Source organism: Taudactylus pleione, unplaced genomic scaffold, assembly GCF_031769625.1.
Source record: "Taudactylus pleione unplaced genomic scaffold, aTauple2 ptg000015l, whole genome shotgun sequence".
Lineage (NCBI taxonomy): Eukaryota > Metazoa > Chordata > Amphibia > Anura > Myobatrachidae > Taudactylus > Taudactylus pleione.
Window position 1 is genome coordinate 34308160 of NW_028284417.1, and position 144179 is coordinate 34452338.

The 144179-nt window shown below is 42.9% G+C and overlaps 1 protein-coding gene across 4 annotated transcripts; it reads right to left on the reverse strand.

Moving 5' to 3' along the window:
• Positions 1–5110: 5110 nt before the first annotated feature.
• On the reverse strand, positions 5111–90078 carry FBXL4 (F-box and leucine rich repeat protein 4). 4 transcript variants are annotated; one of them, XM_088472180.1, is made up of 8 exons: positions 89954–90078; positions 77055–77650; positions 62021–62360; positions 57388–57632; positions 14704–14917; positions 9581–9652; positions 8055–8367; positions 5111–7122 (listed from the first exon to the last, which is right to left on the reverse strand). In XM_088472180.1, the coding sequence occupies exons 2-8, from the start codon at positions 77546–77548 to the stop codon at positions 6959–6961; spliced, it is 1842 nt and encodes a 613-aa protein (XP_088328306.1). In that variant the 5' UTR covers positions 77549–77650; positions 89954–90078; the 3' UTR covers positions 5111–6958. The 4 variants fall into 4 exon arrangements, with proteins under 4 accessions (XP_088328306.1, XP_088328314.1, XP_088328319.1 ...); XM_088472188.1 differs by having other exon boundaries at positions 89890–90078; XM_088472193.1 differs by lacking the exon at positions 89954–90078 and adding an exon at positions 89712–89862.
• Between the last annotated feature and the right edge of the window lie 54101 nt (positions 90079–144179).

Below are 144179 nucleotides of genomic sequence, written 5' to 3' on the forward strand. Positions count from 1 at the left end.
ATGTTATCTAGGACACATCTTAATTACACACTTTGGGATGGTACTTGTTTTCTATCTCACAATATCACACTTGATATCCCTACTCCCGTTTCTAATGCAACCTTTGTACCCTTAACTTTTTTGGCAATAAACTGGTTTTTTAACATTAACACTATATTTTAAATATACTGTATGTGAGCCCCTAAAAGGACAGTGCTATGTCCAATGTCTATATATATTTAAATATAAAGGGCTAAATTTACTAAGCGGCGGGGGTTTGGCAGCGGTTTCTAAATGACAGCCCTGTTCTGTTCTAAAATTTGTTTTGACGTCGGTTTTGCAGCGGTTTTAGCCTTAGTAAATATGCTGATAGCAAAACCGCCCGGGTTTTGGACCCGCCGCTTAGTAAATTTTGCCCAAAGTGTTCTCAGTGAATGATCTGCTGTTGTATGTAGTAGGCTAAGTAGAAACAAATACAAACCTTGTATGCACATATAAAAATATACAGGTGTACTTGTAACAATAACCATAAGACGATTAGACACATCAAACAACTTAATAAAAACTTGTTTGAAAATAAATACAGCTAAACATACACCTTGCTACATGTACTGCAGAGCTTCATGCATATTGACACCTGGACTTCCCCTTTGTCTTAGAATTAATAGTGCTTATGAGAAAGTGGTTTTGTATTAAAAAATATTCCTGAAACAGGATAATAATAATTGTTGAGATCCTAACCTAATGACCTTTGACCTTATCCATAACTTGTAATGGTAAAGTGGAAACCAATTTTTATATTTAGACCTAATCAAGAAACACTATGTGGGCTATTCATATTAAGCTTCAGAGTAAATATTACCATAGGTTATTTGTACACCAATGCCAATACCCCACAACTCTACTTGTTCTCTGGTTTATAGGGATACCAAACAAATGTGTGTTACAAACTGGCAGTTATATGGTCAGTGACTAAGGAACAGTTTAATTTTAAGAGGATTTGTGAATACAAGATATGTTGTGATTGCACATCAGTGTAAAATCCATTAGGGTAGGAGTAAGAGAAGACAGACCACAACTGAAATATGAGAGAAGAGCACCATGTCATGGGCCTGATTCAGACCCAAAGCAATTCACATGTTAACGTAGTTGAGCGATTTATTGCGACTGTGCACATTTTTTTGAAAACCCCTACTGTACATGAGTTACACATGGTGTACGCACAAAGGGTCTGTTGCAATATGGGGCAGACGGTATCAGAAAAGTTGTGGCAAAGTGATGGACATTCCTGGGCGGTGACTAGAAATGCGCCGTTCCATTCAGTGGGCATGTTATGGGAGTGTCGGAGGCATGAAAATGCAAACGGCTTCGTTCACAGCCGAATGAATAGGAGGCCATAGTCAGACGGAGAAAGTGAACCTGCCACAGGATGGGTGCAAGTTTTGTAGGTGCGACTGATGGTGGCATATAAGGACTTTCGCAAAAACACCATAACACCCCCATAAGACAGACCATCTCAGCGCATCTGTTTAGCTACCTCCCAGACAGCCACCCATTAAAACTCACTACTTCTCCAAGACATTTCGGATACTATGCATCTCATTTGAAACAGCGTGTTTGTGGGTACACTCTGTAATTGTCATGAACAGACGGTTCCCAGTTATGTTAATATAAAACCGCTGTCAGTGATTGTCAAGCCAGAACTTACGTCACAATTCTCAGTGCCACCACTAAGATTTAATAATAGGAGTTTCACTCCACTTGGTAGCCCTCAAGTTCTACCTAGGATTTCAGTTACAACAAATTATTATTCCAACAGTAAATGTCACTCATATACCTTAGCAATCCACAGGCTTATGGATTAATTTAAGTAACACAGAGACCAGGCTAAAAATATTTTAATTTGAGCACAATTACTCCAGTACTTAAGGTTACAAAACTTATTATACAAAATTACACAGATATATGCAAATTAATTTCAAATGTAAAGGAATAAAAACAAAACCACCATCACTTACGAGATAATGAAGCTGCCGTGTCGGAGATCACTAGAAATTGTGGGAGCATTTCAGCATGGCATGCTCTTATATGAAATTAACAATGCCATACATGTTTCTTGCTCTTTAAACTGTAAAAAGGCTGAGACACTCAGTCCCTCCTTTCTCTTGCTGGCTTCTCTGAAGATGTATATTAATTTACACTGCTAGATACACCCTGTCCTGGGCTCAGGTTTCTGTAGAGGGGGGGGTTTTAGCCACAGCACAGATGTTCACAGGATTTTTAGAAGTAGACCAATGGGCCACAGGACATCTCCATAACCAATCATACAAGTCTTATCTATCTCCTGACCAGATACTTTAAAAGGAGTTGTGATCCTTAAATTTGTATTTTCTACAGAGACCTTCAGAGGCCATAAAATGGTATCTTGAATTGGTATAGTTTTCCTGGCAGATGCCTTAAAAAACACAGGATGAGAGTTTAGCAGTAAAGTCTCACATTGGTCGAGTTTTATCTTCAAAATGGGAAAATATCTGAATGAGAGGTTAAAATCAGGGATGGGGAACTTCAGGCCCTGGTGGCCATATAAGGGCCCCAGAATCATTTGGTCTGGCCCTCTGAGCTTTTTTCTGCTAGCCTCATCTGGATAGCAGGGTGCCTATAATGGAACCCTGTGGTCAGAATCTATGCAGCAGTGCCGCCTGGAGCGTCCTTAGGACGCTTCAGACGGTCACACCGATGCCCTTACAGCTCCCCGGAGCATCCTCAGGATGCTCCAGGCATTGCTGTAATCACTGGCGATTGTGGCCCGTCCCCGTTGGGAGGGGGGGCATGGCCTGCACCGGGCCTGCAAATAATGTTATATATATTAATATGGCCCTTGGCAGAAAAAAGGTTCCCCACCCCTGCTTTAAATCTTGAGTTTTTTGAGTCTGAAAAATGCAAGTTTGCATATTCTCGGACGCTTATTACATTGGTCAAGTTAAAAAGTGTGAGTTTGCTGCTAAGCTCTCACATTTTCTAAACTCTCACCCTATAACATTTGGCCCACAATCTTTTACAACTGGTTATAGATGGTTATCTGCTTCTGGCCTGCTTGGCTTGAAACAGTAAAACTTCCTGTTACAAGCAATTTAGCTTGTCTCCTGCAAAACAGCCAGAGGTTGCTGGCAGGACACCTGGCCTGTTAGTTACATGGTATTTCTAATAGACCTACACATTGATCAGCAATATAATAACTTGTGATGGACTCAGTACATAATCCTGACAGTAACGCATGCACAGTAGGAGTTTTCAGGCTTTTCTGCGCACGTACAGTAGCAAAAAATAAATCACTCAACTACCTGAACATCGGCACTGCATGCGACTCTGAATCAGGACTAATATGCATCTTCAAGACACTATTTTAAGGTCCCCGACCCAGGACTTGAATGCCTGTCTCCATCAAGTTTCTTAATCAGTCACTGGATCTCTAGAATAGGACACACATGTTGCTAAATAACACAAATTTGCCCAAAAGGTCCACCATACCGAGTAATCATCTGATATGAACCGTGCATGAAGTCAGAGGGTGAGAAAAATTTGTAAAGTAATTTGTCAGTGGCATTAACTGGCACATGTAATGCAGACTGCTTGTTCCAACCCAACATCTAATTTGGCTACTTACATGTCTAGTCAAATTGGACTCTAATCCTTTTAGCTGACTCTTGGACTGGATTTGCAGGGTCATAATGTATGTGACTGCCTTACCCCTCCACTATCTGACCCTCAGATAGTGCACCCAGATTAAAATACTGTTTGTCCACAGGTGAGAATCAAGACAGTGCAAAACACAGGAATTTACATGCTTGCCTTCTATGGGTCTCTTCTGTAATGGTTTCCAAAGTGTCTTGACCTTGGCCTGTTTAACACTTCTGACCCTACTCACCATGAACTTTGTTTGATGATAGGTTACATGTTTATTCAATTCCTGCTCACACTGCACCATCTCACTACCCTTACTTGGCCTGTGTATTGTTTCAAGACTTATTCAACAGTACAGTACCAAGGTCCAGATAGCTGTAAAATACAACAGAAGTTTGCGAAAAAGGACTGTTACTGGCAAATAGGTGCTGAAGTTACAGACAAATGTAATCCAACACATATTTTATCATGTACATTCTTTAACAAAAATTAAATGATTGAAAAGTTTATTATGCTAAAAATCGAACTAGCAAATTAAACAACCTATGTTGCTGAAAGAAATAAAGCAGTGGGTGACATTTTTTTACTATTATCTTTTATTTATATTGCAAAAAGTTCACAAGGAGCAGCACAATCAATTTTTTTTCTTGATCAGTCTCTGCCCTACTGGATCTTACAGTGTAATTTCCTTACCACAGGCACACAAAGTAGGGCTAATTTAGTGGGATGTCAACTAACCAACGGCTATGTTATTGGACTATGGAAGGAAATCAGAGCACCCAGACAAAACATGGAAAGAACATACAAATTCAAAGCCAGATAACAACAACAACAACCTGGTTGTAATCAAACTTAGGCCTCCGGCAATGTAAGGGCACAATATAAATGAATGTGTACATTTGTCCAACAATTCAGATATGCTGATTTGTATATTAAATGTATAAAGTGAGCTTTAAAATAATATGCAACATTGGATTCATTTGTGTGAGTCATTTAATTGGTTAATCTGTAACGTTAACGTAATTGCTCTACAAATCAATTTAGGGAGAAAGTAGTTCATGATTTCTCAAGGCATGCAGTTTATACAATGTTCAGCAATATTGCTATTTGAAACACAATGATGAGGGTGAGTCGTTTAAAATTTTAAAAATCATCACAGTGACATACATTATTATATGTAATTGGGTCTATTTTAATGCCCCATGAAAAACTATGTTCAGTAGTTAGGTGACCATTGCAGATATCTTATTGCAACTTAAAGCAAAAAGGTCGACAGCTATCACATCTGCACTTCATCCGTGCTTCATGTGAACTTTTCCCTTTTTTTTACTAATTGTACTGCTATTTTGACCCTTATTTAGTTATGTAGATAAAGCTGAGTACACATGTAAAGATTTTCTGTCCAACCATCCAACTAGTTGATTGGTTGGAATGAAAATTTGGTAACGTATGGGAGTAACTGATATCAGCAATTTGCTCCTAAATGCCAGAAAACAGATGAAAATGGTCGGTCAGACAAGTTTGTTAAACGTTTGATCTAAACAATTTGTTGAAACAACAGTTTTTGGCCATTTTCCAGCGTTTGGGAGCAAATTGCTGATTGTCATTTGCTTTCATACCTGACCAGATTTTCATTCCAACCAATCAACTAGTTGGACAGAAAATCTTTACGTGTGTATGCAGCTTAAGGAAAGTAATGGAACGTTGAAATTACCTTTATTTCAAACATGATTATTTAATACCTAAAGAATTAAATTTTGAATAATTTAAAACAATTCTGCTTTTGCTCTATATTATGCAGATCGATGGACCAAATAATAATGTTATTTTTGAATCTTTGTGAAAGTAAACATTTGTGTCAGTCTTCGAAAATGTAGATCATTACAAAAGTTAATCTGAACATCTCTAATATTAAATAAAATACACATTTAATAATTCTATTGCTTAAACCATGGTATATTTGCAGCTTCCATAATATTATGTACCAATCCGCTTATCACGCTACTAAAAAATGATGGTCTCTGTGAAAGACGCCACCTTTGCATGTAAATCTGTATGTCGCCTCAAGTCAGCCGTAATGGGTGTAGATAGAGTGATGTAACGTTACGCTGATTTATCCACTGTTCCATAAGCTCCTAAACGATCCAATAAATAGCTATATATTATATTACATACATACTGTGGAGACTGGTTAAATACTTGACTGTTATAAACATTACTGTATATACTCCTATATTACATTTTATTAACACAAAGGGACTGCAAATGCTAAATATAAATATATAATGAAAACACATCCACACAGCCTTACATCCAGATGTTTGGTGTTCTATTCCCTAGAAAAGCTTCTGAATGGACACAAGGGGTCTTTACCACATGTGGATAAACAGGACATTTTGAAAGCATCCATCTTATTTTGCAAAGTTGAAAGTGCTTCACTATAATTGCATTACACTCTAAAGCAGCAATACCAGTTAAATTAATTTTAAACATGCACCTGATAGACATTTTGCTTAGTTGCCTAGAAATCATTTAACTTTTTAAAATATCTTTGGAGGGCACACAAGTATGACTACCAAGTTACATACACAAACCTATACTTTTAGCATGTCATGTGAAGGCAGAGGGCGGCAAATCTTACATCAGAGCTCAGAGGAGCACTGGAAAGCCTCTCTGCTCACTTCGACATATTCCATAAGACTGATTGCCATCAAAGCCACATGACGCTATAGACACTCTGTAAAATCATAAATCATTAATACCAGTCTGAAGAAACAAAGGAAAATGGTAATGATCAAGCCTCTTCTTAAGCCTGTCACTGTTATTTATGTTGAAAAAAAAAATCACACATTTTTTTTTCATGGGATTGCTGCTTCAAGTTAAATGTGGTAACATAAACCATCTTATTAGTATAAGAAGCATTTTTTCACTTCAGAATAATAAATGTTTGGAAAAAAAATACTCGCAATACTACTGCCATGTAAATGTTTTTGTTTTTTTCCCTCTGAGCATCGCTGCCAACGGGCTTGGAAAAGTTATGTCTTTAATAAAAACAAGGTGCTTTTTAAGAACAAAGACAAAAAGATTTATAAAATTATCTAAAATTACACTTCAAGAAAGGAATAGTTTTTCAAGCATCAAACATTTTAAATTGATATTTTAAATGCATAAAAAAATCTAGCTCTGTAAACTTATGTAATTAACATTTGATAAGGTCTGGAAGAGCTAGGGTTAACAAAAAAGGAATAAAGTCTGTAGTTCACATATTAAAAAATGAAGATCAGAGCAGCATTTATATTCACTGGGTGAAACTCTTTTTGATGGATACATTTGGAAATCTGGAGGTAAATTCCTGAACTACTCGGCTGTCAATCTGTGAACAGAAGGAAACATCCAATAGAGCAAGTTCCTTACAGCATTCCAGTAACTTCCGTAAGGCAGCAGGACTCACCATTCTAGTACCTAGGACAAAACAAAAAATGACATGCAAAAAATAAAAGGTAGCTATTGATCATTTAAACCAGCTGTTCTTATACTTTTTTTGGCTGGGTCCTAGACTTATTATGTGACTGATCTTTGGGGCCAGGGTTCAGTATTATATCTGTAATTTACTAAATTGTCTACAATGTATACTAGTGCTGTGCACCTGTTCCTTTTTTTTCTATGCTTACAAAGTCCCTCCCTGGTCCAGATCTGAGCATATAAATGTGCAAGGACTATGACTCCGACTATCAGTGTCCATAGACTCTTATACCGCCTGGTGTGTCTTTATATGCCACAATCAGTCGCACCATGAAAACTTGCTCCAGCCCTATGGCAAGTGCAGATTGACCCTCTGGCCGCCAAAGTGAAAGATCAAGTGTCTAAGTAAACAAACACTTCAGCGACACTCCCATAACTCGCGCATATGACGGATCATGTCCATGTGTCTATTTAGTCACCTACCAGCACTAAGACATCTGATACCATGGGTCTCAATTGCAACAGAACCTTTGTGCTTACACTCTGTGTAATGCTTGTGCTATAGGAGCTTTGGTGGATAATAGAAATAAAAAAACCCTAAAAACGCGGAACTCCGTGAACATTGTCATTGCATACGGCTCTGAATCAGGCCCTGAATGTGCTCTTATGAATTTGTTTGTCCAACATTGTATTTAGAAGATGGTGTTTTCTACTACTTTTAGGACCTCTGATCTGTCTATAGTCAGTCTCCAGCAAATGTGTGTTCTTGACCTTATATAACAATATACTATGATCATATAAGTTTCTATAGTAAACTTTTAGAGTGGATTTCAAAAACTATGATTGACATATCAAGTGTTGAACTATTCTGAAATAACATTTATGCTGTCAATCATCAATGATCATAGGTACATAGTTTTAATAGCACTTACCCAAAATGTCTAGATATTGAAGATGTTGACAGTTTGCAGCTAGTTCTTCTATATCTGAGTCACAGACAGAGCGGTTAGCTGTAAGGAAAAGTTTTCTTAGACCTGGGAGCTTACGGGCAAGACTTGTAAAGCATCCAGTACCACTATGAAGCGTAGGACACCACCCAATGTCTAGCTCTTCAAGATGAGGGCAACCAGAAGCCAACTCCACTATTCCTTTTTCAGTAATATTTTTACATCTCCACAAGTCTAAAGAGCGTAACTTTTTGCACTTAGCACCAATAACTCCAACTATTAGGTCATAGTCTTCAATCTGCCAAAATAAAAAGATCATCAAATAACAGATGTTATACATTTTTTCAAATCTGAAATATATTTAATTTCCCTAAAACAGGGTAGTTAAATTATTTATCATTATGTTTAAACAGATATCAGGAGAACATAGTTGGTAGTTGTTTTCTGTAGATAACGCTTTAAACATAAAAGCAGTGAAAATGTTGACTTCTGATCAATCAACTACAAGCTAGAGCTGCAGTTATCTTTGACGCCTTTTACTTACATTGTGCTGCCAAACAATTAGTTACTGAAGTTAGATCTAGGATAGTGTACTACAGGGATAGGTAACGTCCGGCAATCTAGTTGCTGTGGAACTACACATCAGAGCATGTCCTGTCATAGTTTAAGCATGCCCTAACAGCAAATCTGAAAACTGTGGCAGGGCATACTGGAATGTGTAGTTCCACAATAGAAGTGTATTTAATGCACTTTTCTTTACCTTTGAAACTTTGCTCTTCTGTCAACACAATCCAATGCACTGGCAGTACAGGTATCAATTTTAGAATGTAATAGTGGTAAAGAGCTCAAAGGAAACAATTCATACACCAAAATTCTAATTCCATTGTATCATTTAGTAGAACAGTATGGACATTTATAGTTTTTAGTTTAAGATTTTAGATGTAAAAAGGTGATGTAGTCGGCATCCCGGCGGTCAGAATCCCAACAGCAGTCTGAATCCCAGCTCCAGAAAGAATCCAGATGGTGAGTATTAGGGTTGGGCACTAAGGGAAGTGTTAGGGTTAGGCTGCAGGGGGGAGGGTTAGGGTAAGGGTTAGTATACTTACAAAATTCTGTCAGGATTCTGACTGTCGGGATTACTCTGTCGGCATCCTACCTCACGTAAGCCTTCTATTTCAGAAAGTAAAACTTATAGTAAATTTCTCCTGTCCTTACCATCTTGCCTAAACAGTGTGCAGAAACAATTAAGCAATACATTCAAGTAAAATAACAGTAGCCTTTGCTGAATACATACTGAGATGCGTATCGAGAGAATTAGCACAAAAGTTCATAGTCTTCACTCAGCTAGACAAATCCTTATTTACAACATTGTCTTAATGTGGGAATGACTGAACTATTTTTGACTATATACTGTAAAGTAACTGACCAATGTGACAGCAGCCATGTTGCGAATATCTACAAACAGAATGCAACATGACCAAGAAAGCCAGGCTGCAGTTTTGGGTACTTACCAAGACACAGCTGCCAAGGTTAAGGTGCTGTATTTCTGGACAGAAGTTTAGAATGCTAAGCAGTGCTGTTTGCTGCCATTGGAATCATGTCAAAAGTAGATTTGAGAAACAAGAAAAAAAAAAAAAAAAGAAGAGGTCAATTAGGTCATCACCTGCCTCACTTAAAATGGAGCTTAAGGCTTCCCTTACACACATTACAAAAGCCATTTAATGAGTCCCTAGGTATCCTAAACATTGATTAATTTATAGTATAAAAATCATTACAGTCCTAAATGTCTGTCACTTTGGACGTGATTTCTTATTCCCTAGAGGAGATATTTTCCTTTAAATTTGGCAGGCATTTTCCCAAAGGATCTCTGTTCCAAAGAACGATTAAGTTCAAAGACATAGGGAGGCCAGGTCATAAGCAAAGAGACCAAAGAGCATCCCATAAGAGCGGGCAATGGAATCTTTGACATCTGTATCCAAAGGATGATAGAAATGCCAATAGAGCTGAGGAGAATCAGCATTGAGTTTCTGACCTTTGTGTCACAGGATTCAATGAGCTGACAAGGGTACCACTGACTGTCTATCTAGTTCTATAAAGCCAACACTAAGTAAAAGTGCTCAGTGCAAACTGTTAGTCGCATCCAATATAGAGGAAATATTCAGCAAATAGAAAGAGGAAAAATAATTGTGTTAAAAATAAATGTTATTTAAGTAATGGAGTAGCAGAAATCAAAAAGTTCCATGAAACAGTCTTTAAATCAATAACAATTAAAAGACAACTTATTGTTTGTGGTCATTTCCTAACAAAGATTTTCAAAAAATAAATTTGAAGCAGGATTAAAATTACTTAATTGTTGTAAAAGAGCCAATGAATGCAAGAGAGCAGGCAAGTGAGAGAGCGAGAGCGCATGTGAATGAGAGCACACGAATGTGAATAAGAGAGCACTTGAATGAGAGCATGGGAATGAGAGAGTAAACGAGCACGCAAACGTGAGAACATGAAAATAAAAGTATTAACGAGAGAGCATGCAAATGAGACAAGTGCAAATGCAAGTGAATGAGCGAACAAGGGAGCACGCAAATGAGAGCAAGCAAGGGAGCACGCAACTGAGAGAAAGCAAGGGAGCACGCAACTGAGAGAAAGCAAGGGAGCACGCAACTGAGAGAAAGCAAGGGAGCACGCAACTGAGAGAAAGCAAGGGAGCACGCAACTGAGAGAAAGCAAGGGAGCACGCAACTGAGAGAAAGCAAGGGAGCACGCAACTGAGAGAAAGCAAGGGAGCACGCAAATGAGAGAAAGCAAGGGAGCACGCAAATGAGAGAAAGCAAGGGAGCACGCAAATGAGAGAAAGCAAGGGAGCACGCAAATGAGAGAAAGCAAGGGAGCACGCAAATGAGAGAAAGCAAGGGAGAACGCAAATGAGAGAAAGCAAGGGAGAACGCAAATGAGAGAAAAAGCTAGAGAGCATGCAAATGAGAGAAAGAACAAAGGAGTATACAAAGGAGTATGCAAATGAGAGAAAGAACAAGGGAGCATGCAATGAGAGAGCAAGGGATCACACAAATTAGAGCACAAGGGAGAACGCAAATTAGAGAAAGAACAAGGGAGCACGGAAATGAGAGAGCACGCAAATGAGAGCACAAAGGAGCATGCAAATGAGAGCATGTATGAGAGAAAGAAAATGAGGGAAAGATAATGAAAGAGAAAGCGTTAACAAAATAGCAAGAGGGAATGAAAGAACAAAGTGCAAAAGCAAGAAAATGTAAGAGCATCTAAATGAAAGAAAGTGTAAATTAGAAAAAAAAGTGTGTGAATAAGAAAAAAAGCTTGCAAATGATGATTAAAAAGCAAATGAACTGAAAAAATAGAGTGCACAAAAGAAGAAACATCAGAAAGATGTGAAAGAAAGAAAAGGACAGAGTGTAAATGAGAATTACACATTTTAAAAACATAAGACACACAATCATGATCTGAGACTCTTCATCACTGGGGTACTTCTCTTATTTTGTGTGGACAAGTTGCCAGGATGGGAAATCTATATTTACTGCAGCACATCATTGGATGACAGCAAGACTGCACAATTTAATACACGCTTAGGGCCTCATTTAGAGTACAATATATGCTAAGGTTTTATGATAAGATATGCATTCCTGTATTGTGCATGCCCACTAAAAATGCATCTGTATTTAGATGTTTGTATATTGTAGACTTGCACGCCCCTTGCTCTTAACGAGGTAGAATGTTGGTGGAAAGAGTAAGCAGACTACAGTAAAGTTGAATTCATTTTAGGTGGCATAATGAGATGTAGATGTCTCAGCAGATACTTCTCTTAGGAGTTGTATCTTTGGGTACAAGAGGACTAGTGCAGAAGTTGTATATTAGGGTACCAGGGCGCAGGTGCAATGATACACAATGATGAGGATGACCATCAGCTGCTTATGATTGGCTGCTTACGTATTTGGTTTCTCCAGAAGATACTACTGCATTTGTAACAGTTGCAGCTAAATTTTATCAAGTCATAGCCATCTATTCACATTTTTTGTCAATTCCATTTGGCTTACTGCCATATGAAAACTGCAACTTTAGCATTTACGAAGAGTCAAGATATTATTGTTATGCGTTTATGATACTTCATTACATTATTGTTTGGTGTAAACATAGGGTAAAGAGACTTTAGCATATTATGGTAGGTTATATACTGTATTGATAGGTACAAATGTAAATACTTGTATGCCTGATGAATGCCTACAATGAAGAGAACTGTTTTTAGGTTCTACGAATATTAAGATATGTCTGACTAAACCTAGATATGCAAGATGTTTTTATTAGCATATCTTTTTGCATAGGTTCGGTCTGCAAATACATCCAAATCTAAATGAGGCCCTGGTTGTTGAATGTAGTACTACCAAGTCCTAGCTTCCAGAGATGAAGTGTCTCAGATGCTCCTTCTCCACTCAGAGCCTGACACAGATGGAGACAAATGGCACCACTGCTGTGTCTTTGTACACGACGGCTGTGAGAAAATATACATGTCGTAGCCGTCGGGACTTGTATTGAGACACCCACCCTATGGGGTCTTAGATCCGCTGCTTGCGTACAAGGACGCAACCACAACGGTCGATCATTGAACTTCCAATGGTTACTCAGAAGTGCCACCGGAGGCTTTGCAAAGTTGCAGACTGAGACATGACCCAAAACTGTTGCGACATGTCTGCGTTTCAGTTTCAATCTACCCGTTACCTCTCTCAAACGGTATATGCTGGATAAGCACCTTGCAAATATGTCCTCAATGCGACTGCCGTTGCAAGAATAGAACGGCACATGCACATTACGACTTATAAGCATGTGCAGTAACCAAAACAATCAACCAACAGCGTAAACATCAATATTGCATCCGTCTTTTAATCAGGCCCTGAATGCAGATGGCTTTGAGGTAACAGTGGGGAAGAGGTCTCCCACAGAGAGGTTACCCAAAGCACTGTTGAGTACTTTAAACACCAAAATTTGTTTAATTTGAGATTACATTCTTCTAGAAATATATGGTAAAATATAAATCGTCAAATATACATCACTCTATTCCATTTCAGTGATATACAAGGATGAGTTTAGGATCTGTGAATGTGTGAAATATTTCTCCAGCACATTTCTTTAAGACTGAACAGTGTTAACAATATAGTTTCCAGTTGTACAGTCTAGAAGAGAACAGATAGGAATTAAAACGAGCAGTTCACCCTCAAATAGCTGAATATATATTACAGTTTGCCATGAGGGACACTTTGAGGAACATAATATTGAACAATTCAATATTTAAGTTACTTGTTCATGCCGCTCACAAATAAGTTTAAGTGTACATGTATTTGACTTCTATGGTACTAATTAACAATTCACAAAGCTAATTGTGCTCAGGACAAGAGAAGAACATCTGATGAATGCAATGTAAACAAAATACTGGGTCAGCACAATATACAAACTAATGTAAGAGGACTGCTCAATATAATGACCCATTGTCGAAAAAAATGCATTATTTGAATATTTATTACAGTCCATTATAAAGGTCATACACAAACCTCAATTGAATTATTTTTTTGTTGTTATTTAAAGCATTTAACATATTAATTCCTCCCCCTTTCCAGAAAGGGTACTCCCAGGATAGCCTCCTTTTTTTTTGCACCGACACTCGCATATAGCTGTGACCTCTGATACACTCTTGGCACTACTTAAGCTAGGGTGTAAATAAAAGATGTATTTTTATTAGGATCTAATATAGCTGCTTGTATAAATAATATTAGCAGACAAGAGGGTCATGATACAATGATACAAATCTTTCCTATTCTGGGGCCGCTCAGTTCTGTATGTTATCGGATTTCTTATCCAGATGAGAAAGCAACACATAGCGTTGACTTTAAACACTATGCTCTGCCATTGGATGTGGTATATTTTGTCGATATGTTCCTAATTGCAACATTCAGGATGATGATATGCACAGAATGTCGACGTGTCAAATGTCAACACTGACATGCTGACATTGTGCATGTTGACAATGATATTTCCCATTCCCTTTTACTCTATACATAACCGCAGCCTAACCCTAACGGCAGCCTAACCATAATTGAGGTCTAACCCTAAAATGGTGTGTCAACATTCACAAAGTCGAAATTCTGACAGTGTCGACATTATGACTGTTGTCATTTAGACCATGTCCACATTTAGGTGTTGACATTCTGAATATCGACAACCTAACTGTATACCCTGCAACAGAGGATAGGAATGCCATTTTCAGCCTGCCATTTTAATGGGAGTGCAGGGTTAAACAGTCACCAGTCACACTATACACTGCACAACCAACAAGTGGGTACACACACACTGAGGGCTATTTATTGCTCACAGATGTATATCTGCACTGGAACCATAGTAACCTTTATTTCATGATTCAGAATGCACAGATAAAAGCTAATTGCTGATCGGTTGCTATCGTTTAGAGCAATGATATAGATGCAGGCTTGCGTCTGATAGTAAAACTCTCACTATTCAAAATTTTATATTACAGTATAGCGTTTTTGTTTTGTTTATTTCCCACACATATACTGTATGCAGTAAAAAGTTTTTATATAACCTAGGAGCATTCTGTCCTAACCTCAATTTTTGTGCGGTAGAGAACAAGGCGTTTTAATCCACAAAGTTTAGAAATATGGCTGAAAGCCTGAGGTGGCAGCTTATCACAAGAGGAGAGATTTAATTCCTGAAGATTTGGACACATCTCTGCTATGACTTCCAGGCATGCTTCATTTAAGAAGTGTCCACAGGCCAGCTCCAGGCGCACCAATTCTGAGCCACACACTTTTAGGAGTCTGACAAAGAAGAAGAAAAATGGTTGTTTGTAAATTACGTGTAAATATATTAAAAGTTACAACAAAAAGGTGTCAGAGGCATTGTATTAATTTTCAATATAGGCTATGAGTCAAAAACAAAATCAATATATTAATATTGTGACACTGTGTCAAGACAAAAAATGGTAATACAATCCGTAACAGGAGCTAGAAACATTTTTTTCTGAGTGTGGCATACACAGCAAGATTCATGAAATAACAAAACTTAGCACCTAAATCTAATGTGCTAGCAATCAAATAGGTGGCCAGTGCTTCTCTATCCGGCAGCATTTTACAATAATGACCAGGCTGTTGGAGACTTCAGCAATTGTTCTAACATACTAATGGTAAATGGATTCCTTTGTACAGACGGTTCAATGGTAATTCACACACAAGAGGCATTATCTGTGATGTCGAAAAAAACATAATTGACACTCTATATGCAATATAAAATCGGTGGTGAAGGTGTAGTTCAAGTGTCCTACAAGTGCGAACACAACATTGGGAAAGCTCTTGTGGCCCATGGGCCTGATTCAGAGATATAAGATATGCCAATGTTTTCGTAGGTGAGCAATAATTGTCAATCTGCTTCAAGGTACATTACACCGTAGTTGCTCACTGCGACTATTTATTCGCAGTGTGAGTGACAGGGAACATGTGTTACGCCAATTTCAGGGGTGTCACCCTGCAACTGCGATCCTGTATGCAAAAAATATGGTTCCACAGCCCTTCTGGGGGACCGTAGGCTTACTCAGGACAGTGCCAATCAAATGATTTTCGACCGATGCTGCTTCTTTGTACAAAGAAGCGGCAACATTTTACACAGATGCATCCATTTGCAAAGCCACAGGTGGGTGTCTCCCAGCAAATGTGATATTTGCATATATATGCACCGCAGCACATTCACAGTAGCCGTGGCATTAGCATACTTGCACTAGGGGTGTGCACCGGCCACTTTTCGTGTTTTGGTTTTGGATCTGGATCTTTCTTCGTGTTTTGGATCTGGATTGGTTTTGCCAAAACCACCCGTCTGTGTTTTGGGTTCTGGGTTTTGTGTTTTGGATCTGTATTTTTTTTTAAAAAAGCATAAAAACAGCTAAAATCACAGAATTTGTAGGTTTTTCTGCTCCTATGCTATTATTAACCTCAATAACCTTAATTTCCACTCATTTCCAGTCTATTCTGAACACCTCACACCTCACAATAGTGTTTTTATGTCCAAAAGGTTGCACCGAGGTAGCTGGATGACTATGCTAAGCGACACGAGTGGGCGGCACAAACACGTGACCCATCTAGGCGTGAAACTGCAGTGGCAGACAGGATGGCAGTTTGAAAAACTAGGCCCCAAACTGTACATAATGCAAATGAAAAAAAGAGGTGCAAGATGGAATTGTCCTTGGGCCCTCCCACCCACTCTTATGTTGTATAAACAGAACATGCACACTTTAACAAACCAATCATTTCAGCGCCAGGGTCTGCTTCACAACTGTGGCTGAAATGATTGGTTCGTTTGGGCCCCCACAAAACAAGCTGGCAATTAATCTGTCCCTGCACAAACTGGCTCTACGGAGGCAAGATGTCATCCTCATCCTCCTCATCCATCGATTCCTCACCCTCTTCAGTGTGTACATCCTCATCCTCACAGAGTATTAATTCGTCCCCGCTGGAATCCACAACCACAGGTCCCTCTGTACGTTCTGGAGGCTGGTCTCCCTGGAAGAGTTGATAATTCATTTTATGAACATCATCTTCTCCACATTTTGTGGAAGCAACCTCCTACGCCTTTCGCTGACAAGGTTCCCGGCTGCACTAAACACTCTTTCGGAGTACACACTGGAGGGGGGGCAACTCAGGTAAAATAGAGCCAGTTTGTACAGGGACCTCCAAATTGCTTCTTTTTCCTGCCAGTACAGGTACGGACTGTCTGACATGCCTACTTGGATGCTGTCACCGATGAAATCCTTTGACAGATGCACGCTTGTCGCTGCTGCTTTGAGGATGCAAGTGCGGCTACAGCCCACACAATTCACAAAGACAGAAAAAAGAAGAATATTTTTATTGTTTGTGGAGCGCACTTTGAGGGTTACACCACCCTTTAACAGACAGACGCACGCTTGTCGCTGCTGCTTTAAGGATGCAGGTGCGGCTACAGCCCACACATTTCACAAAGACAGAAAAAAAAAGAACAATATTTTTATTGTTTGTGTAGCACACTTTGAGGGTGTCACCACCCTTTAACAGACAGACGCACGCTTTTTTTTTTTTGGTTTGGACTGGAGTGTACTTTGGGGGTTACAGCACCCTTTAACGGTCAAGCCAGCCGGCCCTTTACTTATGACACAGGCGCACGCTTGGCACTGCTTTGTTGATGCACGTGCGGCTACTGCGCACACAATTCACAAACACAGAATATAATTTTTTTTTTGGTTTGGACTGGATTGTACTTTGGGGGTTACAGCACCCTTTAACGGTCAAGCCAGCCGGCCCTTTACTTATGACACAGGCGCACGCTTGGCACTACTTTGTTGATGCACGTGCGGCTACTGCGCACACAATTCACAAACACAGAAAATATATTATTTTTTTAGCACTTGGGGGGAGCACCCCTGGACAGAGCACCCCCTGGACAACACTACAGCACCCCTTTAGGACTGGGACACTGCACAGGACTTTGGAGTGGACACAGCCCCTATGGAGAACTGACTGCACAACACAGTCCAGCCAGCCCCTATGGACTTTGAAGTAGTGGACACAGCCCCTATTAACAACAGCAGCACAGCACAACACAGCCAGCCCCTATGGACTTTGAAGTAGTGGACAACAGCAGCACTACACTACACTACACAGCCCAGCCAGCCCCAACTCCCACCCTCCCTCTTCACTGTCCACAGCCGAGTGAGAAAATGGCGCCGACGTGGGTACCTTATATAGGATCCAAAACCCGCGAGACTCGGAAGGGGGGATGATGACGTTTTGCCTCGATTTCAGATCAGAGTCAGGCGGGAAAAGTCGAGCCTGACTCGGATCGGACTCGGATCGGGGGGGCTCGGATTTCAGAAATCCAAACCCGCTCACCCCTAACTTACACATCGAATTTCACAGTACAATGCTGACTGTCAACTTTGCAAAGCATGGTGGGGTCCAGGATAGATTACATCTCCTTACTATGGCAGGGTAAGTATAGTCACAAGCCACCACTATATACAGTAAACATTGCACTTTCTGAATATGGCAAAACTACATATTTACAGCTGACAGGTTCTGCCCTCTATCTACAGCCCAACACCCACTGTAACAAAGTTACATCCTTCAAAAGCATTAGTTTGCAGTATAGAAATGTATCAGCAGACTACTTTACTGAAAGAGACAAATCAGAGATGGGAATGTGAAGACTGTAATGAGAATTAATTTATGCACAGTAAGGTTTTGTATAATGTGTTTATAAGCTGTACACAACACAGCAGTCTTAATGCATGATCATGTTTGTGCTGTTTCATTTTAGATTAACAGATAATAACACCATATGTAATGGGGATGTTCATCTACCTTTTTAATATTACATAGTGCACTGTGAATTTCTTGACAGATTTCCCTTCTTGCTCACTCCTGAAGCCAAGATAGCACACCTTGCAAGCTTTCAGTTACTGCACAGTAAAGGCAAAAGTTTAAGTAACTTGGATTAAATTTAACCAGTTGAATGGAATAGTCGCATCAGATGCAACCATGCCAAGCCAGGCTTTACCTGACGCGGTCACGTCAGATGAGACTGTGTCAGAGACGCCTGTGTCAGCTGATGAGAGGTGTTCTTCCAGCAGTCAGCGGGCTCATACTACCCATCCGGCCCCTCTGTTGCCGCGAAGCCCCCCAGTCTAGGTGGAGAAGGGAATTCTAAAACGAGTCTTTCTGCTGCCCCATCACTGGGCACGATTCTATTCAGCGCGATGTAAATAGCTCCGGGAGTGGGCTCCCGGAGCTATTCAATACACCGCGCTGACAAGTCCGACTAAGGATTCCTTCTCTCATCCCTCCGGGGATGAGAGAAGAAATCAGACAAAAATCCCGGCGCGAGGCTGTTTTCTGCCCTTAGCGCCGGGAAAACAGCCTCGCGCCGGGAAGTTAGGTCGGGGGAATGCCCGTTATCGCGCCTAAAAACCCTGTTTAAGGCGCGAGAATGAGCATTCCCTGACCTAGCATTGCGATGAATTGAATAGCTCCGGGAGCTATCTCCCGGCGCTATTTACATCGCGTAGAATTCAATCGTGCCCAGTGGATCAGGGAAGCTGTGGTTTCCCTTCTCTCCCCCAATGATAGGCACTGCCAGAGGGCTATTAGGATTGCCCACTGAGCCCCATTTTCTCACCTTCCTAGCTAGCAGCAAGCCCATGGCAATCCTTAGAATCTCTCACCCTCTGCTGCTGGCTGCTCTTCTTGCAAGACTGAGCAGCCCTGCAAGTAGTGTAGATAAAATGTTTTATAACACTTAAAATTCTTTTTATACTTTATTGTATGGGTAGCCACAACATTAAAATTACATTTATTGTGTAGGTTCCCCTCATGCAGCCAAAACAGCTCTGTCCTGTTGTATCTGGTACCAAGGCGTTAGCAGCACATCCTGTAAGTTGGCGAGGTCGGGCCTCCATGAGTCAGACTTGTTTTTCCAACACATCCCATAGATGCTCGATCGGATTAGGATCTGGGAAAGTTGGAAGCCAAGTCAACACCTTGAACTATTTGTCATGTTCCTCAAACCATTCCTGACAATTTTTGCAGTGTGGCAGGGCGCATCATACTGTTGAAAGGGGTTACTGCCATCAGGGAATACAATAGCCATGAAGTGTGTACTTGGTCTGCAACAAAGTTTAGGTAGGTGGTACATGTCAAAATAACACACACATGAATGGGAGGATCCAAGGAATCTCAGAAAAAAACATTGCCAAGAGCATCACATTGCCTCCGCTTGCCTTTTTCCAGCCGTCCACATGACGTAAAAAAAAACGTGAGTCATCAGACCAGGCTTCCTTTTTCCAATGCTCCACGGTCCAGTTCGGATGCTCACATGCCCATTGTAGGTGCCTTCGGAGGTGGACAGGGGTCAGCATGACATGGTCAAGATGCCACACCCCTTTTCTAGAGCACTTGCACACACAGGTGTGTCCTACTCTGTGATTAGCACCCTGCCTTAAAAAAATCCTAGAGTGAACACTAGATTGCACTAAATAAAAATGCAGATGACAATGTTCTATTAACCTTCCAACTGATGCCTCGGTGATAGAAATTTCTGCAATAGCAGCAGCAATGGTGTTGGCACATGTGATATGTATCACATACTTTGGTACTGTACCATAGTTTTGGGGTGGAGTGTCCGGAGACCGGTTTCCCGCAACTCTGGTATCTTACCACAGTGGGTCCTGCTGTAGATGTTATAGCTGGTCTGTGCAGCAGATTGTTGTGGGAGGTAGTATTGGTGTGGTATAGCTGTCTGCAGCATGTTGGGTCTGCACAAGATGCTCACCTGTACTCTGGGTTGGATAACCTTGCCTTTTAAGAGACACTGCCAATGGAGTTCCTGTGTGGACACACTGTGGGGCATCGATCTTATCCGGGTGGCTGCTTCTATATTGGAGATGCTACCAACAGTGGCCCTCTATTATTCCGACACACTGCTTCCGGGATGTTAAAGGTGATAGTCACATTACCGTGGTTGCTGGGAGCTGTTTCTGCTGTGGCATGGAGGATGCTGTGCAATTTCTGTTAGGAGCGATGAAGTATGTGGGATTAGTCTGTAACTCTACACGTCTCATCCACTGTGGCCTTCCTATAGGGGTAGTGTTTAGGTGATTGTGTGGCAGGGAACAGGTTTTATTACTGTCTTGTTCCCAAATGTAAAGGACAATGAAACATGAAGGCGCTATATAATGTTATAAAATTAAAAAAAGGTCCAAACGTAACACATTTCTATATAATTGAAGGCACAATTAATTTTTTCTTTTAACTGAAATTAGAGGAATTTCAACAAAATGAAAACCATAAATGCAATGTGTATGAAAATGTGGCCACCCAGTACATAGTATTATCTCCTTTGACAGACACCACTACTGCAAAACATTTCTCCATAGGCAACAAGTAGCCTTTCCCTTCTGACTTTTGCTGAAATCTTATAGCTCAGAAATATATTCCATTATTGTTGCATGGACTGCATGCTTCAGATCCTGTAAATACTTATAGTGGTATTCAATATGGAGCGAAGAGTCATTTTTTGCGATAATTTCGCAAAAAATGACGTAATTTTCGCTGGTTTTGGTTTTACACTATTCAATTTCAAAGACTTTTCGCAGGTTCGAAAAGTCTTTGAAAAAAAAACGGGGATAACTTTTCACCACTGAATAGGTGGCGAAAAAAAGTGCAGAATTGGGTTTTAGGGGTGCAGGCTTTAAAAAACTGTCAAAAAAAGTTTAAAAAAAAAAAATAGGGACGCCCCAAAAATTAATTTAAAAATTGGGGTGAAAAAAAAAAATGGGAAAAAAGTGTTTAAAAATAGGGAAATAGGTTCAGGGCTATTCTGCAAATATACGGCAGGTGTATTCTAGAATAGGCCATTAGCGGCAGGTGCATAGTTGCAGAATTTTTTAAAACATAAAAATACACTAGTACCCATTTTCATGTACCCCAAATTTGATGGGACCACTTAAAAAAACATAAATAAAAATAACCTAAGTGCTCTTCTGCAACACTTCTTCAATGTCAGGAAAAAACACCTGCTGCGGCTATTTAAATCCCCAACTTTCATTTGCAGGCTAAAACGGGGGTACCCATAGTGATCCCCATGTTTTTACAACTTTAGGGGGGTCCTACAATTTATTCAAGGAAAAATTAATTTTTTAAGCACATCCCACTTCGCAGTTTCCCGTTTTCGTAGCTTTTATATTGAATACTGGGATAAAGCGGGCGCACGCCCGATACTTTATCCCAGGAAAATCTCCGATGTGGAGCGAAAAGTCCAGCACGGACTTTTCGCTCCCATATTGAATACCCCTCTTAATGTTTTATGATGAGGTATGTTTTGGATCATTGTGTTGATGAAATATCATACCTCGCTTCAATTTCTTCACAATTTCTGATGCCTATTTCTAGAGTTTGTTGATACTTATTCAGTTATTATTTGTTAACAGTTACTATAACACACACACTTTTGCCGCAGCACTTTACAGAGAATATTTAATGAACATCAGGGTTGTGTGCCGGCGCTTTTATCTTTTAATGTTTTCTCTCCGTTTCCAGGGATATTCCAGTAAGAGAAGAAATACAGTGCACACTGTCTTGTCAGTTGTATTTGAGAAAGACTTAATATTTTTTTATTTTTCAGAGACACACTCAGGACAATACTACACCATTGTCCATTGGTGATTGCTTCCAGCAATGTTGTACATTGAAATGTAGAGATGTTGGTAGGTGGACAAAACTCAGGAAAAGTAATAGAAGGGGGATAACATTATGCATTATACTTATACCATATTTTGGTTCTCTTCATAATGGGGGGGGGGGGGGGGATTTCACTGGTGCTGTAAAAAAGAAGTCACAAAGGTGCAAATAAAATAATAAATATATATTTAAATTTAGAAAATTATAACAAATGTAACCTAAATCTAACCTTTGCTCTGAGATAAATGAGCATTGGACATTTATTTTACTACTTATCTGTTGGTAGTGTATACTTGATATTGTGAGGTCTTGTGAGTTTTTACCTCAGATGAGTTGGTCTGTAAAACCTGTTTTTGATGGAATAACGTACTTGTCTCATAAGTAGGGCCTGATTCTGAGTTGCACATAGTTGGTCGATGTTTTAAATCTGCGCATGCGTCCTAATTGTTAGTGCTCAGAGACACAGAATGGATGCACGGTCTGTGGAATTCAATGGGAGTTCTACTTGAATTTTGGACTGTGCTGCAGCCCCACCTCTGGAGCCGCCACTGGCACAATAATGATCTTTATTATACTTTCTTTTTTAGTAGCAGAATTGAAATGGGGGCAGGGAATCTGAGTAAAGAACAAAGAAAGTGGATTCTAAGGCAGTATTGGAAGACTAAAAATGCAGAGAAAGTGCGCCTTGCGTGGCAAGAGGCATTCAACACTTTTACACCAACTCGTCTAACAATTTTTCGTATCAGAGATAAATTTGACTTAAGATCAGTGCGTAATGTACCAAAACATGTTGATGCAGGACATTTTGAGCACCTACAACACTGAAAAAAAGACATGCAATTTTAAATATGTTGCCCTTCAGCCCAATAAACATTACTGTATACCTACTTTTTGGCCACCCCGTATACTGAGAGAGTGAAATAAATGTCTAAACACTGATTTTTCTTAAAGCAGGGATGGGGAATCTTAGGCCCAGGGGCCTTATAAGGCCCCCGGAGTCGTTTGGTCTGGCCCTCTGAGATTTTTTTTTGCTAGCCTCATCTGAGTAGCACGGTGCCTATAATGGAACCCCGTCGGCAGAATCTATGCAGCAGTGCCGCCAGGAGTGTCCTTAGGACGCTTCAGATGGTCACACCGCTGCCCTTACAGCTCCCCGAAGCATCCTCAGGATGCTCCGGGCATTGCTGTAATCGCCAGCAATTGTGGCCCTGCCCCCGTGTGACATTACATGGAGGGAGTACAATCTGCAAAGCATAAGTTTAAACCGTCACATGATGTAAAGATCATGCATAATAGGATTCCTCTTCTAATCCTTTCCTGAGTTTTGTTCATGCCAACTGATATCTTCAAGGACCTTTCTTGCACAACATTGCTGGAAGCGATCGTCCCTGGACAACATTGTAATATTGTCCAAAGCGTGTATCCAACATCCAAATGATGAGTAATAGCTAGGGGCATATATATCATTATTTGTGGCATAAAATAACCACAAATATTTAGTATCCCCCAAATGTATTATGGAGGGACAGCAGCAGATATCTGCTGCTGTCCCTCCATTTCTGCCAGGAGCTGCTACCCCCATATGTTTCTATGGGGGATGCTCATTCTGGAGCTTGGCCCCCACAGCTAATGCCATCTTTAGATGATTAAATCCATATTTTGTGTCATAAAGTGGTCCCTGTCTGATTTAACTACAATCCTTAAGCAAGATTCATATTAGACAGAAGATACTACAAGCCCGATTCGGTTGAATGCACTCCTGATGTCAAACGCAGTTGAGCACTTATTTTTTTTCTGCGCATACAAAGTCGCACTGCTCATGCGTCAAGTACACAGAGATGCTGTTGCTATTGAGACTCACGGTATCAGAAATGATTGGAAATGTGATTCTAGACCTTGACTGGGAGGTGGTTATTAAGACGCCTGAAGATGGTCCGTCTTATGGGGATGTTATGGGTATGTCGCTGGAGTGGTTGCGAACTCAGACACACAGTCGTTCATACTGGAGGCCATACTCTGACCGAGAATCTGTACCTAGCATGGGGCTGGTACAAGTTTTGATGGTGCGACCAAAAGTTGCATCTAAAGATGCCAAAGTGGGTGTCACAGTCCTTGCACATTCAGATGTACAGCGGAACACCAGGGAAAGGCATGTAGTGGCATTTGCCTAAAGTGCGACCGGCAAAAGATACAGACGCCTCTGCATCCAGTTCAGAATCAGCCCCAATATGCTTTAAATTATTTTTTGGTACTTACACTGTGATAGTTATTTTTCCTCTTTTTTTATAGAGATATTTTAAGTTTAGATCTTGTTCAATAAATACGGTAATTGATAATCAGTTTTACGGTTTGCTCTCCTAGTGTTGTTTAAAAATTTTTGACATTGCTAATGTCTAGATTTTAAGGGTTTACAGATATTTCCCTTACTAGGAGCTGCGTATTACGGAATCGGTATGAAATACCAATGGACAGTATGCCGGCTGTCAGCACACTGACAGCGGCATCCCGAAGGTTCAAATCCCGACAGGGGAACAGTAAGTACTGTTCCCGTCCTATTTACCCCCTAAGTCTCCTTTCCTGTACCCTAATACTAACCCTCCCTACCCTGCACCCTAAACTCCCCGGTAAGTGCCTAAACCTAACCCTCCCCCCTTAGTGCCTAACCCTAAACTCCCCAGGTGGTGCCTGAACCTAACCCCCCCCTGCCCGGAGCCTAATCCTAACCTCCCCCTCCCGCAGCCTAGCGCTAGCACCCCCCGGGGCGCCTAAACCTAAGTGTCCCGTCCCCCCCCATGCAGTTGATACTCAACTTTCCGCGTTGTCCTTAAGATCGGGATGCTGTCTGCCGGGATCCCAACGTCGGCATCCCGAGTTATGTCGGCGCCGATGTTGTCTCGGCGTTCTGGATTCAGCTGCCGGGGTTCCGCCAGACGACATCCCACTTGTCAGGATGCTGACCGCATCCCGCCTATTACAAGTACACTTATTTTTGTTGAATAACTGTGCTACCATTTTCTTTTCCTTTGTTTTTTTTTTTAAACCAATGGCTTAATCACTAAAGCACCAATACATAGCAATGAACGGACACTCAAAACTAGTGGCTAAATGCTGTATAATAAATGGTTTACTGTTAAAAAGAAATGTTTTATATTGCTTACGTGACATTACAACTAGCTCTTAGAGCACGAAGGTTGCCTTAGAGCAGTGGTTCTCAAACTCGGTCCTCAGGACCCCACACAGGTCACGTTTTCCAGGTCACCCAGTAGGTGCACAGGTTTATTCATTACTCACTGACACATTTTAAAAGATTCACATGTGGTTATAATTATTTCACTTTTGATTCTGTGATGAGACCTGGAAAACATGCACTGTGTGGGGTCCTGAGGACCGAGCTTGAGAATCTGTGCCTTAGAGCTATCTTCTCTCGTATGCATCTAACACTTCTTGCAACCTCAGAGCTGCATGTACAAACCTTTAATGATGCTCAAAGCATAATTCAAATGTGTCATTTGGCCAGTATGACGATTATCAAAAAATATTGTTAATATCTAAAATATGTTTTGCCTATTTTGTAATAGCTTTCCCTGCAGAACAAAATGGGTGTGACTGAGTGCGAAAATAAAGATCTGAAGAAATAAACATTCTTTTGACAAAACAAATGTTTTCAATCTAAACATGTAGAACAAGGTTGTGCGAATTAATACAGTCCGATTGTTCTGCGAACTTGCAGGATTTAAAGCTGCAATTTTCTAAAAATATTAAAAAAAAGTCAGTACTTTTGCAAAATCAGACCTTTTTACATTCCTCCTGTTCATTCTTTCTTTTTATTGAGGTTGTTCCTACACCATTTTTCATGCTAATGAAATGGAATGTAAATGCACCATCGTGAAGACAAATAAGTAAAAATGGTAAAATATGTACTAAAAATGATTTAAACCATAAAAATTTCAGAAATCAATACCTTCTACAACAGAAGAACCCGGCAAAGAATTAATTAGCTAAAGTGTAGTCCTTACCTGTCCTAGCGCCTGACACGAAGACACTTGTGGTGTGATCACACCTTCTAGACCTTGTAGTTCCTTAGAGAAGGCTGTCAATTGCACAAATTAATTGTTCTTCCTAAACAAAGTTTTCACTAGTATAGAACTATTCAACTTGTTCTTGGACATGACAACATCATTGGGTCTCATAACTATGCTGATAAACTCAAATAAGGACACTTTCTCAAAAATAAGTTAAGGCTTGGGAGTGAGGGAATCTCTCACTATAAGCCCTTAACACTATTTTCAGACAGACAGAATATGACTTTCCTATAATAGAAAAATAACCAGATTTTCAATTTCATTTGTCTGCCTAGTAAGCTATTTTATCATGTTTAGCATGTCAGATTTAAACACCTGATTGTGGTTTTGCAAAGATATTACTGTAGCTGGATGTTAAGTGTGAACCTATACTTTATAAGGGCAATACATGCAGAAATATATAACATTTTGTTGAACACAGAAATGTTTAATTTCAGATCAGGTTTGCAAATAAAAAAAATTAAAAAAATGTGCTACATTTACTAAGCTAAGTTTGAAAGCAGAGACATAGCTCCCTATTTAGAGAGCAGAGGAGCGCCACATATAGCTTATGGAGAGATTAACATACTTCTGTTTTCTGAGCATATCTTGCCTTGTTTCACACCTCACACGCTCCAGAACCCTGCATGCTCAAGTCGGTGTGATGCAGAGTAGTGCACATTTCAGGCGCATCAAGACTTGCAACAGAGCTGGTAGAACTGGTCTGTAAAGGACAGTTTTCAAATAGGCTTAATTCAGTGAGGGCTGTTTATTGACATCTTTTACACTAAAGGATAGGGTTAGTGAAAGGGCACACTGGTAATTAGGATGGCATTGAAGCCAAGCGTATGGATCGGAACAGCTCAGTCACATAGATGTGTCCAAGTCTGTATTTAGGTATGCATATGCCCCATAATATTCAGTTATTACATAAAAGACAGCTCTGCACAAAAACAGATGCAGGGAAGGATTCTGAGGAATTGAGGAGAGCAACACAAATGCCACATTGAAATGATTAATCTCACGAAGTGTGAGCAAACAGCTTCCTGACTTCTCATACAAGCACACACCCAGACAGCCAGCTACACATAGCGACCGAGAGAAGGCAAATATAGACACGTGGAAATACTCCACTTTGATGGTGGAATTTTGATCAGTTTGCCAGACATAGGACTTGTTAATAACTTCAAGAAACAAGCCTACCCTTTAAAAAGATGCACAACTGTCTTACCAACCGGCAAAATATGTTCCCCTGACGCTGTAAAAAGTGTTTTCAGATTCCAGTTTTTTTCCCCAATTTACAAGGAAATTTCACCATGCCCAGGAGTCGTGTTACCACTTTGTGATTCTGATCACAGCAATACGACATTTGAAGTGGAGATAGAAATTTATTTTTTAGCTTTTCATTTCTGTACTTCATTTTGTTACCGTTCATGTTATCTATTGCAGCATGTTAAGGTAATATATTGTCAGGAAATTATAAGAAACTTTGTTTAGGAAATGTGAAAGTGGAAACTTTGTATAAGCCTAAGAGCTATTTCACACATGCCGGTTTTGACCGGGCGGCAAATAGCCGCCCGGTATTTAACCGGCTGTGAAATGTAGTACTGCAGAGAAAGGACACGACACGGCCACGGTACGGTCGCCGTGTTATAGCCGGAAAAAACTACTATGCAGGACGGTGCCGTGCCGAGGCCGTCCCTGCACGCCAGTAGTGTGAAGGAAACAATGTTTCCTTTCACACACACTGGCTTCTGCCAGCCGGGCTTGTGCAGCAGCGCTGCTGCTGCGCATGCCCAATAGGGAAACAAAAAAAACCTGACATAAAAAGCGGGTCAAAGCCGCTGCTTATGAAAAGCACAGAGTGCCAGAAAAAAAACGTCCGACTACCGCCCGGTTCTTGCCTGGCTCTAAAGCTGGGCATCCACTATACAATTTTCTGTCAGATATCTGTCAGGCTAGAATGAAAACCTGGTATTGTATGGGAGCAAATGACAATCGTCCATTAGCTCACAAACACTGGAAAATAGCCAAAAATGGTTGTCCAGACAAGCTGGTTAAAACACAAATGTAACCAATTTAAAAAAAAAAATTTGTCCTTTTTTCAGTGTTTAAGATCATATGATCGACTGTCATTTGCTCCCATACATTACCAGGGTTTCATTCCAACCAGCCAGATTGGACAGATCTGGCAGAAAATTGTATAGTGGATGCCTAGCTTCACTGAATCTGCTGTTATATTGTCAGTGACTGTTCTCAGGAACCGCAGTCAAATTCTGGCAAGGACAGTGAAGGACACCCCCCCTTCTCCTGCTGCAGGGTTTTATGTGGGTCTGTCCATTTCAGAATCCTAAATCTACCCTTAACCTTCTACTTCCCAGGTGACAACAGCAGTCCTGCTACTTTATTCCTCTGCTCTGTTATTTAGTCCTTCACGAAGGCAAACCTAGATTTCTATTTTTAGATCTATAAAACTACTGGATGGAATATCCTCTTGACTAAAAACACTGTCTGTCTATGACATGAATAAAAGGTAATGCCTAAAAAAAACCTACATGCAGCACTATTTGCAGATATAAATATTGTGAAAAAAGCCCTGGAGAGGTTGTTGAAGGGAGGTATAGATATTACAGGTTCTTAACTTCTGTGCGATAATTATTCAGGTAATGAGCAGCCTTGATTGCCAGACCACCTGTGAGAGGCTGATAAAAAGGTGTGTTAGTTTCTCTGGGCAGTCTCTCAATACATGGGGAGCAGGCTGACAGACCTGTTGAAAAACACTGTTATGGCTTTATGCAAGTGTCATTTAGCGAGGGAGACTTCTGTTTAGTTAGACCCAGACAGGCTAGGATTAATGTATATGATTTTGTTTATATTGATATAAAAATAAAACTAGCTGTGGATACTTGTACCAAAAGGCGCTGGACTGGTGTTATACAGATTGACTGCTGCATGCAGATTGAGGTAGTTTACCCAGGAAACAGCACTCCTTGACCTGATCTTGTGAAAGAAAGAAATAAAATTTTATATATATATATATATATATATATATATATATATATATATATATATATATATATATATACACACACACATACACAGATCAGCCAAATCATTGACAGGTGAAGTGAATAAACAGGATTTTGGTACTTACCGATAAATTCCACAGGGGACACTGGAGTCACAGTGGGGTATAGATGTGGGTTAACCGCGAGCTAGCACTTTAAATAATTTGAATGGTAGCTAGCTCCTCCCCCTCTATACCCCCCTACAGGTCAGTCTAAAGAAACTGTGCCCGAGGAGAGCTGGAATATAAGGAGAAAGGAGAATAAAAGCTACAACATACATGAACAATGAAAGAAAAAGGGGTTATGAAAAAAAAATGCAACATTCCAAGCAGACCATGGATAAAAACAACCGTCTGAACCTGGAAAACAACAACTTATGCAGTTGGAACAGCGCAGGGTGGGCGTCCAGTGTCCCCTGTGGAATCGGAGAAAGGGATTTATCGTTAAGTACCAAAATCCTGTTTTCTCCTTCATCCACTATTGGATACTGGAGTCTCAGTACAGTGGGGATGTCCCAGAGCTCCCATCCCAGGCAGGAAAGCGCTGAGAACCCTGCAAAACAGCACGGTCATACTGCGAAGCAGAGGCGCAAAGGTGTCAAAATGGTAAAACTTTATAAAAGTATTCCTGCCTGAACAAGTGGCCGCTCGACAAAGATAAGTCAAGGAGACACCACGGGCGGCTGCCCATGAAGGACCTACCGAGTGCGTTGAATGCGCCGTAATAGAAACAGGCGGCTGTCTTGAAGTGGCCAGATAAGCCTGTCTGATTATCAGGCGAATCCAACGAGAAATAGTTTGTTTTGAAGCCGGCCACCCTGGTCGCGCCAGATCAAAACGAACAAAAAGCACATCCGATTTCCGGATACATGCTGTCCTCTCAACATATATGCGAAGAGCTCTAATAACATCTAATGATTTGGAAGCCGGAGAATCTTCTTTAAGCACCGGAACCACAATTGGTTGGTTTATGTGGAACGCAGACACCACTTTGGGGAGGAAAGGCATCTGCATGCGAAGCTCAGCCCTATCCTCGTGAAAAATGAGGTAGGGCGGGCGACAGGAGAAAGCCGTTGGGAAGCACAAATGGTGGCTGTATCCTGACTACTCCCTGTAGAAAGGTCTGGACATCCGGCAATAATGCTAATTTTCTCTGAAAGAAAATGGACAGCGCCAACACCTGAACCTTCAAAGATCCTAGACAAAGGCCTGCTGATAAACCGGCCTGCAGAAACAGAAGAAGACGGGACACCTTGAAATCTGACGGAGGTGAACTGCGGCGTTCACACCAAGCTATGTACGTCCTCCAGATACGATAATAATGCTTTGACGTAACTTCCTTCCGAGCTCGAATCATAGTAGGAATTTACACTTGAAGGAATGCCCTTTTTTCTTAGGATGGCCCTTTCAACAGCCACGCCGTCAAATGAAGCCGCTTTAAGTCCTGGTAGATAAATGGACCCTGTAAAAGGAGGTCGTCTTGTAAAGGCAGAGGCCACGGATCGTCAATCAATAGATGTCGTAGGTTGGAGTACCACGCTCGTCTGGGCCTATCTGGAGCCATCAGCAACACCTTGGCCCTTTCTCTTTTGATTTTTTGAAGCAGACGAGGAAGAAACGGAATTGGCGGGAACAGGTACACATATTGAAACTGCCAAGGCGTTGTCAGTGCATCCACTGCTTGTGGATCCCTTATTCGTGAGCAGTAAAGTGGCAATTGATGGTTCAACCTCAACGCCATGAGATCCACCTGAGGTGGACCCCAACGCTGAGCCAGCTGTTGGAACACCTTCGAATTGAGCGACCATTCTCCTGGATGAATGTCCTGTCGACTGAGGTAGTTGGCCTCCCAATTCTCTACCCCTGGGAAGAAAATTGCTGAGATCACTAATGGAAATTCCTCCGCCCGCAGCAGAATGTGGCTTACCTCCCTCATGGCGGCCCGACCTTTGGTACCGCCTTGTCTGTTTATATACGCCACAGCCGTGGCATTGTCCGACTGCACTCTGATTGCTTGACCCTGCAACACAGGCTGTGCTAACTGAAGAGTATTCGAGAATGTTTATAGGTAGTGCTGTCTCCCGCTGAGTCCAGCGGCCCTGAAAGTGTCTTCCCAGAGTCACTGCCCCCCACCCTCTTCTCAGACATGCATGCATCTGTGGCGAGGAAAATACATTCCCACACTGCGAACCTCTTGCTAACAGGTGAGAGGAATTCAACCACCAAATGAGAGATGTTTGAGTTCTCGCTGATGAAGAAAGAGGTGGGACCCCGACAACTGGGAAAAAGGTCCAATTGAAATGGACGGGCATGAAATCTCCCGTACTGGATGGCTTCGAAGGTCGAAACCATTTTTCCCAAAAGGCGAATACACGGATGTGCGATGACTCAGTATCAGTCGCAATATGTGTTGAATGGAAGAGACCTTGTCTTTAGAAAGGAACACCCTCTGTTCCACAGTGTCCAAATCAACCCCAGGAATGGCAGATGCTGTGTTGGTTTTAGATATGACTTTTGGAAATTGAGGATCCAACCGTGTTGCAAGAGCAGACTAAGTTAACTGTATATCTAGCAACAATTGATGTACTGACGGTGCTTTGATAAGATCGTCCAAACACGGGACGATAGTGACACCCTGAATCCGAAGCAGGGCCATTATCACGGCCATGACCTTCGTGAAAATTCTCGGTGCTGAGGAAAGACCGAAAGGTAATGCCTGTAATTGAAAATTAGAGTTTTGTACTGCAAACCGAAGGAATGCCTGATGAGGAGGCCAGATGGGAATGTGGAGGTAGGCATCCTTTATATCCAAGGACACAGGAAACTCTTCCTTCTCGAGGCCTGCTATTACAGACTGGAGAGACTCCATTTTGAACTTGAAAGTACGCAGGTAAGGATTGAGATCCTTCAGGTTCAGAATGGGTCTCACCAAACCGTCCTGCTTGGGAACTACAAACAAGCTGGAATAAAAACCTTGACCTCGCTGATGGGTTGGGACATTTGCTACCACTCGAGACAAGAGAAGCTGGTCTATTGCTCCCTGAATCACAACCCGTTTTTCCACTGACTGACAAACCGGTCATGAAAAAGTGAGGAGGTGGTTGAATCTTGAAATCCAACTTCAACCCTTGAGCAATGATGTCCCGGAGCCAGGCGTCCTGACAAGACCGGATCTAATCTTCTTTGAAGTCCTGAAGGCGAGCTCCCACCTTGGGGTCCCCCAAGTGAGAAGGGAGTGCGTCATGCAGAGGGTTTAACCGCAGGCTTGTGCTGTTGGGACGAGGATGCAGTAGATCTACCTCGGCCTCTGGATCCACGGGAAATTGCAGAAGCTCCTCTGGAACGACCTCTGAATCTCCCTGTAATATGAAGGACCAAAAGGACGGTCCCGCAGCAGGTTTCCTGGGAGGAGCGGCCGATGGGAGAAAAGTGGACTTAACACCTGTGGCCTGTGAAATTCACCTATCTAATCTGGATCCGAACAGAACCTCCCCTGTGTAAGGAAGGGCCTCCACTGCTCTCTTAGATTCCGCATCAGTCTGAAATTGTCGCAGCCAAAGAGCCCTACGGTCTGAGATAGCCAAAGCCGAGGATCTAGTGGACAGGTTACATATGTCCTTTGACGCTTCCCCGAGGAAAGTGGCTGATTCTGAAATTTGTTCTGCCAAATGAATCAGCTCCTCCGCTTGGACGCCAGTCTTAAGGCCCTCTGAAAGCTGTGTAGCCCATGCTTCCACAGCCTTTTTACCCAGCAGCTGACCAGCGCGGGACGAAGGGACACCCCTGCAACTGTATATATAGACTTCAATGTGTTTTCTAACTTCCTGTCTGAAGACTCTTTTAGGGAAACTGCTCCTGGCACAGGGAGTACAGTCTTCTTAGAAAGACGGGACACTGAGGGATCCACTGCAGGAGGAGTCTTTCGTAATTTCCTGCTTTCTGAGGGAAATGGATAATAAGATAAAAAGTTCCAAATCTCACGGAAACTTTTATCTGGGTGTTTCCACGCCGAGGTTAGGATCTCATCCAATTCCTCCGACGCTGGAAAAGTGTCAGCCTGTCTTTGTCTTTTATTAAAGATAGACGGCCTAGCAGCCACTGGCTCTATGTCTTCAACATGTAACACCTGGCGTACCGCCGCAATCAGTGCCTCTACGCCCTGCGTTGCAGGTTCCCACTCCTCTGGTGTCTGTTCCTCCTCAGGTTCTTGAACCTCGCCTTCCTCTGGCTCCTGCATGTCATCTTCCTCAGATTCATCCCACCTGAAGGGATTGAGAATCAGTCTCTTATAAGGGACATTAGAAGACGAGGCTGCAGGAGGGACCTGGCTCAACATAACTCTTGTGAGTCCCTCTACAGATCTGGCTAATGAACGTGTCCAATCTAGTTCTGAGATGGTAGTCTGAGTTCTGGCAACCTCAATGTCTCTGCGAGAAGCTTCCAGCTCTGCAGACAGATGAGACATGACTGATGAAAATTGATCAGTCCAAACAGGCTGTAGTGGTGAGACAGGAGTCTGTGACTCTGAAACACACTTCTCACACAGCAGGGAAGAATTTGACTTTCCCTGTGTAAATTTCTCTTCACAATTTTTACAGGAGAAAGATTTCTGTGCAGCCTTAGACCCCTTAGAAGTCATGTTAGTAATCCACTGAACACACACAGCAAAGTGAAAGTACAGTGAGACACACAGAGACTGTATTGAAAGGCAGAGGTAAGAAAGCATAGAGGGAGATATGCTTTTACCCTCACTAGCGCTGACACAATATTACTGTGTAATAGTTGTACAATACAAAAATTAACACAGCTTCTCACTAGCCTGACCCCACTGTGCACTCACAGACCCAGTAAGTAGGACAGTCTCCGCATTCAGCAGCAGCGTTTTTTTCTATAAAATGGCCGCCAGTCTCACTACAGGGAGCGCTGGGGCGGCTGCGAGGCAGAAGCAGAATAGTCATTAGGCTCCGCCCCCCCAGTATGGCGCCTGTTTACAGCGCTGAGCGGACCAGCCTATCTTCCTGGCTCCCCTGCTACTCAGGGTGTCAGGAAACACTAACCTGTCTGCTGCCTAGTGCTGCCGGCGGCGGGCTGTGCTAGTGGAGTGCCGCGACGTGTGCCGCATGCAGCGCATCTAGGTACCCCCAGAGACTGTGGTCTCTGTAGCTGAAGACCCCAGTGCACACCACAAGCAGCTGCGGTGGGGTCTTCCCTGCAGCTCCAACAATGCAAACAGGCAGGGGCAGTGAGCTGCCTGTCTGATCCACAATGTTGTTGATCGAGGATCTTTTTCTTTTCAGAGAGCCCTGAAGGAGTGTACCAGCTCCCTGGGCACAAAATTTAGACTGACCTGTAGAGGTATAGAGGGGGAGGAGCTAGCTATTATTCAAATTAAAGTGCCAGCTCCCGGTTAACCCACATCTATACCCCACTGTACTGAGACTCCAGTGTCCCCTAGTGGATGAAGGAGAAACATTGATTATTTTGTTACAGAGCGAGTAGAATGAGCAGTAACAATAGCCTGTACAGAAAGGCCTGTCTGCATGCAAAGCCATCTAGCCAATGTCTGTTTGGTGGCTGCCCATCCCTTTTTGTGAAATACATAGAGCACGAATAAGGAGTCTGATTTTCAAAGAGAACTGGTACGGTCCACAGAGGATCCTGAGGGCACGGACCACATCCAAGTAGGCATCACCTACCGATAGATCTGGTGATTGAAAGGCCGGGACTACAATTTTTTCATTAATGTGGAAACAAGTAACAACTTTTGGAGGGAAACCAGGGCGAGTCCGAGGCACAGCCCTGTCCTGATGAAAAATATCAGAAATGGGGAGCGACAGGAGATCGCCCCTAAATCGGACACCCTTCTGGCGAATGCCATGGCCAGTAGAAAAAGTCTTCGCTGCAAGTCACTTGAATTCCACAGATTCCAGGGGTTCAAACAGAGGACCGTGGAGGGCACAGAGAACTACTGACAAATCCCATGGAGCCACTGGAGGGACAAAGGGAGGTTGTATAAGGAGAACACCCTGGAGGAAGGTGTGGACATCCGGTAGTGGAGCAAGTCTACGCTGGAACCATATGGATAGATCAGAAACATGCACTTTCAGCGAGGCAAGTCGGAGTCCAAGCTCCAATCCAGCCTGAAGGAAGGCCAGGACCCTGGAAATCCTAAACACTCAAGGGTCGTAGCTTCTGGTATGACACCATTGAAAATATGTATGCCACACTCTGTGGTAGATCCGAGCAGAGGCTGGCTTACGCGCGCTGAGCATAGTCTGGACCACAGAGCTAGAGAATCCTTTGGAACTCAGGAGGGCTCTCAAGAGCCACACCAAAGACAGGTGACTCAGGTCCGGATAAAAGGCAAGGACCCTGGAGGGAATAGGTACACAAACTGGAAGGTCCACTTCACTGACAATGCGTCTACAAAAGGTTGCCTCATCATCCCTTGTTCTGGACACGTACACCAGCAGTTTGTGATTGTTTCGGGAGCCCATAAGGTCAACCTCTGGTAGGCCCCATCTGTTCACTTCGATTTGAAAAACTTCTGGGTGAAGAGAGAACTCTCCGGGATGCACGTCGTGACAGCTGAGGAAGTCTGTTTCCCTACTGAGAACTCCCGGAACGAACACCGCAGAGATGGCAGAGAGGTGACTCTCAGCCCATGTCAGAATGCGTTACACTTGTCATTGCTGCCAGACTTCGAGAGCCTACTTGATGGTTGATGTAAGCCACTGTTGCAGCATTGTCATACTGTACCTGTACAGGTTTTCTTTGAAATATGTCTTGGGCCAGTATGAGGGCCCTGAAGACAGCTGGAAGTTCCAATATGTTGATTGGCAGGATTGATTCGACCGATGTCCAACGGCTCTGGAAAGAGTGTTGACCGGTCTCTGTGCCCCAGCCCCGGAGACTGGCATCCGTTGTTAGGAGTACCCAGTCCGGGATCCAAAAGGGGCGACTCTCGGTTAGATGAGATGTCGGTAGCCACCAAGATAGGGACAGACGAACCTGTGGAGAGAGCACCATCGTCTGAGCTCTGATCCAATGGGGCAACCCGTTCCACCTGGAGAGGATTAGCATTTGCAGAGGCCTGGAGTGGAACTGAGCATACTCCACCATGTCGAAGGTGGATACCGTGGATCCCAGAACCTGCATTGCTGAGTGGACTGACACTTGGCGACTGTGGAGGAATCTGCGCACTCGTAATTGAAGTGTGGAGATCTTGTTTGATATCAGAAAGATTCTCTGATCCTGAGAATCTAGCAGGGCTCCCAGATGAATCATTCTTTGTGAAGGATTCAGGGAGGACTATTACCAGTTGATTAACCATCTGTGCTTTTGAAGGAAAGTGATGGCTAGCTGCAGATGGAGTTGAAGCACATCTGGGGATCCTGCTAAGAGCTGGAGGTCGTCCAGATATGGTAGCAGTCGGACACCCTGACCACGCAGGTGGGCCGCCATGTTAGCCATAATTTTGGAGCTGTGGATAGTACAAAGGGCAGAGCCTGAAATTGGAGGTGTTGCAGTAATATAGCAAACCGGAGATATCGCTGATGAGAGGGCACTATAGGTACATGTAGGTAAGCATCCTGAATATCCAGAGATACCATAAAGTCCCCAGGCTCCATAGCTAGAATGATAGAGCGTAGGGTTTCCATCCTGAACCTGGGTACCCTGAGGATTTTGTTCAGGGATTTGAGGTTGAGGATAGGCTCCTGAACCAGAAAGAGTAGAATAATAACAGGTCTCTCATTGAGATAGCGGGACTGGCACAAGTACCCCTGCTTGCAGCAAGGACTGTATGGCTTTCTGGATTTGTAGGGCCTTATTTGGGTCTGAAAGAGGGCCTGTGTAAAAAAATTGGTGGGCTGGTCATCTTAGAAATGAGAGGGTGTAACCATGAGAGACCACTTCTCTAACCCAAGCGTCCATGGTGGTTTGACACCAGGACTGGGAAAACTGAAGAAGTTGGCCTCCTACTCTGGGGTCCCCCAGAGGGAGGCCCATCCAGTCAGGCTGAGGGCTCGTCCTCGGATTTTGAAGCAGGGCATCTGGTGGTCCAGGCCTGCTTGGTCCTGGGCTTGGCGGTTCTAGTGGAAGCCAACTGCCTAGAAAAGGACTGCCTTTAGGCTTTCCTTGAGGACGAAAGGACTTAAAATATGTAGTCCGAGGCTTTGTAGTAGTAGTCGCTGAAGACAGAAATTCAGTTTTTGATGCCGGCTATGTGGTTACAATCTTATCAAGGTATGAGCCAAACAAGATCTCCTCGCTGTAGGGCAATACTTCTAAGCCCTTCTTAGAATCTGCATCGGCCTTCCATGAGCGTAGCCACAGGGTACGGCAGGCAGACACCGCTGTGGCTGAGACTCTAGAGGTTAGGAGACTGGCATCCAATGTCGCTTCTCCAATATAGGAAGCTGCATCTCGTATGTAAGCTATGAAAGACATCTGATCCCTAGAAGCATCTGAGCGAAAAGATTCTTCAAGTGCATCAGCCCAGCTCTGTATAGCTTTAGCCACCCATGCAATAGCCATGGTCGAACGAGCAACAGCCCCTGAAAGAGAGCACATCGATTTAAGGCAAGTTTCAACCTTTTCTATCCATAGGGTCCTTCAGAGAGGATACTATAGGGATAGGTAATGTAGTGCTCTTAATTAATCGTGTAACATGGGAATCCACCACAGGGGGAGTTTACCATTTTGAACAATGAGCCGCAAGAAATGCATAACAGGAGGTCAGCCGTCGACCAGGCTGCTGCCATGTGTTCAGCTAGTTGATCCGATAGAGGGAATTCTGCTGAAACCACTTTCTGTTGTTTAAACAGTGGGTGCTTTGATTTAGGGGCTGGTTTGTCATCTTCTGCTAGTAAGACGGATCTAACAGATCGCACAAAGGTGGAATATTAATTTTTGACTGACACTCTTCCTCCCCCGGAGGGGAGTCAATTTTAGAGAGATCAGCATCATCTGCCTCCTCAGATGACCTCAGAATCTGAGAGCTGCGTGGACTGTGAGGATAACACAGGACACTTAGAAGTTTTACTGGGCAGGTGCTTCTCACCTTGCAACATAGTTTGAAAAGCTGTAGAGGTAGCCACCAGACTCTGTACTGAGCTAGAGAGTATGTCTACCCATGGAGGGGGCACAAGAGGTATCTTTATAGCATGAACCTGTTGTGGCAACCCCAGAGGGGGAATTACAGACTGTTGTGGTAGCCCCATATGGGGAATTACAGCCGGGACCGCTAGGCAGTTCGCAATAGTAGCCAGCACCTGAGAAGAGGAAGCCCAGGGGGGCTCTTGTGAAGGAGCTGGGGGGTCTGACTGAGCTAGTGGAGTAAAACAGCTAGCACATAACCCATCTTGTATCAAATCCTCCTCACTTAAGCCTGCAGCACATAATTTGCATTATAGCAGTATGGGTGCAGATGCTTGCTTGCTACTCTTGCCCTTGCTAGACATAGCTGCAGAGTAGTATAGCACACAATATGGCCCTGGGTATTATGCAACCACTAGGTATGTAGAATACAAGTAGGAATTCAATATACACATCCTGTCTTATGCTTGGGCAAGCTGCAGGAGCGCACAGCACAAATATGGCAAAGTGCAGTAACCAACTGTATGCGACAACCCTCACAAATACAAGAGATGTGAGGCACAGGGAAACCCTGAATACACCTGTAGGCTGAGGGGCCGCTGTAATGGACAAAGATGACCTCCCCATGCTGATTAATAACCACCGGGACGCTGGATTCCCGCTCTATATGTACCCTGGTGGTCTAGTGGATCACTGTGGACAAAACCTGTGTTCACTCTCAGCACCTCTGGTCTATCCCCTGCGACCGGAGGTAAGACTGCCAATCCACAGGTCACCACGAGCAGTGTCCTGCCTTACTTGTCCCCTTGTATCCGGGATGCAGTCTAGGTCCGTCCTTGGGCCGGCTAGCAAAGTCCACGGGATGACCACCGAAATCCCCAGCTGCAGCTGTGGTGCCCGGAGGGGCAACGGAGCAGCAGCGCAGACGTTTTTCGGACAGTCTGCTGCTGCCTGCTTAACAAAGTACTAAAAATAAAATCATAAAAATAAAGCTATTTGGGCTGCCTAAGCAGCCCACTGCAAAATGGTGACCAGATTCCGGAGGTGCCTCTGACTTGTTGGTGGGGTATAGGGGTATGGACCGATGCATGCTGCATGGTGCCCGGTCTTCAACCACCACCTACACCTCAAAGTTTCCCTGTGGAGCCCTCTGGACCATGAAGAAATAAGAAAATGTAAGCATCTGAGCTATATTGAGAAGTGCCATGTTGTGATATCTAGAAAACTGGATCAGAGCATCTCCAAAATGGCAGGTCTTGTGGAGTATTACTGGTATGAAGTGGTTAGTACCTACCAAAAGTAGTCCAATGAAGGACAACTGGGTGAACCGGTAACAGGATCATATGTGCCCAAGGCAAAGTGACTGGTTGTCATTGCCTGAAGGTCTTTCCTAGACCGAAACGTAGTACTTTAATATGGTGTAACTACTGGAATAAATCCATCCTTTGACCTTTTCTACAAGCTCTTGTGAGTGCGCTCTTTCTTTCTAAAGTTTTGTATAAGTGATGCCCCTGGATGGAATGGATACAGAGGAGAACCCCAGCAATAATTGGTACATAAGCGAGTACGAGTGCAGATCTGACCTCGGACACACACAAACTATATATATTATATATATATATATATATATATATATATATCAGGGCTTGACAAATTTTCCTAAAATCTAGGAGCAAGGATGAAAGTGTAGGAGCCAAATCACTGTCCCCCCAAAAAAATTACAGGAGTGATTGAGGAGCACAGCTATGTGTGTTATGCAACTGTTATACACACTATACTAGTCCACAAAATGGTCACAGTTGAATGGATATAGTAACATGGAGGCCCCCTCACTGCTTTACCCTCCAGTAATAACGGACCCTCCCCTCGTGGTCACTGCGCAATCCCTGGCCACGCATAGACCCCATTACCGGGGAGCTCTACGCAGCCAGAGATAGGCGACAGTAGACAGCCGGGACATACAGGAGGATCAGCATAGACTGAGACAGACAGCATGGGCAGAGCAGGACAAGAGGAGTCAGCGCAGGATGGAACGGACAGGAGGAGTCAGCGCAGGCCAAGAAGTACACAGGCACAGCAGTCACTGCAAACGGCACTCAGCACATGCACTCCTGTGTATGAAATGAACGCTGCATTACTATAGGCACGAATGTATGCAGGGGCTGAAGAGGATCTGCTTCCTCCCTCACTGCAAAATCTGGTAGCCAGGCAGCAAAATCTGGTAGCCATGGCGACCTGGCCCCTGGGATTTGTCAAGCCCTGAATATATATATATATATATATATATATAACCAGCTGGTCTGCAGATGTTAATTCAAATCCCATATGAGTCCAGCAACTAAACCAAATATGTTGGTCAGTTCATCAGATTCTTCATAGACACCAGATCCTCTCTCCTTCATAAGTTGGACCGCAGCTCCCCTTGTAAAATGATCAAGCCCAGATCCGTAATTCTGTTAAATATAAATGGAAAAGGGGGTGCTTCATAGTGCAATAAAGTGTTTTAATTGATAAAATGATTACATATAAAACACTGCACTGTTACAGTGCCGCTTGTACCTTATATAAAATGGTGTGGGATGGTTACCACATGGTGTTTTTAAAATTCTCCCACCGGCAATCACCACCGCATTATCCCTGACAGCTGTTGGGTTCAAACCCAGCCGCTCACCGCTGCTCAAGAGACTGCCGCTGGTCGGACCACGTCACTGCTAACCATGGAGTTTGGGGGAAGCCGATGGAGTCTCAGTGTCACATCACGTGGCCACGCCCTAACGCGTTTCGTCAGAGGGCTGTCCACTGTGACGTGGCTTGCTCTTTTTAAACCTGTGTAAATTAAGCTAATAGCTTTCAATCATTACAATTGGTTTCTATGACTTGCAGGTCTCCACTGATGTAAATCTTAATGAGATCCTTGATTGATGGATTTAACATAGAGACGGCAGAATTATACACACGCCGAATTTATCTACCAAATTACATTTTGATGAATGATCCATTTAGATTGCAGATTTCTATATGACAAAAGGTTGTCTAGAACTAAGTCATCCCCTTCTTGCCAATTAAAAATATTCTAAGCCATCAGGCATATTTTGATAAAAAACAGCAATGGGTTTTGGCTCATTAACCACTATATAGTACATATTCCTGCATAGGGGAGGTTTCAAAAGTGGAGACCTTCCAGTCAAACACATTAAATACAAAGTATCACAAGTGTAACAAGCTTTCCTCTTATTTAAAAAAACTTTTCAGCATATCCTAACTAGAAGTTCGTATTCAGACTATATAACTAATTGTTACATGGTTTGTTGTGACACCTATTATTTACTCCAAGATTAAAAACAAGTGGTTCAACAAGGGAAAAAGACATAGGCCCGTATTAAATTATCCGCGATAAGTTGGAATCAGTTTCATGTTTCATGTCACAGGTCATACACCATGGCAAGACTGAGAACAGGAACAAGGTAGTAATACTGCAGACTAGGGTTTCAAGATGAGCTGTTCAAGTACCTTTGAAGAAGCACAAAGAAACAGCAACGTTGAGATCTGTAGACGCAGTGGTCGGCCAAGGAAACTTGGTGCATCAGATGAAAGACACATCATGCTTCCGTTCGAAATTGGAAGATGGCCAGCAATGCCATCAGCTCAGAACTGGCAGAAACTAGTGGGACCCAGATACACACATCTACCCAATGCACTGACATTGGGGATCACTATAGATACCCCCAAATAGGCCTGCTGAAGGTATTTGGGGTACTTAAATGCTCTCAATAACTGCCAATTAGCATCTTTGCACAAGTGGTGAAAAATAGCATTTTGCAGTAAATAAATAGTCCCAGCAAATTTGAGGTACACGAAAATGGGCGCAAGCATATTTTAAAGTTGCTAAGGTGAAGTATTAATAAACTTTAAAAAATCCACCTGCCGCAACCACCTGCAAACTTAAAAACACCTGGGGCATACTTGGGGACCCCCCTGGAGTCTATTTTGCTAGTTTTTAAGTTTGTAATCCCAACTTTGTACTTTTTTCGTCCCCTTTTTCAAAGTAATTTTTTGAGGTGTTAAGTATTTGTAAAACTTTTTTTGACACAGTTTAGCTTTTGGGGCTGTCCCAAGGGTGCAGGGTGGTTCCCGCAAGTTTGCACCCCAAAACCCCAATTCTGTACTTTTTTTCGACAGCTTTCATAGGCGAATCTTTTTCGCCTATTCCAATGCATTGACTTTCCGCACCAGCGAAAAGTATTTGTAATTGAATATGGGGATAAGTTTTCACTTGGCAAAATGACGTCACCAGCGATACTTTTCCACAGAATGGGCTTTTCGCACCTAATTGAATGGTGTTCTGTGGCAGGGTTAGTAATAGGAAGTCCAGTACTTCTTGGGGTAAATGCTGCCACACCAGGAAGAAGGCTGGCTCTATAAATAAAGAGCAACTGACCACTGGTGCAATGGTCTATATAGAAGGGAGCTTCCTGTTGTAATCTCAGCCATGCCAACGTGCACCTTCTTATTAAGGCTTTTGATGTATCCCATCAAGCTTATGGCTAGAAATAAGAACCTGGAGAAATGCCTTTCAGACAGATGAATTCCTGCTAATGTTTGTCTGTTATTTTTTCTAGAGTATATCAAACTGCAAGAACATTGAGTGTCATTTAAAATTTCTGTTTTCATCAATTAATTTAAAAACATTTACTGGAGGTCCAATATTTTGAGGTAATGTTATATGAATGCTTGTGTAATATGGAAAGAGAAGCCATGTCTTATACAAAAGGATAAATAGTAGAACCTAAAGATAATAGTCAAGCTGAAAATAAAGTTCCTTCAAGCTTTTCCTTATCCCAAGGAGGAGATTGTCCCTAGGATCTTCATTTCCAATTACCAAACTGCCGGCAATAACCACTGTACAGACCGCAGATTATAGGATAACTGTTTCTCACATGCTACTGACAGATTACGTTTAGAGTAGCTGAAATGCAGTACACACGTAGTGCATATTTAGAAACAAAAAGAAATTGTCTTTTTTTTGCTAATTTACTAAAATTTCCTTTAAGTGTAACATTTATATGGAACCACAGCAACCAGCGCAAGTTATCCAATGATTGCCCCAGATTGAATAATCTGGTTTAGGGCATATTTTGCATTGTAAGTAAATGGTCCGTACTAAGGGCCTGATTCAGAGTTGCAGCTATTGCATAGTCGCTGCGACTTTGTACACAGTTTATTGTCTATATTGGCTGAATGCTTTTTGTATGCCTTTTTTTTTTCTGCATTCAATAAAATAAAAAAGATTTAAAAAAAAAAACATGCCAATACCGCAGAGGATGTCTTGTGTAAATAGATGGCTCCCGTCGGCTTCTCTCATCCACAGCTGAGTCTAAAGCCGTAGCATCAGATCACTCTGCGTAACCTCCAGGTTACTCAGGGTGGGCAGTGTTCTCATGAAGCTGAAGCCAATGAAGCTACATACAAGGACAAAGCCACAGGCTTCATCACGCCCAGAAACCTGGGTTGACGCCCCCATTTTCTGTGAGGCTGCATGACACCATCCATGCACTACCTCGAAACGGCTGCAGCTTGTCAATTAGGCTGCGGAATCTGGGCACTGCGAGAGAGCTTGTAGGAGATTTGCACATGTGCCGTACAGATCCTGCGCATGCGAAGATCTTAAAACATTGGATTTGTAGGCAAACCATCAGGTTAGTGTACAACTCTGAATTAGGCCCTAAGTTCAAATAATAATTTTGCCATTTTTTTTTACACTTGATAATACTTTTTGCCATTGGTTGTACATTTGTCAATTTCCTTTTTCGTTTTCATTTTGTATTCCAACACATGAACAGTATAATTTCCATATTTCTTACATGACAAGTCAATTTACTCTTCCTTTAGGAGCAGAGCATATGGTAACAAAATTATAACTGCTTAGCCAGAAAATGTAGACATGATTGGAAGAAAACTCTGGGCCCGATTCAGAAGCGTACGTAATACCGATGCATGCGTCAGAGTCTAACTGCACGCGGGCAGCGATTGATTACCGATGGCAGTTGCAGTGAGGATTTGGACGCAAAGTGATTGACAGTCAGTGTGTGTTTGTGGAAGGTAAAAGAGGGCTGCTGAAAAGTTTGATGGTGCAATCGATGTTGCGTATTCTGTGTGTAAGCGGCAGATTAGAGATGCCTCAAGCGAGCGTCTCTGTAGAAATAACCTGCGAAATTAGCGATAAGAAGAGTGTGCACCTCTGAATCAGGTCCTCTGTTCCTACTGAATGAAGCAGTAAATGAGTATATATTATTCAGTTTCTTCAGTTCACCAAAAGTTTGTTATCTCAATCGTCTGTGCATCTTGGATTACTTTATTCTAAATTCCCAATTATACGTTAACTTTGTTATTGGTTTGTGTATTATGCAAAATTGAAGACTTTTTTTTAAATCCTAATTTAAAAACCCTATTAAAGAATGCACAAGGAAAATGGCAAATATGTTAAAATCCCATGAGGCAACAATGTCACATCATCTGTTAAAATAATGTCATTGTCACCATTAGCCAGGATTCAGTTCTTGTCTGGAGCAGTTTCATTATAAACTACAGTATACAACCAATAAATTACATTATCAATAAGTAAAATTACCTCCAGTCTAGCCTCTGGATATTTACATGCCTGGAGCAGTGTATAGTGCATTCACACTGGAATGCTAGCAATACAACAAAGCATTAAAAATACTTTGATAGAGGAAACAAAGGTTTGAAAACTGAAAAGTGGTAAAACTTTCCAAACATCTTCTTGAATGTCTATTAAATTATAATCACTGTTGCTTTTTGTTAAAAGACTGATGTGATATTTAATTATTATGTCATTGCCTCTGGCTGAGTCCAGGAGCTTTGCCAAGGTTACATGCTTGGAATGATACTTCACTCCTAAACAATTACTAGAGCAAATTTAGTAACTGTGTAAAACTATTTAAAAAATCAGTAACTGTACCATTATTTATTTATTTTTCCAAGCAGCCCAATGGGCCTAATTAAATAGGAAGACTATTTTCACACACAAACCCAGTTTTTTGTGTGACCAATTAGTCATTTGTTGAAATTCCACATATGCAGTTGTCTTCAGAGATTAACATAAAGAAGAATGAAATGAATGTACAAGAAAAAAAAAACTTCATCGTCCTTCTACAAAGACAAGAGGAGACTTGCTGCTGGTATTTATGTTCTGCTACATTCTCCTACGAGTAGTAGGCCATTGATGATTTGTCCTTGGTTGTATTCCACTCCTGGAACTCTGTTCCACATAGCACACATATAAACTCTCGGTTTGTATCACATCTGTACCTACTCACACAACAAGACTTTCTTTTGGCCTCCAAAACTTTAAGCATACTGCATGCACGGTTAACAAATTCTTCAACCACACTTAACCTCCATAAGTATTCTATCCTCCTATCTCCCCTTTACAGAGTTCACACAAAACTTACAAGTGATCTCTTTCTTCACTTACACAACCCTCTCACTTCAGACCAAAACTGCTGTGACTGGATCATATAGGCCACCAAGAATCTTTTACCTTTGCAATCTGGCTGGACCAATATGCAATATATAGCACTTATCCTCATTTATCAAATTCCTATTCCACTATAAATTGTAAGCTTGCAGACAAGGCCCTGCTGTTTGTCTGTCTGTTATCACCCAGACTTGTTTTATTACGGTTTTCTTACCAATTGACATCCATAGACAACAATCACATCCATACCAATACATATCATAAACAAGTAGATGTTAACAGCTTAATTTTAGCAACCACTGGCCACAATCCCAGTTGGTTGGATGGCATACCAACAGGACAATTCAAGAGGGTCAGGCGTAACTTTTCCAGACTTAGTGAGTACGAAACACAAGGTGATCTACTGAAATCACAATTAATACCAAAAATGAATAATGCAGAAAAGGTAAAATCAGCTTTCAAAACACTGATGGAAACAGATAGAGGCCCAGTCTTGAAATATAGTAACCAAACCTCAAACACAGACAACAATAATGACATCTATTTCGTGACTCAGTACAATAGTCAAGCCAAACGAATAGTTAATAAACACTGGCCCATACTCCTACGTGGCGAGATTTTAGGTAAGATTATACCCCACAAACTCAAAGTAGTCTTCCAAAAAAGCTCCAGATTTAAAACGAAAATAGTCAAAACCCAAATAGCACCCTCCAATTCCACACAAAGCACGCTCACTAAAATCTGGAACCAGAAAAAAGGAGAGGGTGAGGGAGGTTTCTTCTATTGTGGTACCTGCCAAGCTTGTACTACAATGAGGAAGAGAAGTACCAAACCTAAGAATACAGTATATTCCACGGGAAATAACACAATCTTCAAGATAAGAGACAACATGACATGCAATAGTAAAGGTGTGATCTATTTGCTACAATGCCCCTGCCAGAAACAATACGTAGGAGGAACCATCCACCCACTCAGTAAGAATCAACGAACACCTATGAAATATAAAGGAAAGGATGTGAAGAACATCTTATTTCAATGCAATTCAAGATTTCCCACCAATCAGACCCGACAGTTCTCGACTTTACTGCTTTTAAGACAGTTAAACCCAATTGACGGGGGGGCGACTACACGAAACACATCAATAAGGAAGAATTATGTATTATGATCAACATGGGTACCCTCCACCCTAGAGGTCTCAAACTAGACAATGAAATAAGATCAATTGTGTGTGATTAACATTACCACTATTTCAATAATGCTCCACACCTGCATACTTAAGGCCACCTCCTAAACTCAAACCCTCATTTTTAGATTAGATTCACATGAGAGAGGACGATCTTTCCACGCCTCTCCTAACTCATCTGGTGACATGAAGTGGTTTAAGATTATTAGAAACCATTAAGAATTATGATGTGTTAATTATAATGCTTAAGTTCTATGACTAAGTTATTATATATATATATATATATATATATATATATACATACATAAGAAAGCAGAGAAATGTTGGGTTACTTGAACAGTGACCTACAGCTGTTTCTGAGCCTAATTGCCCAATTTTACTCTGATGGACAGATCTTCCAACCACTCAGGACAACCAGGACACCCCACAAATCGCATCATTAATGGAGGAACCAATCACTAGAGAGGCGTGACCCAGATCCTGTACTTACAGCCTCTCCTCAGCAGACCATTCCATATGCAGCACTGCCCAGAAGACCCCAAGAGGGTTGAAACGCGTTGGAGACACAAAACCCAGACTCAAAGACATAAAAAAAATCCAAAACGTGCCTCACCATTTGTTTATGGGCGGCCAGGCATTAGCCGCAAGCAAACCAAGAGACCCGGAAGTACCCGACAGGAGGAGAGAGGACTGTGCTAGCAACACAAGCCGGCGAGGGGTAAGAGCAGAACACTGTCGAGTCACAGGTAGGCAAGTCTCATTTGGAGTGGGTGCACGGTCTCTGGTTCCCTGGAGCCATAACCATTACATCCCCTCCCCAGGCAGTAGCGGTCCGCTCCCACGTAGGCTGACGGTGTCCATCAGTTTAATCAGGCCATCACCGGCATGCACACTCGGTGCAGGATGCTCGGTCAGGAGAACCCTGCCCCACAACTCCAGTGCCGTACTCCCTTCCCCAGCCAGACAACCCCGGGCAATGTTATCTAGCATATCCATCCAACTTGGCACACATTAACTAACGGGACGCCGCAGTCTGGTGTAGCTAACTACCTCTTGGTGTTATCATCTGGAACTTGTTCAAGTATTCCCAAAGTATTCCCAAATCACGGTACCCTATTATTAAGGCATTCTTAAAGGACTTGTTTATTTCCTCCAACAAGTTACAGGGTTATTAGATTTTTGGATAACCCAATCCTAGTGATCATTATTTGGATCCGACTGTAGTGACAATATTATTTCACTGTTCTTTCTATGTTAGCTCTGCATGTTAAGCCTCCGTTCTGATCACCTGAGGCATCACAGATATGTACCATAAATGGCACATTTTCCTATTTTTGCATTATCCTCCTTTGCATTGTACTCCTATGTTTTAATGTTCTCTTGAGACATTTAGTAGTAAATATTCTTAAACAATTACAATTCTGTTAATTACCCATTCCATGCACATATATAAAAAGGGGGTTATAGAGCGCATAAACTACTTGTTTTCTTTGTATACTGTCAGAAGGCTAGATACCTTTCTTTGTAAGTGCAGCCCACCCCATTCACTAGGATGTGCGCAATAAGCCTACCCTACTTAATTGCTTACCAATTGAAAAACACAGATCACAATATACTGTATGTAAATGATATAAATAAATCAGCACTCATTTATGGACAATGTGCCAATAAGTATGGTGCCTGTGATTTGCAACATAATAGTGCGGTGTGGCAAAATGCAGGGCAGTCACATGGTTCCACTATAGTGTACTTGCAAAATGGACAAGTCTTTCTGGAAACCCAATTTTATCAGTCAGCACAATGATGCAGAGTATATGGGTACAAAGGGAGAAGCTGACCACAATTTAGGTAATGTGGATGGAAGACATATTTAAAAAAAAATATTGCATATGGTTGAGCTAGTCTTAAAATAAATATTCTTCATATCTGTTTTTATGTTGACAAAAATAAATTCAGGGGTAATCCAAATAACCACGATGTGAGGCAGCTGCGTACATTATGGATAATTCTGGGAAAGCAACATCACTCATTTACCGTGCAGTCCTATGGGGGTGCAAGGTAAAACTAGTTATGTTGTACCGCCATCACGCCTTGATAGAGTTAAGGATTTGGTCAACGTGAGAATTCAATAAAACTTTGCTAGCCTCCACTGTTCAATGTTTAACCAAGATATCCATTTATGCAAAACATCAGGCTATTTGTTGTTCTCCAGAAAAATATTAATGAGATCTTGCTGTTAACCTAAGTTTGTTAAAAAACCTGGAATAACCGAACAACTTATTACCTACAGATCAACTGTCCTGGGAAATATCTTGGAGGTTTGGATGGTACCCAACTGAAATCAAACTTGAATTTTACTTGGGAATACACTGAATTGAAACTGTATAAAAAGGATATATGAAAATGCTTTCAGAACCATCACAATTTTGTGCTCACCGCCCCGTATTATATGCTTTCCTAGGCTGTCTTATAAATAAAAAGAGTTATCTACAGTGTTTCTGAAGAAATCGGATGTTCTAGTACCCATGGTTCTTTTCACAAGGATATTTGATGCAGTGGAAAGTCAGAGTGAAGAAGCGGCATCACACCCCTGAAGTTTATGGCTAACAGGGTTTGTTGGGGTCAGTAGTGTTACATAATTACAGAGCACAAATAATGGAGAGCCTTTTTTATTAATTTTTAACCAAAACCATTTCCGTTGCTGAAAAACTGGAACTTTGTAACATTCTAATATATAATGTATGTTTTATTTCTGCATCAAATTAATTAACACACCAGTCATCAAGTTAATGATGTCTGACATCTTCACAGCATCACGATACTTTTAAAAAGTATCACACGCTTTAATCATTCAGATGCATGTAACATACTATGCTGAGTCATGTGTATCTTAACATACGTTCATTTTGAATCTTTATTTAAAAACATCTTAGGTCTGCATTTTGGATGCAAGTGCATTCAAACTCAGCATCTGACAATGTCTAAACGTTATTACTTAATATGCATATGAATGTCCACCACTTGTGCATGATGTAGTTTTGCTATTTATTCTCTGTCTCCCATAATGTGGAGAAGGGTATTCCTTTTCATGCAGAGTGCAGCTGCACAGGTCATTGTGATTGAGCTGCTATAATACCAGTAATATGATTACGGTTATATTATCAAATCAACATAACCGGGAATTATGTCCCTAGAAAAAGCTCTTAAATAACAAAAGCACAAATTTACACTAGACATGGTCCAGTTGATAAGTCGCAATGTTTTAGTCGGCATGGCAACTGATATTTCCCCAGCTTTAGTTAAGGTCATGCATTTGAGCCTGCCATTGGTAAGATTCCCATCATCTAAATCTGAATAGTAAATAAAGACTGAATCATGTCCAAGTAAAAATACAGATAATGAATAAATTCTTAGAACACTGCATCGAAATCAGACTATAGATGGGGTGAAGAGAATGGGTTTATATTTTTGTTGCACTGGATACTTACCCACATTCTGTGCCCTGCTTCAAAATAAACATTTACTGGTAAGTCGTTAATTACAATCTACCACAAATTTGTAGTGTTGCAAATGGAACAGCTCAGGTTGACTAAACTCACATTTAAATTATGCAGAGGAGAACTAGACTAGACTAAAGGCCAGTTATATTCTGTCATCCTGGTACAGCTATATACTTTGGCTTCAGTTGTGCCAAACAGACAGTCTCGGAGTGCCAGGTCCCGGGCGAGTATTGTTTTGCACAATGTTTGTCTTATTCCCACAAGTAAAACAACATGAAGTGACAAAACCAAGTAGCTAGACTGCACTGATTCATTTGATGTGTGACATTTGTACATCTGTGTGCGAAAGAGTTTGTGTGGTACGATGCAGCAGCCATGTTTTTTCTCATGCCAAGTTCTGTTGTGCTTCATCAGCGACTTTTTAAGTGTTTAAAACAAATTCTTGTGCGGTTAAAGTCACAGCCCAGCATCTCTATTACACTTTGAGCAGTATTCTTCTGCATCTGCGATGCACAATTTAAAGGAAAAGTCTCAATGCTACATCGTTCGGCGCAGCTCAGTGGCGTATTATGACTAGGTGTATGAGGTCACATCTGTATGTACTCCCACAAAAGCCGAAAAACATTTATGGAGTATTTACCCATTATAGCTGCCAGAAAGATAAAATGGCTTTTATGTCAGTCTTCCCTTTGTTACTTTAATCAAATGAATTCAACCCACAAAATATACATTTAAATCACTTCTTACTTCTCCCTCACCCAACCCTCCTACTATCTGTGCACAAGATCTTGCTTCCTATTTCAAGGACAAGATTGATAATATCCGGAATGAAATGGTGGGCTCTTCCCCAGCCAGTGACCTGCTCAATTCCCTACCTGAACCCGCTGGCACATTCTCATCATTCGACCCCACAAATGAAGATGACGTATCTACACTCTTCTCATCCTCCTACTCTACTTCCTCTCCTCTGGATCCTATACCCTCACAAATCAGTAAAGCTCTGTCTCATGTGCTCATCCCACCTTAAATAATATCTGTAATCTCTCTACTGGCATCTTTCCATCACTGTTCAAGCATGGAGTGATTACTCCTATTTGAAAAACTAAATTCTGACTAACTCTCTCTCAAATTACCGTCCTATCTCCAAGCTACTGGAGAGACTTGCCTACACTCGCCTCACACCTTTAACTCGCACAATTTATTGGATCCAATTCAGTCAGGCTTTCGTTCCCAGCACTGACTTAAGGTGGGTACACACTACACACTATAGCGATATATCTGCAGATAGAGTGATCTGCAGATATATCTGCAGATGATGGTCGTTCATACACACTGAACGACCATCATCTGCATGCTGCAGCGGGTCGGACTGGGGGCGTGGCCTAATCGTGGGAGGTGTGACCACACCCCCTTCGGAAAAAAAAAACATTGGCAATGCGGCACTGCACGCTGGGGAGGGGGCGCCGTGTGCACTCACATTTAGTAGATAGAAATGTTCCTTTATTCACATAGTGATAAGCAGCAGCGCTGCAACAGCCCGACATCAGTTTCAACTGCAATGTCAGTTTTCCTCAGGGGAATAAAGGAACATTTCTACCTACTAAACCTGAGTGCTGGTTTTTACACTATGCTGCTTCAGGAAGTGATAGTGGTTTATGTTTTGTTTAGGACCGTGCACCCCCTTGCCTATTATGAATGAGTGCTACCTTCTCTGACCTACACATACATAATGAAATTATTATATATATATATATATATATATATATATATATATATATATATATATATATATATATAATGAAGTTAGGGGTGCTCTCTCCTGGGGTAGATGGGAACTTCCAAACACATAGCAGCCAGGAAATGGCACCAGTCCAGGATTTCTGTGAAATTAGCAGGAAAACAGAGATTTCCTCTCTCATTAGTGGTAGAACCGAATGCACCAACCACAAACATAAGCATATGCACAGCACTCCCGGGCATAAATCACAATGTCTCTTAACAGGCCTGCTGCCTCTTTCCCCAGGTAGTGTGAGATACTGAGTAAAACCCTGTGTCACACTTTTATCTGCCTCTTACAGGTGCAAGTGCTAATTAGCATGTTCTCAAGCTGAAGACCCGAAATGGGCCTAATGGATGGAGCACACACTTACTCTCCATCCATAACCCCTTTTACTAAAGCCCAAACACTATCAAGTCTGTATTGCAATCAGACATTTTCCTGGGCTTGTTAATATAGCGTTCTCGTTAGGCTGTTTTAGCAGGGCGCCTCGCCCAGCCCGATTTCTGAAGGGCAGATTGCACACTGGCCTTTTGGTGGCGCCTCGCTAATACAACATGCAAGGTGCCATCCCCACCCACGGGCCGCAGTGTCCCGCAGGTGGAAAAAATTGCAGTGCAGCGATTACCGCCTGTGAATATATCTATTCACAGTGAGAGGAAAGCTTGGGAGCAGCCCGGCATGTCCACCAGTGCCGTGCACACCCCCAAGAGTGGTGAAAAGGGGGCGAGTCTTAATGACATGCCCCTTTTCTCATGCCCACGCCCACTTTTCGGCGCACGCTACAGTGCCCTATTTACGGTCCGATGCTCCCTGCCCCGCACCCGACCTACAGTGAACACTATAATATATATTTATATATATATAGGTCAGAAACCTGGGACAAATATATTTCCCTTGTATGACCTTACCAGTACTTTTGTCACAATATATTATATATACAGATGTGTCCTCATACATGTAGCCTCCTTACGCGTTTAACAGTCTTTCTAGTCGAGCCATGCCGTGATTCGGTAGCGCCAAGTGTATTTTCTTAATAGGACGCACAAGCAGCTTCTGCTTATTAAAATGAGTTGCAGCATGTCTATATTCTGTGTGCGACTGCGGGTGGATCTGCATATGCTACGTTAGTGTCAGCTGCTGTGACACTAACGCTGTGTTTCGCATGCGCTACAGTCACACGGTTCTCACGCGTGATGTAATGCGACTTGTAAGCGCACGGATAACAGATGTATGTGGACACATCTGTACACACACAGATTTTAATTGTGTATTAATATTTTTAACACTATGGCATAACATGTGTGCAAGATCATAAACTTGGAAGTTAAAGACATTCAGGTTTATCATCATGATCATCTTTTACTTATATGGCACTACCAAGTATCTATAGCACCACACGGGAAAATTATATTATATGAACATATAGTCTCTTTCATTCGTGCTATAACATTGAACATAGGACCTGAATAAACTTTTATATAATATACACCAGTGACAAGGTTCCCATATAGTGTAGTGTTTGGGGGCACCAAAGAGTAGTACATTGATTGCTGTACGAGTGTAGATTCTTTACCAAATAGAAAAGAGCACTTTCATAGTCAGGAATGCAATTCACACTCTTTAACAGAACATATTTATTGTGGGATAGCACTAGGCTTGAGGGTCTCCAACATGTTGTGCTGTCTCACTTGTTTCACAATTTGATCAAGGTCAGGATGCAGTGTAGAAAAAGCCCTCCAAGTGTTACTGATTAGTAACCATGAGGAACATATCAGTGTTCTCACTTACACCTTATAGTGCGCCTTTTGCCCTGAAATGGAGACAAGGGAGTCAGTTATGAAAAAAATTGGGTCCCGCAGAACGCATTCAGGCCAATCAGATAGAGCGATTAGTGTGTATGTAGTAAATCCCGTAACTGTCCTGATACTAGGAAGAAGAAAAGGAAGCAGGGTCCTTGTACAGGTAGCAGAAAAGAAGCTTAGTTTTTGCTCCAATGCCGCCAAGAGTGAAGGGAGGACCTGCTGGCGCGTCATGCACACCTCCTCTGCACAATGCGGGAAGGTCAGTGTGTTAGTGTGAATATTGTCAATGGCAGCTACTGCCACAGTATATAAGTTATAGCCTATGGAAATAACCACAAAACTTAAAATATACAGTCAGGTCCATAAATATTGGGACATTGACAGAATTTTAAGATTTTGGCCTCTATTCACCACCACAATGGTTTTGAAATGAAACAAACAAGATGTGCTTTAACTGCAGACTTTCAGATTTAATTTGAGGGTAATTACATCCAAATCGGGTGAACGGTGTAGGAATTACAACAGTTTCAATATGTGCCTCCCACTTTTTAAGGGCCAAAAGTAATAGGACTATCAACTCAAAAGCTATTTCATGGACAGGTGTGGGCTATTCCCTCGTTATTTCATTGTCAATTAAGCAGGTAAAAGGTCTGGAGTTGATTCTAGGTGTGACATTTGCATTTGGAATCAGTTGCTGTCAACTCTCAATATGAGATCCAAAGAGCTGTCACTATCAGTGAAGCAAGCCATCATTAGGCTGAAAAATGAAAACAAACCCATCAGAGAGATAGCAAAAACATTAGGTGTGGCCAAATCAACTGTTTGGAACATTCTTAAAAAGAAAGAATGCACCGGAGAGCTCAGCAACACCAAAAGACCCGGAAGTCCACGGAAAACAACTTTGGTGGATGACAAAAGAATTATTTCCCTGGTGAAGAAAAACCCCTTCACAACAGTTGGCCAAATCAAGAACACTCTCCAGGAGGTAGGTGTATATGTGTCAAAGTCAACAATCAAGAGAAGACTTCACAAGAGTGAATATAGAGGGTGCACCACAAGATGTAAACCATTGGTGAGCCACAAAAACAGGAAGACCAGATTAGAGTTTGCCAAACAACATCTAAAAAAGCCATTACAGTTCTGGAACAACATCCTATGGACAGATGAGACAAAGATCAACTTGTACCAGAGTGATGGGAAGAGAAGAGAAGGAAAGGAACTGCTCATGATCCAAAACATACAGTACCACCTAATGGCGTGAGCATGTATGGCTGCCAATGGAACTGGTTCCCTTGTATTTATTGATGATGTGACTGCTGACAAAAGCAGCAGAATGAATTCTGAAGTGTTTTGGGCAATATTATATGCTCATATTCAGTCAAATGCTTCAGAACTCATTGGACGGCGCTTCACAGTGCAGATGGACAATGACCCGAAGCATACTGCAAAAGCAACCAAAGAGTTTTTTAAGGCTAAAAAGTGGAATGTTATGCAATAGCCAAGTCAATCCCCTGACCTGAATCCGATTGAGCATGCATTTCACTTGATGAAGACAAAACTTCAGGGAAAATGCCCCAAGAACAAGCAGGAACTGAAAACATTTGCAGTAGAGGCCTGGCAGAGCATCACCAGGGATGAAACCCATCGTTTGGTGATGTCTATACGTTCCAGACTTCAGGATGTAATTGCCTGCAAAGGTTTGCAACAAAGTATTAAAAAGTGAAAGTTAGATTTAGGATTGTTTAGTTTGTCCCATTACTTTTGGCCCCTTAAAAAGTGGGAGGCACATATAGAAACCGTTGTAATTCCTACACCGTTCACCTGATTTGGATGTAATTACCCTCAAATTAAATCTGAAAGTCTGCAGTTAAATCACATCTTGTTTGTTTCATTTCAAAGCCATTGTGGTGGTGAATAGAGGCCAAAATCTGAAAATTCTGTCAATGTCCCAATATTTATGGACCTGACTGTACATCTATAATATGAAGAACAGATCTTCAGGTCTCTGACATACAGATGCGTCCTCATACACTACTGCTGCAGTCACGTCAGGTCAGGTCGATGTGACTAAGACGCACCAGGAGACTGCAATGATTAATTTGATATGCAACACTTGTACAGTATATCTGTGTATGACAGTCTGAACCTTTATATGAAGTGCTACGATGCAGCGGCCGTGGATTTTTTCCACTCCAAATTCTTCATTTACAGACTTCGTTGCACAGATATAAAAGTCTTACATAGCAAATTAATCAGTGTCTTTAGGTGCGTCGCCTTACGACCCAGACACATTTTCGGGCGATGGCAACACTCGGTGAAAGCAGAGAAGCACGGACCCTGGCTCCTTGAGCCACATGGCGTATTTAGGCTAGTTGTATGACGGCACATCAGTAACAGTTATGTATTGCAGGTTACTAATGTCCTTGTATATTATTTCAAAGGCTCATGCTTAGTTGTATGCCCATCAATTCTTTACTCATCATTACTGCTTTATCTCAAATATCTTTCTTGCCAAAACATTGTATTTGTAAGTTTTACTAGGTGCTCTTACATACAGACTCGTAGATTAGGTTTAGTGACCTTTAACAGAATGTACATAGTAACACTGGATGAACTCTCTTTTGAATTCAAGCTGTACTTTGATTACACACATCTGGTGAGAGATATCCCCATTTGTTGGGGTATGTGGAGGTGTGTGATGGCATTTTAGAGGAAAATGGGAAGGTCTAAAAGGTATTTAATAGGCATGTGGAAAGGTAAACTCCAATGGTTAGGACCCCAATTTTTTTTTAAATGATGGGTCCCAGGGACCTACTCTGTTTAATCACTGTATACTAATTTCCAGTTTTTCCTTGCTCTCTCCATATCTACCTTGAAGTCTGTTACATCTTCTATGAAGAGTTCCTTCCCTTTTAATCAATGTTGTTTATGAGGTTTGTTGTTTATACTTTAAAAAAATTAAACTATTAATCTTAAAATTCCATTTCAGATTGGGGTGTGCGAGTCACAATATTAACACATATGACAAGTACATTTAAGTTACCTGCTAAATCCTGAGGTAGAGATAAAGCCCCTGTTGCCAGTCCAAGATAAATTTAGCCACTGGACCAAAGTGCAGCGTGGTAACAGGTACTCCAGTGAAGCATCATTCAGATTGGCCCAATAAGGCTGTAAACTTAGGTGAGTGTACTGTAGAGGGTCACAGCAATGCTGATACAGAAGCTTGCAAGTCTGCGCCAGCCGACACAAGTCTGTAAGTGCTAAGTGGCTAATGATCAACTGGATTAGCTGCAAGACAAAGATTGAAACAATGAAAATGTTAAACTGTTGTTATTTACAACTAATGAAGATCTTGGTTCTGTAAACATGCCTAGATCACATCTCAGAAGCTGTGATTTGTGATCAAACTTTGATTGCTTCTTGTTGGATATTCAAAACTACATACTGAGATATAAAATCCATGTGGTATAGAAAAAAAATTGTAATGCAAGTTTTCTGGACATGACTGCCACTTAACCATCCAAGATACTCTAAAGTAGTAGAGCACTGTATAATGTTAGTGTTGTATAAAGCATAAGTTAACAAACGAAAGCCTTTGACAGAGGGATAATGGTCAGGTTGCACAATTTTTTGAAGTCCCGTACAGTAAATCAGGATCACAGAGAAGGATTCTATGGTCTGTTTGCAGGACATAAACCCTCAATATATCCAAGTAAGTATGTGTGTGTAAAGCAGGTAAATGCAAAGCCATTCTGAGCAATCACCATCACTTCTGATTGAAATGGTTCAGAGTGACAACGTCCTCAGCCACGAGAGCGTGAATGGTCCAAGACTGGTTGGAGGAGCCTGAAAACTATATAAAATATTATACATCCCAGACACCAGATGTTAACCCATTTGAACACTTATGGTATAATACAGAGCCACACTGAAGTTGCAGTGGAGACTTTTAGGCTCATAACCCCACAAAATAAACTTTATATTGAGGTTTACTTTAGTTTTCCAACTTCCTATACATCACAGATTGTAGCTGCCTGCCTGCTCATCATTACATAGGCCTAGCAGAAACTTTATATTGTTGATGATGATAAAAAAAAAAAAAAAAGAGGAGTTTGTGCTTCTGTAAATGTGGCAGAAATATTCACTTCCACATTGTTTTATCACAATGCATTTGGTTTAAGAATCTAAACAGTTTGTACCTTTATTTAAATATTCAAGAGATACAGCTGGATGGCTTAGTTTTTCGTTTTCCAAAAAAATAGCTTTCAAATGCTGCAGTAGCAGAGAAGTTATTTACATTCTGTACCGTAAGTGTTTTGTGGCTACGTGCCAGGACAGACTGGCAGCCAGGCTACTTATGCCAGTCAGAAATATGTCTAGAAACGACCAGATGGTTTTTTAATGGTAACATGTAACTTACAACATTTTCTTTCCAAGCGAATGAAAAATAAGCAGAATTATTTTGCCATTTTAGGAAGCTGAAGCCTAGTTCTTGCTGTTTAAGAACTAGAGATATTAAAATATGGACAGACTGTGCTATTTCTAACAGGAGCTGAATAATGTCACTGTGCCAATATAGGGTGACAGACTGCATTAAAGAAACATGCAAACCAGAGATGCACTGAGCAATATCATGTGCCACTTTCTCATTAAATTAATAGAAAGCATTTGAGAACACTAGATTTTTCTAATTAGATCATAGTTCTCACTTTTAAATTGCATGTTAAATTAGTCAGTACTCCCCTTCTCACTTAAAACAGGGCAGTGAACAATCACTGCCTTCCACAATTCAGAATGGCCAAGTATATCAAAAGAAGAAAAAAAAAAAAAATCACCCATACTATGTTCCACTCTGAAAACTGCAGTGATTTATAACCACCTCTGCAATCTCATTCTAATGGCTACAAAATCAAGCACTTGAATGACTAGCAGAGCTTTCTTTAAGACTTAAGGGGCCTATCCATTACCTGACTTTGTGAGCAATCCGACCAAAACCACCTGGTTTTGGTCGCATTGTTCACAAAGTTCAGTAATGGATAGCCGGCAAGGACCAGCGATGCGCATGCACGCTGGTTCCTTGACGTCCCCGACTGTCTACTGAACATGCCCGTCAACCTGACGATGCTCGTAAGGTTTGGAATGTTCAGGGATAGGAGGTCGGGCTCCTTCACTGAATGACGTTCAGTGAACGTTGTTCAGTGTGGTGCCCGCACCTCGGCGACCTGAAGGTCTGAATGCTAGACATTCAGACTTTCAGGTCGCCTAATGGATAGGCACCTTAAAAGAAACAAAAACAGTCTGAGCAGGGGAGGCACACAAGCATCTCAGTTTTAAAATGTTATTTTTCCCATTACGTTGCTAGGACTGTAATGGTCATACTAAACCAGGTATCTGATTATTCTTCCTGTTTATGGGAGTACCACATATTTCCTAGCATGACATGGAATATACTGTAAGAGTAAAATGCATTTTAAGAGGCAATTGTTTTTTCCATTCTTTTTTTGACTTAATACATTAATTGCAAAGACCCTACTGTGCAAAAAGTACCCCAAATGATACATGTAGGAAAATAAACTTCTCCTTCCACTCCAAGGCATTCAACTGGTGGTATTTTAGAAACTACACAATTTCTGTTTTTTTTATTTACAAAGCTTGCAGGTTGGTGCCACTGCTGTTGTATGTAGAGAGAATTGCACACTAAAATGTAAGCTTAAGTATTTTGTCCATTAAAAGTACAAATTTAACCTATATATCGACCACTATCCAAGACTAAGGGGCCTATTTATCAATAATATTTTATGGGATATTACACCTGTTTTCAGTCTGGGTATCTGCAAATATGAAGTATCTACAGGTATCTACCTCAAAGGCTGCCTCATAGAAACCTCGCTTGGCCCCGATAGCTAATGTCATGTGAAAATAGAGTTAGCCATTCTAGCTTATAGGGAGAGGGATACATATAGAATCCCCACAGGCACTCCCCATTCACGCATGCATGGCTAGCAGACTACACATACACAGTAGTGCGGCAGCCACCAGCAAATGAAAGTAAAGTGATTACTTATGCGATCAATTTACTTTTACAGCACAAACGCTCAGTAGAAAATAAGTGGAGAGACGACAATAAGACCCAGTGGTATAATAGCTCGACACGTTTCTGTGCATACAGCACCTTCATCAGTATCTCCTGATAAAGGTGCTGTATGTATGGAAACGTTATTATACCACTGGCTCAGCCAAATATCTCTCCACATAAATTTCCAACTGTGCTGATCACACACGTGACATTAGAGACCTGTAGCTGCCACAGATCCTCTGGGAACTCACAACCATACTTTCCTTTCAGAGCACTTATTGTCGGTATTGGAGCTCTACACAAGGCTTACAGCCATCTACTTCCAACCCAGACAAAGTGTACAGTACACCTACAGTACCCTTGTGGCTGAGTTCAACTGAAGGCAGCAGGGTACATACAGACATAGGGATATTTGCTGCAGACACACTACAAGTGATATTCTCGCCATACCTGTGTCAGTGATTCATACTGCCTTCTCCAGGCTTGTGCATGGCTAATCTGATGTTCAATTCCTGATGCAGTTGCAACAAAAACAACACTCCCCTGCATTTTTAGCTGGTGAGTTATACTGCATAATCATTGTCATCCCCATCACTTGCAACAATTCGATTCACAATGCTTTGCAGTAATCCCCTGGATAACAGTGGCTCCGATAGTCCGTACAAAGTGATTGGAACCCTGTTATCATTGGGACTAAACAGATTACTAGCCTCAAATTAATTAGAGGCATAGGATTTCTTATTACACAGGATAAGCTCACTCAGAACTGGCTAGAACAAGTATTGCATTTTACTATTTTCATACAATGTTTACATTTTTGCAACTCTTTGAACACTTTTGCAATATAAAAGGAGATTCTTATTCAAACAGGCATTTACACTGCTTCAATCCTCCTTAATTATTGGATTCTATATCCGTGATGTTTTAAAATGTCATTTTATTTAAATTTTTATAGGTCAATATTGTGTGCTTTTTAATTACGGTGCTATTTTTACATATGAATATGTGTGATGTTGAATGCATAGCCATTTGTATGTAGGTTGATATATAAGCCCCATAACGTTTCATATGAATGCTCCTTTATGTGAGAGGTAGTCTCCAGGCGCTATATTTATGAAGCAGGAGCTTTTGTAAGCCGCCAATACTCGGCAGATTGGACATGAAAATCTAAAGTGGCACTAACATTTAGTATCAAGTACACTGGGCTTTACACTCAATGTTAGTGCAGATTTAAATTTTCAGCTCTAACCCGCCGAGGCTCTAATTCGAAAATATAGCCACAGGTAACGAACACCTATGGAAAGCCCTTTAATAAGAAGACACAAATTAACTATGTTTTGAAAAGTTACACAATACTATATTTTAGGATTCCAATGTACAATATACAGTGTTTTGTTTTTTTCTCTCATAGACTACTTTATTGCTTTAGATGATGTTATTGCGGCATTTTTCATAACTCAACAGAAAATACCTATATATGTTTATTCCCTAATTTTACCATACATAAAATATCCATATGAGCATTCAGATACACTGCCAAAAGCTATCAACTGGATAATGACACTTGTGTTAACCGACATTCTTATATCTGCAGTCTTACCTCATAAGGCAGCTTATCAAAATAGCCATTATTTGTCCATTCCCTGAGGCTGGAGCTACTAATCTGATTAGTAAGGCAGTCTATTTCATAGCCATCATCATAGTCATCCTCGTCCAAATCGTTCATATCAATGGTGATCGTTTTCAATGAGAGCATTGGCTTCTCTTTAACACCATGTAACTCCACAGCATCTAGCTCTGTGTAATATTCCAAAAGAGAACTGTTCGTTTCCAGTCGCAAGAGGTTTGTTGGAAAATTAATTTCTTTTATACATGGTGTGAACTGGAGAGCCTGAGGAGAATGTACACTTCTGGGTTCTCCAGACCATAGGGTTTCCCATCTAGACAGGACACATACTTTATTAGCATTTTGAGCTATTAATAACAAAATCTTCTTAATGGATTTCTACTTTATGGTTTTCAACAGTTTCAAATCTAAAACATGTAACCTGATCAATTTACTTTGGTTAGCCATAGGTAAAAATATACACACACTAATAGATGGAAGATATAGTTGTATTGGAATTTATCACATTCCAGTTATTATAAAAACAAAACTGGTTGAAAACTCACCACTCCACTAACACAATCCTTCACCTCTAAAGTAATGCATCACTGCTATAGTAAGACATTCCACTCCCTCACCTCTGTAGTAACACATTTCCCTCCCACGCTCATGTTGTAACACATTTGACATTTCACTCCCTCACCTGTGTAGAAATACAATCTCTCCCTCACACCTGTAGTAACAAATTACCTTCACTCCACCATCTCTGGAGTAACACATTAACCCTCTGCTTACCCCTGTAGTAACACACTCCCTTCCCTCGCCTCTGTAGTAACACATTTCCCCCCCCCCGCGCTCGCCCGTTGTAACACTTTCACCTCCCTCGTCTGCGTTGTAACCCATTCCCCTTCCTTCACCCCGTAGTAACACATTTGACATTCCCCTCCCCAATCTCTGTAGTAACACAGTTCCTTTCCTCATTATTCAAATAGGGGAGCCACACCAACTGCCAGTGATGTTTGGCAGCACTTGGGGTGACAGTTGGTGTTTGAATATTGAACTGTGCTGCAGCCACGATGAGCCAATCAGGACATTGCACAGGGGGAGGCAACATTTTAGCCTTTTTCACCTCCTTAGGAGTCGAATCTCGAAATATCCCTTCTTAGTGGGCACCTACGTCATGGAAGGAATATACTCCCTGTTTTTCATGTTCTAAGTCCAGAGGGTTTGTGCTGGGCGTTGATAAGTCAGTGAGGACATCTGATATTATATATACAGTACCAGTAAAAAGTTTGGACATCTTCTCATTCAATGGTTTTTGTTTATTTAAATTATTTTCAACATAGTAGATGAATACTGAAGACATCAAAACTATGAAACACATATGGAATTATGTTGTAAACAAAAAAAAGTGTTAAACAAATCAAAATATTTTAGATTCCTCAAAGTAGCTCCCTTTTGTTTTGATGACAGCTTTGCACACTCTTGGCATTCTCTCTAAGGGGGCTACTTTGAGGAATCTAAAATAGAAAACATTTTGATTTGTTTAACATTTTCTTGTTTACAACATAATTCCATATGTGTTCTTTCATAGTTTTGAGGTCTTCAGTATTAATCTACTATGTTGAAAATAATTTAAATAAACAAAAAACATTGAATGAGGTGTGTCCAAACTTTTGACTGATAGATATATATTACACGTAACACTAAATCCAACACTCTAGGCTGCTGTGAGCCTCATATTTTCTTGCTTGTGTGCCTTCCAATCAGGTGACGAAATCCTCAACATACCATAAACAAATGGCGGCACTCCAAGACTTTAAAAGGCAAAAAATAGGATGTCTCTTTATTGCATCAATAGATGCAATAAAGAGACATCTTTTTTCACCTTTAAAGTCTTGGAGTGCCACCATTTGTTTATGGTGTGTGCATGTATATGTATATTATATATATATATATATATATATATATATATATATACACACACACACACACACACACACACACACACACACAAGAATGAGCCCGGCACTCAGGACAATAAGAAAAACAGTATGGGTGCCTTCCTAAAAAAATATAGCACAAGATCCTTCTGGCATGGGTGTATACCCAGCACACAATAAAGGAAGGCGGCACTCCAATATAACATGTAATTCAATGTGTATTAATAATCAAAACAGCATATTAACATCAATGTGTCAACGTTTCAAGGCTGAACGCCTTTTCATCAGGACATTTGGAATCTTTGGGCGGAAGTACCGCTTAGTATTACGCCAAGTTTTACACTATATTAAAAAGATCTGGACGTTTCTGGAATTCTATTTGCATTATAAATAATTAATTTTATTTATAGGAGCGTTTTGAAAGTCTCCTTTGTTAAATCACTCCGATAGACCGGATATGAGGTCACAAATTGTAATGAGGATGGCTAATTGGTTCTGTTTAAGCTTGGTATAAATATGGACTCATGTATGCTAGCTAATATCCCTTGAAAAAGTCCCATTGGATGAAACGCGTTGGGGAAGCTGCACTCTTGCCTTTTATCCACTAAGATAAGCACCTTTGAACTCATTGCTTTATTTAAAACTATATTCTCAGTTCATCTGTTTTTTAGTATATATTATTGGGCTTGTGCAATATATACCATTATGCATTTGCACTTTATTCCAACACTGCGGTGTTGAGATTTGTTGATATGCTTTTTCAAGCTATTATGTAATTCTTGCCCATTCATCTTGTAATTTTGTGCGTTTTTATTATATGTATTTATGTTAGTATGTCCTTATGAATTTTTTATTCAATTTCTTTATATTTATTGCACTGTGCACTTTTTAAGTGACGCCTGTCGCTGTATCATTCGTTATTTCCACATTTATTGTTTGGGATTTGCCCCAATCCTCCTCACTTGTATTCAGCTGACACCTTTTGGTAGCGCGTCCTGTTATATATATTTGTTTCACTATAATTGGTCACTACAGTTTGAATTATTCAGTTTTATATTCATTTACTGTTGTTGGTTGGCGCCATAGTCATCACACATATATATATATATACACACACACACATATATATATATATATATATATATATATACACACACATACACACACACATACACACACACACACACACGAGGGGTGATTGAAAAGTTTGTGGCTTAAGGTACAATGAAATGTGGTAAACATTTAGGATTACATAACAAGTTTCAAGTTAATAACTGGTGTTTTTCACACACATGAAAATTACAGTTATGGTATACTTAAATAGATAACTCCTTTTCTTCGAGGTCCACAGGGATACCATGGGCATATTATGGTTGGAAGACCAGGCACCAAACAGTTAAAGCTACTGCTTCCAGAAAGCCCCGGGTTCTTCCCCATATATACCCCTAGCCATAGGACCTCAGGTTAGTTAACAAGCCTCAAGTCAGGAGAAGGAAAAGAGGAGAAGGAAGAACAATCGTACTATCAGAAACACTCTTACAGAAGATAAGGGAATCTGAACGAAAGAATATAACCCAATGAAGCCAGTTGTGTAAGGGTGGGTGCCCTGTGGACCTCGAAGAAAAGGAGTTATTTTGGTAAGTCTACCATAACTCTAATTTTCTTCTTCGAGGTCCATAGAGATGCACAGGGATACCATGGGGATGTCCCAGAGAAGTTCCCCTAGGTGGGGGACGCTCCTGAGCAGAAAGGAGAACTCCTCGCCCAAAGGAAGCACCCTGAAAGGCAAAAGTATCAAAGTAATAAAACCTAAGAAAGGTGTGGACCTTGCACAATAGCTCAGCAGAGGCACCATGGCTAAATGCCCACGACGGCCCTACAGACTGTGTAGAATGTGCTGTCACCGTGCTTGGGACAGGGAGATCAGCCTGTGTGTACACCTGAGAGATAGTCATGCATAGCCATCTCGCCAGAGTCTGCTTATTAGCTGGCCATCCTCGTTTGTGAAAACCAAATAATACAAAAAGAGCATCTGATTTTCTAACAGAGTTTGTACGCTCCACATAGATATGGAGAGCACGAACTACATCCAGGGAGGCTTCACCTACAGAAAGGTCTGGAGCCTGAAAAGCTGGAACAACAATTTCTTCATTCACATGAAAACGGGACACTACCATAGGAAGTTAAGAACAGCTTTATCCTGGTGAAAAAAAAATCTAAATTGGGGAGCGACAAGCGAGCGCTGCTAAATCAGAGACTCTGTGAGCAGAAGAAATAGCAAGAAGAAAAAGGGTCTCTGCTGTTAACCACTTCAAATCCACAGAGTCCAAAGGTTCGAATGGGGAAGCTTGTAACCCTTTAAGAACCAAAGACAAATCCCCGATGCTACCGGTGAAACAAAAGGAGGCTGAACTCTCAAAACTTTTTGGAAAAAAATTCTAACATCTGGTAATAATTATGATTACTACTGTGCTGGTTCTAATAAATTGATCTTTATAAGACATTAATAGATCTGTTTTACGTTTAAATATTTCCTCTTATTAGAAACAACAATATTAAAAACAGTGATACAGATTGAGTCTCCCATATCCAAAATGCTTGGGACCAGGGATATTTTGGATAACGGAATATTCAGTATTTTGGAATAATTGCATACTATAATGAAATATCTTGGGAATAGGACCAAAATATACACACACTATGCATTTATGGGTTATATACACCTTATACACACAGCCTGCAGGTAATTTTATACTATATTTTCAATAATTTTGTGGTTCAAGCAAAGTTTGTGTACTTACATAAAATTATTTTATGTTTCATATACACACAGCCTGAAGGTAATTTTATACAATATTTTTAATAATTTGTGCCTTAGAGACAAAGTTTGTGCACATTGATCCATCAAAAATGAAAAAGGTTTCAGTATCTCAGTCATGCCAAAATGATTCCGCATTTCCGAATATTTCGTATTTCGGAATATTTGGATATGGGAGATACAACCTGTACAAATATTTAAATAGAATAAGTAAAGAAACATATCTGGATAACAATAATTACGGTAAGAGGCAACAAACTAGATGATATACAATCCTCTGACTAGCTGAAATTACAATATATGTACTGGGACGAAAGTACTACACAGACTTTGTTCCTAACAGCTGCCAACTATTTAATTGACCTGCGGACTTATTTTGAAATTAGCAACATATTGCTACATGGTGTCTAATGAGAGAATTACAAGTACACTGCAGATTTGCTACTTTAATAACTGGATGTGATATATGACTCTTGAAAATACAACAAGCCACATTTATAGCTTTTTCAAGCTTCTTCCTATATATGTATGTGATATATTTTTTATACGGTTTTATGTTATTTTGATTTTATTGTGTCATGAGATTATTGCTTCTATCTTTTAAGATTGGATACATATTTATGCTTAAAAAAAAACTATATTTAGTAAAATTAAATAAGTCTCCTGTTCAATTAATAGAGAGCCAAACTTTCTCACTAAAACAGATCTATTAATATCTTATAAAGACCGATTTATTAGTACCAGCGCAGTAATTATCGTTATAATTGTTTCTAGAGGCATTGTGCCAATTGGGTACTAACTAGACCACAATTACTCGCAGCAGGTACTAGTTAAAAGAGTACGTACTAAAAGTTTTTATTTAATTTTATTTAAATTATTACTGATCACTAGCGCCAGGAACTATAGTTTTATACTATATTTGTGCGGTAACAACTGGTAATGAAGCAATTTTCTTCTGGAACCATACTGACAAAGTGGCCAGGTGTAGACCATTGTCTAATCCTGCCTGAAGAAAAGCCAATACCCTGGAAATCCTGAATATCTTAGGATCATACTTCCTATGGGAACACCATTGACCAAAAGAATACCAAACTCTGTAATAGATGCGGGCAGAAGCAGGCTTCCATGCCTTAATCATCGTTTGAATTACAGAACTGGAAAAACCTTTTGTTCTTAGGATGGAAGATTCAAGAGCCACACCATCAAAGCCAGACGGGGAAAGTCCGGATGTCGACACGGACCCTGCGTTAGCAGATCCTGCCATAGAGGAAGAGGCTATGGACTGTCTAGGGACAAATTCTGGATGTCGGTGAACCAATAACGTCTGGGCCAAACCGGAGCTACCAGTATTACAATTACGCCTTACTTATCTTACTGCCAGTGCATCCACGAAGATTGCTGATGGGTCTCTGGACCTGGACCCGTACCCGAGGACCTTGTGGTTGTGGCGTGATGCCATGAGATCTCTCTCTGGTAGACCCCCTTTGTTTACCAGGAGCTGAAACACTCCCGGATGGAGAGACCACTCTCCGGCGTGTATATCCTGGCGAATAGGAAGTCTGCTTCCCAATTGAGTACTCCCGGTATGAATATTGCCAGGTTGGCAGAAGACGACTTTCTGCCCAAATCAGAACCTTTGTCACTTCCTTCATGGGTGCATAACTTCTTGGGCCACTGTAGTCGCATTGTCGGACTGTATCTGGACTGGCCTGTTCTGGAGCAGGTTCTGTACCATGATCAGTGCTCTGTATGCTGCTCGCAGTTCCAGAATGTTTATTAGCAGATTACTTACTTGATTTGTGCATCTTCCCTGAAAGGTGTGATGACCTGTCACTGTCCCCCATACGTGAAGGCTGGCCTCCGTGGTGAGAAGCACTCAATTTGGAATCCAGAACGGGCGCCCTTTGTTTAGATGATCCTTTCTCAGCCACCACAGGAGGGAGTGACGAACCTCTGGAGTGAGAAGGATCATCTGAGACCTTATAATATGATGCAGTCTGTTCCACCTGGAGAGAATAACATTTTTGTAGAGGCCTGGAATGGAACTGGGCATATTCCACCATTTGGAAGGTGGATACCATGGATCCCAGGACAAGCATTGCTGAGTGAATGGATACCCTCTGATTTCGGAGCAATTTGTGCACCCGCAATTGTAGAGACAAAAACTTGTCCACTGGTAGAAACATCCTTTGTGCCATGGAATCCAGTAGCGCTCCCAGATGTACCTTCTGCTGTATAGGAGAAAGGGAAGACTTTTTCCAATTGATTATCAAGCCCTGCTCTTGTAGGCAGGCAGTGGCCAGCTGGAGATGATGTTGTAAAACCTCCGTAAACTGCCAATATCAGGAGGTCGTCCAAGTATGGCAGTCCTTCTGAGATGAGTAGTCATGACCGCTATTATCTTGGTAAACACCCGAGGTGCTGTGGACAGACCAAAGGGCAATGGTAATGTTGCTGATGAACAGCAAAACTCAGAAACCCTTGGTGGAATAGTGCAATAGGTACATGCAGATATGCATCCTGTATGTCCAGGGAACCATGAAATCCCCAGGTTCCACTGACAGCATAATTGACCGTAGGGTCTCCATACGGAACTTGGGCACAAGGATGGACTTGTAGAGAGATTTCAAATTCAGAATAGTGCAATGAGACCCATTTAGCTTCTGAATCAAAAACAAAGCTGAGTAATAACTCCTTCCTTGTTAGCTAAAGGAATCTGGGATTATCACCCCTGAATTTAGCAGGGCATGCATGGCCTTGATGGGATCTGATGGGGGAGTTATGCCAACAACCTTCTGAGGAGTAACCCTTTAGGAAGGTATCACATAAGAATCCCCAGTAGGAGGGGGATATCCCACCAAACGCAGTCTCCCTGTTGGAGAGGATAAAAAGACACTAGTCTTTTCGGAATCTGGAACAGTTTACCTTGAGTGTTCCATGCTTCCCCCACAAGCCTAAATCCAGAAGGTGATTTAGGCTGGATTCCCTCAATCTGGTGTCTGGACACCAGGTTTATTAGGCTTTAGGACCTGGTACTTCATCTTCTATAATGAGGATTGAATTAACTGCTAGAGAGGAACATCCACTGATGAATGACACTCCTCTCCGAGATAGACCCAGAGGGAGAAGCTAGTGTATCCTGTGCCTCAGATAATTATCAGAATCTGAAAGCAGGGTGTACTGAGCCATCCAGGTGACCAGCCGTCTAAGCATATAGATGGACTGCACCATCCTGTGCAGTCCATCTATATACTTAGACGGCTGGTGCCTTATTCGCCTGTAACATCTCCAGATAGTTAGATGCTAAAAGCCAGATTCTGAACTGAGTGGACATAACCCTCCATCCAGCATCCAGGAAGGATGTATGAAAAGAAGAAACATAGCAGGCTGTAATCATTGTGGGTAAACCAAAGTGGGAGGCAGTGTGGGAGCTGATAAGCGGTCCACTAACTGCGTCATAACCTGATACCAAGAGCACATTCAAGGTGACCCCTGAAGAGGTGCTGGCAAGGTGGACTGTTGTGGTGTATAACAAGCAACATACAGTCCATCCTGTATGAAATCATGAGAGGCCAATTGCACAGGATTTACATGATACCAGCACAGGGACAACAGTCTCCTGTTTACCCTTGTCCTGAGACATGGGAAATACTTGCAAGTTACCTACAACGAGTGTAGGGTTAACAATGCAATGTGACCCTTTTCACCGATAAAAGTAAACGTGAAGTACTCTCTAACCCCTATACACCAGGTAGTTGTGGGTTAGGAAAAAACAAAAGAAAACAAAATCTTTTTTTTTTTTTTTTACAGCAGTTAGCATAAGTCACATAAAATGCATATAATCAACTACCTAAACACAAAAGTTTGGTAGGATCTAAAATCAACTACCTAAAACACAAGTTTGGTAGGATCTACATGCAGGCCAGTCACCTTTACCACACAAGAAACCATTGACAAAATCCATTACATGATATTGGAAGATCAAAGAATAACAGAGCATTACATTGCCAAACATCTGTGTTCCTCCCAGGAACGTTTATCTCAGCTCAGTGGGTCCCTAAACTTGACCACAAGCGGGAAAGTCTCATCATGGCAAAGCCCAATTGGCAGTGGCGTAACTATGGGGGGGGGGGTGTAGAGCAGGGCTTGTGCCCTTGGCGCCATTGGACCGGCGGCACGGAGGGCGCCGCCGGCCGGTGTCCAGGACACTGGTCAGTGTAGTGCGCACCGCATGGAGTGCGGTCCACACTACACAGTAACAAATGCTGCCGCCGGCTAGTACACTCATACTACCCGGCGGCAGAGTTTGTTTTGGCAGCCAATGAGTGTCAGAGAGACTCTCACTGGCTGCTGCCCTGCGCCCACTGCCGGAGTAGAGCTGGAACTCGCTCATGAGCTCCATCTATCGCTCCATCTTATAGACGCGCCCCCATTCACTGGCCCCCTTTTTGGGCGCGCGCACGGAAGTGCCCTCTCTAGCTCCAGCGCCCTGCCTGCCACCGGAGCTAGAGTGAACACTAGTATATTTTGCAACCACTGTCTTTTAACCTCAGAAGGGTAATAAGATAATTACCAATCATTTAGGCATCATCCAGTCCTATAATTTGATAAATGTAGTTTTGTGACAAATAATGCAGAAAATGCAATACAAAACAAGCCAATATGCATTAAAAAGTGTATCACGTGATTTAATAACTTGGACAACCCCCTTCAGAAGCAATAACTTATTTTCGGAATGTGTTTATATATTTATTTTGTCTCATGGCTAATCTTCTATGAAAGCTATACTTTGTCAGTCTTTTGCTGATAGTAAAGTTTATATTCTACCATTTACTATGCTGCAGAGGCCTGTACACTAGTGGAATTAATTCTGGACACTTTTAGGACATTTTTTAAATTTTGCATTTAGTCATTAAATGTAAAAATACATTATAATCACTTATAATGTATATACCAATCGAAGTATATGAGTATAATCATTACTATTTATTTTTAAGTTGTCATTTGTCAAATTTCCAGTGAAAAATTCAGTAAAACCAGTTTTACAGGTATGCTTTTATTATGGGAAAAAAAATATGCAATTTCAACAATACACAAAATTAATATTTTGTTGGATATCCTCTGTTTTTAAGAACAGCTTTGATTCGTCGAGACATCGAGTGAACCAGACGTCCCAGATCTTTAGATGAAATCACGTGGTACTAGGCCTGGATTATGGCTTCGATCAGCTCTCTCGTTACTTGGATTTTTTCATGATACCATCACTTTAAGCCTTGACCAAAGATTTTCTATAGGATTTAAATCCGGACTATTTCCTAGCCAAGGCAGGAGAGTGATTTGGTGATCACCAAACCACTTCATGGAACTGTTGGCGCTCTGAAAGATACACTTCCGTGGGTTACCTTCGAACAAATCCTCGATTGTCGGCAACAATTTTGCCTCCAGTACTGCTTCTTGATACTTTTTGGCATTGATATTGCCATCAACAACAGCCAAATGTCCCACTCTATGGCTGACCATGCTGCCTCACACCATCACACTCACTGGGTGCTTCATAGTTGCAGTTGTGTACTCAGGCAAAAGATCTTCCCCAGGCCGACGCCAACCAAATTTCACTCCATCACTCCAAGATGCTGATTTTGGTCTCGTTGCTGCAAATAATCTTGTCCCAGTCTTCTTCTGTCCACTCCTTGTGTGCCAGAGCCCAATCTATACGTTTCTGCCTCTGTTTCTAGTTTAGATACGGCTTCTCTCTGGGGTTCCTAGCTCGCAAACCATTGTCACAAAGTTTTTTTGCATGGTTCAGTCACAAACTTGGACACCAGATGTTTTCATTATGTTGTTGATGGCTTTTGTAGACCTTCCACAGTCCTACAGGGCCAGGGGACAGATTCTGCACTCATCTCGTTTTGCAAGAATGGGCTTTCTCCCAGTTCTTGCGGCTGATTTAATCGATCCACTGCTCGCAACCCTTATGCAGAGTTTCCTTACACCTGACTTTGTTGCCCCACCTCCCAACCTCTTTGCAATTTCTTCGTAGGTACACCCTTCCTCACGAAGCATCATGGCTTTGTCTCTCTTCCCAGGCGACTAGTCAACATGTTGTTTCGAGATATTCGGAGCCATTTCAGTCGTTAATCACACTTTGACCAGACCTACAACTAGCTGTGAGGACCTTACAGTAGATTGATTGTAATGGCTGCCACAGTCTGGATGAATTGAGTGCTGAACAAAGCACATGAGCCTGCATGAATGCTGTGTGGGACCTGCTCCCGGATCCTGTCAGCATGCTGCCTGCTGTGACTGGTGACAGCCTGCATCTTCACCACTGACGGTGGCTGTTAAGTGTATTTCAAAACCTTCTCTCTCGCGCTCTTTTCTTTCTCCCACTCTCTCTCTCTCCATCCCCTTCTCTGTTTCCTCTCTCTCGCTGACAAATCATGTTAAAATGCTAAGTAGAAACATCATAGATTAAAATAAAAACATTAAAGTATTGATTTAGTATAGCAGAATATTAATTTTCTACATAAATATCAAATTTTTTTTATTGAAAGTGTCCAGAATTAATTCCACTACTGTAGATCCCTGCATGTAGCTTTTGGATTATCTTAGATTTCTTGACAAAAATGTCTGGTCTTGGAAAGAATTTGCTGCATATTCTCCGTTGGTAAATAACCCTTCGCACAGTAGAATTATAGACTTCATATTTTTGGGAAATGGCCTTATAACACTTTGCAAATGAGTAAGCAGTAACAATTGATTCTGTGCGATTACTGAAGATGTGTTTTCTCCTTGGCTTTGTGGTAAACACAATTTTGAATGCTTCAGACCAAGCTGCCAAAAGTTCTGCTTTTATACAGTGATGGTCTATAAGCACACACAGGTAGTGGACAGAAAAAAAATAATACCTGGGTAAATGAGACACCAATTATATTAAAAGCAAGGCTTCTACAGGGGTGGCTCTTATGCTAGTCCTGGCATGGTTCGTGTCATGCTTTGATCATGTAGAAAAATGCTGACCTACCCGGATTGTCTGTAATGAAGTATAGTATGGTTGCAAGAGGAGACTTTGAAAGAGGGGAGATTGTCGGCCTGTGTTTAGCAAACATTTCAAATACTAAGACAGCTCTACTTGCTAATTCTTCATGACCAACTGTTTCCATATGTATGCATCAAACTGCAAGACAAAGACATCAGCAAACTGCATAAGCTGATGGAAGCACACACTCTGTGCACGTGTCTGATAAGCAAGGAAAAACAGGCAAACAAATAAGATAAACTGACAGGAAGTTTGAACCTATGGCTTGAGCAGCCAGTTTAATGAAAAGTGGTCCAATGAAAACATCACATAGCAAGAATCATTTACCAGGCAATACATGTTCAATGGTGCAAAGAGCACAGGCAACGGACTATCGGGCAGTGGAGGAAAGTGATCTGATCAGATGAATCATCCTGCACCATTTTTGGCAAATCGATGTGTGATGCCAACCTAAAAAAACTGTAGAGACCTGAGTGCTGCTCAATTTACGTAGCATGATTTGAGTGCAACCATTTCTTTGGAAAGCATGGACAATGCTACTTGCTATTTAATGGTAAGGATCATCTCATGTTGCACCATTTCTTATTCACAGGAATGAGTCATCCAGGAATGTAAATTCAACACATACCAATTCCTATACTATTTTAGCATTTAAATAAAGGAACTAAAAGTATTAACTGGGCTTTCAGTCTCATTACGCGTTTCTCCCTATTTTTATCACTCACTTTCACCCTGATAATCATTTACTCCCACCACCAACACTCTCCCACGTGGATCTCACTATTCTCTTCTATCATTTAACTCCTCTAGCTTCCATGTTTTTCAATCACCACCATGCTGCATCAAACCCCCCCTTAGGATTACAGGAGTGCACAGCTCAGTGGAGCAGAACCAGTAGCACAGTGCTCAGCACTTTTGTATTTGGTGCTACAGAATGCAAATCACAAAGTCTACGGGCATAAATTATTTCTCCTTAAGTAAAGCACAACTAACATAATGGTCACGATTCAATTCAATGCGAATTGAATAGCGCCAGGAGGGTGCTCCTGGAGCTATTCAATTTAGCGCGCTACGTCTGAGAATGCCAGTGATCGCGCTGAGACAAAAATTATGTGGGTTCCAGGGACCAATCATTTAAACAATGTGGGGTCCTACTTCATTGTTTCTGGGTCCAATCATAATTTATTGTTTTAAATCTATTAAAATAGCCATCAGACCTTTCCACATGTTCCATAAATACACCCTGACCTCTCCATGTGTCCTTTAAGGTCCCTCACACCATCCCACATGGCAAAAGATCTCCCTACATACCCCTAAAATACCTATCAGATCCCCCACATGCCCTCAGATGTCCCATGTCTCTTGGATCACTGACACATGCCATCACATTACCCCATATTGTTAATATGGCCATCAGCCAAATATGTATACGTCTCTCAGCTGCGATACTCACTGGACTCAAAGAACACACAGCAATAATTTCAGGTGAGAAACACCTTAATTCTTGTTAACATTTCAGTTTATTTCAACCTTCGTAACGTCCCACCTGATGTTATTGCTGTATGTACAAGATCTGAGAGTGCAGTGGCTATCTTAGACACAGTATCCTATGCTGTACTGAGAGCACCCATGCAATTACATTATATATGGGAAAGAGTGCCAGCTATGATCTATCTATATATGTATATAGAATATACACACACACACACACACACTACTCCAGCTCTACCTCCACTGACATTCTTCCTTGTAACACCAGTGATATTACATACACATACTACCACAGCTCTACTCCTCTTCTGCCCAGTGGCCTGTATTACCCACACTGATATTGCACATATAATGCCCCAGTCACTAGCCCACTCTGCATTATCCGTAAAGACCTGTATTACCCCCATTAACACAACAATAAAACATATATAGTGCACCATCTCTACTCCTCAGCTGCTTTCCACTGACCTGTATTACCCCCAGTGACATTATACACATATAATTCTCCAGCTCTGGTTCTGCCCCGCTGATATTACACTGTCCTGTGCATGTCATTCTCTGCTTGTCCCATTGTGTGTACAGACATTACACTGCCCACACTGAGTAATGTGTGCGTATAAGGACTGCGCACTTTCCTATTCCTGACCCATACTCTGTCTGTCATCCGTATCCTCCCGGCAGCAGATAGATGCCCTTCACCACCCATTCTCTGTGTTTTTTTTCCCCATTGCAGTCTCATCGTGTACCAACCCCAACCACCTCCTGTTCTGCCACCTACCGCAGTCATCTTCCACGTGCATGAATCACGCGTATGCTTCCTCCGCTATCACAGTTATCTGGCTTCTGTAGATCACCGGCTTTCTCCAGTAATGTAACTGGCCTCATCCCCTGCCCGGTGGTGACAGCCCCCGGCCACACATAGCAGGCTGAATGATCAGTTTCCTGTCCTCTGGCTCCTGTAGTTTACCGGCGGGGCACCGCGGCTTTCCCCAGTAATATCCCCGGCCTCACCCCCTGCCCGGCAGTAACAGCAATCCAGCCACACACAGCAGACTGGTTGATCTGGATCCTACGCAGAGCTGAGGGTGGGGAGATCACACTCACTATGGTCTCCTCCTCTTCCACTGCCTTTGAAGCATGAAATTATTACAGGACAGCGCGCATCCTGAGGGACCCATCGGTTTGTTTTTTCTGAGTCCCCACTGTCAATTATCAATTACGCTATGGCGCTTATTTGCGATCGCTGAGCGCGCTGAATTGAATAGCTCCAGGAGCTCATTCCCGGCGCTATTTAATTCGCATTGAATTGAGCTAAATGAGAGGTACATATTCTGAGGAACTGATTAGTCAAGGAATATCTGAGCGGTACATAAATAACATGTTCTGCGCATGTGTGGCGTTTGCTAAATACCTGCAATGTTTTACTCAAAAAACAAAGGGTTAAGCAAGAAACATTACACATTATGTAGGGGAGCAAAGTATAAAACAAATTGTAAATAAAATCGATAATGCTTGAAATCCTTTCAGATAAAGCACTTCATACTGAAGGCAGACCAAATACATTTACATAGATCCCGGAACTCCTTAGCGGCTTCCAATATCTTCATGGCTTATGGCAAGGGTGCTATTCTTTATATAAAAAATATAGAACTCCACTATTTATTCAAATGATTGTTAGGCGTTTATAGTGACTGTATTATTTCCCTTGGAAAGAGACTGTTATTCTTTAGCGCTTACCTCACGTCTGCCGGAGTGCTTTGAGAGTAGGGGTTTGCAGAACAAGCAAGAATCTTCACCACCGACCCTGGATGATATGTTTCTAGGATATGAACTGCTGTAGGATAAACTGGTTCCTCAAATGCAAGCTCTACATAATCCTGACTGAAGAAACTTGGTGATGTTCTTTTGAAAGGAAGAGGGGAGCATGGGCATTGATTCCACCAGTTTCCATATGTCCGAAACACAGCAGTCTGGGTGAAATCCCCGGAACTTGGATACACATTGGGAGTGCCCGCTAAATTCCACATGGTGTAAGACATGCTGTTTTCACTTCCATAGTGAGAACTGAAATCCAGGACTTCTTTGGCATATTGCACAGCTTCAGTAGACATTGGCAAAGCACGGCTGTTTGATTCAATGGCTCTACGACTGTTAATCATTTCACCCCTACTAGCTAACCGGGCCCGCCGCTGGAGGCAAATATAATAATACATACTCAGAACGGTTAGCATGGGAATGCAGGTTGACAAGTGACTCAAAAAGATTGGACCAATAAACAGTGCAGCTTAGCTTGTAGGTTTCAGTAACTGATAGCTGACCTGGTAAACACATCCCTGCAGAGAATAAAAAATATAAATAAATAACAATTGAAAAACATTTCTACTTGTTACTAAAACCACAAAACATTGCACAGCTATGAAATTTAAAAAGGATCAACATAATTTACATATATACTTCTTGCATGGTGTTGTGAATATAATTTTTATCAAACTGAAATTTTAAGATAAATGACCATAGTTCTGTTTAAGGTCATTATCTTGCAGACCAATTTATTTTGTTTCTATCCATGCTACATCACTGCATGCAGATAATTTATCTAGTATTTTACCATATTTTCTCTCATTGCGTTCTAATTAGAATATAACTTCTATTGACGACCTTGACTCACAAAATGTCAACGTGACTAATTGGCCATTCACAGTGCCGGGTAGCGTCAGACTGGAGAGCAGATCTGATCCCTCCACAGTATGAAAGGAAAATTGCGGTTGCCATCTGGAATAGTCTGCAGTGTTCAGTGAAGAAAGGGGACAGCCTGTGTCCATTCTCTGCATTTCAGTGGCTGCATGTTACTGGTCCTTCTGTGTAGTCAGCAAGTGGGGCAATATCTGGGCAGCGCTGACTATCTGTGTCCAGTTAGTAAGTGGGGCAGTATCTGGGCTGGATATCTGTGTCCAGCCAGCAAGTGGGGCAGTATGTGGGCCACTCTTTAAAATGACATGTGTGTCTAACCAGCATCTGCATTATCTATACACTCCTTAACCACTTAACTGACGTGGTCGTATGGGATACAAACACAACCAGCTGTGCTTCAGCTGACAAGGTGCGAGCACACCGCCCCGCTGTGTTTTTGAAGAGGAAATGTGTTCTACACATGTGCAGAACAGATCTCCTCTGACTCCTTGGACTTTCCTGCGGACCCAGCAATTTCCGACCGATTTTGCTGGGAAAATAGTAAGTTAAGTGATTAAAAAAAAATTGTGTCCAAACAGCAAGCATGGAGCACTTGGGCTGCTCTTAAATATATATTTATGTCCAACCAACAAGAGTGCAGTATACAGCCCGTTCTTAAAAAGTTTGTGTCCGACCAACAAGTATGCAGTATCTGGTTGGCACTTGAGACATATTTTTGCCCAAACAGCAAGTGTGCAGTATCTGAGGCACTGTAGAAAAATGTATATGCATCCAAACACCTAGGGGTATATATACACTAAAGTGCGGGTTTATAGAAGTGGAGGTGATGCCCATAGCAACCAGATTCTACTTATCTAGCACCTTCTAAAAGATAATAGCTAGAATTTGATTGGCTGTTTAGGGCAACACCTCCACTAAAGTAAATATACGCCCAAGTGTACAGTATCTGGGCCACACTTTAAAAAAAAAAAAATAAGAGTTATGGTATAACATACCTCAGTTAACTCTTTTTCTTCAAGGTCAATAGGGTCCACAGGATCTACCTTGGAGTATGTAGTTGAAGTGATCCATTGCACCAAACAGCTTACAGCTTTGAAGCTCCCAGCATGCACTGGTCCTCCTCCCTATATAACCCGGCCCCAGCCACAGGCATTCAGTTTGTAAACAAGCCCTAAGCATCATCTGGATCACAGGAAGAGAAGCCTTTGGCCTTTAAGACGGAAGACTCAAGAGCCATGCAGTCAAAGCCAGCTGTGGCAAATCCGTATACAGACAGGGACCCTGCACTAGCAAATCCGGTCGTAGAGGCAGTGGAAGTAGACTGTCTATGGATAGACGTGTCAGATCGGTGAACCAATGTCTCCTGGGCCAGGCAGGAGCTATTAGAGTTATCCTGCCGCCCTCCTGCTTGAACTTTCTGACAACTTTTGGGAGGAGGCAGGAAATTGGAGGGAACAGGTATGCCAACCTAAAGTTCCATCTCATCACCAGAGCATCCAAAAAGGCAACTGAGGGGTCCCTTGTTCTGGACCCGTACCTGGGCAGCTTGTGGTTGAGGTCTACGTCTGGTAGTCCTCACCTGTCCACCAGGAGTTGGAAGACGTCTGGATGAAGAGCCCATTCTCCGGCGTGTATGTCCTGATGACTTAGGAAGTTTGCTTCCCAGTTGAGGACTCCTGGGATGAATATTGCAGAGATTGCTGGAAGATGGCATTCTGCCCACTGCAGAATGTTCGCCAGTTCCCTCATGACTGCCGGACTTTGTGTGCCTCCTTGATAATTTAGGCCACCGCAGTTGCGTTGTCAGACTGCATCTGGACAGGCCTGCCTTGAAGAGGGTCCTGTGCCAGAATGAGCGCTCTGTGCACTGCACAAAGCTCCAAACCATTTGTAGGTGACTTTCCTGATCCGTCCACCTTCCGTGAAAGGTGTGATGACCAGTCACCACTTGCATCCATAGTGAGGAGTACCCATTCTGGGACACATAACTGGCAACCCTTGTCTAAATGAGTCGTCTGCAGCCACCAAGCGAGGGAGAGTCGAACCTCTGGCGAGATGCATATCATCTGAGACTTTATCCGATGATACCGATCATCCCAATGAGACAGAATCCATTGCTGCTGGGACCTGGAATGGAACTGGGCATAAGCAACCATGTCGAATGTGGACACCATGGAGCCCAGCACCTGCATTGCCAAGTGAACTGATACTTCCTGCTTGCATAGTAGACACTGCACCAGAGATTGAAGAGCTGCAATCTTGTCCTCTGGCAGAAGAATCCTCTGTCCAAGAGCATCCAGCAATGCCCCTAAGTGCACCATTTGCTGAGTTGGAGAAAGAGAAGACTTTTTCCAATTGATTATCTAGCCGTGCTCTTGTAGGCAGACAATAGTCATCTGGAGATGACATTGTAACATCTCCTGAGATTGTGCCAATATCAGGAGGTCGTCCAAATATGGCAGTATAATGACTCCTTGTCGTCCTAGATGAGCAGTCATGTCTGCCATTATCTTGGTAAATACCTGAGGGGCTGTGGCCAACCGAAGGGTAGAGCCTGTAGTTGGTAATGTTGATCTACTGCAATTCTCAGAAATCCTTGGTGAGATCGTGCAATAGGAACAAGCAGATAAACATCCTGTATGTCCCGGGAGACCATGAAATCTCCAGGCTCCATTGCCAGCATAATTGACAGTAGGGTTTCCATATGAAATTTAGGCACATGGATGAATCTGTTGAGACTGCAAATTCAGGATAGGGCAATGTGACCCATTTGGTTTCTGAATCCAAAACAAATTTGAATAACCACCTCTTCCCTGTTGCATCACAGGAACAGAGATTATGACTCCCGACCTCAGGAGGGCCCCAATTAGCCTCCTGGAAGGCCAAAGACCTGACCGGGTCTACTGAAAGGGTTATACCAACAAACCCCAGAGGAGGATGCCCGAGGAACGTGATGGCATAACCATGGAGAGACCTCTCGAACCCAGACATCCGTAGTCATCTGATGCCAGACATGAGAAAACTGTAGAAGTCGGCCTCCCATCCTGAGACCTTCCAGGGGGAGGCCCGCCCCATCAGGCAGTGGGCTTATCGTCCGGCTTGGAAGCAGGACGTCAGCGGTTTCTTGTGGGAATTATCCTATCTAGAGGAAGACTGTCCCTTTGCCCTACCATGTGGGCAAAAGGACCGAGCTAATGACTGCCTATACTTAGGGTTAGTCAGTCGTAGATGGCAACCCCGCAGATTTAGATGTCACCAGAGAAGACACTGTCATCCAGCTCTGGTCCAAACAATACCTTCCCAACAAAAGGCAAAGACTCCAGGGCCTTCTTGGACCCTGTATCCGGGTCTTTAGCCAAAGGGATCTTCGAGCCGCAACTGAAGTTGCCGATACCCTAGAAACCAAGAGACCTGCATCAATGACCGCTTCCCCCATATACATAGCTGCTTCTTGCATCTGCCTGAGATGACAGCTGTTCTTTGGTAGCATTCGGCATGCTATTCTCCAGAGCCTTCGCCCATTCTTCCATAGCTTTGGCTACCCAGGCTACAGCCATAGCTGGTCTGGTAATAACTCGAGAGAATGAAAACACTGATTTTAAATAGTTATCAAGTTTACTATCTGTAACCTCTTTCAATGAGGATGCAGCAGGAATAGGTAATATAGAGCTCTTGATCAATCTAGTTACATGAGCATCTACTGAATGGGGAACTTTGTTACACTCACCAAGTACAAATGGGTATCGAGAAGTTAAATTCCTAGTAACATGAAAATGCTTACTTGGAGTACACCATGCTTCGTCAGTTGTTCGGACTGAGGAAAATAATCTTTAGCCACCTTCTGATGCCTAAAGACCGGAGTCTTAGATTTAGGCTGAACTTCCTCTTCCACTATACTCTAACTGATCTAACTGCTTTCACCAAAGAGGAGACATCCACAGAGGACTGATGGTATCTTCCACTGAGCAAGACCCCGAACTCTGAGTATCAGAGTGCAATGAGAAGGTTGAGTAAGAAATCTAAGGCAATGTCTGAAGAGAACCTCTCTTATGCCCCTGCTTTACTGCTCCTGGTCTATTCACCTGCACCACTTGCTAAGGGACTATAGACGGCAGCATACTCTGTCTAGAGTGAGCAGAAGAATCAAACCAATAGGGATTCATGGGGGACATATACATAGAAGGATGCAAATGTTGTGGGTACCCCATAGCAGGAGGCAATATCGTGACAGGAGCACGTGAAGCTGCGGCCCTGTCCACCAAATGCGACAACACCTAAGAGCAAGAGACCACCCAGGGTGGTTCCTGTGCTGGTGCAGGTGCACAAGATAGAAAAGGTGGCTGTTTGCAACAGGCACTACACAACCCATCTTGCACAAAATCCTGTTCAGACAGGCCTGCAAAAGAGGATTTACATAATTTTAGCACAGAAGGCTCATCCTTCTCTCCTTTACCTTAGATTAGACATAACAATATGTAACAGGTATAAGGTATAGAGTATAAATGCAATGTGACTTTAAATTTGAAAACCCCACACATCTTCAGAGGGATGAGGAGAAGCACAGTAATAGATATATCTGAGTTTTGAAAACAAAAAGGCAGTATAAATACAGCAGCTAGCATCACAGTCACATACAATGAATATAATCAAATGCTAAATGCAAATGGACTCTGAATCAACTGACCAGCTCCCTCAGGGGTATTGGTAGGATATAGAGTGCTATATACCTGACCCAAGGGAGAGGTATACAGGGAGACAGACCTAACCTCTGAGACCAACAGCTTTCAGCAGCGCACCCAAGGTAGACTGTGAGCGTCTCACACACGAGGTGGTCAGAAGTAGAAAACTAGACACGGGAATCTGCAACCAGTTGGGGGAGGAGTTGCGTCTGGGTTGGGGGTGGAGCAGCCGGGGGAGCACCTAAATCCCCTAAGCTGCGATTTTGACGGCACTGGTACGCTGGCCTCACAGTAGTAGACGCTCCTAGTGCTCTCTAGTGGCAACAGACGATATGGCCCCGGCCGCCTTAATGAGGACACGTTAAACGGGACCTTCACCCGCAGCTGCCTCCGATGCGTCTCCTACACCGGAGGTCTGGACTGCTCCGCGCATGATTCCCCACATATGGAATCATCTTACTTGCCATCTCTGTGAATCCAATCGCAGTCCGGACCCCAGCAACGCCGCTAACTAAGCCACACTGTGGTCCGCCGAAATTCCCAAGGGCATATGGCGGTACTGACGTTTAGGCATAGGCGGAGGTAAGAGTCGCAGTATATGCGTCGTATTCGGTGCCTAATACTGCTAACTCAGAAGTTCAAACAGCTAAGGTAAATCAAAAAATAAAAAAGCTTGGGACTGCCTAGGCAGTCCAGCTATTAAAACGGTGCGTCTGGATACTTGCCGCGTACCAAACAAAAAAAACTGAATGCCTGCAGCTGGGGGCGGTGTACATAGTGAGGATTACCAGTGCATGGTGGGAGCTTCAAACCTGTAAGCTGGTGCAATGGATCACTCCAACTACATACCCCAAAGGTAGATCCTGTGGACCCTGTAGAAGTGCCTAACCAACAGGTGTTCAGTATCTGGTCCGCTCTTAAAAAAACATGTGTCCAAAGAGCAAGTGTGCAGTACCTGTTTGTCCTATTTAAAATAATCTCCTGTCTGCAAGTGTGTATTATCTGGCTCACTCTTTAAAATTATATTTATCATCTTTTTCTAGGCCACTCTTTAAAATTTTTATTATTTTTGTTCATCCAGCAAGTGGGCAGTATCTAGAGAGCTGGTTAAAACACAAATATAATTTTTAAGAGCAGTTAACCATAATGAGCAAGAAATGAAATCAGAAAACAACTATCTTAAGATTCTTTAAGAAAGATTAAAGTACGAATACAACAGAGCCAGATATTTCCAACAAGGATATTGCAGACGAGGCTGGTCCATCCTATAAATCACAGTCTGTTCCGCATGAAAAATGTTTCTTTAAACATTGCATACTGTATCATGATTAAACAGTGAATGGTTTAAAACACTCCAGTGATTGTTGGAATAAGATAATGGAATGATGTGTACCACATGTATAAAATATGGAGAGAGACCGGCCACAAACAAGAAAATGACTTGGGTGACTATTCCATGCAAGAGACTTCAAAAAGAAAGTTTTCTTTGCAATGAGCAAAGTGAGTTACAAACGAATATGTATTCAATTAAAAATGTGTTCTTGAAGAAAATGGGTTAGGAGAAATTGAATGATCAATTTCAGTTTTTATTAACTTGCAAGGAGATGCTTTTGTGAGAGCTTTAAAAATTATGTATAAGTTGTCAAGAAAATGAGCTAACACAAACTACACTGTACGAAAAATTGCTTAAGCACTGCAAGACTATGGGTGGTATTCAATAAATTTCGCAACCGCGATACTTTTTCGCCTGCCGGACTTTTCGCCTATATCGTGTTTTGGGTGCGAAAACTTTTCACGCGCTCGTCCCTGCGATTCCCCGTATTCAATATGAAAGTACGCCAAAACGGCACCCGGCGATACTTGAACAGGCGGAAAGTCATCTCCAAAATGGGGTAAACAGCCTGGCACCACCCAAAAGATGCACTGACATGGGGGATCCCTATGGATACTCCTGAATTGGCCCGATGAAGGTATTTGGTGTATTTAAATGGTCTCAATAGCTGCTGTTTTGCGTATTTGCATAAGGGGTGAAGAATAGCATTTTCTTGTATTTTTTAGAGAAAATAACTACTCCCAGCAAATTTTGGGTACCTGAAAATGGGGGATAGCATATTTTAAAGTTTCAAAATTTGTGAAAATTCCACCTACCGCAAGCACCTGCAATAAAAAAACACCTAGGGCATACATGGGGACCCCCTGGAGTCTATTTCACTAGTTTTTAACTTTGTCCCCCGACTTTTTTTTTTTCGCCCCCAAAATGAAAGTAGTTCTTTGGGGTGTTCTTACGTTTTGTTTTTTTTTAAATGTTGACGCAGTTTACCTTTGGGGGAGTGTTTTAAGGCTGCACGGGGGTTCCCGCAACGTTACACCCCATAACCACAATTCTGCACTTTTTTCCGCCTGCTATTCATAGGCGAAACTTTTCCGCCAGGAACATTGCATTGACTTTCCGTGTAGGTGAAAAGTCTTTGAAATTGAATACGGCGAAAAGATTCCACCCACGATACTTTTTCGCCGAATCGGACTTTTCGCCTCAAATTGAATACGGCACTATGGATTGTAAATATTTAAAACTTCTTGATATTGGAAAGAAAGAAATTAGAACCTGGGAAAAAATAATGCAAGACTTGTTTGAGCATTATCCTAAAAATGGAAGTCCTGCAATCTAAAGCTGGGTACACACATTTGCGATCACTTAGCTGATCGGGTTGAAGTAACGTTCTAGATCAGCAGAGCAGTGTGTACCCAGCTTGCCCCCTGTGACCCTGTATACACTGAGCTAAAAATAGCTTAGTGGAAATTAGAGCACTTAGCAACTATTAGTCTATCTCTGTATGGGTTAAGGAGAACTCCTACAAACTTTACTTTCGCTGGTACCTAGTACCCAACCATCTTCATTCTATTTACCCTACTGCCACTGAGCTACAGTATGCTGGCGAATGTGTGGTCAACAAGGAGCCCTGTTGCATATTTGGTGGTCCGGACACCTGAAGCCAACCATTCAAGAAGAAGGTCCATGATTTAATTAAATCTATCACTAGGTTACAAATGCCAAATTCCCCTCTTTACTCCTTAACAGCCCGTCCTATTCCACATACTCCACGCCCACTACAGAAACTAATCAAACATATACTGTCATATATACTATATGTCACATTGCGTCCAGTTGGAAAGCAGCTGCACACACCCATCTTTGTCTGCCACAATCAATGTGATCTGGTCCATTTATAGAATGGAAAGGATCACTTTGATATTACATGATACTTCAGGTAGCATTATTAAAATATGGACTCCATGGACAAAACACTTTGAGGCCAAACTTCCATTAAATACGATATAAATGTTATCATATGTCTATCATACATTGACTTTGGCAATACACACTGACGAGTCCCTCTTCCCCATCTCTCCCCTATTCCCCTTTCTATATTCTGTTCGCCTCCTTCTGCTTTTTATTTCCACTTTGTTCTATGGTCACCACGAGCATCTCTGATACGCCCAGGCTATATTGGACTCCCACCTCTGAAAGGCGGAGATGTACTAAGCTCTGGAAAGTGATAAATTGGAAAGTGATAAACTACCAACCAATCAGCTCCTAGTTGCCATCTTACAGGCTGTGTTTGAAAAATGACAGTTAGGAGCAGATTGGCTGGTAGTTTATCACTCTCCAGTTTATCACTTTCCAGAGTAGTGGTCACCAGCCTTAATTGGGGTGTGAGCTACTCCAAAAAAATGAAACCTCCTGAAGAGTTAACATTTAAAAAAAATAAATAAATTTGGCTAATTACTGAAAATTTTAAGATCTTATGGAAAATTAAAAAAATGTTTCAAAGAAAACTATGCATTTAATATAGTGATATTGTTGCACATTTCACTTTTAATTGCCAGCTCCAAGGAGGTACGGTAAGTGCAGTAGAGTAGCAAAAGATATAGGCAGGGTTGCGATGTGATTTTCCTGGCAGGGCTGGGTGGAAATCACTCGCCCCAAATGTAGTCCACACCTGTGATGTCCAGACGGTGTCCGTAACATATTGAGCCGCCCTACGGCATTCACCTGACGTGCGTCCCCGTGGCTCCACCCACGGTTTTGACAGAGGTCGCTTCCTCCTAGTTGACTCAGTAGTACTGCAGCTGGGCAAGGTACCCAAATTACGTCCGCGAGCTACGGGTTGAAGACCACTGTTCAAGAGCATAGTACATCTACCCCTTAGACTTATGCATCTATCAGTTCAACTGTCGCTTTTTTGGTCGGCCTGTTTTGTTTTTTATTGTTGACCGTGTCTTATTTGCTCTTGTATCCCTTATGTTGTATTCTATACCTATATATGTATATCGCAATTTTGTAAAAATGTAATTTAACATATTTTTCACAAAAGAAAAATAAAGCTCAGTGCATTCCTCTATGTGATCGGGAGGTTGGCATCTAAAATATTAAACAGCACATAAGATGCAACCTTCAGATCTGACAGTTGCAGGAGGTTATACGCCAAAAATCAACTAACGTTCCTGCATACACACCTTTACATCTGACCTGATATCGGGGTGATCAACCCAGTGATTGTATAGGGTTGAACCCAGCTTTAAACTATGAAAATTATAAACTCTAACTGAAACTCGTGAGCCATGGCAGTAGAGGTCCTGTAGATAAAGGAGTTGATGCTGGGACGGCTGTATATGCATCCAAAAATTATGCTTTAAAAAAACACGTAAACATAGTGTATTTAACAGCTCTGCTTTCAACACAGGGGTTTATTCAGAAATAATGTAAGGTGTTCTCTTTATTACTATTATACATAAAAATGTTGTGTTTTCTTTTAATTATACTGGTCTGCGTTTTAAGTTTGTTTTTTTCCCTGAGGTCAAGGTTTTCATAGGTGAGCTTTTATATTTAGTGGATGATGAATTCAAAAACATAACTAATTTAAAAAAAAAGTTAATATTTCGTAAATAAATTGTTACGTTTGGAAATTATAATGCTTATTGTTTCAAAGCAGACTTACATTCACATCAAATGTTCATTATATATATGAAATGGTACACAAGTACAGTTATTCTGGGAGAAAGGATCTTTTCAAAGACTTTCGTGTGTTTAGCACCTGGAACATCTCTCGAGGGAATCTCTCACCAGCAATAGTCTGCAAGCATATTCACATCCCAGCGCCCTGGTACCACTCAAATGACTTGATGAAAGCGCTCTGCTTGCTCTTCGCTGAGATCACAACAGTTTTCAGTAAAGTAGTCTAAGGGCCGTATTCAATTAGAAGCGAAAATTCTGTTATCGGCGATAATTTATCACCGATTACGTCATTATCCCCATATTCAATTTCAAAGACTTTTTGCAGGTGCAAAAAGTCTGTCAAAAACTGGGGATAAGTTTTCACCACAGAATAGGTGGCAAAAAAAATTGCAGAATTGGGGTTTTGGGGTGCAGATTTAAACAAAGTACCCTGCACCCCTTGGAATGTCCCTGTAAAGTAATCAGTGTCAAAAAATGTTTTTTAAAAGTTCGATAGGACACCCCAAAAAAAGTGGTTTTGTTTTGGGGGCGAAAAAAGTTGAGGGACAAACTAAAAAACTAGCGAAATAGACTCAGGGGGGGGTCCCCAAGTATGCAGCAGGTGTTTTTTAGAATGCGCTTGGTTGCGGCACATGGATTTTTAATGATATTTTAAAAAATCACTTTAGGGACTTAAAGATATGCTTGCACCCATTTTCATGTACCCCAAATTTGATGGGACTAGTTATTTTCCAACAAAAATGTTGCTAAATAATATTCTTTACCACCTTTACAAAGACGCATAAAAGCATCTACCGACAGTTTCAAAACCCCAAATACATTTAGCAGGCCAATTCAGGGGTACCCATAGTGACTCCCCATGTCAGACCATCTTTTGAGGGGTGACAGGCTGGTTTCCCCAAAAGTGACAGGACTTTGATACTTACCTTTTCGCCGGGTCCCGTTCTCGCCGATTCCGAATTGAATACGGGGATACGCAGGCACGTGACCGATACTTTATCCCAGGAAAAACGGCGATGACGGCTTTTCGCTGCTAATTGAATATGGCCCTAAATGTGAGCTGTGGAAATGCATCTTTATGTGGACTTGAATGCAGCGAGGCACTCCTCTCATTGTCCTCCAATGTAGCAAAACCTGTTTGGGTGATTCTTGCACTTCCTATTTATTTTGTAAAACAATTCACTCATCGAGCTCAAGCCAGACTACCTGGAGCTGCGATACATATAACAGCACACATATAATTCCCCCCTCTCTCTCCTGTACAGAGTTGCCAGTTATCGCCGTAGAAATTTGCTAATCTCGAGAAGCAAAGGAGAGCATTGACAGGACCTGAGCTGATTGAGCAAAAGGAGTTATATTTTTAAAACCACCATGCACTAATTATAAAAGATCACCTAAATAAACCCTCAAAAATATTGCAGACCAGGTTATTACTATTACACATGCAAACATTATGTTCTCTTTATTACTATTGTACATAAAAAGGTCACATGTTCTCTTTCAGTATTACTATTATACATGCAAACGTCACGTGTTTTATTTAATTATTACTATTATACATTGAAAACGTTATGTGTTCTCAATCATTGTTACTATTATACATTGAAAACGTTATGTGTTCTCAATCATTGTTACTATTATACATTGAAAATGTCGTGTTCTTTCATTATTACTATTATACATGCAAACGTCATGTGTTCTTGCATTATTACTATTATACATGCAAACATGTTCTTTCATCATTACTATTATACATGCAAACGTCATGTGTTCTTGCATTATTACTATTATACATGCAAACATAACGTGTTTTATTTAATTATTACTATTATACATTGAAAACGTCATGTGTTCTTTAATTTAATACTATTATACATGCAAACGTCATGCGTTCTTTCATTATTACTATTATACATGCAAACGTCATGTGTTATTTCATTATTACTATTATACATGCAAACATAACTTGTTCTCTTTATAAAACTCTTTGATAGCCAAACAACATACCAATTCCATAAACTCATTAAACTCGGAGCTGGTAAATAATACATATAGAGCCGCCTCCGTCAGGCACACTAGGCTATCAGCAATCACCATGTATGTGATGGGAGTAGTTACTATTAGCCTCCCTCAGCAGCAGGCAATAAGAAGAGCCCATAACAAGTTGTTGTTACCCCGGACCTGCCTTTTGGGTAGCAGCGCCGGCCTCCCGGCTGACAGGTAACCTGTTACCAGGCTGCCATAGTTACCTTCCAGCTGTACCGAGCCAGCCGGTACCGTGCCGCTGAGGAACGGCTGCAATCCTAGGTAGCGGGTACCGGAAACAGCAGAACTGCTAACCCTGCAATACACTTCCTAACCTCGCCCACCGCAACCGCTCATCACCAATCACCGATCAGCTTTCAGATCACCTATAAACTTCTGAGAATAGAGAGTTGATACGATTGGCTGTGCGGTATAACGTCTGACAGGAGCTACGTGAGTCTGTGTGACGGCAGCGGGGAGGGAACGCGGTGTCTGGGCAGCAGCCGTACGGGCGGGCGGGGTTTGTGGTGTGTGCTGCTCTGTGCATGGTATGGGGGGTGTCTGCCCCTGCTGCTGTTGACTGTTGTTGTTGTGTTGTTCTATTATTAGTGGCTGGTAGATCAGTAAATTCATATTCCACAATCTATTGGAGCTGAGGGTTTGCAGTCACACTAGAAATATTGATTGAAAGCCTGTAGAAAATATGGTAAATTTTATTTTCTATTTTAACAGACGTCCTCACATTAATACCGGTCATCTACTATTTAGTGTCCCATTTATTAACGAGGCTGAAGTTATCTTCTTATTCAGAACATGTTATATTAAAACATTTTTATCAAATAGAATCAATAAGCTTACATTGAATAAACAAAATATGGTATCTATTACACAAATTTTAATTGTACTTTGCTTGGCCCACAAAGATTTTGGGCATGAAATAGGGAGGTAAAGTGGGCACAAGGACCAGATTTTCTATATTTGAATAAGTAGCTGTAGTTGTGCAGGGGTTAACTAGCCTTGGCCAAAAAAATTGACACTTGGAATTCACAGAGGGTGGTCACTTACATATGACCCACATGCAATTGGCCTTGCCCAACGAGGTTTTGGACATGAAATACAGCATTAAAGTGGGCACAGGCACCAATACATTTGAATAAGTAATTGTGCAAGAGTTAAAGAGCCTTGGACATCAAATTTGACACTTGGAAGCCACAGAGGGGGGTCACTTACATATGACCCACATGCAATTGGCCTTGCCCAACACGCTTTTGGGCATGAAGTAGGGTGGTAAAGTGGGCACAGGGACCAGATTTTCTATATTTGAATAAGTAGCTGTAGTTGTGCAAGGGTTAAAGAGCCTTGGGCAACAAATTTGACACTTGGAATCCACAGAGGGGGGTCACTTACATATGACCCATTTGCAATTGGCCTTGCCCAACAAGGTTTTAGGCATGAATAGGGCAGTAAAGTTGGCACAGGCACCAGATATTGTCATTTTGAATAAGAAGCTGTAATTGTGCAGGGGTTTAACCCCATTTATCTAGGATTGGGTATGGGATCCCATCGGTCAGGATGGCGATGGTCAGAGTACCGACAGCGGCATCTTGACAGAATCCCGACAAGATAATGTAAGTACCATAACCTACCTCTCCACGCACCGTAAACCTAACCATCACCCCTTTTTGCATAACCCTCCCCCTAGTGCCTAAACCCAACCCCATAAACCTAACCCTGCCCCTGGTGCCTAATCACAAAACTCCCACTATTCCCGGATACTTACCTTTGGGGTTCTTGCACCGGTATAGTGATTGGCGGTATACCCAGAACCCGCCCTAGCCAATTTGGTGCCCTAGGCAAAAAATTTACTGGTGCCCCCTACGTAGTAATACCCCATAGTAATGCCCTTGTAATAGTGCTCCCATAGTAATGCCCCTGTAGTAGTGCCCATATACAGTAGTAATACCCCCATAGTAATGCTCCTGTAGTAGTGCCCATATACAGTAGTAATACTCCATAGTAATTCCCTTGTAGTAGTGACCCCATAGTAATACCCCTGTAGTAGTGCCCATATACAGTAGTAACACCCCCATAGTAATGCCCTTGTAATAGTGCCCCCATAGTAATGCCCATGTAGTAGTGCCCATATACAGTAGTAATATTCCATAGTAATGTCCTTGTAGTAGTGCCCCATAGTAATGCCCTTGTAGTAGTGCCCTCATAGTAATGCCCCTGTAGTAGTGCCCATATACAGTATTAATACCCCCATAATAATGCCCCTATACAGTAGTAATACCCCCATAGTAATATCCCTGTAGTAGTGCCCATATACAGTAGTAATGCCCCCATAGTAATGCCCCTGTAGTAGTGCCCATATACAGTAGTAATACCCCTGTAGTAGTGCCCATATACAGTAGTAATACCCCCATAGTAATGAAGGCGGAAGTGCCCTTCATGCCCATTAAGGCCAGCTAAGCAAGTAAGTTGTCCGCTCGCCACAAGGTTATATTCCCCCTCTATGCCCACTTGGATAGTAGGGAATGACGCTGGACACTGGAAATGATGCTGGACACTGGCTGATGACATCAGGGTCCTCTCCGGGAAGGGGATTTAAACATTACCCAGGGAAAAGGTATATAATTAGGGTTAATTGTAGAAGAAGGTGTGGTATAGATATAATAAAAAGTAAAGGGAGACAGTCAGTGGGAATCAGTATAATTTACCGCCGGCCGCATGGCTGGCGGTTCAAATCCCGACAGCGGCTGCCCGACACAGGAGGAAATCCCGATCATCGGAAGGTAAGTATTTGCTAATGTAATTTCCCCACCCCAACCCTCCGTTATGGTGCCTAACCCCCCCCCCCCCCAGTGCCTAAACCTAACTCCCCTTCCCTGCCACCTAAACCTAAGTCCCCCGGGGGGGATGCCTAACCCTAACCTACCCCAGAGGGTACCTATCCCTCCCAATACATTTGAATGAGTAGTTGTGCAAGGGTTAAAGAGCCTTGGACATCAAATTTGACACTTTGAATCCACAGAGGGTGGTCACTTACATATGACCCACATGCAATTGGCCTTGCCCAACACGCTTTGGGGCATGAAATAGGGTGCGGAGCTGGGCTGGAGGATACTGGCGCCGGGTGCAGCGGCGTACCCAGTGCACATGCTCCTTCAGCCCTCCCCCCAGTTTCGGCCCTGCCAGAATGTACAGAAGCTCATTCTGACCTGGCCGAACGCTGACCTGTCGATCGAAGCTGAGCTACGATCGCGGCAGGTGGGAGGGCAGCAGTAGAGCACCAGTCGCCCCTAGGCATTTGCTTATAATGCTTAGGGCCAGCTCCATCCCTTCATCTATTCTTAGTGGATAATAACCTTTCTGCAGTCTCCAAAATTCATATCTTAAATGTGACCGTTCTGTGATCCAAATTTTATGCTATAGAATCATATACAGAACTATAGCTACTTATTCAAATATAGAAAATCTGGTACCTGTGCCCGCTTTACCACCCAAATTCCCGACTGTCATATCCCGGCAAGGGTGAAATGCCAGGCATCTAGATGTAGACGCCTGACATTTCCCCGACGCCGGGAGACTGGAGCCCGGCATCCTGATCGAAGGGATGCCGGACGCCGCGAGCGGACAGCCGCAGGGGGGGATGGTTAGGTTTAGGGCACCCGGGGGGGACTTAGAGTTAGGCTAGAGGGAGGGTTAGGGGTAGGCACCCCTGGGGGGGACTTAGGGTTAGGCACCCCCCCGGGGTTCTTAGGTTTAGGCAGCGGGGAAGGGGGTGGTTAGGCACTTAGAGGGGAAATTAGGGTTAGGCACTTGGGGGAGGTTAGGGTTAGGCACCAATAAGGAGGGTTAGGTTAGTCAGTACTTACCTATTGACGATCGGGATCTCCAGCGCTGTCAGGCTTCCGCTGCCGGGAACTCTGCTGTAATCGGCCAGGCGCTACCGGAATCGAACCATGCGGACGGCGGTATTTCATACCGATTCCATTCAAATGGATTAATTGGTGTCTGTGCCCACTTTAATGCTCTATTTCATGCCCAAAACCTTGTTGGGCAAGGCCAATTGCAAGTGGGTCATATGTAAGTGACCCCCCCCTCTGTGGATTCCAAGTGTCAAATTTGTTGCCCAATGCTCTTTAACCCTTGCACAACTACAGCTACTTATTCAAATGTATTAATTGGTGCCTGTGCCCACTTTAATGCCTTATTTCATGCCCAAAACCTTGTTGGGCAAGGCCAATTGCAAGTGGATCATATGTAAGTGACCCCTCTCTGTGGATTCCAAGTATCAAATTTATTGCCCAATGCTCTTTAACCCTTGCACAACTACAGCTACTTATTCAAATATAGAAAATCTGGTCCCTATGCCCACTTTACCACCCTATTTTATGCACAAAAGCTTGTTGGGCAAGGCCAATTGCAAGTGGGTCATATGTAAGTGACCCCCCTCTGTGGATTCCAAGTGTCAAATTTGTTGCCCAAAGCTAGTTAACCCTTGCACAACTACAGCTACTTATTCAGATATACAAAATCTGGTCCCTGTGCTCACTTTACCACCCTATTTCATGCCCAAAATCTTTGTGGGCCAAGCAAAGTACAATTGAAATTTGTGTAATAGATACCATATTTTGTTTATTCAATGTAAGCTTATTGATTCTATTTGATAAAAATGTTTTAATATAACATGTTCTGAATAAGAAGTTGGAAACTGAATAAGAAGCTGGAAACTGAATAAGAAGCTGGACCTTGAATAAGAAGCTAACTTCAGCCTCGTCATTTATTATCTGATAATTATAACTTCTTATGGCCACTATTCGTGGTACTGCCAGCATATATCATTGTTCACCTGCAGTAATGGGGGCATTAGCAAATCACTTTACTTACATTTGCCAGGGGCTGCAGTCTGCTAACTGCAACTGCATGTGTGGAGATTGCTGGGGAGGGATCCTAAGGATCCCTTTCCCAGACCTTTTTGCGATTTCTAGCCTATAGGCTTTCAATACAGATGGCATTAGCTACCGAGACCAAGCTCCAGAGCTGTAAAGGTGTTCAAATCAATTTATTCATATGCTACAGGTGCTTGCAAGGGAGGTGCTAGTCTAGAAAAGAAACAAAATTACCCTAGCATACCATAATAAATTAGATTTACATTCTATGTGATAGTAGAAATGCAGAGATCTCAGTTTATATATATATATATATATATATATATATATATATATATATATAGGCAGCTTTTGGACTGGGACTAGAGCACATCACATATTGAAAGCACAGCTTGTCCAATTTAAGGATACAGTTTGCAAGTTCTTTTGTGGATCTTACATAACCTCCAGATTGTCAAAAACCCCTGAAGAAGTCCTAAGGGACGAAACGCGTCGGGTGTTATTCTTTGATTAGAAGGGAGGATTCTGCTTTAAAATCTGGCCCATTAAGGGTAATGGAAGAGAAAATTGTCATCATCTCCCTATTTAAGACAATTATTGTATAAGCATTTTATGTTACAAAATTTTATGTCATAAAACATTTTAATAAAATATTTGTCAAATTATTTGTTTATTTTATCTAATGGTTGGCCGTTGGGCCATTTTTTGGGTGTTCTTTTGGTGAGAGGGTCTTTTTTAGAAAATCCAGTTAGGATTTATGGATTCACCTATCAAGTGTTTGGAGGTCTACCTCTGAAAGGAGAACCTGAGAAATCCAAGATTACATCTTTATTGGACTTTGTAATGGTGCAATATTCATATTGCTGAGGACTTACCTTTTACAAACAAGATTTATTGGTGTATGCACCCTCTAAATTTGTGTGTATATATATATTTATATATATATATATATATATATATATATGCTTAAGCCACCAGCCACTTCACCGCGTCTCTGGTATGGTGGTCCTAATAGCACACACATTTATATATTTCTAAATTGAGAGCCAACTCCCCTGGAGGCACCACAATATCCTTCAAATGGCCCTATAAGGACCAGCATACCTTCCAACCACTGATCCCATACACTGATTGCATAAATTTGGCAAGAAATCAGCTCCAATAGGTTTCTATACTGCTTTTGCGGTCAAAAACTTGGAACTGCAGCAGAGGTCCACATAGATACATTTGGGGGTGATACTTAATATTTGTGGGTGCTCCCCAAACACACCTGTTTATCAGTTTATAAATAGGCCCCTTGGCGGAGAAAACTCGGTGTCGTTACAGTGAGCAAAATTTTCTCCCAGCTTTTAATTTAATTTAGCATTGTTTGAAAGATTGTTAAACACTATGCAGAGATGCACATAAGTCTCTCTTTTCATGTCGCCATTGTGGTGGTGTTGGGGCGCTTCTATCCACCAGTTAATTGCTGCCAGCTAATACCCTCTGAACCCTCCCTTGCATTCCCCACATTTTGAGGTTCATGCTATATGCCTCTTCCAACCAGTAATTCTCAGAGTAGCTGTCATTTACCATCCCCCTGGCCCTCCCTCCAAATTCCTTGACAACTTCGCTTCCTAGCTCCCTCTTTCTCTCCTCAAATGTTCCCTCCATTATCCTATGTGATTTTAATAATCCTAATGACATTCCCACAGAGGGCCTAATTCAGACCCGCTCGCAAGCGGGTCGATGTTGGCCAAGTGCGCATGCGCACGAGGGAGGCGGCTCCGTCGTGCGCATGCGCGAGACCCGAATAACGATGGCCAAGCCGTCGTTATGGGTCTCGCCGCAAAGGGGGCGTGCTGCCGATGGTGATTGACAGCACGCCCCTTTGGATGGGCGTCCCGGGGCATGGCTGTCCAGATGGAGGCGTTCCCATGGGAACACCTACTGTCTCGGGCCAGCTCCACTGACATCACTAGTGATGTCAGTGGGAGTGCTTTTGGCTCTGATAGAGCCAAAAGCACTCCAGGGCTTGCGGCAACGAGACCCTACTGCAAGGGTCTTGTTGCAAGCCCGATGGTCGCGATGGTCTTGACCATCGCGACCATCATTTTGGCCGCTCGCTATAGCCACTATGCGAGCGGCCAGGGAGCCGCTCTTAAATTCAGAGGGTCGGCCCTGATTCAGAGCGAGCGCACTGTCAGAGCGTCCGGCTCTGAATCAGGGCGAGATTCCTCTGCCGCTAAACTCCTTACCTTCACCTCTTCATTTGGTCTTGCCCAATGGACCTCATCACCCTCCCATGTGAGTGGGCACTCACTTGACCTGGTCTTTACTCAGCATTATGATATTTATGATTACTCCAATTCCCCATTTCCACTGTCTGACCATCACCTTCTCTCTTTTAACTTCTCCCTCTCTCCTTCCCCTCCTTTACCTCCTAAGGCTACCATTACTAAGTGTAACATTGAGGCTATTGACACTGTTGCTTTTTCCTCCCTGCTGGACTCTCTTCTTTCACCTATCCTCTCCTGTCCTGAACAAGCCACTTCTCTGTACTATGACTCCCTTACTTCTGCTCTTGACTCTGTTTATCTGGCAATAACTACTCACCGTTGCAGATCCACACCACAACCCTGGCATTCCAAATGCACCAGATACCTGCAAAAGTGTTCAAGAATTCTCGAGTGTCAGTGGAGAAAATCACACTCTAAGGCTGACTTCCTCCATTTCAAATTTATTCTCTCATCCTACAGTGCTGCCCTGTCCCGCTCCAAACAATCATATTTCAAGAACCTCATCTCCTCACACCTCTGGCGTCTCTGTGCCACTTTCAACTCCCTCCCCTGCTCTTCCCTCCTTGCCTCTCTTCCTCGCTCTCTGCCCATGACTTTGCCACCTACATTGCATCTAAAATTGACTCCATACGTGAGGACATCATATCCCATCAGACCCTCAGCACTCCTGCCCCTCCTTTCCCTGACCACCCCTCCCCTTCTGTCTCACCAACTCTGACATCCTTCTCCCCTGTTTCTGGAGTGGAAGTCATGGCCCTCATCTGGTCCTCCCCTCCTTCCACCTCCCCTTTACCCTATCTCTTCCCGTCTTCTCTGTTACCTGTCTCCTGCCTGTTCCCATTTTGCCCACCTCCTCAATCTCTCCCTATCATCTGGCACTATCCCTTCTGCATTCAAACATGCCCTTGTCTCCCCATTCTTAAAAAAAACCTACTCTTTATCATAACATACTCTCCAAGTACCGACCCCTCTCTCTCCTCCCTTTTGCTTCCAACCTCCTTGAGCGTATTGTTTACAAATGCCTTACCACCTTTCTTTCCTTCCACTCTCCCCTTGACTCATTTCAATCTGGCTTCCGTTCTCTCCACTCCACTGAAACTACCCTCATGAAAGTCAGCAATGACCTCCTTGCTGCCAAATCCAAGGGCCACTACTCTCTGCTCATTATCCTTGACCTCTCTGCTGCATTTGACACTGTAGACCACCCTCTCCTCCTGAAAATCCTTCACTCTCTTGGTTTACATGGTACTGCCCTCTCCTGGCTGTCCTCCTACTTCTCTGATCGCTCATTCTCTGTCTCCTTTCATTACTCCTCTCCCCCCCCCACTTCCACTAACAGTAAGAGGTCCCCAAGGTTCAGTTCTTGGACCTCTCCTTTCTCCATATATACATCCTCTTTAGGTGAACTCATAAACTCCTTTGACCTCCAATATCATCTCTGTGCTGATTATACTCATATTTACCTTCCCATCCCTGACCTCTCCCCCTCTGCTCCTTACCTGTATCTCTAACTGTCTCTCTGCTATCTCTTCATGGATGTCCCAGCGCTTTCTTAAACTTAACATGTCTAAGACTGAGCTAATTATCTTCCCACCCTCTTCCATTACCTCACTTCCCACAAATTCATTATCTATTGATGGCACAACTATCTCCTCTAGTCCCAAAGTGTGCTGTCTTGGAGTTATCCTAGACTCCTCCCTCTCCTTTAAGCCACACATTCAGCACCTCTCGCAGTCCTGCCATTTTCACCTAAAAAATATTTCCAGGATTAGACCCTTCCTCACCCAGGATGCCACCAAAACCCTCATCCACTCGCTGGTCATCTCCAGATTGCACTACTGTAACCTTCTTCTAACTGGCCTCTCAGTCTCCCACCTCTCTCCACTACATTCGGTCCTCAATGCTGCTACTCGGCTCATCTTCCTCTCCAAACGTTCCTCATCTGCTTCCCCTCTCCTTCAAGCCCTACACTGACTCCCCTTCCCCTTTAGATGCCAATTCAAGGTTCTTACTCTCGTCTGCAAAGCCCTCACCAAATCCTCTCCCACATACTTTTCTCCCTGCACATTCCCGCCCGTCCTCTTAGCTCAATAAATGCATGCCGTCTCTCTTGCCAACTGATTACTTCCTCCCACTCCCGCCTTCAAGATTTTGCACATGCTACTCCCTACCTTTGAAACTCTCTCCCTCTGTCTATCAGACTCTCCACCTCTCTACAAATCTTCAAACAGGCTCTCAAGAACATCATCAAGGCCTTCCAGCTCTCATCCTAACCCATTTCATGCTCTTTCCTCCCTTTCTTCCCCTTATGTGTCATGCCTGTCTGTTTGCCCCTCTTTACATTTTATTCTACTCCTTACTCCCCATAAGGGCACCTAACACTTGACTGCTAACTCCCTGCTGCTTATTGTGATAGTTTTAATCGCTATTGCAGCAATGTATATAAACCATGTCCTTGTCCTGCAATGTAATGTACTGTAAGTTACTTGTTTCTTGTTCACTTATGAGTTTTTGTACTATGTAAGGCGCTGCGGAACACTTGTGGCACCATATAAATAAACAATAATAATAATAATGTCAGACACATTTTACATTCAGCATATATCACTGAGGACCACATTAATATGTTTCATTGCAAGTGAGACAGTCTCGACATTTATAATGTCGACACAGTTAAAATTGTTGACAGAATGTAAACAGAAAATTTTAGGGCTAGGGTGCAATTAGATTTAAGGTTGACAAGTCAATGGAAAAGTGTATTGCCGACTGTCGCCATTCTGGAAATATCGATATGCTGTCCATGTCGATCTTCAGACCATGTTGATAGAGTTAAACTCTGGATATTGGTTTGTTCAAAATTATGCTGAGACAGGAATGTGAACCTGTTGATAAAGACTTCTATGCACCTATTGTGGGCAGTGGTGGTGATGTATAAACAAACGTTGGAATGCGAGGTCACCATGTTTATTCTCAGAAATAATGAGCAGAACCTCGTAATTATGTGCCAAAGAATATTAAATATTAGTATTTGCTTAATAATAATACAATACTGCCCCCTGCTACTAACACAAGTAATAGCTCCCAGTGTATACGTAACTATCAATTTGTTAGCTAACCATTACGCATTCCCAGAAATGAAAAGATAAGTAGCTATATAAATGCTTGACACACCTGATAAAGGTTAGAGTATTGTCTGACGCCATTGCTATGTGTCTCATTTACTCTCCGGCCATAATTAACCCCTTCCTTTCCAGATAGCCTGGTTACCTGACAAACTTGCCTTTATCAACTGGAGGTTCGCACTGAGATTCCCAGTTCTTGCCCAGATAGAGACACCTCGTCTGGTGGGCGTTGGATGACAGAATTGCAAAACCACGCAGTGAGTAGAATTATTGTCTGCTCTCAAAGCTTGTCTGTCATTCTGTGTCCAAATAGATATGATCTTTCTTTGGGCAAGTCTAGGGGATTATAAGTCTCAGTAACTGAGCTTTCATATGTGCTTATACAGTATGTGCTTCTGTGTTATTAGGCGTATGGTTGCGTGAGTAATAGACCTATGTTGCACACAGGAATGTGTGTTTGTCCCTTTTGAAACTTTGTCGTAAAGACTAACCAAGGTACAGCAGCTGGCTTGCCTGGCTGGATCACTTGGGCGCCCCTGGCTCCTTGGTGGAATCATCCTCCACAGCATAGATCCAAGAGTAAACCCAAGGGAGCCTTATGAAGAAGGATCAACCATTTATATTCCACTCTGTTGCCACTTTCTGCCACAGGTTAGTGACATAAGGAAACGGTGGGATACAGTGGTAAATAATTCTGATAGACGACCATATAGTATAGTGTCCGATGATCCATTAGACCCTGGATTTTGCGATAATCTATGAACTGGGGGGGACACCCTGGATTCTCAGTCTACTGACTAGAGGGGAGCACCCCGGATTCTGAGATAGGCTACTGACTATGAGGAACAGTGGCAGCCATCCCTCGAATGAGCTCACAGACTGCCTTGGATGTAATGCGCATGGTACGTGGTGATTGGGCTCTGAAGGGGATGGAGAAATTATTTAAAAGGTGCGGATTACCGGTAAAGAGTACCGTAGATCCAGATAAATTACAGGATATGGAAAGAGTACACAGGAAGTGAATACAGGTTAAAGATTTGCAGATACAAGTGAATCAGTGGCTTGAAACGGCAAGCAGATTGAAATTGGAGATGGAACTAGATGAATTGAGGGATATGTGCTCCTTGAACCTGAGAACAGAATCAGGACAAACTCAGATGGTGACAGTCAGTGGTTAGGAAAAGGAAAGGAAGTCAGATTAATCTCCATTATCCTGATTGGAGATGTCTAAATTGCAGACCTTGTAACGTGCCAGGCGATACTATGGGGTATATTTACTAAAGTGCAGGTTCTTAGAAGTGGAGATGTTGCCCATCAGATTCTAGCTATTATCTTCTAGTAGGTGCTAGATAAATTAAAGGTAGAATCTGATTGGTTGCCATGGGCAAAATCTCCACTTCTAAAAACTCGCACTTTAGTAAATATACCCCTGTATGTCAGAGTCGTGGTTCACCCAAGTCTGAGTTTTGTCCCTCTTGTAAAAGAAGTGACTGTCCTAACAAATATAACAAATTATTTAGACAGACTTAGGGATCCCACCCAATTAAAAGAACCTGGAGATGTAGATGTACTAATGGTTTACATTATAGGTGTAGTAAAATTTGTGCACAATGTAAATGTCATCGTCCAGGAGTACCCCCAGCCCAGTAATTGGCCCTTCCACTCCCCCTCTCCGTCACACAGAGATACTATAAAACCTACCGGGATTTACCCTATGATAGTTCAACACAGACATGAAGGACAGGACCAAGTATGGGACACCACATGGTTCAAACCATAGACCAAAACTGAACTTTTATCAATAGTTAAGGATTAGAAATCATCCAATGGCAGGCTATTGATACTTACAGAGATTAAACACTATCTATAGCGCTACATGGATTGATTTAGATGACGTTATACGTGCAACTGCAGTTGAATCTACAGCAGCTGATATTTCTAATATACAAAATAGACAATGCGCCTGGACCCCAAGAAGCTGCACAACAGAAAACAAAAATGGAAATACATATTGCCCCAGGTGCTTGAAACAGAGCAAAACATAAATGTAAATAATAGTGTACTATAAAATTATGAGAGTTGGATACTTTTTAGCAGCAGCTAAATGGTTTCTAACCAATATATATCTAAAGAACACAGAAAAGTAACCGCGCTTAAACGTGTATCCAATATAATTGTGTTTGTGTTCTGTGTACCATAAAAAACAATTATATATAAGTACAATCAACCCAAGTGTGCAATAAAAAAATATAATAATTTAATGTTCAGTAGTTAGTCATAAAAAGCTCAAAGCTTATAGCAATGGATATAAACATGAAAAAACACACATCGAAGCAAGCATATAAAGGATGAAACATTGTTTCTTTTGTGAAGTAGCAATCCTGAAAAGAATGAGTTAAACTGAATATCTGAAAGTACCATAGCTGTATGTTCTAATAGAGCCAGGTGCTTCTTATTAAAAGATATATATATATATATTCCATAGACAAAAAACCTCACGGTTTTACATGTCCCATTAAGGCTTCTTAGACATGATCTGAAATTTCACAAAACCTATTGAAGTTGTGCTACTCAAACTAAGAAAGGCAATGAAATTACGATCATTAAGGCTGATGCCTTAATGGATGTGTTCCTTGCGCATTATAGATATGGTATGCCATCACACCCTGTGGTTAACTGCAGAGTCAGAACTCTCTCAGAATGAGATTGCTGTCACTCACAAAATGGTCAAGCTGCTAATTCACAGAATTGTGTGCTCATTGGAATACACACATGCAGTCTATGCAACTGAGGTTTGAGAAGTTATGTGGCTCCCACATCCCACTCAGTGCCCACAATCTTCCCAATCGATCACCACAACAATCTCACTAGCTTCCAACAACCTTCTCACTGCATACATTTATCTAATTTAGAATACACGTTCAGCTCCTTTATTTTTAAAACTATCCTACTCTGTTTATGCATGTACACTTTCTTCTCCTATATGCCTCCATGCTGCTATATATTCCCCAATCCCTACTGCTGTGTGGTCTCCCAACTGTGCTAGTCTGTGTTCCCTTATCCGCACCAATCTATTTTTCCCCAGCCGCACTGCCCTGCATCTGTGCCTTCTCCACAGCCACGTTGCTGTCTTTCATCTATGTCACTCTTTCTTCCTCCATCTGCACTACTCTGGTCCCCCCAACCATGCAACTCTGTCTCCCCCCACCACCCGCACCACTCTGTCTTCCTCCCCATCCACACCAATCTGTCTTCCCCAATCCCTATAGCTGTGTGGTATCCGAACTGTGCTAATGTGTGTTCTCTCATCCACACAAATCTGTCAGGACTGCTACTATTTCAGTACATAAAGATATATTACTTTTTCCAAAGTTCCCTTGTGGTCTTTGGAGGAGCTATCCTGCTTGCTGGCATTCTTCACATACAGGGAATAGAGAGTTAAAGTGATCATCTGTTTCCAAGGTGTTCTCAGGTTGTGGGATTCCTAGATTGCTCATTATTTCAAACCTAATTCCATTTGGGTCACATATTCTGAACTTCCTATGGATCACAGACTTCTAGTATAAAGCCTGTTACTAACTGTGTCTCAGTGTCTGTGCAATGTTACTTCCAGGTCTTTCTTGGACTCCTGCCAGATCCCTGCTGTGCCTGTGGGTTGCTGTGGACTTTGCTATATCTCCGTTCATGCTCTAGATATACTTCTGATGCCAGTTACCAGCTGCACTACAGAGCTCAGCATAGCCATTGCCTAAGTATTGCTTTTCTGCTCCACTGCTGTGGTTTCACCTTTTGCTGCACTATTTACTTTGCCTGTTGCCTCTTACTCCTGTGGACATTGAACCCATCTTCGATACAGTTGTTAACTGCACCCTTACAGTTATCATCACCACATTTCGGGGCTCAACCCCGTTCCGGATTCTAGTCACACCGCAGGGCTCAACCCTGTTCCGGAACCACACCGCTTCATAGGGCTCAACCCTGCTTCAACCTTCATTGCATTGCGGGGCTCAACCCCGCTCCGGATTCTAGTTACACCACAGGGCTCAACCCTGTTCCGGAACCACACCGCTTCACAGGGCTCAACCCTGCTTCAACCTCACCGCATCTCAGGGCTCAACCCTGCTCCAACCTCACCGCATCTCAGGGCTCATCCCTGCTCTGTCTTTCAGCGCATCACAGGGCTCACTCTGCACCGGATCTATATCACTACAGGATTCCACCCAGGTGAAGCTCCTCTATACGTTCCTGAGATGTTAGCCTCATACTGGACTCGGGATTCCCTACCATATTAACGTTTCTGTGTTAAAGACTATATATGGGGGGTTTTCTCCTATACTCATTATTGTTTATGTGAACCTCAGTGTTGTTGAGACTTTATGTAAGACGTTGCTATTATATTTCTCCTGTGAATAAATTCTATTCACTTTTATTCCGTGCTACCGAGATTTCATGAAAAGGTCATTCCTAAAGCCACCCTAGTTTATTGTGCTTAGTAGGCCTGCCTCCTCCCAGGAGTCTCAAGTGTCTGCAGCCTTGACACTGTCTTTCTCCATACGCACCGCCCTGCATCTGTGCCACTCTGTTTCCTTCTGCACCACTGCCTTCCCCTAAGCCATGCCTCTCTGTCTTCCTTTCCTCTGTGGCACTATTTCTTCCTCCATCTGCACCACTCTGTCCCCCCCCAACTGTGCAACTCTGTCACCTCCCCCCACCCACACTACTCTGTCTTTCTACCCATCCACACTAATCTGTCTTCCCCAATCCCTACTGTTGTGTGTTCTCCTATTTGTGCTAGTCTGTATTCCATTATCTGCACCAATCTGTCTTTACCCATCTGCACTGCTCTGTCTTCCCATGTTCATGTCACTCTCTACCCCCATCCACGTCGCTGTACCTCCAAACTATGCCACTCTGTTCCCCCCCATCCGCACCACTGTTTTCCACAAATCTGCATTACTTTGTTCCTCCACCCTATCCTCACCACTGTTTTTACCCATCTGCATGACTTTGGCTACCCCCCTCTGTACTGCTTAACCTTTCCTCCACTACACGCCTTTTTTTCTCACCTATCCACGCTGCTCTGTCTCCACCTCCCATCCACACCACTATTATCCCATCTGCACAGCTCTATTTTCTGCTTAGACCTCAGTTGCATAGACTGCATGTGTGTATTCCAATGAGCACACAATTCTGTGAATTAGCAGCTTGACCATTTTGTGAGTGACAGCAATCTCATTCTGTGAGAGTGCTGAATCTGCAGTTAACCACAGGGTGTGATGGCATACCAAATCTATATTGCGCAAGGAACACGTCCATTAAGGCATCAGCCTTAATGATCGTAATTTCATTGCTTTTTTTAGTTTGAGTAGCACAAATTCAGTAGGTTTTGTGAAATTTCAGATCATGTCTAAGAAGCATTTATGAGACATGTAAAACTGTGAGGTTTTTTTGTTTATGGAATTTCATTGCTTTTTAATAATTTATTATCCCTCAAGGTTTTGATGAGCAAACCGGGCCACCTGCAGGGCAGAGGGACAACAAATAAGTACACTAACATGGGTGGAGGAGCAGACTGCACACAGGAGGTGTTTTAAGGGTGCAGAGGGATAGACGGCTGGCGGGGCAGGCTGCAGATGTGGGGTAGTGGCAGCAGTGGGGGTGCGGAGCAGTGGCATGCACAGAAGCATCAGTGGGCGACAGAGGGACTCACTGGTGCTGGGCATGCACCTGAGAAAATCATATCAATAAGACACAGATGCATGGATGTATCAGTGAGATCCATCCATGTATTGTTTTAGACAACGAATGTGTAATATAAAAAAAAAATTACGTGCCTCCACAGCACAACCAGCATCGAGCTTTGGAGCCCCAGTGCTGGTTGTACTTAACACAGGGGACAAACGATGTAGGAGTTCCCTGTATTAAGCACAACCAGCACCAGGCTAATCCGAGCCAGTTTTGGTTGCCAAAATACAGGGGACTAGCGACGTAGGAGTCCTTTTGGAAAAAAATGAATTTTCCCATAGAGAAATTACGATGGGGCATGGTGTTTTAAGGGCTACACCTCAAAAACTATTGGAGGTACGGAACTGAAATTTGGCATGGGCTGGCAGAACTGTTGCTCAGTGTAGCATTCCAAATTTCAGGGCAAAAACATAAAAAATGAGGACTTGGGAGTAATTTAAATTTCCACCTGTCAGTATTTTCTGACACTTAATTAGGATCACTTTTCTGCTGTTCTCTATGGGGGATTTTTGGGAAGGCATAACTCAGGGTAGAGGGCAAATGTATAGTTTTGGTTTGTTTTATTAGGTAGCTATTGTTCCAGGGTAGGTGCTTTTGGGGTTTAGGTAATTGAGAAAGGTATAGTTTTTAAACTATTACCTCACAAATCCGCCATTATAGAGATACGAAGTTTCAAATTCATACGCAGCCTCAGCAGGAGCCTCCATCACATGTACTCACTGTGGCTTCACTTGGGTGCACCAAGATGGCAGGTCAGTGGGGCATTAGCTGCGGCCAGGACCCATGGGAGTTAGCGGTGTTGTTGGTGTGGGAAAACGGCAGGACCCGGGGGAGGTAGCAGCAGACTGATGCAGGCTCGGATCTGAACGATCCGTGATACCTGTGTATAAATAAACAGAAGCATGGACGGGATCAATGAGACCCGTCTGTGTTTGTTTAAAAATTAAACCTGTGTGAAATGTGCTAAATACAGGGGACAAATGATGTAGGGGTCCCCCATAAGAAGCACAACCAGCACCAGGCTTTTCAAAACCAGTCCTGGTTGCCAAATACGGGGGACAAATGACATAGGGGTTCGCCATAATAAGAGCAACTAGCACTGGGCTTTGAGACAGTCCTGGGTTTAGAAATACAGGGGGAAAAATTGTGTAGGGTCCCCCTATATTTACCAGAACCGGACCCTTTCTAGCGAGGGATGATGCCACAGCCAGGGGAGCCCTTTCACCAGGACCCCCAACCTAAGCATAACCCCTGACCACTAGTCAGGGTCCCCCTCCTCAGGGCAGCCTATGCCCAGGTTGATAACCCGGGGCTAGCCCCAGCACTCTTGGGTGCAGACTTGTAATATTTTATTTTTCCGCTACTTCACCTGAGGGGGTGGCAGCCTTTAAGCTTTTTTTGATGGTGGTCTCTTCCTCCAGGACTCCCACAGCATCTTCATCTGGAGAGCGGCGGCCTTTAAGCTCTTTTTCCTGGCTGCCACCCATCCAGGGCTTCCGCGGTGTCTTCCTGCTTCAGCTGGTCTTCTCTCCAGCTACACGGCTGACGGACTGAGTGACTTGACATCGCCTCGTGCTGGCTTTATATAAGCCAGCCGAGGGGGTGGAGCGATGTTGTTGCAAGCCGTGATTGGCTCACAGCAGCCATCTTTCAGTTTAACAAATGGCGCCTCATTTTTGATAAGGGCATGCTCGGTTCTCACCATTAAAGTCAATGGTGAGAACCGCTCAATGGCTAAGAGGCGGTAGGCAGCCAATGAGCGCTCTACACCGGGATTTCTGGACTGAAATTCCGCAGCGGAGCTGTCATTGGGGTAGTAGTGTCCTCAGAGGACACTACTAATGTTCATGGCTCGCATAATTGCATTTTTATTTTTGACGACTTTGGAACGAAGATGACAGATCCACGCATAGGAGGAGGTGAGTATGAATTTTGTATTACAGGTAATGCATTGGATTATCTACTGGAGAAGAGGACAGATTGGCTTCAGGGATACTAGGTATGTGAGATAGTGTGTATGCATGTGTGTGTGTACATGTGTGTGTGCATGTATGTTTTAATAACATTTTACTTTGCTATGGTGTGTGTTCTGTGCTTTTTTAATATTGCTTTTGTTGTGGAACTACAGGTACCAGCAGGCCCATAATGCCCCGCATGCAGATACTTGTGGTTCTTCAAGTACCAGCATGCGGGTTAGGCTTGCTGGCAACTGTAATTCCATAGCAAAAGCCAATATTTTAACTTTACTTGTACCACACTTTACATAAATCAACCCAAAACCCACAACCCAGGGTTGCCGGGGATATCCCCGGGCTATCAGCCTGGGCCTGGTGTGCCCAGGTGAGGGGGACCCCTTTATTGGGGGCGTCCCCAGCTCCCCAGGGATCCCTGGACTGGGCTGACTAGCGGTCAGGGGTGATGCTTCGGCTGGGGGACCCGGTGAAAGGGCTCCCCTGGCTGTGGCATAACTCCCCTGCTAGAAAGGGTCCGGTGCTGGTTCTGGTAAATACAGGGGGACCCTACGCATTTTTCCCCTGGATTTCCAGCACCAGTGCTGGCTCAGAGCCCAGTGCTGGTTGCGATTAATACGGGGGATTCCTACATCATTTGTCCACTGTATTTTGGTAACCAGGACTGGTTGTGAAAAGCCTGGTGCTGGTTGTGCTTCATACAGGGGACCCCTACATTGTTTGTCCTCTGTATTTAGCACAACCAGTACTGGGGCTCCAAAGCCCAGAGCTGGTTGTTTTTTTGGGGGGCCATGCATTTTTTCTTTTAAACACAGAAGCGCAGATGGGTCTCACTGATCCCGTCCGTGCTTCTGTTTGTTTTTTAAACACAGATGCAGGTATTACGGATATTCTAGATCCGAGCCTGCATCTGCTACCTCCCCTGGGTCCTCCTAATGCCTGCCGCACTGCCGCCACACCGCCGCCGCTAACGCCTGCTGCCATCCCCGGTTCCTGGCTGCAGCTAACACCCGCTAACCACTACCCCCTCTCCTCATCCCGGCCGCAGCAAATGCCAGCTTCCTTCCCCCCCCGGTCCCGGCCCCCACTACCACTGCAGAGTTCAGCCATCTTGGTGCACCCAAGTGAATCCACAGTGAGTACACCTGCTGAAGGTTCCTACTGAGGCTGCGCAAGGAATTGAAACTTCCTATCTGTATAATGGTGGATTTCTGATGTAATAGTTTAAAAACTGTAACTTTCTCAATTACCTGAACCCCAAAAGGCCCTATTCTGGAATAATGGCTACCTAATAAAACAAACCCCAAGTCTAAATTCGCCCCCTACCCTGAGTTATGCCTTCCCAAAAATCCCCCATAGACAACAGTAGAAAAGTGGTCCTAACTGAGAATGTCCGAAAAAGTGACAATTGGAGCTTTATATTACTCCCAAATCCTAATTTTTTATGTTTTTGCCCTGAAATTCGGCATGCAGCACCGAGCAACATTTCTACCCGTCCATATCAAATTTCAACCCGGTGCCTCCAATAGCTTTTGGGGTGTAGTCCCTTAAACACCCTGCCCCCCCTTTCGGAATTCTATATGAAGATTTCCATTTTCTTCTATTCAGCCTTAAAATAAGGGCAAGACTGTGTCCTTATAATATATACAGTCAGGTGCATAAATATTGGGACATTGACAGAATTTTCATATTTTGGCCTCTATTCACCACCACAATGGCTTTGAAATGAAACAAACAAGATTTGCTTTATCTACAGACTTTCAGATTTAATTTGAGGGTAATTACATCCAAATCAGGTGAACGGTGTAGGAATTACAACGGTTTCTATATGTGCCTCCCACTTTTTAAGGGGCCAAAAGTAATGGGGCTATCAACTCAAAAGCTATTTCATGGACAGGTGTGGGCTATTCCCTCGTTATTTCATTATCAATTAAGCAGGTAAAAGGTCTGGAGTCGATTCTAGGTGTGACATTTGCATTTGGAATCAGTTGCTGTCGACTCTCAATATGAGATCCAAAGAGCTGTCACTATCAGTGAAGCAAGCCATCATTAGGCTGAGAAATCAAAACAAACCCATCAGAGAGATAGCAAAAACATTAGGTGTGGCCAAATCAACTGTTTGGAACATTCTTATAAAGAAAGAATGCACCGGAGAGCTCAGCAACACCAAAAGACCCAGAAGACCACGGAAAACAACTGTGGTGGATGACAGAAGAATTATTTCCCTGGTGAAGAAAAACCCCTTTACAACAGTTGGCCAAATCAAGAACACTCTCCAGGAAGTAGGTGTATATGTGTCAAAGTCAACAATCAAGAGAAGACTTCACAAGAGTGAATATAGAGGGTTCACCACAAGATGTAAACCATTGGTGAGCCACAAAAAGAGGAAGACCAGATTGGAGTTTGCCAAACAACATCTAAAAAAGCCATTACAGTTCTGGAACAACATCCTATGGACAGATGATAAAAAAAATACCACCTCATCAGTGAAGCATGGTGGTGGTAGTGTCATGGCGTGGGCATGTATGGCTGCCAATGGAACTGGTTCCCTTGTATTTATTGATGATGTGACTGTTGACAAAAGCAGCGGAATGAATTCTGAAGTGTTTCGGGCAATATTATATGCTCATATTCAGTCAAATGCTTCAGAACTCATTGGATGGCGCTTCACAGTGCAGATGGACAATGACCCGAAGCATACTGCAAAAGCAACCAAAGAGTTTTTTAAGGCTAAAAAGTGGAATGTTATGCAATGGCCAAGTCAATCCCCTGACCCGAGGGCCTGATTCAGACCCGCTCACGAGCACTATGCTGGGTCAATGGTGGCCCAGTGCGCATGCGCACAATGGAGCCAACTGCACCGTGCGCATGTGCGAGACCCAGATAGCGACGGGCAAACCTTCACTCCGGGTCTCGTACCAAAGGGGGCGTGCTGTCAATGTTGAGTGACAGCACGCCCCCTTTGGTGGGCAGGCCGGGGGCATGGCTGCCCAGACTGAGGCGTTCCCATGGGAACAAGTGATGTCAGTGGGTGAGCTTTCGGCTCTGTTAGATCTGAAAGCTTTCTGGGGCTTATGGCAACGAGACCCTACCACAAGGGTCTCATTGCAAACCCAATGGTCGCGATGGTCTTGACCATCTTCCTGGCCGCTCACTATAGCTGTGGGTGGTTACCCACAGCTATGCGAGAGGCCAGGAGGCCGCTCTAAAAAACAAGAAGGCCGGCCCTGATTCAGAGCGAGCGCTATGTCAGAGCGTCCGGCTCTGAATCAGGGCCTGAATCCGATAGAGCATGCATTTCACTTTATGAAGACAAAACTGATGGGAAAATGTCCCAAGAACAAGCAGGAACTGAAGACGTTTGCAGTAGAGGCCTGGCAGAGCATCACCAGGGATGAAACCCAGCGTCTGGTGATGTCTATGCATTCCAGACTTCAGGCTGTAATTGCCTGCAAAGGATTTGCAACAAAGTATTAAAAAATGAACGTTAGATTTAGAATTGTTTAGTTTGTCCCTTTACTTTTGGCCCCTTAAAAAGTGGGAGGCACATATAGAAACCGTTGTAATTCCTACACAGTTCACCTGATTTGGATGTAATTACCCTCAAATGAAATCTGAAAGTCTGCAGTTAAAGCACATCTTGTTTGTTTAATTTCAAAGCCATTGTGGTGGTGAATAGAGGCCAAAATATGAAAATTCTGTCAATGTCCCAATATTTATGCACCTGACTGTATATATATATAGTGTGTGTGTGTGTGTGTGTATATATATATATATATATATATATATATATACATACATATATATATATATATATGTGTGTCTCAGCCGGGTCTGGCTGAAAAATTTATAATTTAAAATATAGAGGCAGGAGAGGGGTGAATCAGTATAGGCCTACTATGACTTAAATAAAAGAGGAATTATATAAAAGTAGGCTGCAACCCTAGCACCCAACACACTTCTCACTATTCTGAGAGCCAAAGAGCAAAATCACAGAGTAGAAAGACGTAACTAATCTACCCCTCAGCCTGTTTATGATATAACCACAGAAAACAGAAAGAGGTCAGGAAGATGCAGAGAGGGACAGTGGAAATTGCGGGCAGACGAGGTAAAACTCAGGGGCTTTTGCTATCAGCATAGATACATGAAAACAGATTGTCCATCCCTGATAGTAAAAGGTCAGAGCCTAAAGGAGGACAAACCTAAAGTAGAATAGGAAAATATCCCCCATGTACCCACTTTGCCGGTGGTTACACCCAATGTTTCAGGACCTCAATGCACCATACCTGTAGAGATAGAACATGAAGTGACTATACCCTGCCTAGTGGATAGTGGGGCTGCCAACACCATTGTAGGGGCAGATTAGATTCCTCCCATCTTAATAATGAATGATTGTGTGCACTACTATGCCATTAAAAAGAACCAAACCTTTTTTAGTACAATTCCCTACAGGGAAATCAGTGGTAGCCCAGGTGTTAGTGTCAGAGACATGCCCAATCAATTTATTAGGTGCAGACTTATTGTCAGCCCTTTAAGCAGCCATAATATACAGAGTTGGTGATGTAACAATTACAACTGGAGCAGGCAAGCAGCAGTCTATTGCTTTTGATGCCTATATGAATGCCCAGACATTAGATGCACACATTGATCAGGCAGGCACCTGTATAAGTTACTTAAGGTTACCTTAGCAGTTCTCACCATTGAAGTCAATGGTAGGAACCGCTCATTGGCTGAGAGGCGGAAGGCTTGCCTCTCTCATCCAATGAAAGCTCAGCACTGGGATTTTGAGTGAAATCCTGCGGCTGAGCGGTCATTCGGGTAGTACTGTCTTTAGAGGACAGTACTGTGTTCGTGGGTCTGGGTCAATTCTTTTTTTGAATTTCAAAGATGCTGGAGGCCTACATGGATAGAAGAGGATGTGATCGACCCAAGGAATAGGTGAGTTTGGATTTATTTTTTTTACAGGTGTCTTTGGATTTCTATTTGGACGTGATTGGCTTCAGGGATATCAGGTGAGTATGTGTGAATGTGCATGTATGTTTTAATAAAATGGTACTATCACAGTGCGTGTGTCTTCTTTTGCAGGTGAACCACAGGTATCAGCGGGCCTGTAATGCCCTGCATGCTGGTACTTCTGGTTCTCCAAGTACCAGCATGCGGGGGAGGCTTGCTGGGCCTGTAGTTCACCTGCAAAAGACAATATTTTTCTTCTTTCATTTGCACTACACTATACACAATCAACCCGGCACCCACCACCCAGGGGTGTCAGGGATAGCCCCGGGCTATCAACCTAGGCTTGCGGTGCCCCGGAGAGGGTGACCTCTTTATTGGGGGAGTCCCCATCTTCCCAGGGATCTCTGGTGAAAGGGTTCCCCTGGCTGTGGCATTACTTCCCCACTAGAAAGAGTCCGGTGCTGGTTATGGAAAATACAGGGGACCCCTACTCTTTTTGTCCCCTGTAATTCCAAACCAGGTCCAGCTCAGCTGAGCTCAGTGCTGGTTGTGCTAAATACAGGGGATCCCTACATCTTTTGTCCCCTGTATTGGCTGGCTCTCAAAAGCCTGAGCTGGTTGTGCTTTAAGGGGGAGGCAAGTTGTTTTTTTTATTTTTTCACTTTTTCATAATTTTTTTACACAGATGCATGGACAGATCTCACTGATTCATGCATACATCTGTTTCTATGGCAGCCCATTATATATCACGCACGATCTAAAGATATGCAAATCGTTAGATCGTGCATGATAGATCGTATGTCAGATTGTACCGTTTATGCACCATATTGTGTCCTGGAGTGCCGTGGAGCTGCTGGGTAGAGTTCAAGGGAAGTCACTGACGACATTGCATCGATTGCAGGTCGTCTAGTGTGTAAGCACCTTTAGTGCCACAGCTTTGCCACTTCCTGAATTTAGTAAACCCTTTACACTTCTCTGTCATGAAAATTAAGGCCATGCCAAGGGTGTACTTGCACAGGAACACAGGGGAAAACAAAGGCCTCTTGGATACTACTCTTTACAGTTGGATCCTGTAATAAGAGGAGCACCTTCGTGTGTCTGCAGCCATATTTATAGACAAGTGGCAGATATTGCATTAGGCTACCCACTTACAATACAGGAACCACATGCATTCACTGAAATTCTCAATCAGGCCCAAACCAGACACCTCTCAGCTGCCAGACTCACCATGTATGAAGTAGCTTTACTCACACCATCCAATGTCACCATCAAAAGATGTACAGTTTTGAACCCAGCTACCCTATTACCACTGGGCCCAAAAGAGGGGAGAAATAATGATGCAGGAGACTCATAAACCCCAACTTTTTTCTCTGATGACCATGATTATCTTAAATTAATTAAACTAGAGACATGTGACATTGCCACCATGGTTGACGTGGATACAGACCTTCACCTTTTTGTTGTTGGGTCATGTTATTATTAGGGATGTGCAGGCTCGGTTCTACTCGGTTCCGTTCGGTTCTTTTTACCGGATCTTATTGGGTTTCAGCTGTCACGAGTTTTGGATAGCCAATAAGATTCGGTAAAAAGAACCGAACGGAACCGAGTAGAACCGAGCCTGCACATCCCTAGTTATTATGTGGGGGGTTAGCTGCACACAGGTTATGCAGTAACCATAGAAACTGATATTCTCATACAGGAGCCCCTACAGCCTTACAGCTCAGCACAAGAAGCCGAGCTGCGGGCTCTAGCAGCCGCCTGTATATATGCAGAAGGGCAAACTGTACATTTTTATACTGATTCAAGGTATGCCTATGAGAGCGCTCATTATTATGGCTCAACATGGAGGAGTAGAGATTTTATGGGTCATCTGGCAAGCCTATTAAACATGCCGATTGCATTAGATCCTTGTTTGCTGCTCTGCAATTGCCTAGGCAAGTGGCCATTATAAAGGTAAAAGCACACACCAGAGACAATACTGTGGAGGTAAGAGGGAATGCATTAGCAGACAGGGCAGGAAGGAGGCCACCCTGAAACCACCCCTAGTTAATGTGTTAACAGTATCAGTAGAATAAGGAAATTGCAGTCTGGAAAAGACTAGGAGGAGAGGGAAAAAAAAGGAGGTGGATGGTGAATCAGGTATGGGCCGTATCGAGGCATGTTCGACCAGTGCGTTTTTCGGGCACTGCCCCGTTGCTCCACCCGCGAGACAAAGTGTCCCGCCGGCGGTCGGAATGTTGGGCACCTCCACTGCTGCTGCAGTGCCAGCCCCTGGGAACAAGAATGGATGCCATGTGGGCAGGGAGAGAGCTGGGGGCAGCCCAGCTACTGACGTAGTGCTGGGCTCACCCCAGTCTGATGTTAAAGGGGAGGCGTGCCATATTGGCACGTCCCCAAATAGCGTTATTTAGGGGATGTGGCCTATGGTAATTAGGCCACACGCCTTTCAGAATTGTGACGTCTGGGTCCCTCGCCGCACAGGGCGCAGCTCCTGCTGGAGCCGGCCCTGAGTCAAGGCCATTGTCTGCCCCGCTCACTGTACCCAGTCACGGTTCAGATACTTCATGGGAAAGCACATAATTCCAGAGGTACTATGGTCAATACTTTAAACAAACATTGGGTAGCTCCTGGGTAGGGATGGACATCGGAAACCTACCGTCAAATGATGGCAGTGCTACCACCATTGAATCTTTTAATGCAATGGTAACTAACCATCACATCAAAAGAATTTGATGGTAAAAAAACTATATGAATAGTCAAGGGGCGGGGTTCGGAGCCAGAGCAACAAAAAAAAAAAAACAGCTAAGCCAGGCAGGCAGAACTGAGGACAGGAGCAGAAAGAAACACTGCCACTACTGCGCTGCTGTATCACAGCTGACACTGGGACCTGCTCAAAGACTGTAAGCACTTAACAAAGAAACAAAAGAATGGAGTCTAAGATGGGGGATGTATGTAATGGAGGATGAAGCAGCAGCAGACAAGTTTCGTTTGCAAAAGTGCATTCTCCAGGACAGTGGGTCTCATTCAAACCCGGCCGCACTGCGCGTGCACGAGCCCCGGAGAGAGAGAGAAACTCTCTTGCTACGGAGCTCTTTACAAAAGGGGCGGCTGTCGATGTTGATCGACAGCTTGCCCCGTTTTGTAGGTGGGCCGGGGGGGTGGTTTCCAAAACGGATGCGGCCGCACTGACATCATCAGTGTTGTCAGTGGGGAGTTTCCTGCTCGATCAGAGCAGGAAGCTCCCTGGGGCTTGCGGTTGCCAAGATCCAACCTTAGGGTCTCATCGCAAGCCCCGATGGTCGCAATGGTGCACACCATCGTGACCATCAACCTGGTCGGTCGCTAAGCTGTGGGTGAACCCACAGCTTAGCTAGCGACCAGGGGGCCGCACTAAAAAAATGGAAGCGGCCACCCTCATTCAGAGAGAGCGATCGCTTCTTGCGACTGCCTCTGAATGAGGGCCAGTGTCCTTTACATCCCAAGGTATTACAGTGTCCACTAGATTGGATGACATGTATAAAATATACTTAGTAGAACACTAAAAGTGTCATGGTGCTGGTTGCTCCCAGGGAAGAACCACTTGGCTAAAGAAGGCATCAGAGGGGTCACTACCAGCTAGGCTGCTTATTTCTCAGATGTGAAGGTATTGTGATAGGTGAAGGGAGGGAGAATGTAGCATCATGAAGGAGACAAACCTCTTACAACACCAGCAGAGAAATTACTTTCCATATTTGCTAGTGTAAACATTGGTAGCTGTGACTGAGGGTCACGTCTGAGGCAGCAGTGAAAGACAGCCCCCAACGATCCCAGCAGCATGGACCATGGAGATTTTCAGAGGCAGAGACACAGCGCACAGAGGGCCTGATTCAGAGACGGACGCTCTGAATGAGCGCTCGCTCTGAATCAGGGCTTTTTTGGGGGTTTTTTTTGTCCGGCCTCCTGGCTGCTCACATAGCTGTGGGTGACCACCCACAGCTATTGCGAGTGGCCAGGTTGATGGTCACAATGGTCAAGACCATCGCGATCATCGGGCTTGTGACAAGACCCTTGTGGTAGGGTCTCGTGGGGCCGCCCCCATATGGCACGCGTTCCTTCATGAACGCCTCCGTTTGGCCAGCCACCCCCCCTGCCCACCTACCAAATGGGGCGAGCTGTCAATCACCATCGACAACTCGCCCCCTTTGGTGTGAGACCCAGAGCAACAGGGCATCCGCTGCTAGCCGGGTCTCGCGCATGCGCACAACGGAGCCGGCTCTGTCGTGCGCATGCCCAGTGGGCTAACATCGACCCAGTTGCGAGCGCTCAGCGCTTGCGACCGGGTCTGAATCAGGCCCAGTATCCAGGAGAGCCATAGCTTTTTGGATCTAAAGAAAAGAAGCCACCATCGGAACACCATCAAATGATTACCATTCGATGGCAGCAAACATCAGAATGCTGCCATCGAATAGTAAAAACACTAAGGCCCTCATTCAGACCCCGACGCAAGTGACCATTCGTACGTTGGGCGAACGTAAAAAAATATTTAAATTCAGGCACACGCCCGTATTTTCGTTCGCATCAAAACATCCTCCCCAAACTCAGGCGACCCCTCCTCTAACTAACGAGCGCGCCAAATAGCGAGCCTACATCCCCGAAGTGGTTTGAAGGGAATGCACGCACTAGTACTACCCGGAAGTTGGACTGTCAGATTTCGATTAACTGCTCATTTATTCTGCCTACCTCCCTCAATCGTAACATGCCAATCAATATATCAATTAGCTTAATTGTTTTTTGTTTTTTACACAATGCAATAAACTTTATTTATGTCCGTGTTTGTGTTTACCCGCAGAATACGTACGGCTTAAACATTCGCTTTTAATTGTCAAAATACATGTTAGCCCCTATTAAATAATTGTTCTATTTGTTTTTCTACCCGCATATTTCCTGGAGTTCAATTCTTTATGTAAATTTGCTTACGCATGTCACTGCATCAAGCCTATCATAAGTCTCAACAGATTTCTGGCCCTGTCGAACACATGACTCATACACTAACCAATAGAATTGCTCCTGTTAATTTCCTAAATACATTAGCCAATCATAAAATTTGGGTGCACTTTATCAAAAATGATTTGTATGAAAAACTCCATTGCCATCATGAGAGCCTCCGAATTCACCAGGCGCGAGCTGCTGGTGCTTACGGAGGTGATGGATAGGCGGATCACCAGCCAGCCTCCACCCATCACCAACCGCGAGAAGCGATCTGCATATGCGGAGGTTTGGGCCCGCCTGCGCTCCTTCGGCTCACGCCGCCATATCGGGCAGCTGGAGCGCAGGTGGTCGGACCTGCAACGGCGGAACGCCCCGCTTGCTGGCATGCTTTCGCATGCAGATCGCTGAAAGTAAGTTTAATGGATTTTGTTTTTCATGTTTGTCTTTGTGGCCCTAACTGCATGGCCCTGTTTTCCCTGTATTTCATATTTATTCATTTTCCTCATATCTGCATGGCCATGTTTTCCCTGTATTTCATATTTATTCATTTTCCTCATATCTGCATGGCCATGTTTTCCCTGTATTTCATATTTATTCATTTTCCTCATATCTGCATGGCCATGTTTTCCCTGTATTTCATATTTATTCATTCTCCTCATATCTACATGGCCATGTTTTCCCTGTCTTTCATATTTATTCATTTTCCTCATATCTGCATGGCCATGTTTTCACTGTATTTCATATTTATTAATTTTCCTCATATCTGCATGGCCATGTTTTCCCTGTATTTCATATTTATTCATTCTCATATCTGCATGGCCATGTTTTCCCTGTATTTCATATTTATTCATTTTCCTCATATCTGCATGGCCATGTTTTTCCTGTCTTTCATATTTATTCATTCTCCTCATATCTGCATGGCCCTGTTTTCCCTGTATTTCATATTTATTCAGTTTCCTCATATCTGTTTTTTTTTTTTTTTTGGGGTGCATTTGAAATTGTTTTTGGGCGCGGATTTGTGTTGAAACTAACCACAATTTGTTTCCCATCTTTTAGGGGCCCAGCGAAGACTACGCCGTCAGCGTCCGGCCAGACGACGATCACGGCCACTCTCCCCAACCCCCAGCCAACACTCCAACTCCACTCCTTCCCCTATTCCCCACTCCTCCCCAGCCTTCCTACACCCTCAGCCTGATTTTTCTGGCCTCCTTCCCCTCCATCCCAATTCCCCCTCTCCTCCAACCACCCCTCTTAGAATGACCCCCTCCCCGGAGTCGGTCATTACCCCGCCCTGATCTTTGGGGAATGGACCCACCTCCGAGGAGGACGATGGAGGGCCTTCTGTAGCTGGCATTGGGTCTTCCGGTATGTTTTTGTTTGCGGTTTTTTATCGTCACAAACTGTTTGTATGTAATCATGGGTGTTTTTTTTGGGGGGGGGTTTTTGCTAAACTTTTGGGGTTTTTGGCGATTGCCGTAACCTGTTACTGCTGTTTTCAACATACACATAGCACACCTGTCGGAATTTGGACATAGGCCTTGTATTTTTGCCCTACACCATTTTAGTTTGATGAGTTTTATTGCTGTTTTTTTAAAATGTTTTTTGTGGAGTTTGGTTTTGTTTTGTTTTTTTATGTGGTTTCACTATTGTTGTATTAATCCCCACACTTTTCTCACCCACAGAGGAACAGAGGCGTCGGGCCGATTTATCCGCCTGTGTGGCCCAGATGCACACCAATATCATCGGGGTGCTGGTGGTCCTTGACCGTATGTCGGTCCTCCTTAGGGAGTAGTTTTTTATTTTTGGCCCATTATGTAAATAAATTGTTATTTTTGAAGTTACGTTCTGGCTCATTCGTTTTTTCAAAAGCACATATTGTTTACCCTGACATAAGTAGACTGTTCCTGCAAGGATTTCAAATTTTTGACAATAAGAGTGTGTGTTGTATTTTTATGTCAAACAGCTACAAGAAACACCTAACAGTAACAATCTGATTTCCCTTTTTTGGTGTAGTCACAATTAGATATTTCTACATTTTACAGGTTCCTAGTTGGTGTGCAAGCTGCTTAGGCCAATCTTACGAAGCAAAATGATTGTACAGGCTTCCTTTTGATGTTGGTTTGGACCTTGAAAAAAAAATACATTTTAGCTCAACTGGCGTCAGTACTGGATTACCCCTTAGTCAAATGTAATGTGTGTGAACCTGGTTACACTTGCTGGTAACGTTCCAAAAAAGGGACAACATTTCACTCACAAAACATTTATTATCAACATAACTGAAAAATCAAAGTGGTCACTCACAAACAAAACACACAGTGATAATCTCAAATACAACACATACCAAAAAAACCACATCACAAAACAAAAAGTCAAGAACTGGTTGACGAAGGACCATGCCAACATGATTCCACAAATATAGCGTTGCAATAAGGGTTCCAGAATATATCCCCAAATTGTCTACATACAGGTTTTGTAAGGGTAGCAGGAAGTAGTCGTCGTTGGAGTGCCAAAGATTATGTTAAAAAACAGAAGATGGAGAAAAAAATTAACCAAAAATTAGATGTTCTCAAACAAACCCAACCACATTAGGTATAAACACTGTTTTTTTTCAAATAATTACCTAAAAAATCTGGCCACCACATCATCGCGTATGGCCCCCCCACATACTGACCTCCGACCAACCTCGGGGGGGCCATCCTCAGGTAAGGCATCCTCTGGCTGCATTGGGACACCACTCCTTATGGCGATGTTGTGAAATATCCCACACAGGACCACAATTTTCGAAACCATATCCGGCAAATACATGAGTTCGCCACCAGAGCGGTGGAGGCATCTGAATCGGCCTTTTAAAAGGCTGATACAGCGCTCCACCACTTGCCTGGTGGCTGTAAGTGCGGAATTATACTCACTTTGTGGCCCTGGTGTGGGAGCCAAATAAGGAGTGAGCAGCCAGGGTGTGCAAGGGTAGCCACTGTCTCCTGTGAAAAAGAATAGTCAACATCAGGCTCACTCTGTATGAAGCTTAACATTGTTATGTACTAAAGGTCTCCACTTACCCAGAAGCCACGCATCACCAGCTTGTAGGCTGGTTAATTTGTGCCATATCCCTGATTGCCGGATGACGAAGGAGTCATGTGCACTTCCTGGTAATTTTGCATTCAGGGACAGGATCTGGAGGGAGGCATCACATACCACCATTACATTGAGGGAGTGATAGTGTTTCCGGTTTCGAAATATTGCCTCCAGCCGTGCTGGAGGCTGAAGTGGTATGTGAGTACCATCCACAACCCCTATGATGTGTGGGAAGCCAGCTATTTGGTAAAAATTGGCCTTGGCCACACTAAGGGCACCCATATCCAAAGGCATTTGAATAAAATGATGGAGGTGCTTGAAAAGTGCCTCCATCACTGCCCTCAGGATCCGGGAAAAGGAGGATTGTGAGATGCCCGCCACTATTCCCACCATTGCTTGGAACGATCCTGAGGCACAGAAATGTAACACCGCCATAAATTGCGTAAGTGGTGGAATTGCTGTAGGACTGTCAATTTGCCGCTCAAGATCACTCTCTATTAATGAGAGAGTGTCTATGATGATTTTTGGAGGAAGACGGTATCGTCTTAAAACCTCATCATCTGGCATTCCAAAAAGGGTGACACGTGTTTGAAATATCTGGGGCCTTGCACGCCTACGATGCCTACGCCTGGGACGAGATTGAGGTTGGTCGGCTTCCGGGAGCAGGGCCAGAACAATCCGACCCATATCAACCTGAAATGACAACATTGGAATGTCAGGCTTTTTACCCCACCCATTAAAAATACATGTAACTTTGCTTGAAAATACCATCCATTGATGCTTACATGCCGGGGTATTGTCATGATATGTTGTAACTGCAAATAATCACATCAAAAATATACATCATTTTATGCAGGCCATGTCATTATCACAAATTTAAGCAAGAAAAACATAAAGGGGACACACACACATTTGGGCAAAGAGCAAAACGACGTTGCGCACACTACGTCAAATTGAGGCCAAATGTAAGCAACCAATGCTCCCGAAAAAAAAAAAACAATTTTAAGGGATGAATAAACATTTCACAAAGCGCAAATTAGTTCGCAAATACAAGTCACAATAGGAAGTAGTAAAAATGCACAAATTAGTTCGCAAATACAAGTCACAATAGGAAGTAGTAAAAATGCGCTAAGTAGTTCGCAAATACAAGTCACAATAGGAAGTAGTAAAAATGCGCTAATTAGTTTGCAAATACAAGTCACAATAGGAAGTAGTAAAAATGCGTAATTAGTTCGCAAATACAAGTCACAATAGGAAGTAGTAAAAATGCGCTAATTAGTTCGCAAATACAAGTCACAATAGGAAGTAGTAAAAATGCGCTAATTAGTTCGCAAATACAAGTCACAACAACGCCGCATAAATAAAAAAAAACCACAGAGTTCGAATTTGCAAAAACAAACGTTACATGTGGAAGGCCAACCAAAGTTGCGTAAGTACAAACAAGAACATTTCCTAAACAGTTTAACAAATGAACTTACCAAGAGATAATATATAAGAATCCGGAACAAAATGTCTTTGGGGCAGAGCCAAAATAAAACCTAAGAGAGATGAAATGACGGGCAAAACTTATTTGAAAAATCGACACCAGAATGAGAGACAAATTAACACAAAGTTAGACTTCCCCAAACTTACCAAAACTGGAAACGACCAAAAAATTAAAATAGGAAAAAAAACGAACGGAAAACAAAAAAAGAATAAATCCAAAAAAAAAACTTCAACAAACGCAATCTCCGACACCAGCCAACAATCAACTCCAACCAACGTAACCTTCAACATTCAATAAACGCCAACTCAATTCGAGATGCCCCAAGCCATAAATAGTGTTTCGTTTCCCGCACAAATTAAGGAAGGATCATAGGAACGCACAATCAATGATGCGGACGCAAAATAAGGACGCATGTATAAATACGTCACGAGACAAAAACACAATTCTGGTGTATTTCTAGTTTGAACCTCACACATGGCTACAGACCAGGGAAACAATGGACAACAGTCAGGCGGTAAGTATTTAATGCATTTTGACTCAATGATTAATTTGAAACATAATATTGTGCAAGTTGTGAAGTTGACAATTCTCCAAAATAACACACATAGGTGAGAAGGATGACATGGAAGAGGCTGCTGGGCCCAGTATTCCGGGCAAAGCTGCCAAAAAGAAAAGGCAGTCACAATTCACAAGAAAGGAGATGGAGGTTTTGATACAGAAATGTGTGGACATCCTCCCACAGGCAGACAGGAATATGAGTGCTAGCCAGAAGTGGAGAATGTGGGAAGAGGTAGCCGTGGATGTCAATAGGGTGGGTGATTATGTCCGTCTAGCCCGGGATGTCAAACGGCGGTAAGTAAACACTTGACCACCCTAAAACCAAAAACCAAATCCAAAAACAAATAATGGTTCCAATTTCATCCCACAGATGGGCCGACTTCAAATATCGCCTGAAGCAAAAACTGGCGGACAGGGCTAGGCATGCAAGGGGGACAGGTGGGGGTCCCACCCCTGTGTCATTGGAGTTGACTGATTTAGAAGAGCTGGCACAGGGGTGTGTGCAGCCTGTGGAGGTGTTTGGCGTGTCCAACATGGATACGGACATGCCAGACTTTGCGGCTCCTCATGTTGTCCCAGGTAAATGTTGTGATGTCACCAACTGTGAAATGTTATTGTGCCAATATGTAGATTCTAATGTGAGTCTTTTCTCATTTTTCCAACAAGAGACACAGGCGGATGAGTCTGCTCCAGAGGGGATCCTTGGCCGCAGAATTTCTGCTGGCTCTGCAGGGGAGGAACCAGTACATCCGGCTGAGGACCCTGCAGAAGCCAGTCCAGGGCAATACCCCTCGCAGGCAGTGTCCCTCCTCACAGAACTCAATTTTAAATCGGATTTCCATACGGAGATTCTGCAGAGGATGGACGCCAGTCTGGTACGGGTGGCTGAGGCCCTGGAGCAAAATGCTGCGGCCAACGTGACCATTGGTCAGGCCCTGGCTGAAAATACCAGGGCCAACATCCGCATCGCCACTGCCCTGGAGCAGCTCGTTCGCCAGCACATGGTGGAGCCGACCTCCCTTCCTGCCGGAACATCAGGATCCTCCACCTCTGGCACAACATCAGCCAATCCTCCAAATGTGCCTAGCCCTGTGCCTAGTCCAGAGGCCACAACATCTGCCTCTGGACAGGCCAGCCCGATGACATCCCGGACCCGGTCTGGCGCCCTCCCTCCCCCAGCCAAATGGGCGAAAAAACGGTGACACCATTGGCTACTTTTCCCACACTCCTTCTGTGCTTGCCTCATATTCCTTTCTGGCCAAAACTTCCCTCTCCTTTCTTGTGAATTGTTTTTAATTTTTGCATTTACGTTTACCCAAAAATTATTGTTTGCACAATTAATAAATATTGTGGAACACTGCCAAAAATGTTGGAGTTCAATATGTGTATTTTTTTTTGGGTGGATACCAATAAATTTACCACAAATGTGCGACTTTGTATTCTGACATTATTGTAAAAATGGGTTACATTTAATCCGGGCCCACAAGCCAACAACGTTCAAAATAAAAAATTACACATTGAAAAAAAAGGGCTCGTTAAGGAACGTTTAAAACATTACCTAAGGAGGAAAAATCACCTTGCAAACACAAAATGAGGGACCAAACCTAAACATGATGACATTATTGTTACAATAGTCCAAAAACGAACACATTGCGGCCAAAATACACCCCCACAAATGTACGCTAATTGATTGTGTAATCCAGACATTAGCAGCTATGATTTCCACCTGCGTTCGGTTTTGTGCTATCCAAAAAAACTGCTTCCCAAACACATACCAAGCCGTTTTTCAATCCAAAACTAATTGAGTTTCTGACAAGCCGTGATTAATCGATGCAACATCGTGGAGTGCTGGATGGAGGAGAAGGCCATCGCCACTGTGGTCGAGTTATCCAGCCCCTAAGCTGTGCGAGCATTTTGAAGGGAAAGAGGATCATCCAGTGACGTATGAGTTGGTACGAACACATTTGACGTTCGCATTTGTTAATGTATGTACGCCCAAAAAACGCCTCGCCACGCCTGCGTTTTTCCATCTCCACCCCCGTCAACGCCCAAAAACGGCCTGTTCTGTCAATCACATTTGACATGTCACTTCCTGTACGCTATTTGATGAACGAGACAAAAAACTCGCAATCTGCCGTACGCACATGCGCAGTGTAACACCGACGCATGCGCGGTTAGTCAACATCGGAACGCAACGTACTGCTGTTAACGAACGGCTCTGAATCAGGGCCTAAGATCACAATAAAAACATTGATGGTTGGCAAACATCGACCATCGATGTCCATCCCTACTCCTGGGTCCACGCAGGCAGCATAGGCCTATAACATGGGCTGTACAATCTGTGCCATACATAACCCAGGAAAAACAGTTTCTATGCCTCTTAACCACTTAACTGAAAAAAAAATGTTTTCCAAAAACCTCTCCGAAATTGTCATTTTTTTATGATTGAATTAAGTCAAGAACATCTAATTAAAACTTATCCAACTTGATTTTATTAAATGTTTTATATTTTTAACAGTATACCATAAAAACAGAAATTTGCATGGTATACTGTAGTGATGGCCATTGACGGCCAATGGTTTTAAACTATCGTTAGAAAACAATTGATGGTTTAGCCATCGATTGTTGAGCTCTGCACATGCACAAACTGTGGCCATTGGGCTACCATTTCTAGTAGAAAAAAAAGATTTCCACCACTTTCGATGTTATGGCAAGTGACCATCGCATCAAAAGTATTAGATGGAAAAAATTGTTACATTTTTGCATGTGCGTACAAAACATACTGCATGCAAAATACCACTATAGTGTGAATGAGAGGGGATGGGACTAGGGTTGTGATCAGGGCTGAGACGGGGCAGAATCAGGGGCGAGGCCCGGAGCAGTGACAGAACAGGTCACATCTCTGAAGTAGGGATGGCCATTGGTGGGGTGTCCATCGATTGTTACAATCGATGGGCCCATCAGTGATTACCATCGATGGCACACAAACCATCTATGGTGAACCATAGATGGTTTGCACCCCCTCGATGGTTACCTCTACTGGGGGCATGTTGGGCTTTGAGCCAATCAAAAATGGGGGCAGGGCTTTGCAGCTGTCAGGGGCTGGGGCTAAGCTTCATACTGCCACTAAAATAAACCCCATCAGCTTCTCATCCACCGATGGCAGAGAACCATGAGTTATCTGCCATCGATGAAAAAAACAGTTAACATCGGTCAGCAGCATCAAGTTTTTTAGAACATCGCTGGTAAATGGCCATCCCTACTCTGAGACAGAGAACCTCCAACGATCAAGATGCCCGATGTAGAGAGCAACCGCAACACCATCAGATCAATACCATTTGTTGATGGCAAATATCAGAACGCCACCATTAAATGGTAAAACATCATAAGAAACATCGATAGTCAGAGAACATCTACCATCTATGTAAATTCCCTACCGGCAGGCATCATTTGCAAGTAACCGGTGGCTGCTCCTCCATGCAGCCGCTGGGTGTTAGAAGGGGGGACAGCACCAGCATTAGCAGTTCACGGGGGCTGCTCCTCTATGGAGGCATTCAGCCACCAGGTTGCACAGATAGTTGACACAGGGGGACAGCCCGATCACTGCTGCTGCCTGGTGGGGGGTACAGCAAGACTGCCAGATCTCTGTGGGCAGCAGTGATCGAGACACACTGCTGATGAGGTTGCTATTGCAGAGGGACTGGGATAATAACTTCCACCAGCCTCTCACTAGGCGCTTCTGACTGATCGCACCAGATATGACCATGTCAAGGAAAGCCCAGCCTGGTGTGGTTGCATCTGATGCGACTGTGCCAGGCAAGTGGTTAAGGATACCCCTAAGACATATTTCCCATATCAGAGATTATAGATTGACTTCATACAGTTACCCAAAGTAACAGGCTATGAGTATGTTTTGGTGTGTGAGGACCTTTTCTTTCAGTGGCCGGAAGCTTGGCCTTTCAGGTCAGCAAACACTACAACACTAGCACAAAAATCAATTGCAGAAGTTATTTGTAGATATGGAGTACCTGAGGTAATAGAGAGTGACAGAGGTACACATTTTACTAGGGACATTTTAAAAAAACACCTCTTGGCAGACCTGGAAATCACCCAGACCCTATATTACCCCATATGGGCCCCAAATGGCAGAGTACTATACTATACTATACTATACTATACTATACACTCAAATTGAAATTACAGAAACTAATGGCTAAGACCCAAATGAGCTGGTTAGAATGTTTACCCTTGGCACTATTTTCAGTCAGACATAGTCGCAGTGGGAAGCATCAACTTACCCCCTTACTGTTTGGGTCTCCAGCTAGAACAGGATGTTATTTCCCTCAGCAATTGCAGCATGAGCATGTAGATTTTACACCGTATGTCATTCTCTTACAACAAGAACTAACTAAAATACACCACCAAGTGTCTGCCTCTATTCCAGATCCCAATTTATCAGGAGAAACCTATCACCTGGTGACTGGGTGGTCATAAGGAAACATGTGAGGAATGGATTGGACTCACGATTTGAAGGTTCAGTTCTTCTCACTACCCCAACCTCTATCAAGGGGAGTATTGCTTCACACATAATGCTTCATAGATACCAACTTATTGGTCCCAAGCCAGATAAAGGTCTATGGGCCTGTATAGCAGGATGTAGAATTTTTTATCCTGATTTGATTCTGATAATATGGGCATTACTAATTGAGCCCCAGCCCTTACTAAGTTCCCAATTTAATTATAGCATTAATCTTACCTGCTTTAAGTGAGAATTGAACACCTTTTTCCTTTAACATAAAATGTTTTTTATTAGAATAACATTGAGAGATAAATAATTGTTTTTTCCCAGATACAAGTAATGCCACCATATTACAACATTACTGGGGTATGATAATGACTTAATATATAAGAACACACAACATTAAACAACACACAACATTTATATAATGATGATCTAGAGCAATCAAGGAAAAGCTGACTAAGTTTAAGACTGAACTATTTCTAAAGACTGAGTGAACAAGATGGCCTCCCACAGGGAAGTGATACATTTAGACACAAGCCTCATACCAACAACATAATATCTAACCAACAATATGGCCTCCGGGAGAATAAAGGGAACCACTGGAGACAACATGGCCACCCACACTCAGGGGACATATTAATGAACAAATCAGACTTGGCAACCAAAAACATGGCCGCCGCATACAAACCCTACACCATCAACAAGGCACCAGCAAAATGGCCACGGAAGGTGGTGCATGCCCAACTAAAGTACTGGGGACTTCATTGCACACTCTAATGGAGGTAACCTGATTACCAGGGAAGATGGCCGGCTTTGGTACACCAATGAACCTGGAAGTGCGGGAGACGCGGTCACCAGGAACGAGGACTCAGGTAACTTACACACCATATAGAGGAATGGGCACCCTTCAAAAGTCCAAGAATTGGATGAAACACATTGGGCCATGCCCCCCACTATATAGACTATTGCAAGCACCATTTGCTCAACTACTATGGGACTTTTTATGGGATTGATATGATTTACCGCCGGCCGCATCCCATCAGCAGAAGCCCGGCAGAGGTGAAGATCCCGACTATGCTAAAGGTAAGTATAAACTAACCTAACCACCCCTAACCCTCCCTTAGGGGTGCCTAACCCTAACCTCCCCCCCAAGTGCCTAACCCTAACTCCTCTCTAAGTGCCTAAACCTAACCCCCCTTTCCCCACTGCCTAAACCTATGTCTCCCCGGGGGGTGCTTAACCTTAATCTGTCCCCGGGGATGCCTAACCCCCCCTTCCCCTAGCCTAAACCTAACCCTCCCGGGGGGTTGCCTAACCCTAAGTCCCCCCCCGGGAGCCCCTAATCTAACCCTCCCCGCCGTGGCTGTTCGCACCCGGCTTCCCTTCGATTGGGATGCTGGCGTAGGTAAAATGACAGGTGTCGGGATATCGACGCCTGTCATTTAACCCTTGCTGGGATTAGACAGTCAGGAAGCCGGCGGTCGGCTTCCCAACTGCTTCCCCTTTTTATATGTATTTCTACAGTTGTAGATATACCTTTTTAAACCATAGGACTCTGATGAGTCACTGACTGCACTTTATGTTAGAATAAATAATGATTTATTAGTTTTATATCCAGAGTGTCTAATTCACTATAGAAGTACATATATTTTAACCCTCACTAACACCTCTGCAAGCACCGGGACCAGGAGAACCAGCAGGAAGCTACAAAATGACAATGTTTGGTAAGTACACATCTTTACTTATCTACCCTGCATAATCGTGTTTGCCTGGTTCCTGGTACTGCGCTATTGCATTATATTTGAGGTGGAAAGAAGAGCAGAGCAGAGATTGCCATGGCACCATCATCTTAAGTGATTAAAGAACACCCATCCTACAGTCACGACAGGATTAATCTCAAGAGACTAGTCACATACCTCAGGACATTCTTAACATGCATCAGGATCACGTATAAACTATATTGGATTTTATTATAAGAACACCCTACCAAACAGATTAAAAGTTGGGACTATTTCTATATAACAAGAACCTACATTAGGACACAATTTCATGTAATAACATAAGGGACACATTAACATAATTATTTAATAAATGCCCCAGAGCCCACATAACAACAATAATGATTTTATACAGTTTTGCATAAGAGGAAGGGATACCTCTATGTGTGGAGCAGCTAGGGACAGTTTTTCATAAGACCCAGAGCGTTGTACTTTAATCTTTGCTACAGAGAATTGAACACCTGTCTGAAGATTGGAACAATAAATTAATACAGCTGCATTACCTTCTGGCTAAGGGTACCAATCGTATTGACTGTTGGGTTTGCACACATTCTCCAATCTCTGCAAGAACTATGCCATATATTGCCTTGCCTGTGTCTTGGTCAGAGATGCAGATTTTGAGTGAACAATATTTCAGTACCACTTCCATGCAATCTTACTGTCTAGGATGGGGGACAGTTAAAACCAGAGTGTTTTAAGTTATATTATTGTGGGTTGGCAGGCTCCACCATGGTGAAAAGCAGAGAGACAACGGCCTATATAATTTGCAAGATCAGTATGGGTTAACAATACTAAGGTGAATGCAGCAGTGAATCATGGGTCCCTAGGTACTGTGTGGGAAGGCTAATATTACTTTAAAGCAAGGATGGGGAACCTCAGGCCCAGGGGAAGTATAAGGCCCCCGGAATAATTTTGTCTGGCCCTTGGAGCTATTTCTGTTAGCTCATCTGGCTAGTAGGGTGCCTAGAATGGCACCCTGCAGCCAGAATATATGCAGCAGTGCCACCTGGAGCATCCTTAGGACGCTTCAGACGGTCACACCGCTGCCCTTACAGCTCCACAGAGCATCCTCAGGCATTGCTGTAAATATTGGCGATTGTGGCCCCGCCCTCCATGTGACATCACATGGAGGGGGAGTGACCTACACCGGGCCCATGAATAATGTTATATTTATCAAAATGGCCCCCCACCCCTGCTTTAGAGATAGTAAAAGATATTTAACTGATGGCTCTATCACTGCTTCATACCCCACCCTACTGTGGAATGCAACTAAGCCACGGAATAATTACCTTAATGGCAGTAAGGATATTGACCAATGTGATGATTCAGGAACTGTAATTGTACTTATGAGCAAAAAATTTTCCTTCATCACTATGGTACTTGTATTCATAAAACAGCCGCAATTTTTGCTATATTTGGCCACTGAAGTTGCTTGGATAGGTCAATTGCTATCCCCTATCCCATAAGTTTTTACCTTTTGGTGGGAAAGGGAGCTGTACACTGATCAGTATTGCTCCCGCAACCTGGATACAGAAGACTATAAACTTACACAATATGAATCACAAAAAAAAAAAAAAAAACATTAGTAATTAAGCCTCAGCATGCCCATGATCTGGTATACCTCCTCTGGTACAAGAACATGTTCCCGTCAGGTACTTCAGTGAAAAATGCTAACAGTATTGAGGCTTTGGCTAAATTGTTTGACAATGTCACTGACCAAGTACTGGATGTAATAGAGAGTATCTCAAAAACTTTGAAGTATCATGTAAAAATACTCCGACAGCACCTATTAATTTTAGATTACCTCACAGCAGCACAAGGAGGTATGTGTCAAATAGTAGGACCAGCCTGCTGTTCCTATATAGCAGACAATTTTAGTGATCCTATAGCAGCACATATACAAAAGGTACGTGAACTGAAGGAATAGTTTAGGAAAGAACATAATGAGCCTGAATGGAACTTGTCTGGATGGGATTTAAGCTGGTTCAACCCTGCAAACTGTTTTAAGGGGATAGATGGATGGTAGTCAGGTATACTACACATGGCAATTCAAGGCTTGGCACTCATACTAATTGCTTATGTAGTTATAATAGTAGTAATTTGGCTTGTTAAGAAGTTGCTAACAATGAAATGTTTTTCTTCTAAGGATAAAAGAGCTACTGCATCCATTGTGACCTCCAACAACCTGATGGACTACACAATTGTCTCATATACGGCTCAAGCTTATCTGACTCCATGAAATTTAAGACTTTAAACCCGTGATCTATTGAATTGATGCAATGTTTCCTCCCATTGTATATGTAAGATAGGAATTGATCCCATACCTGTCAATAAGTAACTGTGCTTGCTGAGTGCATTACATATACTCTTACCCCTCTTACCCCTCATGAATAATTCCCATAACAGATGGTTTCTTTTTTAGATAAATAGTAGTAGATAGGATTTACAACCGTGACACTAATGATAATAATACATATATATTAAACAAACAATGGAAGTGCTAAAAGTGCAAGAAAGCAACCAAAGCAATACAGGGGACCCACGCCCCAAAAAAGGAAGTGGAGGCACAATCTAGGTAAGTCCTAAAAATGTTTATACTGTAGTGCAGCTATGGGTTGATTTTTGAGGCGTGAGTCCCCTGGATTTTGTGGTTTGGCTGCTTCAGGGCATCGCAATATATACACATTTTTCCTTTCTTGCACTTTTAGCACTTCCATTGTTTCTTTAACATATATGTATTATTTTCACATCTTTATTTTTCACTTTACTATATGCAGCAGCAGCTGCTCTTATCTATCCTACACCTTTTTTCACTTCACCTTTCCTTATTGGAGTGATGCCCTGGGGTGGCTCAGCTGGGCTGGTTTGGGGGTGTCCTGCACTCTGGATTTCAACCCCAGTATGTTAGGGACCTATCCTCAGAGGTTACCTGGGCATGGTGGGTAGGCCCATAACCATGGCCATGATTATGCCAAAAACCTCTTTTATTATTTGCAAAATTATATTGCAAAATTTATTATTATATATAATGAGTAATGTTGGAGTTGTGCATCTGTAATTCTTTTTTGTGTGTTTGTTAACTCAAAGAATTATAATGATACTGTAGAAATTTGCGATGAACAGGATTCTCTGTTTAAAGACAGGTCCAAAAAAAGTGGGCATTTTCCAGTACAAAAAGTTATGAAGGAAATTTTGTATAAAGAATGGCAGAGTGTTGATAAATGTCTAGGTAATATCAAGAGAATTGATTGGATGTATCCTATTAATGATGAACAATTTTTATCTTAGAATGCTATTCCTAAAGTTGATGCAGCTGTCACTGAGGTTGTATCTAAAACTAGTATACTGTACCTCTTGAAGATGGAGCTATAGTAAGAGATAGCATGGAAAAAAGGATTTAAAGTTGCTTAAAAAAATTGCTTAGCTCTGCAGCAGTTTCTCTGAAACCTGGTGTTGCTATAGCTTTGATATCCAGAACTTTGAGACTCTGGTGTCTGTTATGCACACAGACTTGGAAGATAACATTTCAAGAAATCATTTACAGAGAAGTCTTTCTAATATGAATAAAGCTATGGAATATCTGTGAAGCCTCACTTAAACATAGAATTTGACGGCAGATAAGAACCACTTGGCCCGTCTTGTCCACTTGATGTGCTACAGTTTTTTGCAAAATCTATGACTGCCGAGATGGCGAGAAAAGCTCTATGGATGCATTCATGGGCCGCTGATATGCATTCACAAAATAGGCTGGTCTCTTTACCATTTGAAGGTTCCCTGCTCTTTGGTAATAAATTGGAAACAATTATATTAAAAATGACAGGAAGTAAATCTGTTAAATTGCCTCAGGATAGACAAAGCAGGTACCCAATGTCATCTTCTAGATAACAGTATAAAGAAGCCAGAAGTTATAAACTTGGGTGGCAATATAGTGGCAGATACTCCTCATGGATGATGAGACAGTACTTTTGCCAATCCTACAGGAGAGGCAATCAGAGACAATGACTACTACAGGTTCCCTGCACAAGTGCCAGTAGGGGACAGAATTCAAGACAAAAGGGTTCTGGAAGTGGTGTCGCAAATGTACAGGATAGAGTTTTTAGAAACCCCAAAAATGAACAATTTTGTGGAGTCAAGGGTTCCAGTGGTAACTTTGGAAGTCACAGCTCTAGAAAACAGCTTGGAGAAATTGATGAGCTCAAAAGCCGTAGAAATTGTCCTGCGGTCAGAAGAAAGGAAATGTGTCTTTTCTTACATTTTTCCGGTAGAAAAATCTACAGGGGGATTTCGACCAATTCTAGACCTCAGACAATTGAACAAATTTGTGAAGGTAAAGAAATTTCATATGGAAACCCTGAAATCCATTCTGATAGGCATAAGACAAGAGGACTTCCTGGCATCAATAGATCTAAAGGATGCCTATTTCCATGTTCTGGTATGCAAAGAATATCCAAAGAGATTCTGCATCCAAGAAAAACATCTTCAATTTATCTGTCTTCCTTTTGGTTTGGAAACATCCCCGAGAACATTCACAAAGGTCTTAGTGACCCTCATATCTTATTTGAGAAAACAAGGAATAGCAGAAGATCTGCTAAATGCCAGAAGTTCAAGAGAAATGAAACCAAGCTGATATTGGAGGCGGGGGGGGGTGACGGACCCTCTAATAAACCGGAATAATAGCTTTTGCCGCATTGACAAAATGTTTAAATAGAGATTTCTTATATCTAGAGATAGGTAAATCTATTACATTAAACAACTAGTAACCAGGGTCAGCCAGCGCCCATTCTCCAAAAACAACCCTAGTAATCTGAATAATCGTATTCCAGAACTCATGGAGCTTAGAGCAAGTCCACCAAATATGAAAGGGGGACCCTTGTGAATCTCCACAGTGCCAACAGGTGTTGGGAAGACCCAGGAACAGTTTACACAAAACACTTGGACACCGATACCATCTGGTATGGAATTTAAAATGCAACTCAATCATAGATATACTTTGAAAAGATAAATGAGTAAAAAGAAAAAAAAAATCCCATTGCCTGTCAGAAATAGTGAGACCCATTTCCCTCCCCCAAACTGTGGTAAAGTTGGGAAGAGAACAATAATGAATTTCAGATAACAATTTGTATTCATCAGAAAGAATGTGACGAGCCGCTGTAGAAGAGGTGCATAATGCCTCAAAAGGAGCGAGAGCCCTAGAGAGTGAGAACTTCCTAAGATATGTTTGTATAAAAGTTTCCCTTGTAGGTATCGCCATATCTCGCCATTCGCCAGAGTCCATTTTTCCTGAAGAATGTGGAAAGGGACAACAGTGTCATTCTCCACCAGCTGACCAAGGAAGCGGGTGAGATAAGCGCCAACATGGGAATGAAGAACAATGGAGACCTGGTGTAAAGTCGGAATTGTAAAAAAGGAAAGTGAGAGGTGAAGGTGGAAGGTGAAGAGGAAACGTGTTTGAGAGTCCTGTGTTTTAGCCAACATCATAGCGTAGGAGAAATCATTGGATGTGTCAGGGATGGAGGAGTCTGTATCCAAGGAGCTATATTAATAGGGATAAATAAAAAACTATTTTTGATACAAACCCATTGTTTAAAATCTGTACCTCTTGTCCACTCAACTATACGACAGAGAAGAACAGCATGATAATAATGCAAAAAATTAGGAAGTTGCAAACCACCTTGGTGTTTTTGACTCTTTGCGTAAGCTTAATGTATTTGTCAATAAAAGCCTTTGACACTTAAGAAATGCTTGTAATTTTACTTCAGTATACCATAGTAACATCTGATAAAAAGGTCTAAAAACACTGAAGCAGCAAACTTTGTGAAAACCAATACTTGTGTCATTCTCAAAAATTTTTGGCCATGGCTATAGACAGAGTTAAAGAGTTTTGGAAAACAAAGCATTTGTTTGTCCTGAGAACAGGTGCAAGGAAAGGTGGGGTACCCACAAAATAGATGATTGCAAAATGGATCAAACAACTGATCACATTTGTATATTAGGAAAGTGGTCAAAAAGCTCCAGAGAATCTGAAAGCACACTCAACCAGGGCAATGGTGACTTAATTGGCTAAGAAGGCTCAAGTATCTGTAAAAGACATTTGTGCAGTAGCCACCTGGTCATCTGTTCATACTTTCTCAAGGCATTATGCTTTGGATGTTTCAGACACCAACTTTGGAAGTTGTATCCTTAGAGGGGCAGTGGCATGACTAAAAATAGTCATTAAGCATGAACTTTGTTTTATTGACTATTTATTTCCCCCCCCCCATATATTATGCTTTGGTATATCCCAGAGTAATGGCTGCCATGAGTAGGAAGAAGAAAACAGCAAATTATAAGTTACTGATAATTTTGTTTCCTCTATATACTGCATGGCAGCCTATAATATACCCTCCCTAATGTGTTTTTTTGCCGAAATGTGAAGAGACACTCAAAAGACTAGGGAGCTACAGGGGGAGGGAACCTATATACCCCAAATTGCCGGTCTCTAAGAGGGTAAAAATTTCCTGTCTAGTACTAGGGAAATGGGATGTAAGTAATCACAGAGTAATGGCTGTCATGAAGTATATAGAAGAAACAAAATTATCGGTAAACTATCATTTGCTGTTTGTCATCAACCAGCAAATCTTTCTTCATCAATTTATAAAAGATTCTCACTACACCCTTCAAATACTTTTTACCACATATTGTACCAGTCATAGTATTGTTAGACCTGTCTGTTAATTTCACTTCGGTGTTCAAAAAATAAGATTAATTCTAAAATTTCGAACTGTTTAAAATTGCTGTGTAATTTCTCATTGATGTCTGTATAATGGAAGAATGCATTATCTTTTTGAAAACAGTGTGAAGTTTGGCACCCTTTTCGAGGACAGCCTAGAATAGCTCTATATTGTACACCTCTGTCATTTAATTTTTTTCTAGCATGGCAGAACCACATTAATTTTTCATTTAGTTTTCAAATCTTATTACTGGCCTTTGGCAGTGGGCTGGGGGACAAAAAAATGTTTCACTTTTTTTCTAGTCTCGATTAAACCTCTCCCTTTTCAAGCACCTGTGTAAGACTATTAAGTTGATCTAACCAGCCACTATTTTATATTACTGTTCTGAGTGGCATGGATGGGACCAGCAATGGGAGGGTGTGCTGGTTCCTGTAGTGCTCTTTGGAGGATTCTGGGATACCTCCAGGTGAGTTGGCTCTCAACTTAGATATATTAATGTATTTCCTATTATCATGTGGCATAACGGTATGCAATTATATGACCCAAAGAGTATGCAGTCAATAATACTGGTGCCGGAATCGCAACACCCTGTTAGAATCCTGGCACCAGCATACCGACCGCCAGCATGCCAAAGGTGTAAGTAGCAGGGTTAGTAGGTGTGTTAGGCACTAGGGTTTGCAAATATATGCAACAAAGATCTCTGGATTCTATTATCATGTAGTATTCAAATCTTATTGTTGGTCTTTTGCAGAGTGCAGAAGGATTTTTTTGTTTATTTTTTGTAGTTTAGATTAAAACCCTTTCTTTTCAAGCACCTGTGAAAGACCATTAAGTTGATCTGAGCAGCCACTATATTATAGAACCACATTAATGTCAAGGCACTGCTTCTGGTTGTGCATTAGGAAGATCATGGGCCAGATTCAGTGTTGTACGTAAACCCAATGGTTTGTGTACAACACCGTTGGTGAGAGATCTGTGCATGTACAGGATCAGTACTGCGCATATGCAGGTCTCCTGCGAGATTGCTCACAGTGCCCCCAAACATTTGGGGGTGGCACTAGTGATCATTTTGCAATACAGGGGTGTTTCATCCCTGTTTTGTAGGCGTGCCGAAGCCAGTGTATGCGTCTTTTGATGCAGATTTCCTAGCCCCGGCAGAGTGAAAACACCAGCCGCTGTGTGTACAGTGTACATCTCTGAATCAGGCTCTACAGAATGTTTATGTAAATATGCAGCTGCACGGTTTTTGGTCATCATTACACTTCTGTAGAAATGTTTTAACAACATTCTCTTACCACCAAACTGAGGGCCTGAATCAGATCGAGCAATTGTCTGCCATTGCGCATGTGAATAAGCTGCTCAGCGCGTGCGCAGCAATCACATTGTGATTACGGATGCACAGAGGATGCTATCTCAAAGTGAGTGACAGGTTGTCAACGTTTGGGGGTGGTAACAGGGTGGTCAGAAAAACGCAGGCGTGTCTGACCGTTTAGACGCCGTTACATGAGCCTGCATAACTTAGTCATTGTGACCTCCTACGCAGCATGAGAGCCCTCTGCGTGTCAGGAGAGCTGGCGAGTCCGCGGCTGGTCAGACCTGCCACAAGAGCAAGATGGCCGCTCGATGTGTGTCAATGTTACCAATATTTATGCATGTAACCAACGTCACACACATATGAGAAGGCAGCGGTGGGCATCCTTATGCTTGTGTATGCTTTGGAAATATTAGCATATTTTAGCTGATGCGTTCTGTGCGAATTCACAGCTGCGATCACATTAGCATCCATCTCTGAATCAGGCCCTGAATGTTTGAATAGATTTTTCCCTCACAACCGATCCATCTTTTCGAACAGGTACAGTAACAATCTAATAGTGGATTGTGGCAAATTTTCAACAGTTTACAATCCACACATTATTATTTGTAATCAAACATTATTTTATTTATATTTTATTTATTTATCAAAAAATACCACCTCATGATGAAAATAATGACACTCCTGAAAATCAATCAATAACTAAGGCGTGGTGGCAGCCATGGTAGGTGGTGCGGGAGCATGGTGGCACGAATGCTCCATCGCGGCTCCCACTATACAATGCAAATGATTTCCGGCATTGAAAAGCAAGGCGTGGGGCTATGTTGATGCAATTCAGCGCAAATCGCGTCATCGGACCCCTCCAGACCATCTACTTTCCTTAGGTAAGTGTGGGGCAGGTGCGGAGGGAAGTGTTGGTGGTGAAAGGAGTGGCGGCCAGTCTGAAAGACTTGCCCTTTCGTGTGGGGGGGCAGGAGCGCCACACAATTTTCAGGAGCTTCCCGGCCATTGCAGGAGAGTCGGCAAGGGTACACACTTGGCAATATATTGTTCCTTGGATAAACAAAGGATATATTGAGAGTGCATCGGCGGGTGTGTACACCCAATATCCGGTCGGCCCTGCAGTACTACCGGTATATCTAAAAGATATATCGGTGCATCTGCATGTGTGTACGGCAACCCGCCGACTGCCCGTACACTGCTGCAAGGATTGCCAACACTGACCAAATCTGAGCAGGCAAATTTAAATGTCCGCCCAGTTGTGATGTCAGACCAAGCACATCGAGCATCCAATTGGTAGGTGTGTATAGCTTACCAGCTCGGACCGCGGATCAGTCAGCTGATCAATCCGTCATAATAGTGTGTACCCAGCATTTGTCTAGTTAGGTGTCCCATTATCACTTACTATATATCTGCCCTGACAAGCTTTCACTACCCTCGCTGAAGTCCTAAGAGTATCTGAGTATCTGTAAGCATGTTTGCCTTTATTGGAAAAGTTAAGTTATTTGTCTGGTTCTGAAAGCATATTAGTTGAAAATACTGTTCATGACAGTGTATTTAACACTTCAATACATTGTTATTGTGTACAAATAGAGAGATACGATTTTAGAATGTAATACTACTTTAAAAATGTAAAGCCACAGCTCTCTGGTTTAAACCAGGGTTGCTGACTTTCAGCTGCCCCTTCCATATCAGCAAATCAAGGGGCGTGGCCAGCAATTGCGGGTGGAGCAGGGGGCGTGGTCACACGATTGCGTCATTTTGGCCCTGTCCCCGCTACACAATGCCGATATTACCAGCATTGTGAAGCAGGAGGCGGGGCCAAAATTATGCGATTCGTCGAGAGGCTTGCCTGCCTTTCCGGGGGGCCAGGAGCGGGACCTGATTTTCGAGACAACACCATTCATCATCATTGACTTGATGATGAATGGGATTTTTCTGTGAAAAAAAAAAAGATATTTATACTATATATCCCCTAAAAGTATGTATTATTTTATTTTCCCAGTATTTTTTGTGCCATTATAGGTTCCAGCAAGACGTGGATGCCAGCATGTGCTGGTCAGTGGCGTAACTAGGGTATTTGGAGCCCAAGGCAAATTTGAAAATGGAAACCCCCGCCCCTCCCCCCCTATGTGTGCGCGTCGTAGGCGCGCGCGGTGGAAAAATGGGCGTGGCCACTGAAAAATGGGGCGTGTCAACATGAACATTTCTTTCCATTTGCACCTGAATGCAGTGCCCCTTATACAGTCCCCCATATGCAGTGCCGCTAGTAGTGGTCACCCTTATGCAGGCCCCCAGTAGTGCGGCTTATACTGTACCCCCAGTAGTGGTCCCCCTTATGCAGTGCCCCTTACACAGTGCCCCCTGTAGTGGTCCCCCTTATGCAGCCCCCATTAGTTCCCCTTATACAGTGCCCACAGTAGTGATCCCCCATATGCAGGCCCCCAGTAGTGATCCCCCATATACAGTGCCCCTTAAACAGTGCCCCCAGTAGTTGCCCCCCTTATGCAGTGCCCCCTGTAGTGGTTCTCCCTTTTCAGTGCCCCCTGTAGTGGTCCCCCCTGTGCAGTGCCCCCAGTAGTGATCCCCTTATATAGTGCCCCCAGTAGTAGTCCCTCCTATACAGTGCCCTTTATATAGTTCCCCCAGTAGGAGTCCCCCTTGATGCAGTGCCCCTTGTAGTAGTCCCGAGTAGTGGTTCCCCACAATGCAGTGCCCCCAGTAGTATCCCCCCCAGTGGTAGTCCCAGTAGTGGTCCCCCATGATGCAGTGCCCACAGTAGTATCCCCCCCAGTAGTAGTCCCCAGTAGTGGTCCCCCATGATGCAGTGCCGCTAGTAGTGGTCCCCCTTATGCAGGCCCCCAGTAGTGCGGCTTACACTGTACCCCCAGTAGTGGTCCCCCTTATGCAGCCCCCAATTAGTTCCCCTTATACAGGCCCCCAGTAGTGGTCCCCCATGATGCAGTGCCCACAGTAGTATGCCCCCCCTGTAGTATCCCCCCCAGTAGTGGTCTCTCCCTGAAGCAGTATCCCAGTAGTATCCCCCCCAGTAGTGGTCCCCCCCAGTAGTATCCCCCCAGTAGTGGTCCCCCCCCGGAGCAGTGCCCCAGTAGTATCCCCCCCAGTAGTTGTCCCCAGTAGTGGTCCCCCACGATGCAGTGCCCACAGTAGTATCCCTCCCCAGTAGTAGTCCCCAGTAGTGGTCTCCCCCCCAAAGCAGTGCCCCCAGTAGTATCCCCCCCAGTAGTGGTCCCCCACCCAAAGCAGTGTGCCCTCCCCAGTAGTAGTCCCCAGTAGTGGTCCCCCTCCCCCCGTAGCAATGCCCCCAGTAGTAGTCCCCAGTAGTGGTCCCCCATGATGCAGTGCCCACAGTAGTATCCCCCCCAGTAGTAGTCCCCAGTAGTGGTCCCCCATGATGCAGTGCCGCTAGTAGTGGTCCCCCTTATGCAGGCCCCCAGTAGTGCGGCTTACACTGTACCCCCAGTAGTGGTCCCCCTTATGCAGCCCCCAATTAGTTCCCCTTATACAGGCCCCCAGTAGTGGTCCCCCATGATGCAGTGCCCACAGTAGTATGCCCCCCCTGTAGTATCCCCCCCAGTAGTGGTCTCTCCCTGAAGCAGTATCCCAGTAGTATCCCCCCCCAGTAGTGGTCCCCCCCAGTAGTATCCCCCCAGTAGTGGTCCCCCCCCGGAGCAGTGCCCCAGTAGTATCCCCCCCCCAGTAGTTGTCCCCAGTAGTGGTCCCCCACGATGCAGTGCCCACAGTAGTATCCCTCCCCAGTAGTAGTCCCCAGTAGTGGTCTCCCCCCCAAAGCAGTGCCCCCAGTAGTATCCCCCCCAGTAGTGGTCCCCCACCCGAAGCAGTGTGCCCTCCCCAGTAGTAGTCCCCAGTAGTGGTCCCCCTCCCCCCGTAGCAATGCCCCCAGTAGTAGTCCCCAGTAGTGGTCCCCCCCACCTGAAGCAGTGCTCCTAGTAGTATCCCCCCAGTAGTGCCCCCAGTAGTAGCCCCCTCCTTTGTAATAGAGCGCGCCTCCCCCGAAATACACACTGAAATGAAACAAAAGAAAAATAGTTACCTGTATCCACGCTCCTGCTCCCGCTCCCGCCGCCGTCCATCCTCCCGGGCCGGGCCGCTCTGCATTATGGGAGAGACGTCATCATGTCATGACGTCTCTCTCATTACCCACTGCAGGAGCCTGGCTCTTGCAGTGGGCGCACAGCAGTCAATGAGAGTCTATCTGACTCTCATTGGCTGCTGATTCACACACACATCGCTACCGCTTGGCGGTGATGTGTGTGCAGCAGCAGCAGCAGCCAATGAGAGTTTGTCTGACTCTCAGTGGCTGCTGATTCACACACACAGCCTGAGTTCGCCTGCCACCCTCCTCCTAGCGCTATTGGGCAGGAGCTCAGGGGGAGGGAAGGGGCTCAGCTGTGCAGCACAGGACCGGCGCTGGAAGCCTAGCGCTGGTCCTGTGTAAATGTGTAGCGCTGACCGCACTCACTGCGTCGGCGCTACACTGGCTAACTAGGACGGACTGGTACCGTGGCCAGCGGCGCCCCCCCCCCCACGCCGCCGGTCCCACAGCGCCCAGGGCACATACCCCGCTCCCCCTGCCCTAGTTACACCACTGGTGCTGGTGCTTGTGATCTTACACCAGCATGCTCTGGCAGTTATGGGTATACTGGCACTTGAAATTCTATAAGCATAAGCATACTAATGCAATTAATGGCTGTTAGGGGTTGCTGGGAACAGTAGTGCCACATACAAAAATGTTTATTATCCCAACAAGGACCAGCAGAGCTGTTACATTTCACAGTCTTATGCTGAACAGGCTGGGTCTGTGTCACATTATGACCGTGGGACCCCATACTGCATGAGTCCCCATTATAGTGTGACCAACACAACCTGTCATAACCTTCTGCTGGTTGCAGCTTTTCAAGGAGAACACACATTATTTATCGTCCTGCAATTGCAACACCAGCCCCGGCTATGAGCGCTGGTGCTTGGACCACATTTGGTTCCATTTTTCAATATTTAAAGGTTTTCTCTTAAACGTTTTAATACTGAAAACGTCTGTGCTGGTGAGCATCACAAAAGTTTGCTCCAGTATTAATGCGCTCACAACAAAAACACACATTTCCCTACTCCAGGAGACTCATGAGTTTGAGCAGCTGTTCCAGGAGAAGACAACCATCCCACATCATGTCCACTTCAGCAGTGAGCAAATCAATGCATTGTGCAGCAAGGAGGAACTGTGTTTATTCGATTCATGGGCACAACGCACCCCAGAGTTACCTCTGGGGCCTCCACCTCCTGGAGTCCCACAAAGTTGGCAATTTTTACTGCTACAATATGTCCTCATTTTAGCAATTATGTGAAAATGCCTTTAAGGTGGGTACACACTATACAGATATATCTGCATATGCTGGTTGTTCTGAACAACCATCATCTGTGCCTGCTCGCTGGTCCTGGCGACCAGGGGGCGTTTCCTGCCCCCCTCCTCGCAGCTGCCGCTATGTGTGTACGGGCGGTCTGCCAACCACCCATTCACACCTGCCGATGGACAGATATGTCTGCAGACATATCTGTCCATCGGCTGTGCAGCACAACCAATGCGATATGCCGGTGAAAGCCAACGTTCACCGACATATCGCGGGTAAACACTGCCCGACGGGCAGCAGATACATTGGCCGATCAATTGATCGGCCAATGTATCTGTCAGACCCAGACTACACTTGCCCCAGAACTTCCCTTTTCTGTGTCTCCTGCCGGAGGAGGAACAAGTCAGAGGTATGCAAAGAATTTTATATTGCATGCATTTTTGTACTGCACATAGATATCATAAGTGTGTATTTTACAGTAAAAAACAGGGCTTGCATCCAAAGCTGCATTGCCCCCTCTATATCTTGTTTGAAGAAATTCGGTATGATAGGTGCCATTTTGGTTTCATACTGTGAAGTACTTTCTTCACTTTAGAAATGTATGTTTCCATTGGTTTGAATTCTCAATATTTGTAAATTGGAGTAAATTGAACCATGCAGAAAATGTGCACACTTCCTGATTCTGATAACCCTGCTGCTTTTTATAGTTGATTAATGAAGACTTATGTATGGTTGTCATGATTCACTCATTGCCCAGGACATGCTACTTCGAGTGCTGAACAAGATTCAGTTTTTATGTTGCTGCATTGAATATCTCAATTATGCATCCAAGGAATTAATGCACAATTAGCATGGATCTCTGTTTATGTGGAAGGAGATTGTTATGAGTATTCAAATGTGGACTTGTTATTATGCTCATTTAAACACTGAAAGAGGAAATCTGTAGCAATGTATTAGAACTTTCCAAAAGATTTATGGATATACTGTTTTACTGCAATTAAAAGGGGATTATTAGGGTTTTTATTTGTACCTTTAAGATGTAGACAATTGAGTAATTGATGCACATGGAGAATCTGCTTTCAGAAGATTTAGAAATATTCCCAATTACTGCAAATAAATAATTTTTTCTTGATTGTATAAAAAAATAATATTTTGTGCTTTTTTATACCAAATCGGCACCTGCAGTGCCCGGCAATGCTGGGTCATGCATGAACAGTAGGGGCCCCAACTGGCCAGAGATAATGATGAGTCTATGCTTACTGCTGCTTGCAACTTTTTATTTCTAACAACTGGAAATGTCAAATAGTAAAAAAAACATTGAGGAAAAAAAAAAAATTTAAATTACAAATATCTTCAATATGTAGAATCTTTAAAGTATAGTTATCACATATGTAAAAGTGCTGGGTCCTGATGTCGTTTTCAGATAAATTAAGAAAGTTACGGGTGCGAGGGAAGAGGGTAGGGGGACTGGGGATCTCTGACAGCTAGATGGCCAGCCAGTCCCGAGCAATGGAGAAGGGTGGCAATTGTTGCAAGGAGTGTCAATTTAAAATAGGTTTTTTAATAAACAAACCTCTAACTATTTTATGCTTAAAAGGATGCATAAGCAAAGCAGAAAAACAAGGTAAAATCTAGCACCTCTTCTGTACTACTTCCCAAACTCTTCCCAACTGCTGCTACCTTTTACGCATGTTGA

Coding starts and splice junctions, on each gene's coding strand:
- FBXL4 (XM_088472180.1), bottom strand. CDS start 77,548: ATGCTAACCGTTCTGAGTATGTATTATTATATTTGCCTCCAGCGGCGG. Junction 14,918..57,387: donor TCTACCTCAGGATTTAGCAG/GTAACTTAAATG, acceptor CTTCTTTGTCAG/ACTCCTAAAAGTGTGTGGCT. Junction 9,653..14,703: donor TCTACCGCACAAAAATTGAG/GTTAGGACAGAA, acceptor TTCCAATGGCAG/CAAACAGCACTGCTTAGCAT.